Genomic DNA, 144179 nt, shown 5'->3' with positions numbered 1-144179 from the left:
GAAGGAAAATCTATCACCTAGTTGCCTGATGGCCAGATATGACCTTCCATTTTCAAGGACCCGTGACACCTTCTGAAGAAGATGGGGAATAACTAAAATACATATGAGAACTGGAGTGGATACTAGAAAGCTGATGTATTCACTAAGAGTACAAAATGTAACTCGCAGGCTGGAAGTACCGGAGGTGCCGAAAAAATGTATGCACATGACCTGTATTTATCTTTTGTGATTGGTATATATTGAGTATTACAATTTTAATACAGTTTTTTCCTTCCTTAAAATGTGTATACATTTTTTGGGCACCCTTCGTACTTGTGTGGTGTGATCAGAGATTCCCACATGGTGGGCAAGATGATGGGGAAATCACATCATAAGCAGAATAAATACTTTTTGATCCACTGAGATAATTCACCCTATGCAGGAACCAGAAGTTTTTATATGAGTAGCGAGTATCAAATTAATTAAACAAGGAGGCCATAGATTGAGGTGGCTTCAATGCCTTAGTGGCCTTCATACTAAGCAAAGCAAAACCTAAGCTTGTAAAGCCTCAAGGTTAGGAAATCAAGATCGAAGGAAGACCATCACAAACAGCTGACTCCTAGGCTTTCCCAAATAAGTCAACTGCTTAAGGTATAGCCAATCAAATAATTTCCTTGCTTTGCTTCAGTCTCTGTTCTAGAAAACCCTTTCCCCAACTTCTGTCTGTGGAGTGCTCCTAACTACTTCCAGTTTGGCACTGCACATTAGAATCAATTTTTGCTCAAATGAACTCTTAAAACTTTTAATATGCCGCAGTTTATCTTTTAACACAAGTCTCTCCCAATAAATGTAATTTGAGCGGAATTAGAAAGTTACTTGGTAAATGTAGCATATCAGAACGTGGAGCTAGAACAAACACTTAACTGAACACTTACTACGTGTCAGGCAATGTAGATCTAGTGTACACAGTGGCAAAAGATGGACAAGGTCAAGAACTTGCAATCTAGTGAGAAGACCAATTAGGGGAAAAAAAACAAAAACGAAAAACAGCATGTGGTATAGAAGCAGGAGAGAGAGAGTCAGTGTGCATGGTGTGTGTGTGTGTGTGTGTGTGTGTGTGTGTGTGTGTGTGGTGTCTGTTGCTTCTTTTCACTGTGTGATCAGGGAAGGCCTAATTAAGGTGACGTTTAAGATCTTGAAGAATGAAGATCCAGGGAAAGATCTGCGGGAAAGCAATCAAAGCACTGGGCAATGCTGAAGCAAAGGCAGACCTTTAGAGAAATGAGGTGACGGCCTGTGGGGTTGGAGGTGAGAATGAAGGGAAGAGAGGGACTAAAACACTTCATGGAGGGTAGTTCAGCATAATAGTAAATGCATAGGCTTTAGAGTTAGATCCCTTGAATTCAAATCCCCACTCAACCACACTAGCTGGGTTACCTTGGACACACTGCTTAACTTCTCTATGGCTCAATTTCTTTACCTGTAAAGACGGGGGGGAAAACATAGGCAACTATTTCATGGAGCTTCTATGAAGAGTGCATGACATATTCTAAGTAAAGCACAGTGCCTAGGCACAGGGTTAGTCCTCAGTAAATATTGGGCACTAGTATTAATGCGTCCATCTCCACATAGACTCCGGTCCAGTGGGTGAAAGTCCCTCTCCTAGGGACCGCATTGGAAGGACACGGCCAATTTGGGACTCCATGACTACTATTTCAGAGTTGAGTCATAATACATCAGAGGTCTGCAAACTATGGCTCTCAGGTCAAACCTCTCCTGATGCCTATTTTTTGTAAATCCTCAAGTTAAGAATAGTTTTACACTTTTAAATGTTTGGAAAAATAAAAATGGGAATATTTCACGACACATGAGAAATATATGAAATTCAAATTTTGCTGTCCATAAATAAAGTTTAAGTGGAACACAGCTGCAGTCTTCATCTATGTGTTGTTCAGGCCTTCTTTCTCATTCCAATAGCAGAGCTGAGCAATTTCGACAGAGACTATACAACCTACAAAATCTAGAATATTTACTATCTGACCCAGTACAGAGAAAGTCAGCCAATCCCTGTAATACATCATAATTGTTAGGAGTGTGGGTTTTGGAGACAGTGAGTTACCTGGAGTCTGAATTTTCTTCTAAGCAAATGGGCACGATGACAACTCTTTAACAAGTTGCTATGATAATTAAGAATATTTATCCTATAGTCTGAGCGCAACAAAAAGTCCCCTTTGTTTTGACAATGAAGAAGAGAAGGAGAAGGAGAAGAAGGGGGAGGGAAAAGAGGAGGTGGGGGGGGAGGGGAGGAGGAGGAGGGGGGAGGGGAGGAGGAGGAGGAGATATGTCTCTAGCTAATTGTTCACTCTGACACCTTTCCTTCATATATTATGTAGGTATTTTCCATAGAAACGTAATTTTTCCAGCTTGGAAGACAGTCTCTCTTTTTTCAGCTCATTTTGTATATCTACTCAAACTGATAGTCTACCTCTCTGAAGGCAATGTTTCTCCTTCATTTCTAAGTTCTTAGAGGGTTTCTTCCCTAAGCTTCCCAGCATTTAAAAGTACCTACAGCTAGAAGCTTTCTAACTCCCCTCTCCTGTCTATGCCCAGGTTGGCAAAAAGTTCACAATTCTGTTTGAATGATCAATAAACAGAACACCTTCACAGGCTTGGTTTATTCTTGGCTATGGAACAAGATATGGCTTTGATTGTTTTATGCTGTCTTGAGACAAGATACTGTGTTTCCCGGAAAATAAGACCTAACTGGAAAATAAGCCCTAGCATGATTTTTCAGGATGACATCCCCTGAACATAAGCCCTACTGCGTCTTTTGGAGCAAAACTTAATATAAGACCCGGTCTTATTTTCAGGGAAACACAGTAGTAATGTATATCATCAGAAATCAAATGTTTTCCCAAATTCATTGACTTTGTTGCCTTTAAATAGACTATTTTTTTAGAGCAGTTTTAGATTCACAGCAAAATTGAAGATAACGAACACAGTTTCCATATGCCCCCTGCCCACACACATGCACACACTCTCCCCTTATCAACACCCCACATCATAGGGGTACATTTGTTATAACTGATGAACCTACACTGACACATCATTATCACCCAAATTCTCTAGCTCACATTAGAGTTCACTCTTGGTGTGGTACATTCGAAAAAATATATAAGGACAAATGTCCACTATTACAGTATCGTACGGAATAGTTTCACTGCCCTTGAAGTCGTCTGAGTTCTGCCTATTTATCCCTCTCTCTACTCCTCGTAACCACTGATTTTTTTTTTCCTAACTGCCTTTTCCAGAATGTCATATAGTTGGAGTTATACAACTATATGGATTGCATCCTTTTCAAATTGGCTTCTTTCACTAAGCAATATGCATTTAAGGTTCATCCATATCTTTTCATGTCTTGATAGCTCATTTACTTTCCCCACCACCCCGCCCCTAGTAACCACTTTTCTACTCTCCATTTCTATGTGTTCGATTTTAAATAAATTTTGATAAGATTGCGTTGAATCTTTAGATCACTTCAGGTAATATTGACATTTAAAAAATTTTTTTCTTCAAATTAAAAGTTATTGGGGCAACAATTGTTAGTAAAGTTACATAGATTTCAGGTGTACAATTCTGTAATGCATTACTATATCTCACATGGCATGTTCACCACCCAGAGTCAGTTCTCTTTCCATCACCGACATTTAAAAATTATTAATTCTTGTGATCCACGAACAAAACATATCTTTCCACTTGTTTGTGTCTTTTTAAATTTCTTTCACTAACATCTTATAGTTTTCAATGTACAGATCTTTCACCTGCTTGGTTAAATTTATTCTTATTAAATTTATTTTATTGAGTGTAATGCTATTGTAAATGGGATTGTTTTCTTAATTTCTCTTTTTAGTAGTTTATTGTTGGTGTATAGAAACACAATAAATTTTATGTTTATTTTATATCCTGTAACTTTACTGAATTTGTTTAATAGTGCTAGCTCATTTCTTTTTAGTGTCAAATAATATTCCATCGACTGAATGTACCACAGATTATTTATCCTATTCACCTACTGGAGGACATTTTGGTTGCTTCCAAGTTTTGGCAATTATGAATAAAGCTGCTATAAACATCTGTGTGGACATGTTTTCAATTCATTGAAATAAATACCAAGGAGCACAACTGCTGCACCATATGGTAAGAGTATATTCAGTTTTATAAGAAACTGACAAACTGTCTTCCAAAGTGGCTGGGCCATTTTGCAATGAATGAAATTTCCTGTTGCTCCACATCCTCACCAGCATTTGGTGTTGTCAGTGTTCTGTATTTTGGCCATTCTAATCGGTGCGTAGTGGTGCTTTGTTGTTTTAAATTTATATTTCCCTATGACATATGAAGTAGAGCATCTTTTCATGCACTTATTTACCATCTGTATATCTTCTTTGGTGAGGTGTTGGTTCAGATCTTTTCCCTGTTTTTAAACTGAGTTCATTTTCTTTTTTTTTTTTTCAATAGAAGTTTATTGGGGTGACAATTGTTAGTAAAGTTACATAGGTTTCAGGTGTACAATTCTGTAATACATCATCTACATATCATATTGTGTGTTCACCTTTTACCCTCATCTACCATCCCTTCCCCCGCACCCTCTGGTAACCACTAAACTATTGTCTGTGTCTATGAGTTTTATTTCTTCATTTGTTTGTCTTGTTCCTTTGTTGTTTTCAGTTTTATATACCACATATCAGTGAAATCACATGGTTCTCGACTTTTTCTGTCTGACTTATTTCTCTTAGCATAATAATCTCAAGATCTTTCCATGTTGTGGCAAATGGTACTATTTCATCCTTTCTTATGGCAGAATACTATATATATTTGTGATATATATATATATATATATATATATATATATATATATATATATATATATATATATGCCACAACTTCTTTATCCATTCATTTATCAAAGGACACTTTGGTTGTTTCCATGTCTTGGCCACCATAAACAAACCTGCTATGAACATTGGAGCACATATATCTTTATGAATAAATGTTTTCAGATTTTTTGGAGTAAATACCCAGGAGTGGAATTTCTGGGTCATATGGTAATTCTAGTCTTAATTTTTTGAGGAACCTCCACACTGCCTTCCATAGTGGCTGCACCAATCTGCATTGCCACCAACCGTGTATGAAGGTTCCTTTTTCTCCACAGCCTTTCCAACAATTGTTATTATTTGTCTTGTTGATAATAGCCATTCTAACCAACGTGAGGTGATATCTCATTGTGGTTTTTATTTGCATTTCTCTGATGATTAGTGATGTTGAGCATTTTTTCACATGTCTAGTGGCCATTTGTATGTCTTCTTTGGAGAAATGTCTATTCACATCCTCTGCCCATTTGTTTTTTTAAATTTTTCTCTTAACACTGCTATACCTTTCTTTCTTTTTTTAAGATTTTATTGGGGAAGGGGAGCAGGACTTTATTGGGGAACAGTGTGTACTTCCAGGACTTTTTTCCAAGTCAAGTTGTTGTCCTTTCAGTCTTAGTTGTGGAGGGCGCAGCTCAGCTCCAGGTCCAGTTGCCATTGCTAGTTGCAGGGGGCACACAGCCCACCATCCCTTGCGGGACTTGAGGAATTGAATTGGCAACCTTGTGGTTGAGAGCCCACTGGCCCATGTGGGAATTGAACCGGCAGCTTTCAGAGTTAGGAGCATGGAGCTCTAACCGCCTGAGCCACCGGGCCGGCCCTGCCCATTTTTAAATTGGATTGTTTGCATTTTTGTTGTTGAGTTGTATGTGTTCCTTATATATTTTGGATATTAGCCTCTTATTGGAGGCGCTGTTTGCAAAAATCTTCTCCCATTTGGTTGGTTGTCTCTTTATTTTGTGGATGGTTTCTTTTGCTGTGCAGAAGCTTTTTATAATCCCATTCATTTATTTTAGCTTTTACTTCTTTTGCCTTGAAGTCAAATTCATAAAATGCTCTTTGAATCCAAGGTCCATAAGTTTAGTACCTATGTTTTCTTCTACACAGTTTATTGTTTCAGGTCTTATGTTTAGGTCTTTGATCCATTTTGCATTAATTTTGGTACATGGGGACAAACAGCAGTCTAGTTTCATTCTTTTGCACGTAGCTTTCCAATTCTCCCAGCACCATTTATTGAAGAGGCTGTCTTTGCTCCATTGTATGCTTTTGGCTTCTTTGTCAAATATTATCTGTCCATATTTATGTGGGTTTATTTCTGGGTTCTCAATTCAATTCCATTGGTCTATGTGTCTGTTTTTCTGCTAATACCATGCTGTTTTGATTATCGTTGCCCTGTCAAACAAGCTGAAGTCAGGGAATGTGATACCTCCAGCATTGTCGTTTTTTCTTAGGATTACTTTGGCTGTTCATTTTCTTATTGTTGTGTTTTAAAAGTTCTTTGTGTGTTTTGGATAAAAGTCCTTTATCAGATACATCTTTTGCAAAAGTTTTCTCCCATTCACTAACCTTTAAAACAAATTATTTGTGATTCTTTTGGTTAAAGAAGGAATGTGAGTTTTCCTGTATTTAAATATCAGATAAGAGAATGACTCCAAGATGATAAAAATAAAATCATTTTTCCATTATAGCATGCAAAAATTATCTGTTAGAATGACAATTTTCAGTTTGGGTAATAAAAATGTTGCCATCACTATATTTATCCATTCATCTCAAATATTTATTGAGAACTTACTATACTCCAGGGACTATTCTAATCTACTTTCAGGTAGGAGAGCAAGAGCAAACCAACCATAAATTTCTCTAGAGGAGTTTTGTGGCCCTGAAGAAGATGGAAAGATTACTTGCACTTACATAAACAAGCATTATCACAAATTTTGTTATCTCCTGTTTGTTCTTTTGGAAACACATTTGAATGAACAGTCTGATCAAATGACTGTTTACTCCCCAAGACTCTTTGAAATAGTCATCTCAAATTCTCTCCTTGCTGTGTCCACCAGTTCTAAAATATATCACAATCTTTACGCAACCCTAATCAAGCCCCTGCAATAAAGGACCTGCCTTCAGACAAATTCCCAGGCCACATAAATACCCCAACATCACTGTCCAAGCTCCAGGACTCTGACATAGTAATGCAAGCTCTTTTTCTCTTATTGTGGTAAGAATAAACGTAGCTTTGTCTTATTAATAGGTTGTTTCTCTGATATTTTCTGGAAGCCACTGTCTGACAGAAATAAATTAGTCATTTATCATAATCGTCAGGTAATCCTCATTAGAAACACGATATTTGAAAAAAAGGCTCAAAGAAAATAATTTTGCTCTAGGGATTTGTGGGGGGCGGGAGGTGGGTAGAGTGTGTTCTAGGCAGAGAGTGTGTTCTAGGCTTGAGTGGGTGTCAAGCCTGTCTTGATTACAGCAGAGTGAGCAAAGAAAGCATAGTGAGAAATAAGTTCAGAGACTATGTGTGAGCAAGAGGAGTAAGGGGTGTGTGTGTGTGTGTGTGTGTGTGTGTATCTATGGAGAGAGGCTAGTTATGTAGGGTCTTGGGGCCAAGTATATGTTTACTTGTGTTTTCCTAAAATTAGGCCTCAAAATAATTTCCTCTTTCCAGGAATAACTTAGATTCGGGCTCTTTTCAGTTGCATTTCTCCCAGTATTTTGTCCAATTTCTCCCGAGGCAGCAGCTGCCTCAGCATTTCCCCATCACCACTACTTTTCTTTGTACATTTAGTTCAGTCCTGTCTCCAAGGTCATAATAATTCTGTCACTTGAAAAACATTTAGTGAGTTTGGTTAAAAACTGGGTGGGAACGAAGTCTCAGAAACTGAGAAGTAATTTTAATATGAAGAAAATTATTTATAGTGAGGTCCACTATGTAAGGCAGTGTAAGGCCTGCCACATAGCTTCCTTGGTTATAGATGACAGGGACTAACAAGGTAAACTTCTTTTTCATCAAGAAAATTTCATTCACTTTAGAGAAATGAAGGCCAGTGTGGAGCAATGGATAGAAAGTAGGAAGCTAGGTTATATGGAATTAAATGTTTTAAAAAAATACAGAGAAAAATAACTGTGAAATGAAAGTAGGATAAGCAGAGGTTGGAAAGGACTGCAAGGTTAAAATTTTTTCTGTAGGTGATTTAACCATATTGAAAGGCAAAAGAAAAAAGGCTAATGATCAAAGTTTGAATAACTGGAATAAAAAGGATCCGGTTCTTGGATGATGATTAAAATCTCATTCTGACGGATGTATTCATTATTGGTTCAGTGAAATCCTAAAGGGTCACTCTCAGTTTTAAATATGCTGATCTGGAACTTCTCTGATCTGGGTAACACAAGACTCATCACAGAAGGTTCAATGGTGAGAAGGCTAAAAAAATTGTAGAAATTAACTGTTAACAAGTTCCACGAAAGCCTCTAGACAGAAAATCTAATTATATATATAAAAATGTAACACCATCAGGAAGAAAAAATATCCTTACTATCACATGTATTATATTCTATATTCTATATTTACAATATATATATCACATCATATATGTATCATCATATTTGGAAATATAGCTAAAGCCTTTGGCACATTAAAACCCAGCAGATTTCTCTTGTTTTAAAATAACAGTAAAAAGACAGATACGGCATACATACTATAAAACACAAGAACACTCTGAAGAATGGGATACTTCTTAGTGGCACCATATACAATGTGGTGTCCCTGTGACAACATCCCCTGCATGCCCTGACTAGACAAATGGTCTCTTCCGTGACCCTTTGTCTGGCTCTCTCACAGCATGCTCCTTATTATACTGACATGATCTATGCATGTGCTTTTTCCCTAACAAAGATGCAAAGTCAAGGTCAGCTGCTGTCTTATTCATATTAGCTTTGCCAGCACCTAGCACAGTGCCTGATACACAGTAGGCACCCATAACAGAGGCTGAACTGAAGTGAGCAATATTGGCAGAGGTCAGGTACAGAACATCTTCCACTTCTCTTGAATCTGTCTGTAACTGACACAATTATTACCCTACGCATTAGAAGCATTTATGTAAACACACACTTCTATCCATTATGTTTACATTTTTCTTTCAGCTCTCCTACAGGGTTAAGTAATTTTAATGTAGGAAACCTAAAAACTTGAGGCATTCTAATACCTATTAAATATAAAAATGCAGGCCAAAAGATTTACTATATTTCTTTTGTGTTCCGGTAGGGGTTTTTACATAATGAGCAGAATGGGCCACTGAACTTTGGACAGGAAAATAATTAACAGTCAGCTAGTCAGTCTATAAATATTTATTGAGGTCCTATGAATATTTATTGCTGTTCTAAGTTCCAGGGACACTGTGACAAGGTAAATCCACTTAATGAATTTACATTCCAGTAAACACACAAATGAGAATTTCAGATAATATAAGCTGTGAAGAGAAAAACAGGATAGAAAGTGACTTTGAATGAAGATGCTACTTTACTAGTGTCGGGGTAGTTTTCTTGAGAATGGACATTTAGCTGAGATCCAAGTAAAGAGGAGTCAGCCAGGTAAAGGTTGTGAAAAAAGCATTCCAAGAAGAAGGCACAACAATTCGAAAAACCCCTGGGGAGTCTACGGTATAGCAGGCGGCCAGTGTGGCTAAAGCATAGTAGGTGACCAGGAGAGTGGGTTTTCTACTTCCTCAATGATGGGGCAAAGAAGGCAGAGTCAAAACACAGACCAGGCTAAGGGTTTGGATATCACCCAACACATAACTGGAAACCACTGGAGGGATAGAGAGGCGATTAAGCAAGTGTTTATAAAACATCACGCAGATTGGCATCTGAGGAAGGGACTGTCAGGAGGGCAAGAATGGAAACAAGAAGAGAGGACATCAGGAGAGGGAATTCACTGAAGCCTAGAGAAGAGTTTCCAGAAAGAGGGAGTGTCCAGTCTTGCCAAATGTGGCTGAAAAGGCCCAGTAAGATAAGGACAGAGAATAGACAACTGGCTTTGGCAAGATCCAGGTCATTGGTGATCTCAATAAGAACTGTTTAGTAGAGGGGTGGGTATGGTACGGAAAGCCAATGTGAACAGATTGAGAGAAAATGGGAGTGGTGATGTAGACAAAGCAGCTCGTTGGAGTACCTAGACTAAAATTCAAGATTCGTAATGAACTTCTATCAAGCATTGACAGGAGTGGTACACACCGAACCAGATTTTAAAAGACAGCTATGTTACAAAGTCACGTGATTCTGAGATTGCCTATCACTTGATTCACAAGCATGACAGTCAGCACTTGGACGAGGAACTCGGGGCTGCTGAGAGAGTAGCCCCAGCCTCCTTCAAGGAAACATCAGGATCAGAAGGAAAAGACCAAGTTCTGAGAGTGGGCTTGGGGAAGATACACTAGGAGACTGTCCGGCCCTCAGTCCTCTCACCAGAGTTTCACGGCAGCCTTGGTCACAGAAATGGCTAGGCCCTGAAGCTAGTGGCGAGGCAGCAATCTTAATTATATGGGGTGAAACCTTTCTATGTAGAGAGAAAAGAAGGTAACACTATGTCTTTTTTTTACCAGAAATACCTGAGAGAACTAGAAAGGGACATTGAAAAATGAAAATATTTTTGTCAAGATTGTGGGCTTATGTGTACTTTGAAAAGTTTGAATTAACGATCAGTGTAATGGTTTAAGAAAAATCAGGATTTCAGACATAGACTGAAATTATAAGGCACATTTTTCTGGGAAAGCACTTTTAGTATAATATAGGCAGGGCCAGATTTGCGTATCTACAGTCTTTGCAGTTGCACAGGGCTACACACTTGTTTTAATGCGTTGCTGTTGCTATCTTAAAATTCCTAATTTTTTAACAAGGTGCTGTGCATTTTCCTTTTGCACTGAGCTCCACAAATTGTTGCCTAGAGCAGGGGTGTCCAAACTGCGGCCCGCAGGCCATTTTTTATTGGCCCGCAGCAAATTCCAAAAATACATTTAGTTTACTTAAATAAACCAGGTGAGGCAATACGTACTTCACCTCGAGTGAGTGGCCCGGCTGTTTATGTATTTTACTGCATATGGCCCTTGGTAAAAAACATTGAAAAAAGTTTGGACACCCCTGGCCTAGAGTATAGGTTAGCACTCTTCTCTAAGGCAGGCATTTTACTGCCAAGTATGGATCAATTTTGATACATTTTAGGGTCCTCGAGTGAATTAAAGAAGGCAATAACAATATATTGGGAGTTGTACTCAAGAATAAGGCTACCCAATGTGGATGGGTAGATAAGTTTAGTGTTTCTAGGGATCACTGTTCTCTTAGACCTTCTTAGAATAGATGTCCTTAATTTCATAATAAAAAAAAGCTAGTTTAAATGTATAGATATTTTTGAATATTATTGTCTTAAATAGAAAGGAAATTTTCACACATGCTGCAAAAATGGATGAACCCTGAGGATATCATGTATGTGAAGTGAAATAAGTCAGTCACAAAAAGACAAATGCTGTGTGATTCCACTTACATGAAATACTTAGAGTAGTCAAATTCACAGACAGAAAGTGAACTAGTGGTTGCCAGGAGCTGGGGGCATGGGGAAATGGGGAGTTGTTGTTTAATGAGTATAGGATTTCAGTTTTGTAAGATGAACAGAGTTCTGGAGATTGGTTACACAGCAAGGTAAATATACTTAACACTACTGAACTGTACACTTAGAAATGATTAAGATGGTAGATTTTATGTTTGTGCATTTTACCACAACTAAAAATATTTTTTTAATTAGAAAAATATATAGCTAGTCCTGAAAACACATACACAGAGGTGCTTAGGCGGAACATACCAGATGTTTTCCTCCATGGTGGGAGTGATAGGAAGTGTGAGATTTCTGGGAGGTTAACGGAGATTTAGCGTCACAAAAGACAGATTTCAAAGACTTGGCACACTATTTCATCTTTTTGCGTCCGAAGAACTATATGTCATGTGAACTACATTATGTTGTTCTGACTTTCCCTGATTTTATTATTATTATCATCATCATCATCATCATCATCTTGACAACATTTTATCTTATTCTCTAAACAAATAGTTTTCAAGAGCCTACAGTGTATGAGGCACTGTCCTAGGCAGTGGGTATATACAGTGGTGAATCTAACAGATGAACTTCATTCCTTGTCCTCACTGGCCATAAAGTTCCTGTGAGGGAGACAGCTCATCACATAACTAACTTGTGATAAATACCATGAAACAGAAATTCAAGCAAATGGAGAAACTGAAACAGGGTTTGAGGCTTAAATTGGAGGTCTGGGAAGGCTGCTCTAATTGTGGTAAAGATGGCTGCAAATCCTTCCCCCTTCCCCCCATGAAAAGGCGGGGTCTGTTTACCCTCCGTCTCAATCTAGTCTGGTCCTATGACTTGTTTTGACCAGTCATGTGCAGTGGAAGTGAGGCCAACTGCTGGGGCTGAGCCCTATGAGATCTGCAGTTCCTGCCTTTGTTGCTTGGAATGCATTCCCCTGGAAGCCAGCCATCACATAAGAAGTCTGACTACGCCAAGACAACCATGTTGTGAGGAAGCTCAAGCTCGCATGTGGACAGAGAGGCCATATAGAGGATCCCCCAAGCACCAGCCATGTGAGTAAAGCCTTCCTGGAGCCTTCAAGCCCAGCCCGGCCCAGCCACCAGATGAATGCAGCTGACTTAGTAACCCCAGCTCATCCCACTTGGAACAGAAGTACCCAGCTGAGCTGTGCCTGAATTCCTGTCTTATAGAATCATGAGCAAATAAAATCAGTGTTGGATTGAGCCACTATGTTTTGGATAGTTTATTATATAGCTATAGCTAAATAGCTAACCAAAACATTGAGCAATCGATCTTTGACTGAAATAGAAGTAATGTTTGAGCTTTAGCACATGAGCAATATTCCCAATGTGGCACCATTCCCAACATGGTTTTCAAGTGGTGCTTTATAAAACCATATTTGGACCCCTAAAGGAGGGTGAGGAAAGGGGGTGGAGCCTGACAATTTGCAGTAGGGCAGGGTTGAGAGGCAGGGTTGAAAGCAATGGAGACTTGCTTTCTCTGAGACTCATGAATGCAGTGGTGATGGGATGAATTTGCAACATCTGAACACAAAAAGATTTGAGAGTTGCTCATAAGGGAATAAATAGACCCCAATCCTTTCTCTGATTCTGTGTCACCAGCCTAGCTATAAACTTGTAAACTTCTCATCGCTTCCAGTACCTCTTCTAGTCTCTGGCTTTCATCTCTTCAACTCGAATTTCCTGGTGCTGCTATGTCCCTACATCTAAAAGCCCAGCTGCAAGGGGACACTTTGTTGTGTACAAATGGAAGAATTTCCTGGGAGACCTGAACCTCTGCTTCTACTGCATCACTAGATACAGTATCTGTGAGGCCCTGACCACTCCAGAAAGCAACACTTGCTAGCCAGGCCTCCTCTTTCCATCTTCCTCATGCAGGGAGCTGAAAAATGAGAGGAGAGGGCAGACAGTCTCTGTGCTAATACAACCACTTCCCCGTCTGGCACACTTACTGTGTGCCAGTATCCTATTTTCAATATCACAACCACCCCACGAAGAAATATTATCTGTGCGCCAAAGATGTGGAACCTCAGGCTCAAAATATATAAGCGTCTTGTTCACATTTCCACTGCTAGTAAGTAACAATGCTGGGAGGTGCCCTCTGAAGAAGGAAGGGACCTTCCCGCATGTGCTCCAAGCCATTCAGTTCTTTGGGCAGCCTCTCTGTGGTAGGCACACATATTCTTTCAGATAAGGTCTTTGTTTAAGGAGTGGAAGGAAGATATGTTAGTACTTGAAATTCTGTTGTTTTGACACAAATAGCCTTTTCTGAAATAAGTCTATTCATCGATGGAATTCATCCGTTTATAAATAGCACCTGTTCTGACATATGGCACTGAGCACAGAGGTCTTCATTATGAGTCATAAGGCGTAGCTCTACTTCCCATATGAGTTGGAACTCTATGATAAATTGCTTTAATTTTCATAATTTTCAGACCTCAGTTTGTGTCTCCTTCACTCGATTGAGAATACATTTGAGGGTAGGGAATGTTCTGGTTTGCCTCATATCTCTAGCATCTAGGTCAAGGGACCCAAAATGTTAAAGGGCAGAAAGAAATAGGAAGGACGAGAAGGAAGGGATTTATCACAGAACACTAGTCATGGGGTCAGCGATATGAATTCATGCAATTCGCAGGGTTTGCTGAAAGGCATGAGATCGATCTGGGTTTTGTGGAGGAAATGAGAGCTGTAGCAATGGCTTCTTCAGCATAAAGGGCACAGAAAATGGAACTGACAAGAGACATACAATCGAACTTCTTGGCAACCTTCCCTTTCCCTTGTTTCTCCCAAAGCAACTGATACTGCAAAATGATAAAGCAGCGGAATAAGAGGACCGCCTGTTAATGACAACTCTATCTGGCAGCTGCCTTTCCAGTTACCTTGGTGGATAGCAATAAGAATGGAGAGGTTAGAGACGCCCCCAGCTCACCTGGTACATGTCCTTTGGTGTCCTCCATGCCTTTGACCTTAGCAGAGTGCACTGCCATTTTAGGATTCTGCAAGGATTTAAACTGGGAGCATCAGCCGCAGAGGGCAAAGGAGTCAAGCTAATAAGCTCTCCAATTCTGCTTCTTGCAGATTGCTTCAGTTTTGAAGGAGAAGGTATTATTTTTAGAATTCCTTCTTGCTTTCATCCTGTACCCTGAATGATTAATTCCTAGTGTCTCCCTTCACATTAACCGGTATTTCCTCTCCAATTGCTCCTGGGGAAGCAAGTGTTTTCAACCCAGACAGGGATCAGATGTCTTAAAAAAAAATTTTTTTTCAGTCACCCTCCACCATCACCTCTCCATCTTCTGTCCCACCCCCCCCCCCCATCAAAGTCATCTTTATACGATCTCCAGGACAATGGCTTGTTTAGGAGGTGGTAATCTCATAACATAAAGCTTTAATAATGTTTAAAGTCCATTTTAACTCTTCTGGTCTCTAGAAAGGGCGGTTTCATTGGATTTTCAAATAGATGATAGCATTACTCAACTTATGTCATTAAAATACAGTGGCTGGGCCGGCCCGGTGGCTCAGGCGGTTAGAGCTCCGTGCTCCTAACTCCGAAGGTTGCCAGTTCGATTCCCACATGGGCCAGTGGGCTCTCAACCACAAGGTTGCCAGTTCAATTCCTCGAGTCCCGCAAGGGATGGTGGGCTCTGCCCCCTGCAACTAAGATTGAACATGGCACCTTGAGCTGAGCTGCCTCCCGGATGGCTCAGTTGTTGGTTGGAGCGCGGGCTCTCAACCACAAGGTTGCCAGTTCAATTCCTCGACTCCCCGCAAGGGATGGTGGGCAGCGCCCCCTGCAACTAAAATTGAACATGGCACCTTGAGCTGAGCTGCCGCTGAGCTCCCGGATGGCTCAGTTGGTTGGAGTATGTCCTCTCAACCACAAGGTTGCCGGTTCGACTCCCGCAAGGGATGGTGGGCTGTGCCCCCTGAAACTAGCAATGGCAACTGGACCTGGAGCTGAGCTGCGCCCTCCACAACTAAGACTGAAAAAAAAGAACAACAACTTGAAGCTGAACAGAACCCTCCACAACTAAGATTGAAAGGACAACTACTTGACTTGGAGAAAAAGTCCTGAAAGTGCACACTGTTCCCCAATAAAGTCCTGTTCCCTTTCCCCAATAAAATCTTTATAAAAAAAAAAAAAATACAGTGGCTGGAAAAAAAAACAAAACAACCACAGTGGCTGGGGGAAAGGGAAAAGGAAAACACACAGCTCAGGGATTTTATCTAAAGCTTCCACGGTCTTTCATAGAGGAGGCAGAGAAAGTCACTGTTCACTTATAAATCTACAAATACTTTTAAAATGAAGCTCATTCTGTGGTTTGTTTTTGCTAAATTATGCTTTACTAATCTTTAAAAAAAATCTCAGAGAGAAAATTTCAATTTTCTTCTACTGAGTTCAAAATCTTTAAGTGTCTTTCAAATAAATTTTCTTAAGAGAAAAATACACACAAATACTTACTTACATTTGGGGAATATATGTGCCTAAAACAAAAGATGTTCTATGTGAGTAGTAAATAGTTCCTAGTATTGACTTATCTGATTGAATGTATCATTTGTTTTTTTAAAGATGTGACTCTAGTGACCAGTGAAGGAGCCAAAAAAAAAAAAAAAAAAAAAAAAAAAAGTTTGAGATTAAATGCAAATTCTTAAGCGAATTTAAACTTACAATGAAAAATGGATGCATTTGGTAACTCTGCCAAACTTGGGCGATGTGTTGTTTTTCAAGTTGTACTAAGTCTGGTTATGGTGGCTCTTGAGATGTAATGATCAAAATTTTAAATAAACATAATTTGTCCTTTAATTGTCTACAACAGATTTTCAATAAAACCTGAATCTGACAGAAAATCTTACTATTCAAGTAGTCAAATCACAAAAGGAATTTGTCAGTTTCTTTGCTAGGCTCACCCAAAAGAAAATTGGCGTCTGAGAACTAAAGAACGTAGTGTTAGACTCTGAAATACAAATGACTTTAGGCAGAAGCACCGATGGCTGAGGGGAGGGGAGAGGAAGGAAGAGATTTCTCTCCCATGCACACATTGTCCAGAAAAAGTACCTTGAGTACACTTTTTAAGGGCACATATTGACACTATGGTTGTTAAGACCTTAATAAAAAAAAAGTTTGAGAAATCCAGTCTGAAATACAGCGTGAAACATCAGCAGTGAGATCTTAGAACATATAAAGAAAGTCATCGAAGTTTGGTCTCTCTTTTCTTTGCTCTCTCTCCCAAAAACAACGTCTCTGCTCTCAAGTTAAAGAAGAAGGAAATTTTATTTAAGAATACATTCATCCTAACATGCTAAATGAATGAAGTAAATGTTGCAATAGTGTATGACAGAATGCACTGGTTCTTTTGATCTTAAATGCCTTGTACTGGCCTTTACTAAGCGTAAAGCTTGTCTAAACAAGATACCTTCTCTCTCTCTCTCTCTCTCTTTCTCTCTCTCTCTCTCTCTCTCTCTCTCTCTCTCTCTCTCTCTCTCACACACACACACACACACGCACACACACACACACACACACACACATCAACATCCCCACTGTTCCAGTAAAACCCAGATAAATATAGTCTGCTTGAAATGATTCTTTCCGTTGTTTCCACTGCATTCAGTATTTATTCTGAACTGGCAAAGCAGACGTAGACCGGCATGAGCTGGCCTCTGGACCCTCTGCACCCATACGTCTCTCCCTTCCTTCCTCACTCTCTCCCTCCCTACCCCCCTACCTCCTGACACCTCCGCCATATTGATTTTGAGGTTCCTTAAACCTGCCATACTTCCTCTCTGCTCTTCCAAGCATTTGTTTTTCCTGCTCCCTTTACTTCCATGTCTGCTTAACCCTGCCCGTTGTCCTTCTTCATTTAGCTCAGATGTTACCTTCTCCTGAAAGCTTCCCGGACTACCTCTTTGCTCAAATCAGGATTGGTACCTCACCAGTGTGCTTCTAGCCCTGCCGTCCATGCCTCTATCATGGTGTTACACCAAATTACAGCCCTTTGTCTTTTTCTATTTACTGTTTGTTTTATTGTTGCACAAAACCTGTCCCATATCACGTATCCAAGGTACGTTTGATAATAAACTGTTTAATCAGAGTTTGTTTCTAATCTTGCTTTTAGCCCACATTAACTTACTCACTTGGGTGAGGACAAATAAATCTTAAACAGTTTGCTTGACTAAGAATATTTTCCTGATAGTGGTTTGGCAACTTGAAAATTAGTGGGGAAAGTCATGATAGTTACTGAACATACTGCCTTTGGTTTTCTTCTGTGAATCATTTATTTAACCTATGAATGCTTTATTTTTTCTGGGGATAACAATAAAAAAGGAACATAATGAAGACCATATTTATTATGGGTATATGCTAAACATGTATTTTTTCGTTCCAAGTGATATAATTGTAACTCCAGATTTTATATGCTTCCCTCACCCTGCCCACCCCAACTCTTTCTTTCTCTCTCGCTCCCCTAGAGCCACCTTACCAGAGTTCCTCTTTATTACAGTCCCTTAAGACAAATGTCACCACATTTCCAAAGTCATAATGGATCTTGTAAGGAAAGCTATACAGAATTATGATTAAATGACCCACTCAGTTGCTATATAAGGCTCCCCCTTGACTTCTGCAATCAAACCAAAAAACCAAGCGCAAAAATCATGTAAAGAGGGTAAAATTCAGAATATTCTCCCAACACCATTAAGGCCACAAATATCACCCCGTGATATTGGTCTGTGTCGAGTACAACTTCAGTTCTGCAAGTCAGCTGGTAGCGAGAAGAGTTATTTTAGAAAGATCATCTCAGGAAGTGTACTTACACTCGCTTTGAAGTAACGAGTACAGTGAACTCTTGAACTGGAGACTTAAAGTCCGTAATTTTTGCTGCCACTTGGAAAAGAATTACTCTTGATAATTTTCTATGTAATTTATTGGAGAGCAACAAAAGTCGCTGACAAAATTATTGACTGGACTTTTGGCCTGTTTTGGTAAGACCAGATGAAGCATTTTAAGGGTAGAGCTTGAAAGTCTAATTAGACAACATTAAAAATAAATGTCTTAATATCAAACATAGTTCATACTGTGTTTCCCTGAAAATAAAACCTAGCCGGACAATCATCTCTAATGCGTCTTTTGGAGCAAAAATTAATATAAGACCTGGTCTCGTTTTACTATAAGACCCGGTCTATAATAGTATAGTATAGTATAGTATAGTATAGTATAGTATAGTATAGTATAACATAATATTATACCGGGTCTTATATTAATTTTTGCTCCAAAAGACACATTAGAGCTGATTGTCCAGCTAGGTTTTATTTTTAGGGAAACACAGTACTCTAAATCGGACATGAAAGACTGTTAGAATATTTTACCCAGCAATATTATGTTTCAGAAAAATGAGGTTACAGATCTGGCATAGAATTGGCATAGAATCTTTTTCCACAAGGTGTCATGAGAAAGAACATTGAAGTCAAAGACACCGTTTTAGTTTGTTTTGCCTCTGTGACCCTGGCCAAACCACGTCCATATGAACTTAGTGTTCCACAGCTCCCAAATAAAGAAATTGGACTTGGAAGAGGAAGATGGTCCCCTTCCATCTCTGAAGATCTGGGTTGGATTATTCCATAGCCAGGTAAAGGAGGCCAAATGTTTTTGGTGACACCAATCACCACTTAAACAAAGAGCCCTGTCTCGCCTTAATGGGGAAGGAGGTTCACACATGCCCTGCTGCTTTCCACCCTGGGGAATACAGATGAGTTCCAGTCAGCAGCTACCAACCGACCCATGTGTCCACAGCCTGTTCCAGGCCCATAGGTGGAGAGGCTTTTGGAGGCAACTGGGTCAGGCCATCCTGACCCAAACTGGCAAAGTGGGAGAGCAGGCAGGTGTGCCAGCAGTTCCATAACCCATCCTCAGGCAGGAGTGGGGTGCATGAACAATGGTTCTAGGGAAAGCCTTTTAGGTTATTTGTTCTGTGTGTAGAGCCCAAGGCCCTTCAACTGACCTTGACCGACCTGCCCCTGCCTCTTCTGCTCTTCCCCATACCTTCTGAGGGTCTTTATTTCCCTTCTCTCTGCTGGCTCCTTGCCGGCTCACACAGAAGATAATGTATCTAAGTCATTCACCGCTACCCCAACCCTTCTTCCTGCGTCGTCCTTGTTGCGAGAAGTGTGATTTTGTTCACGGGTATCCCCGGCCCCATGTGGCTATGTGAAGGGCTCTCAAACCTCAGGTAAAACCTCACCCCTGACTGGGGTGGCCAGTCACTATTGTCCTCTATGGTGAATGGTTTAGGTATGGACAAGTTCTGCAGTTCTGGTTAATGGCAGGAAGTCAGTGGTGAGACTCCTGGGAAGACACATATTGTCATGTCTGCATGCCATGCCTTGAAAATAAGAATTACAAGCTGACAGGCTGAGTGAGCTGGGCTGGGTAGAGAGAAATGGAGAGAATCAGTTAGGTCCTTGGTGATACAGCTGAGTTGCTTAATAAACTCTGGAAATGAATTCTCTACCTGTTGAACTATTGTTATGTGAGATAATTTTTTCTTGCTGTTTGAGTCAGAAGCCAAAAGCATCTTAATATGGCTCATGCTGGCACATTGGAGAGTCAATGAGGAAACCCCTAGGCTTTAGAATGACATGGACTTGGTTTCAGATCTAAGATCCTCCACTTATAAGTTGTTGCTGAGGAACAAATTATTTAACTTAGTGACTTAAACAAAAAAAACCAAAACAAACAAACAAACAAAAAAGAAACACTGGCATGTACTATCTCTCCGTTTCTGTGGGCTGCAGATTTGGGATGGCTTGAATGGACAGTTCTGGCTTAGAGTCTCTCCTCTCATGAGACTGTAAACAGGCCTGGCCTGGGGCTGCAGTCATCTGAAGGCTCAACTGGGGCTGGTGGGTCTGCTTCTCAGGTGTCGCATTCACATGGCTGGTGGGAGGAGGCTGTACTTCCTCCCCACACGGGCTTCTCCACAGGGGCTGCTTCAGCGTCCTCTGTTTTAAATAAAGGTTTTCATTTTATTTAGGTATAACACGGCCAACAGATCAGGAGATGATTGCCAAAGAAAAGATTGTTATACTCACAATCTCAAGAGGAAAAGGCATGCCCCACTATGGGGGTCACACAGGGAAGCATGGGGGTGGTTAGGAGGCAGAGGGAGTGGGGGAGAAACATGAGTAAGAACCTGTATTGTTGTTTCCTCGGGAAGTAACAGGTGAGGCAGGGTAAGCAGGTTTAGGATTGGGACGTTTGAATGATTTCAGTGGGCTCTGGAGCACGGGGGCTATCCCTAGTTGTCTAGTTCCTGGCCATGGGGTGATGAGGGCAGGTGGATAGTGCGGTTCTATTATGGAGAAGAGAGGAAGAATGGGGTGTCTCAGTATTCACCTGCTCAACTCCCAAAGGGTCCCACACAGTGTATTCAGGCCACGTCCACGTATGGTGCTAAACCAACCACACAACAGGTGAAGGGCCAAAGAAAGGACATGGAGAGACTACCTACACTCACATTTCTTGTTGCCTGCTAATGGGTTTTCTATGAAAAGGGCAAACTCTGAGTTAGAGCTTGTTTATTTCTACAGGACTTCTGAGAAGTTTTATTATACTGAGGTATGTGATGACTTTCAAGACAGGGATAGAATGCTGCGTTGCCCAAGCTTTTTTGACTGCAGAATTCTGCTCTTTGTGATTCTTGCTGAAGCATCACCCTGAACAAAGTTCCATGGGCCTTTTGCTAGGAATCCTTGGTCTATCCAGTATCAACTATCAGTATATTTTCAGGGCCCCATACGTGGAAAAAGTAAGTATGCTCTTCTCGAATCAATGGGCCAGTCTTTTTTTTTAATGGGGAAAAAAATGCAAATAGAAGCAGCTGGTGAGTCAGGACATGGGTGTGATGCTGGCCTGCTATCGGGTAACTGTGTGAACTTGACGAGCCCCTTGCCCTCTGTGGAGTCTCCCATTCTTATTTGCAAAATGGTATCTGTAGGAGATCACCAGGATGCATTCCAACAAACTAAAACTCTGCAACTTCACAGCTCCTAGAAACAGCAAGAGGATACATCGTTGCTAATGGGAGACAAGGGAAATAAAAAAAAAAAGTTTCAGATTTTTAAAAAAAGGTAATTTAGTATTCAAGAATAGTTTTAAGGGAAAAACATCTTAATAAATCTGAAGGATGAAAAATGTGGAATTGTGTTAATTTCCTCTGGTTGCCTTAACAAATTTCCACAAACATGGTGGCTTTTTAAAAAGTATTATCGGGGCGGCCGGATGGCTCAGTTGGTTAGAGCACAAGCTCTGAACAACAGGGTTGCCGGTTCGATTCCCACATGGGCCAGCGAGCTGCGTCCTCCACAACTAGATTGAAGACAACAAGCTGCTGCTGGAAGCCGCTGAGCTCCCAGAGGGGCGGCCGACGGCTCAGTTGGTTAGAGTACAAGCTCTCAACAAGGTTGCTGGTTCAATTCCCACATGGGATGGTGGGCTGCGCCCCCTGCAACTAAAGACTGAAAACGGTAACTGGACTTCGAGCTGAGCTGCGCCCCCCACAACTAGATTGAAGGACGAGTTGGAGCTGATGGGCCCTGGAGAAACACACTGTTCCCCAATAAAAAATGTATATAAATACATAAACGAAGTATTATCTTACAGTTCTGGAGGTCAGAGGCCCAACATGGGTCTTACTGGGCTCAACCAAGTTGCTAGTAAGGATGAATTCATTCTGGAGGCCCTACGGGAAAATCCACTTCCTTGCTTTTTCTAGTTTCTAATGGCTAACCACATACTTTGGCTCATGGCTCCCTTCCTCCATGTTTAAAACCAGTAACATTGCATCTCACTGACCATTCTTCCCTGCCACATCTACCTCTAACCACAGCTGGAAAAGGTTCTCACTTTTTAAGGAACCATGTGATTAGGTTGGGCCCACCCAGATAATCCAGGTTTACGCCCCCTCTCAAATTCCTTGAATTAACCACCCCTGCTGGATCCCCTTTGCCAAGTAAAGTAGCATATTTACAAATTTAGTTGCGGGCATCGTTGGGAGTGGGGGCATTATTCTGTCTACCACATGATGAAATCTATTGTTTCAAGAAGTACAGGTGTTGAAAAGCTAAAGGATATCACAAAAAAAATGAAATTAGGCTTAATAATTTGTGAGGTACAAAGAAGTAGAGAAGGTTGCTATGAAAAAAAAAAATCCAAAACAGAAGATATGTTACCACATGAGCAAAAAAAGGGCAACAGTGATAGAAGCACATTAATCCTTCACAGAGCAGTGGATTAGTGTGGAATTGCTTTTTTCTGTTACATAGCAGATCTTCACAAAACAGAACTAAAATTTAAAACTTACACCATTTAAAAAGCAAGACTATACGTGTCATGCAGGGACTCATGTGGGGTTTCAGCTCCCACTCCCCACATAATGCAGGATATGGTGAGGCCAAAAAGGAACACCCACGGAGCCATAGGTAGGGGAGTCATACAGCTATATTCTCGCTGGCGACTGGGTTGGAGACACAGGAAGCAGGAGCCACACGATCCGCAACCCGCAACTCGCCGTCCACTTGTCTCTGCCAACCAACCTCACTTGCTAACTGCAACCCACCTCTCTGCAATCCGTAATCCACACTCCACTGTGCTAACTGCAATCCGCTCTTGCTAGCTCAGCTACCATCTTGCTAGCCCCCATTTTTCCTGCTAGCGTAGCCACGGCAGTTATATTAGTGGCCAATGGCTCACTAGTTACAGCTGACGGCCAACTAGCCACAGCTGATGGCCATTCAATCACAGTTGATGGCCATTTGCTACCTGAGCCAGCACCTTTCCACATGAGGCCGAGACCCTGGAAACTGCACTCCTGGCTCTGTCCCCACAATAAGCTTTGATAAGCTGGGCTTGCTCACTTGACTTTCAGGGGTGGAAGGTGGTGGTGGCAGCCCCCAAAATAGCCCAGAATCATCGCAGGGCCTCAGACAGTGTTTGAAAGAATTAACAGGGTCCTGGGGAGGTAAGGGCAGCCTGCCTTTGTGTAGTGGCTTCTGGATGTGGAATAAAAAGGAACATTGCATTTGCATCCAAGCTGAGAGTGGGCTTGGGGCCAAGAGTGGCTGAAGCATCAGTCCAAGGGTCAATGACACAGAAGAGCCTGATTCAAGGAAAGGGATCCAAGTGAAGAGCGTCCACTGAGGTTTCTCAGCCTCAGCTCTCTTGGCATTTGGGAGCAGATAATTCTTTGTTGCAAGGGCTGTCCTGTGTGCTGTAGGAAGGTTAGCAGAATCCTTGCTCTCTACCCACCTGGTGCCAATAGCACCTGTTCCCCATGTTGTGACAACCAAAAATGTCCTCAGGCATTGCCCAATGTCTGCTGAGGGGCGAAACCGCCCCAGTTGAGAAGCCACTGGTGTAGACTGAGAGAACAGGCAAAGGGAAACAGTGAACCAGCAGATGGAGCCCATGAGTTGGGACAGATTCTTAGGTTGCAAAGAGAAGAGGAGAAACTCTTACTGACTCTTTTGATGGAGCGGTGGGCCGGCAGGGAGCCACCAGGATCGGCAGGCCGGTTTGTATATTGGTTTCTAACGGGGCTGTGGCAACCTCCAGGTCAGGTGAGCTCTATTTAAATTTGTTCAGGGGTTGTACTCTGGCTATCGTCCACTTGTTATGCAAGGCTTTAAAAGGCCATTCACCTGGGCAGGTGATATGCTTGCCTGCAGTATGAACAGCTTGGGACTTATCTTGTTTCACTCCATCTAGGCTAACTGCCAGTCCTCCTGACCCCTGATTGGTAGAAGAGGGAGAAAAGGAGGATGGTGGGTTGGTGCCTCCACAAGCCTATACAGGTGATTGTATGCCAATTTTAAAACGTGCACCACTGGTGGGTGAATTAGAAAAGGGTGTCCCTCTAAGTGGGCCAGGAATAAGGACTAGGAGAGCAGATGGTACCTCATCTGCAACCCTGGCTCCATTCAGCGTGGCACCCTGTGCGGTGAGCAGCTGCTGAGCAGGCGGGTGGTCAAGCTCTGTCTCTCACACTGCAGCTTATGTATCACAGGAGGCAGAGGTTTACACATGCAAACCTTGGGAAGCAGACGCACCCCTGGGGAGTCCCTGGCTAGGACAGGCCCTAAACTTTCTTACCAGGAAAATTTGAATTTTAACCCAACACATGGTCAGAAACAAAGGCAATAGATTCTATAGGAATGAGTGAAGGGTGCTTTAGGAATATTCTCAGGGAGGACAAAGCAAAATAGGTAGCTAGGAGAGGATATACCCAGGTGCCTCTGTGTGTCTAGCCGGAGGAGACTACCGTGTTTCCCCGAAAATAAGACCTAGGCGCACAATCAGCTCTCATGCGTCTTTTGGAGCAAAAGTTAATATAAGACCCAGTATTATATTATTTATACTATATTGTATTATAGTATAGTATAGTATATTACATTACATTACATTACATTATATTATACCCGGGTCTTATAGTAAAATAAGACCAGGTCTTATATTAACTTTTGCTCCAAAAGACGCATTAGAGCTGATTGTCCGGCTAGGTCTTATTTTCGGGGAAACACAGTATATTCATTTATCAATTTAGGATCTAGATGATAAGGGGGATACAGAGACAAACAAGAGAGCTGCACTTTTGTGAGGGAGGGCAGATCTTTGAAAGCACTCCTGTTTCTAACATGGATGGCCACTGGCCTCTCGTTTAAGAGATACCATTCCCCAAAGCAAATCATAATTTGCTGCCTTCATTTCTGTGAACTTCCTTGGATGACCCCCCATCCCCACCCAACACACCAGTACTGTTGTTGACCCTCTTCCTAGATGGCCTAGGTGTCATCCTTCCAAGGGACAGAGAATGAGATTCTAAATCAAGAGAACTCTCATTAAATGCAGATGTTTCCTGATGTTATGGATGGAAACCCTGAGGTAGAGTCAGGCCAGCCCCCTAACATTTGCAGGGCCTTTGCACAACAATATGAATGGGGGCCCACACTTCTAACGCCTAATATTCAAATACAATTTGCTGCATCCTTGTACTTGGGTAAATTCGGGGGTGCCAAAAAATGTATGCAAGTGGACACTTTGGTCAACGTTGCTCAAGCAGTACTTTGCTGTAATCAGAAGTATCTGGATGCTGATGGTAACCACTTTGAGCACCTCTTGTAATTGCAGAAGTCAAAAGTGACTTGTATTCATCTTTTGTTATTGGTATATATTGAGTATTACAATTTCAATAATTTTTTTCCTTTCTTAAAATGTGTATACAGTTTTTTATGGCACCCTCTGTATAGCTTCAAAGTGACAAAACTGGAGAAAAAGAAATCTAAGGGTTTTATATGACTAAAAGTTGACATAAATTTTTAAAATAACTGGATTTCATTATTACTGCACACTTGTGGGTGTTCTGTTAATGGGCTGACATGTTTAAATGAGCAATAAAATAAAGACATACACAATTCATGTAGAATTATATAGTTACCCATAAAATTAATGTTCCCTGCTTTCATTTCAGCAGAATCACTAATTATGTTGTTGTAATTAATATTTTCACATAAATCATATTCTATTGATAGTAATGCCAAACTACATTACCTTTCTTAAGTCTTAGTTTTCAATTTGGAGAAATTTTGCTCTGTAGAGGCAGCAGCAACTGCAGTTGTCAATAAAATTCTTCAAGTAAAACTTCCATTTGGAAATGGATCATGAATTTTATATAGCAAATACTGTAAGTGGATTGCAGAAGGTATACAGCCATTAGCGCAGACACTGTTACGAATATTTTAATTTCATCCTATAAATCACTATCATTTATATCATGTTTGTCTAAATGTCTTAAAAGTACTTTTTAAAAAATCTAGATGCATTTAGTGTTGTAAAGCATTGATGTCATGTTTCATGCATATTATATGTGCACCTACATACACACATACTTAAAAGTAATATGAACTGTTGTGAACATTGCGCTACTTCATGCATAACTCCAGAACTGTACCTTGGAACATGAAAACCAGAATCCATTGCATTCAAGCTGGTGGAGAGGAGGCTGCGGAGGGCTAATTATCCTGCTCCCCTCCCAGGAGCTTCTGCTTCCCGTCTTCCTCTCTCCAGCAGTGTCCGCGTCTGCTGTCAGCACTAGCACACCTTACAAACTTTGCAGCTGTGGGTGTTGCTTACCTTTCATTTGGGGAGCACAGAGCAAAAGACGTAGAGATTTCCTGGGGGCCCAAGCAATGTTTGGTCACCAGCAGACATTCAGGGCTACAAGTTCTGTGAGTCAGTGCTGAATGCCAGGTGAGGGAGGGCCTTCTAAAGTGATGGGCCAAGGGATGGGAGGACGAAAAATAAACAAACTAACAAATAAATAAAAATAAATAAAAAAATAAAGTGATGGGCCCAGGAACCCCCTGCCCAGGCTACGGCCAGTACTGCTCTACTTGCTAAATAACTATGTACATAGTATCGTGGTGGGTGGGATAGTGGCACCCCAACAGATAGGCTCATATGCTAATCCCTGGAGCCTGTGAATATGACCTTATCTAGAACAAAAGGGTCTTTGTAAATGTGTTCAATTAGGGATCTTCAGACAAGATCATTCTGTGTTATCTGGACACAATAAGGACACAATGACAGGTGTCCTTATGAGAGACAAGTGGAGAACAGACAGAGGGATGGAGAGGCAGGCCCTGCGAACATGAAGGCAGAGACTGGATTTGTGCAGCCACAAGCAAAGGGATGCTGAGCCACCAGCAGAGGCAAGAAGAGACCCTCCGCTAGAGCCTTCTGGGGGCGCGTGGCCCTGCCAACACCTTGATTTCAGACTGCTGGCCCCTGGAACTGTGGGAGAATAAGTTACTGCTTTTTAAGCCACCAAATTTGTGGTAATTTGTTATGGCAGCCCTAGGAAAATTAGGGCTAATTACAACAATTACTAAGAATGTTGTAATTAGCATTTATTAAACTTGACTGTGTGCCAGGCACTCTGCTAAGCACTTTTTATAAGCATTATCTCATTTAAACCTCACAACAGCCTCATGAGATAGGCGCTATTCTTATCCCCGTTTTACAGAGGAGCAAAGTGTGGTTCAAGCAGACACAGTGGGCTTGCCCAAGGCCACGTGGCTGTAAGCCGGGATTTGAACCCAGGTCTGTCAGACTCCAAAGATCTCCTTTAAGCACACAGAGGCTTCCCGGCCTAGTCATACAACCAGTCATACAACAAACCCCGTGTCTGGTGGTTTCTAGCTGAATGCTACATGTTCTTTGTCTCCCTATTTAAAAAGGAGGCCTCATTCTTTCAGCAACCTCTCTCTCGGCCCTCTGCAATTCACTACCTCAGAAGTGAGATATCAATTTCAATCCACCATCCTTCTGACTCAGTAGATCATGGGAACACTGTCTCTGTCAGAAAGAATCACTTTAGGTACACACAGTCACACATAGTTCTTTGCATCTATTTAGCCTCTGGGTCGTTCGGGTTTATTTGCAGATGTTGCCAAGATGAGTCAGAAATCTGGGAAAAGTATATGTCCTTGTGGAAGGACGGCGGTCAGGATGAGATTTTTGGTAGTTTCTTTTTGCTGATTTTGAATTTGTGGGGAGACTAGCTCAATTGGTAGTTTCTTTTTGCTGATTTTGAATTTGTGGGGAGACTAGACCATTTCAAGGAGAAATAGAAAGAAAAGTTTTTCTTAAGACTTAAACTCTGAGCTCACCATGTTATCAGACATCAACGCTGGATACTGGCGATGGTATCATTTAGGAAGGAAGCATTTCTTTCCTTCTCTATGTTTGTCCTGTCTTTTGAGGACTAGAAGGGATTATTCGTATCTGCTGACAAGCCCCAAAACTGTGTGTGTGTGGTGGGGGGGTGGGAGATGTGGTGGTGGCCATGAGGTCTGGATGAGGTGGTTACTTTTATTTTGTAACCCTTTATTTACTTTGTTTCAAACAAAATCTACCCCCATTTTACAGGTGGAAACATTGAGTCTTTTCCATTTGGAAAGAATTTTCTCTGAGATAACTCAACCAGACAGACTTCATTACAAATGCTGTACTTGTGCTCTCAAGAAACCCTTCCACTGAGTGAAAACAAGAGCTGTTACACAATGAGTTTTGAGGCTCATTTTAAAGCAACTCATGTGTGCCTCCTGTTGCTTTGACCCAAATATGAGACAAGCATTCAAAGTTGAGCGCAAAGAAAACCAGAATCAATCAGGAGGCCCCTGCAGGAGCAATTTGGTTGATGACGGGAAGGCAGCACTGATTTTTCAGCCCCTGCAAGGCTTCCTCCTCACTTGGGACTCACTTGCTGTTCCACTTAGGGCATTGCCCGGGAGATCTGAGTCCAGGGGTAGGAAACTCGCACTGGGACTGACCTTGGGGCATTGTTCTCTCAGTACCCAGATTTCCAGAGCAGTAAAAAGATGCTAATCTAACCTCTCTCACAAAGACGGTTTTGTACTGTGTTGACCAACGACAGCTACTAAGCTTTGAAACCGGGACCCAAACCGTTCTCGTTCTCTTCAGGGGCTGATGGGGATGGTGAAGGTGAAGGACAGAGCAGGGGCTGCTGGCTGTCCTTAAGGCATCCCAGGGCTGAGAGGCGTTAGTGCAGATGGAAAACGCTGGCCTAATACAGTGGAAGTTTACTCCAGCTCACTTTTCTGAAACCAAGGCTCCAGTACAAGACTTAGACGAGACTTTTCTTCCCATCCTAGGCTCCAGCACACAACCACGTGGCCTAGGAAACTCCATCTCTCGTTTCTCTAAACCAAAACCTGCTCCCAGGAAGGAGTATGTGACCAATTCCTTTGCATCGAGGAGAAGGGACCTTCCTAGGGGTATTTGCATTTGGGTGACTTAAAGCAAAAGTAATGGGTCTCTGTGCAATTTCAAATGTCAGAGAAGTTAGGTAAGAGGGTGGAGCTGCTCTGGCGGGCAGGGAGTGCTGGAGGGTGGGCAAGACAGTTAGGGTGAAAGGAGAACAGGCAGTACAGAAAGGCAGTCGGAGACATGGAAAGGTCTAGAGGCAGATGAAGGAGAAAATGGGAGCTAAGAAGGCAATAAGCAGAAAACTTTGAACTAAAAACTCATATAGTTAAGTTGTCTGCTTTCCCTTCAAGTAAAAAGATTCAAGAGAAGTGTGTATGTATTAGGTTGGTGCAAAAGTAATAGTGGTTTAAAAGGTTAAAAATAATTGCAAAAACCACAATTACTTTTGCACCAATCTAATAAAACTCATTTATGCTTTTATTCATTCATCCATTCATTCTACTCTTCAAATGAAATTCCAGGTATTAGAGAGCTAGGAACGAGATATATAACATTTCTCTCTGCGTAGAAGCATAAAACTTTCTGACTAGTGGGTGAGGCTAACAATAAACATAATTTCATGTCGTTGTGTTTTGGAAAAATAAAACAGGGTGAGGAGATAAGAAAGTGATAAAACTGAACTGCAGTTGGGGTCGGGGAGAGCGACTAGATAAGGGTTAGGAAGGGCTTCCTATGTAGGGTTACCAGATTTAGTAACTAAAAATATGGGACCCCCGTTAAATTTGAGTTTCAGATAAATGATGAATACTTTTTCGGTGTATGTACGTCCCATGCAATATTTGGGACACATATGTACTAAAAAATTATTTGCCATTTATCTGAAATTCAAATTTCACTGGGTGTTCTGCATTTTGTAACTCCTATGAGGCCCCCATGAATGAGGTGTGAGAGTGTTGCAGTAGAGAAAACAGGAAGTGTAAAGCTTCCCAGGCAGAAATGAGCTTTGTTTGTTCGGGAAGAAACCCAGTGTGGCTGGCATAGCAGGAGCAGAGGGTGGTAGGAGATATGACCCCAGAGAGGTGGACACTGGCTACATCATGTGGGGCCCCAGGTCATGTGAAAAGTTTGCATTGTATTCTGATCTGTGAAATTATAAAACATGCCCTTCAGCTGCAGTTATTCATTTCCATGAATGTTTGAGTTTAGTATTGTTTTCCCACTAACATTGCTTTAAGACCAGACTTTAGGTTGGGAGAGGAGGTACCCCTGCCCTGGCGGAAAATGAGGTGTCTGCCCTAAATTCACCTGACCTCCCCGCCTCTTTCCAGCTCATTCACTGTTGTCTTCAGTTTTCCTATCACTGGACAGAGTCTGTCATCATACTGAAAGAAATGAGCTTAAAATGCTACTGGGAGAAGAGACCTTGGAACTCAAATTCTTACTAGTGTGTAAATGACTACTAGGAAGTGTTTCAAACGTGAAGAAGAGGCGAGCATGTAGGTCAAGGGAAGATGGGACGAGAACAAAAAAAAAGGGGAATTTGAGGGTGCTGATGTCAAGCGCTGGCAGCTTGACCAGTTTGCCTAAAGCTGAATGTTGGCTGAGTAGAACTGAAAACCAGTTCTCCTGGTCTCTGTGTTGAGATGGCCAAAAATCTCTCATGGAAGAGAGATTCAGAACCAGGCTGGCTGTGAACTGATACTGCCAGATGGCAGAGCAGTCAAAATATTTAGCTGTGAAGCCCACACTGTGTTTGGGAAAAGGCTGAACTTGCATTCCCACTGTAGACCTTGGTGGGTTTCTGTCTGATAATGTTTCCTGCCTCCTCTGCCATTTGCCTCAGTGAGTCATGGAATGACTCACAGCTCATCTCCACCAGTTTGCTCCTTGCAAGGATTTATCTATCGGAACCAGCCTCTTCTCTAGCTTTCTAGTAATAAATGCCCTATTTTGAAAGAGTAGTTTTGATTGTGTTTCTGAGAGAATGGCCCTAACTTTGTACTGTGGCGTTTTCTGGACCCAATATTAATATTGTGAGGTAAACAGAAAAGCAACTATGTTCTCTCTTTTACAGGGGAAGAGGGCTGTCTTGCTCCAAGTTTCAAGTGGCAGAGCATGAACTTGGACCTCCAACTTGGGCCTTTTTAGGAGTTGTCAATTCATTTCAAAATTATTTAATGACTTGTGCAAGATCACACAGCTACTTGCTACCTTCTAAAATAAAAATGTTCATTTTCTATAAAACTGTGGTTTAGAAACCAACATCAGTATGTACATTTTTTGCAAAGCATTCATGTTAAAGGTGGAATCACTGGGTGATGGACTGATTCTTTCAAAAAAATTGAATGACGCCCGTACTATACAAACAATAAATGTTTATTGCAGAGACTTTGGAAAAGTTAGAAAAACACAAAGGGGAAAATAAAAATCATCTGTAATTCTCCCACTCAGATAGAACTGCTGTTGACATTTTGATATGTGTCCCTCCTGTCTTTTTTCATACACATATGAGCACATTCCAACAAATTGAAAAAAAATGTGGTATAAACCGATTGATGGCTTGCTTTTTCATTTGACATTTCCATGACCACTTTCTCACATTATTAAAATTTTTTCACAGCATGTTTGATCCACATAGTATTTATCTGTTAACCTAAAAATAAAAGGCCAAAGTGAAGGGCAACAAGCATTTGAGATCAAAGAATAGCTATTCGGGAAGCACTGATTTGAGCAGAAGCCCAAATAATGTTCCGGTTAGGAGACAAAGGCCAGAGGTATTTATGAGAACGGGAAAGAGGAACAATTACATCAGTAGAAGGAAGACAGTTCTACTGGTGCAGATAAGTTAACATAAGTGATGCTAATTCTAAACAAAGTTTTTAATTTTCAGTCCCATAGTCATCAGTCCTGTAGTCATAATACCTTTCGTGTTATCCTTGCAAAAGGTTCTTTGGGATACAATGTTGCTCAGGCCCAATCCAAAGGTTATTTGGCCCAGTTTTAACATTATAAAGATTTGGAGGCTTAAAACATGCAAGGCAGTTCCTCTGGGATTGCAGCTCTGACTCCATTTTAAAGTGGTTCCTTTTTTTTTTTTTTTTTTTAATTTATTGGGGTGACAATTGTTAGTAAAATTACATAGATTTCAGGTGTACAATTCTGTATTACATCATATATAAATCCCATTGTGTGTTCACCACCCAGAGTCACCTTCCATCACCATATATTTGATCCGCCTTACCCTCATCTCCCACCCCCCACCCCCCTTACCCTCTGGTAACCTAAAGTGGTTCCTTTTATATTATTTTTTTTTATCCTATGAATAATGTCTCTAATTTACTTCACCCATTAGAACTTTTAGGTTGTTACCAATTTTTTTTTAATAAACACCGCCACAAGCATGCTTAGTCTCATAAACATTTAGTGATGTTTCTACCCAGTGAGTTGTCTGGGTCTTGGTTTGAGAAAAATTGAAAACGGGAGAAGAAACAGAGAAAGGTAATCGGCGTTAGTCTGATTTTTTAGTCTGTCTGTTGGAGAGAAGCGAGGCTGCTGATTTCAAGGGTCTCCTCTGTAAAGGTCACTTAATCCCCTGTGCTCCTGATTCTATTCCTCTAACTTGGCTTTCACGCTGTTTATCATATTCATCTCCTCCGCAGCTCCTTCCTCTGTTCTCCACCCTGCCACAGTTTCAGATGCAATTTTCCGCTTTCCTTGTCACCACCTGAGAACTCACCTCATTGATCCCAGCCCCCCTGGTCTCGCTGGCTGCTGCTGCTGAAGGCTTTCTGTGTGTGCACCCAGCGCCTGGAAAGTGATTTCTAAGAGAAGCAAAGGAAGAACTCTTATCACCATAGCTGAAGTCATGCCTACAAAGCTCTTTCCCAAATCATTTTGCCTGTGGGTACACACCACACCCAGCTGCAAATGCCCCGGGGAAGCAGTGAAAGCTCCAAGTCACTAATGAAGGTGTTACCTCTGAATTTCTTTAATTTCTTTCCCGGAACTAAGCTGCTGTCCCTCCATTCACTTCTCATCAAGCGCTATCAGTTTGTTAGTTCTAATAACTAGAAAAATCGGGACGCTCATGATTCCCAGGCTAGAGTTTATGAAACAGACAAGAGAGGTCATAAAAATCAAGTGAGGCTCAACTGAGTGCCTTAAAAAAAAAAAATCTCATTTGTTGCAGTACTCTAAAAATAGTTCCCAATGCTGTCCTTCACTTTCACAATTATTTTTGTCTTCACTTCTAAAGCTGAGTGGCACAGAGCAGCAGAATTTATGCATTGTTCATAAGAGAACAGACAGCTCATTAATTCGTAACATTGGTGGGATTTGACGATTCACTATCACATGCTCCATTCTCGGTCCACTTTTCTGACATGATTAAGATGTCTTATTGATAGGCTTAGAGCTGTTAAAAACATGGTGCCCTTCTTGTGTGCCACAAGGTTACAGCACCCCCGCCCCAAAGGAGGGTGTGGGTGACACCTACACTCATCATCTTATGTTCATTCATTCACAGATTCATTTATTCAAATATTTGAGGCTTTCCTATGTGCAGGCAAGAGAAAAAGCCCTTCCAGGAGGGAGACACATAAACAAATATTTAACATAATGAAAACCTTATGAAGAAAAATAAAGCCACGTAAGAGAAGGGAGTGTGTGTGTGGAGGGGTGATGTTTTTGATCTGGTAGTTAGGAAGGCCTCTTTGAGGAGGTGACATTCAAATGGGGGCACAAGTCAGGGAAATAAGTATCTGGAGAGGAGCAGCAAGGACAAAGGGCTCTCTAGACAGGAAGGACTCCACGAGAGAACCAGCAGCGGTGAGGGTGGCGGAATGCAGCGAGCCAGGGAGAGGGAGGGAGAGCTGAGGGGGCCAGAGGCCCGTCCGAGAGGCTATGAAAGGTTTAGGATTCTATTTGCTGTTAAACAATCGTCTCAAGGTGGCCCTGACAGAGGGAAGCTGTTGGCCCCAAGGGCGCCACTCTACTCTACCAGGCTCTTTCCTCAGTACCCATTCATTAGACTCAGTCCCTGAACCCAGCAGGGACCATGTTGGGTCCCAGTACGCTGGAAGCACTTAGGGGTGCTGGGGAGAGTCTCTAGATCCTGTAAAATGGTCACAATGGCTGCCAGGCCCACCCTCCTGGCGGTTTTGCTATTCAGATGCGCTACGCTTGCATTCTAGGTCTACTGGAAGTGGATGAGATTTTTAACAGAAGTAGACTTTATTCCTGCTATGCCACCACCTCACAGAACCGTCAACTGTTTTGTGGGGATCACAATTCCTTCTAAGTCTCCCCGTAGATGATGTGATCTCTATGTATTTTCTCCAATCCTAGAGAACCATGCTCAGTTTTGGGAGGCAAGGTTACTTGACAAGGTCATAATGTGTCTTAGTCCAGGAAGCTGTAACAAAATACCACAGACTAGGTGGCTTATAGACAGAAATGTATTTCTCACAGTCCTGGAGGCCCAAAGTCCACAATCAGGGTGCTACTAGGTAACCACTCTCTTCTGGGCGGCAGATGGCTGATTTGTCCTGGTTCCCTCACAGGGCAGAGAGCAGAGAAGAAGCAAGCTTTTGTGACTCTAAGGGCATTAATCCCTTTCACTGAGGTCTCCACCATCATGACTTCATCTAATCCTTATTAGCTACCACATCCCATGTCTTAAAACCATCGCATTAGGGGGTGGGGGGCGTGGGATAGAGTTTCAACATGAATTTGGGGGGGGCGGCACATTTAGTCCATGACACATGGTTACTGAGCGGTGGTAGGATTTAAAGTCACCTCTAACTGGTTGGAAAGCCTGTCTTCTTACTATGTGTAATACCACGTTGTATAATCCTTCCAAGTACTTCCACTGATTCATCAAAACGTTTACTGAGTATCTGCTGTGTGTGTGGTGCTGTACTGGGTACGCGCTAGGGATGTAGGCACAAATGAGACAGTTCCTGCCCTCAGGTGTCTTAGAATCCAGGGGACTGTCTAGAATCTCTACTAAGTCTCCCAGAATGGAGTGAGATTGTAACACACAGCCCCCAGCACACACACACACACACACACACACACACATTTTCGACTTTCTGAAATGGAGACTTGCCTTATTCTTCTCATTAAAGAACCTTGCCAGCTGCCAGGCAGGATGGGCCATTGTCACGCATGAAAAGCATCTGTTGACCCGTTTGTCCTCGGCTGATACTGTTACTACTATTTATTTGGATTCCGCTTAAATTTGGATCCTTAACTGTCACTTTAAGAACATCTTCAAAGAGACCACTCTATGATTCTATGATGCGGGGCGAAAATGACAAGTTATTACTGTAGAGGCCTGCCCGTCACACGTCCACAGTGCAAGCCAGGGCAGCAGGAATCACCCCGTCCCCGAGATGCTCTCACACTCCTGCAAGGTGGGGACTCTCATTCAGGTGGAAAACAGGCAGCTCCATCAAAAGCTTCCAGATGACTTGTAGAGACGGAGTGAAACTCCCAGGGATGTGTCACTCAGCTCAGGAAAATATAAACTACCAACTTACAGATTCCAATACCCTTCCTTACGCCGCAAAACGATCTCAATGATGAAAGTGCCTGAGCTTATCCACAATGGTGTTTCCTCCCAGAATTTGCAATTATCTTGTTTGTTTTTGTATTTCTTCCAGAATGAAGTTGTTTTTTCATTTCCCGAGCGACTGGCAAAATGCCTAGAGCAGAGTACACCCATGTCCTGTCACGGTACAGTCGTGAGCAAGGGTTGGGAGAAGCAGCACATTTCTGAGATGCTATATACCTACCCGTGGCCCAAACCATGTGGAACTTGCTTTCTTTAGTGTCTGCCAGAAACTTAGACTCAAGTTTTATTGTGATGCTGAAAAAAATAAGTGCGATGTAGTTGTTTAAATAAAAAAAATACAGTTGTCCCCATTCACCCATTTTTTAATTTTTTGGGAGAAATTTGAGTTCCCTTACCAAAAGCTAGTAGTAACTGAGTTCCAACAAAGGATAAACTTAGTGGAAATAATTTATGTTGAGCAATAGAACTTAAATCTGATGCAAAATTGATCAACATGCACCTTCTCCCTTGTTCACTCGCCTATTTGGTCTTTCTTCCTTGATAATAAATCAATGATTGTTCCTATAAAGCCCTGTGCTCAACACTTCATATTGCATTTCTGCATTTCACCTGAGCCGTCTGAACTAAGCATACATCATTTTCTTTACAGTTGAGGAAACTGAGTTTCAGAAAAGTGAGGTAACTCGGTTGTGGTCCCACAGCAAGTAGCAAGCTTTTATTCTAACAGGTATGCTATGCCGCCTCCCACCATACACAGACGCCTTCTAACACGGACAGTTACACTGTCTGTGCCCTAAGACACGTATCCTATGGCACCCCGTTCTAAACTAAGGGTGGAATTTAGGGTCTAGCTTGGGGCCACAACAATTTCCCTCTTCTGGTATCCTTTTTAGAAAGCTGCTGTGTTAAGATTTGGATTCCAACTGCTCCCTTGTAAGGGCATGGCGTGACTTTTGTCCTTGGTCTTCAACTACATTTCGCCCAGTCCTCCTGGAGCAGAGAGCCAGCGCTCAGCAGGGACAGCAGTGAGCAGGCAGGCGGGGCTTGGTCAGCCACTGTCACACGGCCTTCCAAAGGACTGACACCTGTAGCATTGCATGAAGGAGCACAGGAAGGCATGAGGTTGTTGGATCCTGGGGTTGATGGTTTTGCTGCAAACAGCCACCTGTTTCGTTGGCAACATTGTCAGGGTGAAGGCTGACAATTTGCTGACATTTGCTGACAAGTGCGAGCTTGGTTATAATGTTGTCAAATGCAATCCGGGGCAAGTCACCTCCATGTCCATTATTTGAACAAAGAAGGCCAGTAGTAGTAGTAATATGTGTTGACATAATCACCCAAGAACATTTTTGTTTACAAGCTAACATGGAATCTCATCCATGACACATTCCTTCAGGTGCCCCAAGGTTTCAGACTTCAAATGCCATGGCTGATTAGGAGGAATTTTCCAAAGGGCTGAGCCCCCCTTTGAATTTGTCCATCTGACAGACGATTGCATCCATTTATAATTAAGACGTGAGTCCCAAGTCTTATTCTAGTCACCTTCCTGCTCCTTTTAGCACTGCTGGCAAGGGAGAGCAGGAGGTGTCTGGGCAGGAGAGCGAAGGCTGAGTCTTCGGCGGTGTAATTGCAACTTTTCCTGGGAACTCGCAACATTCCACACCTTCCATCAATCACAACACCCAAATTCCACCTGCCCACTTTACCTCTTTTTTAAAAAACGGCACACATTCAATAGTTAAGTGATAGGTGTTGTGTCTCACTGTCTCAGTCGTCTACTCATTTACTCATGCTGTTTCCTGTACCTGAAATGCTGTCTCCCAGGCAACGTTGGGTCACCAACTATTGAAATCCAGATTGGCTTTGAAGGCTCAGACTAAGCCCACTCCTTTGCAGAGCTCTTCTTAATCACGTTGCCAGAAGAGTTCTCTCTGCCCGGACTCTTAGAGCTGGTTTATACCAATCGCATGGCACTTGCCACAAACCATCTCGTGCTGAAGTCCTGTACCGTGTTTCCCTGAAAATAAGACCTAGCCGGACCATCAGCTCTATCGCATCTTTTGGAGCAAAAGTTAATATGAGACCTGGTCTTATTTTATTATAATAATATTATAATATAAATAATATATAATATTGGGTCTTATATTAATTTTTGCTCCAAAAGATGCATCAGAGCTCATGGTCCGGCTAGGTCTTATTTTCAGGGAAACAGGGTAGCAAAGGCTCCTGCGGGGACTGAAGTCATTTCTCACAGATTCCCGTTTGCTCTATAAACCTGGCTCAGTGCTCCGTACCAAGCATTCTCCCAGGGAACCAGGCGACCTTTTACAAAGGTCTGGTCAACTGAAGAACATACATGGGCACCAGAGGGGACAATAAGCACCGTTCCGGAGAGTCTGGATGATCTGAGAAAGGGGACAACCACTGACAACCATATGATGGGCTGTCTGCCTCCACTACACCACCAGTTATTGGGTCCCCCTCTGCTTGCTCCTACAACTTCCGGTCTGGAGCCCAGGCCGTTTTCCATCACCTTAGACCACAAGCCAGGTACAGGCATCCTACATCAACTGGCAAAAACCGGCCCGGGGAATTTCTCCCTGTGGGTGAGTGCCATCAGTATATTGGAAAAGAGAGAAGAGGAAGCTCCTAAAAATGTCAAGAATGACAAAACTATGTCTGGAATGAGAACGAGTGGCCGGTGATGCAATGCTACGAGAACAGAGAACAAACAAACTAGTTCGCTCCTGTCTTCTCCAGCGGGGACAGTATTTTCCAAATTAAGAGTGGAGAAAAATCAGGTGAGTATTTGAAGTCTACGACTGATGAGGGGACAGTAGGAGACACCTGTTTTAAATGAGCTTGGAGGTAATATACCCAGGTACTGAAATAACCTATAGGTGTGACTGAGGGAGGCAGTGCTGTCAGAACTCTGCAGAAATAACCAACAGTAGAAAACCAGACACTGAAAACACTGCCGTTTTCCAAAGGGGAAACAGATTCTAGAAACTCCAGAACGATGAGTTTCATGTAAAATTCTGGCAAAATCTGGAATAATACAGATGGTGAACATTTTGATTCCTGATTGCTGGTTTCTTTCCCAGCCATCCAAGTCTTGATGCAACACAGAAAGTGTCAAACCAAACAAACTTCCTTCCCTTTCCTATAGGATTACTAGAGCAACCCACCAAGGAAATAACAGTAAAACAATAATAGCTGATACTTTAGCGACTACTGAGCGGGTGGAGCAGAACACCATCTTGAAGGTAACAGCTCACATTTTACTAGCTTCCTCTGTGCTAGACGTGGTTCCAAGGGCTTTTTATATATTTAATCTATTTAATCCTTGTAACAAGGGGCTACAACGTATGTGTCCTTGGCAGACGAGAACACTGAGGAGAAGTTCAAGTAATTTACCTACAGGACGTACAGGTAGGATTCTAACCAAGCCATGTAGCCCCAAATCCTGCTTTTCACATTAGGCTCTAGGGCCTTTCCCTGTGAACTGCAGGGATGATAAAAAGAGGGTAAATGGGAATCCTCCGTTTTCCATACAGGTGAGTGCACTTGCCCTCTCCCTTCCATACAGGAGAGGGAAAACTGTGGGAACACATCTGACCTTGCTCTGCCCTCTTACCCACTCACTTCTCTGAGGGAGGAGGGCCACATTCTGGTTGCTAGGACGGAGAATGCCACTGAGCATACCTTCTTGACATGGTAAGGTCACAGCAGAATTGGACACTGCAAGGGGAGCTTGGAGAGTAAGTGGGTAAATTCCAGGGCTGACAGGCAAAATATTTTAATAACTAGTTCATCTCCAGGCCAATAATCAGAACAGAGGCAGGCCATAAGCCACCGACAGGGCGAGTACCAGCCCTGGTACGTTTACATCAATAGGGGTATTACCCTGGCTATTCAGACAGCCCTACTGTCATCTGTTTCCCCAACCCAGTCTTCTCAGTAAGACATGAGCTATTTTGATTTCCATTAGTCTGACTTCTATGTCTTGCTTTTTCAATTTGTTCTGGACTTAAGAGGGCAAAGACAGGTTATGATTGATTAATCACCACCACCAAACCACCAGCAGTCCTTCACGCTTTTCAGGTAATATCCCAGATACTAAATGCAGTTTCAGATGACATTTTAAAGGTGACACGGATACACTGAAAGGCACTCGAAAGCCACGGGACTGTGTGGTACGAAGTAGACGGAAGGAGGAGGAGGCAGGGAGGGGCCGAGAGCTAGGACATGACGCTCTTTGGCAAAGAAAGTGATAGAGCTTTGGGACCAAGATGGAACCTCCTTACTCTGGGGGGGGGGGGGGAGGGGGTCAGGGGAGCAAGAAGGGGCAGCGAACGCTGGTACTATCTGGCTCTCCACATAAAAAATGTGCAAACCTCTAGTCTAGACCTAGGAAAGAGCCTGGGGTGTGGGGAGAGAGAGGAAGGGAGGGAGGGAGGAAAGGAAGAAAGGGAGGGACAGAGGAAAGAAGGAAGGAGGAGCATGCTCGGAGCTGGGACCTTCAGTGGGGGAACCAAGAAAAGGCAGAGAGGAAAGGGTCAGGGTGGAAACAGCACCACACCTTACCTGTGTGGGGCTCGCTCCTCACCAGAGCTAAGCAGCAACATAACCTTTCAAACTGAATTATTTTCAGCTACTTGGGTGAGTTCCTCGAAGGTGCAGAAAGTGGATTTTTCTCCAGTTTTTCATAATTGGCAGCACAAAAACAATGTAAAACGCAAGCATAGGTAATCAAAAACATTTTAATGATTAATAATGTTTGGACATTATTTAACAGTGTGGGTATATCCAGATGAGCTAAAGCACACTTTGCCAGCACACTACTGAATGTTACAGTTTCTGTATTGAAATACGTAAAGACTTTCGCAAACTAGTACCTAGACATACATTTACAAATATACACACTCTAGATTTGATAAGGTAAATGTAAACAGATGCTGTGACTCCTTCCAAACAGAAAACCCACAAGACTAGGAAGAGAACCAATTGGCTCCCTTTAATATGAATGTGCAAAATTAAAGCATGATAAACTGATATTTACATAAATATCAAACCAACAATTAGTTTATATATTGTCAATGACCTTCTAAGATGTGTCATGAGTGGTTCAATGAATATTTTTTCTCCCCCAACGGAGAATGTATTCAGAGACTAAATTTTGACACTTTAAAATGACACATACAATAGTCCTTATCTGTTTGACCACTGCCTCATGGGTGTGAGACATGATTTTATAATAAGTAGTCTACTATTTTTAAACAAGCGGTTCTAAACAAATCTTTAGATTCTACACAGAAAAAAATTACAGATGTTATTAGATTTACATCAAACAAATGATCCTATCCAATTTCCTAGTTCTCTTATGCTGTAGCTATCTGTTTAATTTTACCTTAAAAATTTGTAAGGAAGGTCCTTAATCCCCCCCTTTATTAATTTTGGTAAGCTAGGCACATTTTAAAAGGAAGTTTGTGTCAAAACAGATAGCAGTACAAAAATCAATCCACATTTGGACCCTGGCAACCAGTTCCCTAGTGCTCATCTACGGGACTCTGTCAAACGGTAAATAATCAATCATCTCTCTTGAAAAGTCTATCTCCTGTCTCTCATGACTGGAAAGCAAAATGGGCTTTGTTTCCTGTATAAAAACACTTAGCACTTCAGAAATTAAAAATGGCCTACTCATCCTACACACTTCCTAAAATCTTGAAGATAAAGAATATATATTTAAGTTTCATCAAGACTGCTTTAGAGCCCCCCCCCCTTTTTACATTATTAATAGTGGCACTCAAAATAAAAAAATAAGATCTGTTAAAAAGTTAAACTGACTGTTCCACTAGATTTGAGCCTGCCTGATTTAAAGCCAGTATTACAAAACCGAAGGTGCCGTTTCTGATTTCACATACACAAGTCACTTGAAATTATGTGTCACACACTAGTTTCATAAATCACGGTGTTGGATTTTTCTAAACAGAGCTATTAAAAATGAATAAAAACTTGAAACATACCGTAATTTAAACTAATAAGCTTTGGGCCCTGCTTTTTTAAATTTTAAGGCATGTGTGTTTCTCTACTGTAACAACATTGTACAAATTTACAATCACATGCATGACCTACAGTAAAAAAAAAAAAAAGTTTGGATTACAGTGTTTTTAAATTGTGAATCACAATTCAGCACCTATCATGTTATAACTAATAAGGCAACAGCAGTGTCATATACTACAATAACTCTCCCTCCGCAGTCTAGCGCAGGGGTCGGTGAGAGCCCAGAAATGTTAAAAATCTTATGCCTACTTGTCTAATCTGTATACATTTTCTAGGGGTTTTGAGCTGATGAAAGAGGTCCTACATGAGTCACACGAGTGTGGGCTGGGCTAGTTACAGCAGCTGTTAACGAGCATTGGGCACAACTCCTCCTGTGCTTACAGTCAGGTGGCGTGGTGTGGAGGTCCGCAACGCTCACACTTCAATCCTTCCGTTGCTTTCTCGGCTTCACATTGTTCTCCAGGGAGGAAAAGCGGGTGGTGTGTCCGTTCACAGCCACGGATCCGTTCTGGTGGTCTTTCAGGTGCTCTCGACTCCGGGAAGACCCCTTCTTGTAAGTCTGAAAGGCACAAGGGCAGAGGGGAGCATGTGACACGGGGGCTCGGACGGGGCTGCTCCCGAACACGAGGCCTAGTGGCCTTATAGAACCCAGCGCTATCAAGAGGAAAGTTCTGTAGTTGAGTGACCATGAACACGTTTTTTGCCACTGGTTTCGATCACTATTCTGTTTTTTGAGGCTTAGCCTGAGGTAAGTTCACTGAGTTATGGGTTGCAATATAAATACTGTTTTAAAAATTAAATGGAAAATTTAATTTGTACTTCATTGTTTTGCTCTTTCAGTATCTGGTGGCCCAGCCGGTGTCTCCCACTCTGCTGTACTTCTCCCGACACTCACACCCCTTGTCTTGAAGGCTTGCTCGTTACTTCAGCAGCTGTTTCAGCCCTTTTGCACAAAGTGCTGTGCTGCTTTAAGCAGTGAAAGGAAGCATTAGTTCAGCTTCGTGGGGTCGTCCTTTAATCTCCCTCGTCCATGGTGAATGTCCCCAAGTGCAGCACAAACAACGAGTCCAGCAGTCTGTGAACTCACCTATGCCACACCCAGGTGTGTGTGAAGAAAGGTACAGGTGGGCACAGGGGCGGGGAAACGTGGTTGAGACCCCAGCTGGTGGCTACACACGACCAGGCTTTACTGCCTCCACATGTGAGGCCTCTGCCCTTGCTCCCGACCTCCTGTGCCTGCCCGGGAACCAGGCACTGCCCACGGGAGCAGGCACACACGTCCCCTGGGGCTGATGGGAGACTCGGGAATCAGCAGTGGCTGCAAAGTGGTCTGGCTCCACCGGACATAATCTGCCCTAAAGGGACCCTTCCGTGAGCAAAAACCTGCATTACATCATACACTTGGAAATGACCTGAAGCCTTCAAACTCGAGAAGTAGATGTGTAAGAAAACTGGGACAAAAGGGCAGAGTTCTATCAATAGCTGATAGATTGTGATGGAAATTTCTTCGGACATTTAATTTAGCCGTGAAGTTCAGAGCAGCGGGGCTGCGAGACTTCTGATTGAGAATCCCCTCTACGTTGTGCACCGCAAGCCACAGGGAAGTAATCCAGCAGCACGCTGCACAGTCTTGCTTTTGCACACGGATCCCGAGCCTTCCCCGCCATAGATCCCGAACCCAGGAGGTCTGGGACAGACCTAGTACCTCCTACGCCAGCCATCCCGATGCAGGGGCTGCCTCCTCACTGTGACAAAATACAAGCCCAGTGCACCGCACACACCAGGGGCTCCAAAACCACCCCCTTAAACGAACAAATGAGGGTCTTTGCTGATAACATCCCAAATCCCAGCTGCCACAAAAGGGTGAGACTTACCTGAATGTAGAAATTTGTGAAGAGAACAATCAGAGAAATCATGTATCCAATCTGGAAATACAACCAACCAAGAGGGAATGCGCACCGCCAGATGACCCCGCAGCTGGTCTGGATGATTGTCAGCACAAACTGAAGCTGGTGGGAGAGAGGGGACACAGCTGAGCAGTGTGGCACCAGCCCACAGACGCGGTGCACGGCAGAGGGGCTCGTCCCCCAGTGTCCCTGGGATTTGTGAATTAACGCTTATTAACCTTTCTGTAGGCACCACAGTACAATGCATACACTAAATGTGTCCCAAACTATCTCTCAGTCTGGGTTTGTGCTATATATATTCTCCTCCTCCCCTCCAAGCTACTTAAACCACCTTCTCTGACATTCGGGGAATAGTGAAAAATATTGTCTCCTGTATTTGCAAGTTTCTAGGAGAGTACACCTTCAAGTTCTCCTCACAGAAAATATTGTAAGTATGTGGGGTGATGGATGTGTTAATTAAACTTCTGCTGTCATCATTTCACAATATATATGTATTATCAAATTGTTATGCTGTACACCTTAGACTCACACGATGTTATATGTTAATTATGTCTCAGTGAAGCTGGAGGCAAAAAACAACACACACGCACACTTCAGGAACACAGTACAGAGATGTGAGTGTGTGGGTGTATGTTTAGGGAGGAAGAAAGGGTGTGAAATGTATGTTTAAAAGGAACCAGGGATGTCACTGCAGAACGTACAATCCCACTGGACTCTTTTCCTATACCTTACCTGTGTACCCTTTTGGTTTGGTGAAGGCTTCTAAGTACATTTAAACTCTTATTAGGGTATAACACTAAGCTCGTAGAATAGTTCTGGTGAGTAAATCTTGCATATGGTAGTGCTTGGAGAAACAAGGAAAAGCTGTTAAAATAAGGTGTGGCTCATCTATGTAACTTTACTAACGATTGTCACCCCAATAAACTTTAATTCTAAACAAATTAAAAGAAAAAAAAAGGTGTGGCTCCGGAGAGTGCCTCTTCAAAAGAGGAATAACAGCAGAGGGCTGGGTTTTGCCCACTGGATTTCTGGCCCGCTACCAGTGCTTCTATATAAAGAACCGGGTTTTTCTTTTTCTTTTTCTCTTTTTTAAGCTCAGTACTCTAGGCTGATAAATAACTAGGAGCGGTGCTTAAAATAAATCTGGGCAAACTGGGTGCGATCTTCTGCCTCAAAAGGCAGAGCCTAATGGGAGACCAACTTCCCTTTCTGTTCTTTTAAATTTTGCTTCTGTAGAGCCACGGCTGTGTCTTGTAAATCAATCTCCTCATCACTTCTCCTCAAGTGTAACAAGAAGGTTAAAGAACAATTATCTTTGCTCATAGGTGGGTGAGTAAAAATTAAGGACTATATAGCAACTAGCAAAAAGGTGATAATGAAATGTCAAACACATCAGCAGCTCAGATCTTCTCAGGTTTCTTTTTCCAGACTGTTATTTTTAAATATTGAAAAAAAATCACAATTGACTTGGAGGGGTCTGAATCAGTTTGGTTTCTTTAGAAAAATATGTTAATAGGCAAGGCCAGGGCTAAAAGTTTAACGTCTAAGGCCCTCAGTCAGCTAGCTTTGGCCTATTGCCTCAGTGTCCTCATCTGCAAAATGGGGATAACAACATGAAATCAGGCTATTGCAACAATTCATGTAAAATTGCTTACTTTAGCATGAGTGCCCAACATGTAGTAAACGCAACAAATGTCAGCATTTAACATTAGTGGTAATAGCATTGATGATTCGTTCGTGGAGGAATTCATGAGGGGAGAGGAATAGGGATCTATAACATACTGACAACTGGGGAAAGCTTAAAAAAAGGATGGTGAGAAATAACCAAGTGCAAATCATCGCTGGATGGCCCTGGCGAACCTTGGGAAGGAGGCTGTCATTTGAAGCACAGCAGGTGTCATCCTCACCAATGGGTGCTCCATTATAAAAGGGCTGAGAGGTCGGCTGGCACCTGCCTTAGCAAATATCCTCACTGCCTAATGAGCTACAAGCACCCTGAACTCATGTCACTCCACAGCCCCTTTTGAACCTCCTGGGAACACAGATAAACAGTTTTCACTTTGGATTTTGGATTATAATTAGAAAACACAGACACACACATATATGCACACGTGCTTTGTGCACAAACTGAGAACAAAGGACTGAACTTGAAGTCAGAAAATTAGATTCTTATCTTCGTTCTACAACTCAACTCGCTGTAAGACCAGAGACGCAGTTTCTCCAACGATTAAAATTTTAAAATTCCCTGCTCTGCCCACTTCATGGAGTTTTAATTGGCTCCAATAAGAAAGGAGGGAAAGGCACATCTTAGATGCTCTTAAACCGCAACAGAACTGGGAAGGCAGCAAGAGCACGTTAGGAAGACCTCTGTGTACAACCAGCTGCAAGTGCAGTGGCAAGAGGCCGAGTTACTCACCAGCTGCCCCTGAGTGATGTACTTCTTCCACCAGAGGTACGGACGCATGGAAGGGACAGAAGACAGACCATAGTACGAGTACATGAGGACGTGGATGAAGCTGTTAAGTGTGGCACCAAAATAAGCTGCAGGAATAGGGGGGATTTGGACAGAAGGATGCATCAGTGTTTTATATATAACAGATATAAATACAATGAAATACAACAAAATAAAATCCAAGGTTCTTTTTTAATCTGAAAAGCACATGTTTCTGAACAGGGGCTGGGAAACAGAGCCGCAGCAAGCACCACATGGGTGTTCAATCAGAATTCAATCCCCGCCCCCCCCCCCCCCCCCCCCAGCAGGCAGTTACCAGGATGCTTTAAGCCCAGCGTCAGCTGTAGCAGCCCGGTGGGCCTCTAACACAGGAGCCATGAGACCCCCTGCCCTGCTCTGGCACCTACAGGCTTTGCTGCCAGCTCCCCATCCACAACCAGAGGCAGCCTCAGATCATTGTTGAAGGCTTGAGGAAGAACAGCCGAGGGGCCTTATGTTCAAAGCTGGCTATCTCTACACAATGGCTGAGGTTTGGAGAAGCCTTTGAAGTCACCTCCTAATTATTCCCCAGGCCTGCAGTACCGAGGCCATATATTTTTATTGATACTACAGATCAGAGTCCAGTTCCTTAGAGATAGAGATCTGTCTTTTATCACATGATTTTTAATTTCCAGTAAAACCACCCGTTGTTTTGACTCTCTGTTCTCCTTTCCCACAGTAGGCAACTACACAACGCTGTCTCGCTCTTCCACGTGCAGGTAAACAAGGCTGGGATCAGGGAATGAGTTTGTACTCCTGGCTACGACAGTAACTGGCTGTGTGACCTTGAACAAGTCACGTCTATTCTCTGGCTGTTTCCCATGGGCCAGCTGGAGCTGGTTAACATCTGTCATCCTGCAAGTTTTTTGAAAACGTTAAGCGCTCTTCAAATGTAAGGAGGTGCTCTTTCTATTAAAAGAACGTTAAGTCAGTTAATCCACAGCCTCGAGGTTCCTGACGGTGAGAAAAGATTCTATGCCTGTGTGACTCCTGGTGAGCCTTGTTACTCAAGGGTAGTGTTACCCCAGTGGGCAAAATATGCGAATTGACTCAAAGGTTCTCTGTCAAGCATGTCAGTGATGGATGACACAGTGATGGATGAAACTTCAGATGACACTCTTTTTGAAACTACCTATACATCTTTCTTAGAGAATTTACTTCAAATTTTGGTGCTTCCCATAGAAGGTATCCTGCTAAACACGTTGCACAGAACACGAGAGTCATTAGATGAGAACGTGTGCAGACTTCCTGACGCACTGCTTAGCTCGAGCTGTATTTCATCATTAGCCTTGTTCTCTGGCGTTCACTCAATGGTGTGATTTCATCTTCCTAGCCTGCGCCTGTCAGTCAAACATCTTCCAAATTGTAGAGAAAGAGAATGAGAAAAAACCTGGAACAGCTGCCCTCTAGGACAGAGAACATTGTCCCTATTTGTTAATATGCCCCAGGCTGGGAATCAGCCATTTCCCTCACTTTGCCAGGGCAGCACAAGACATTTACGAAACCAGAAAAGGGTTTTGCCAGCTTACTGAGTACACGGGCCACACAGAGTAGCATCCAAAGCATCCCAAACACAAAGGTGAAATGCTTGACCTAGAATTGTACAGAAACGGCACCTTTTCTGAAAGGCGGTTTCATGTCAGCCTGTTCCCGAGTCCCGTCCCCCCCCACCCTGTGCAGGAGACTTACAGTGGCCGCAGGGGACCCAATTCATCACAAACCACCAGATGTTCAGCATGGTGGCGTGGTGGTAGACGTGCAGCACTGTGATCTGGTGGTAGTTCTTCCGCAGGATGAAGAAGAAGGTGTCCATGAACTCGATGAGCTTGGAGAAGTAGTACCACCAGAGCACACGGATAATCTAAGAGCAAGGGGGGGTCAATGTCTCGCTGGAGAATCACCTCCGACTCGATTACGAATGTCCCAGAATCCCACGGGAACTCAGAGGCCCAAGTGCCCCACAGGCTGCTCGAGTCCTACAGCTGTCGGGAGCGCCAGTCACCCCGAGAGTGGCTTTAAGCACAGAACACAACCGGGGGGAGTGGAAGGGGGAGGTTTGAAATGACATCAGGGACAATTTCAAAAGGGCCAATGACACCTTTTTCAAGACGAACAAAAACAGGAGGCTCGGATGTTTCCTCGGAAGGAGCCTGCAGAGAGCCACCAGTACAGAAAAGCCAACCGAGAGGCGCTTCTGGTTTCAGGTGCTGCTGTGGGGCAGGTGACAGGACACGAGGCAAAGAAGAAAGGGAATCGGAACTTTCAGTGTCAGGTCTCTGCCCAGCTGAATATGTCAAACCGGTGCTCTAAGGAAATGACTGCCCACGTTACACTTACACCAGCAGCCTTGTATGTAAAAAACAAAAGACTCAAGAGTGGCGGTCAGAATCTAAACACCACCGCTCCGAGGGCAGCTCAGAGGAACCAGGGAAGCATTTAAGATCTTATTCTTATGATCTCGTGTATATTAATATAGCATAAATACTGATAAATGCATGCAATTTTCTTCCTGGAAACTTAATAGGACTTACTTGTACAGAGAAGGAGACTTTAGTTCTCATTCTATACCTTTCATGTTGTTCAAATTTTCATACTGTGTACGTAACTTTTTAAAATGTCAACAGGGATTACCCTAGACAGTGAGGTTCTAAACCATGTTGTCTTTTATACAACTTCTTTATTATATCATATTTCAAGTAAAAGAGAGACAGTACCTTCATATCGGCTTCTCCCGCACTGCGTGTGCCCTGACAGAAGAAGTTGTATTTGCCTTTCCATACTCCTGCCACTAACTATAAAAACAAAACAACGACAAAAAAAGGGAAAAAGTCAATCACCAATAATATCAGAACCATGTGAAGATCTATTCAATTAAACTTCATTAGTTTCAGAATCTATGAAAATTGACCTTGGGCTGGCTGAGGCCAGTTTGCTCTGAGCAAAAACAACCCACATGATAGGGGAGTATGAATAAAGTTTAAGTTTAAATGATGTGAGCCTCAGTTTCACAAGGGGTGGACCCAGCTATAGGTTAGGTGGCGGACCTGGGAGTTACTCCGGGCTGCAGCCTGCAGAGATGCTTCAGCTGACTTTCTCCAGAATCCTCAATTCCGGAAGCTATCACAAACGCCCTAAGCAATTCCAGAGCTCTGACCAACCCAATCACAGGCTCCCATTGCTGGCCCACGTAGCCTCATGGGAGATCACTACGTCACAGTCAGGCTTTCCCTCAACCACTGCTTCTCCAACTTGAGTATGCAGCAGCAGATCACCTCAGGGCATGATCAAACAGGGGGTGCGCGCCGCCTGGGGTGGGATCCCCCTGTGATACGGGAGCTGCTGGTCTAGAGACCATACTCCGAGAACCACTGCTGCCAGCCTAGGGATGACCTAGTCCGGCTTCATCATCTTCATTATTTCCTGTTGCTGTGCCTTCCCCTGGGCCCATGAGTTAGACACTGCACAGAGGAAACTGTGCCCATTCCTCAGAATTCAGCTGCAGCAGAGTAGGCACTGTGACGTCACACAGGACCCCAGAATTGGGGCGCGAGCTCTAGGTTACAGACCTGCAGCATCACCAGCTCAGCGTGGAGGCCTCAGTTTCCTCATCTGCACACAATGAGGACACCTGGCCTAGATGAGACCTAAGGATTCGCTCTAACAGTCCAGCGGGAAGGTCTGACTTCACCACCCTGTGCGTGTCCACCGTCTACTATGTTCTAGACAAACACCTACGAAATGATATTCTTTGCCCACGCAAACTGTAGCTCACTGCTTCCTCCCGAAGCCTAGAGTGACCTACAGTTTTCTGGACTTTCCCTTGGTGGCCAACTGGCACCGGATGGGGAGAAACCTGAGGTGGCCTGCTGTGTGCCCCATCTCATCCTGTGTCCAACACAAGGAACCGCCCTGGGTTTCAAAGTGTTGTTCTTAAAGTGAGTTCCCCAGTCCAGCCGCGTTAGCACCACCTGGGAACTCCTAAGACATGCAAATTCTTGGACCTGCCCCAGACCTTCAGAACCAAAACTCTGGGGGTGGACCGTCAAGGCCAGGCATCCAAGTCTTGGATCACAGAGAATCTAATACGGTGGTTTACGAAGTGTGATTGGGACATGGCAGTACCAGCATCACTCAGAAGTTGTTAGAAATATATGAAATTTTCTCTGGGTGGTGAACACACAATGGGATTTATAGATGATGTAATACAGAATTGTACACCTGAAATCTATGTAATTTTACTAACAATTGTCACCCCAATAAATTAAAAAAAAAAAAAAAAAGAAAAGAAATACGAAATTTCAAGCCCCACCTCACACCTACTGAATCGGAAATGTCTGGCTATGAAGCCCAGTGGGGTGGTAACAGGTTGTTTTCCGGGTGATTTTGATGCCGCTGCAGTTGGAGAACCGCTGGCTGAGAGCTGTGGTTCCCATTCGAGCTGCATCACAGGATTACCTGAGGGGCTTTTAGAACGTGCCAATGCCTGGTCTCCCCCTAGATCACGAAACCAGAATTTTGAGGGGTCTTTTAGCAAGCTCTCAAAGCAAATCCAATGTGCAACTACGAGTGGGAACCACCGGTTTCACACAACGTAACTTCAACTAAGAAATGGTTCGCCTACCAGTGCCTTGAGAAAGACTAAGAACCCAGGACCCCAGAGCCCCCCGCGACCCCAGCCAGAGTGTACAGCTGGGTGAGCAACACGGACTCCCTCAGGGAACAAAGGATTACAAGGGTCTGAAGACAAACTGGTAAACCTCCACCCGTCGGACCTCAGACACATATCAGGCAGTGGGTGTAGCCACTGCACTCACACCAAACACCCTGCTTAGAACCTGACTGTTCTATGAACTTCCTTTTTGTTGTTTTCCTTCTGCTTTGTCATCTTCTATATATAAAAAAGCACCTTGTGTTTTTTTAGCATAAGGATTTTGTGTACACATGTGGGGAGGCATCATTTTATGATGAAAAGCACCCGGGGTTAGGAAGCAGAAGGTGAATGCCGGGGCTAGTTCGGCAACCATATCCATCTTGGCCTAAGAGCTGAGGCAAGCCAGCTAATTGCCTTAGTCCTTGGTTGTTTTTACTGTAAAAAGATGACGAGGTTGGACTAAACAATCTCTAAAGGCTCTGTTCTAATTTTCTACAATGTTTATGTTCTGTCTTGAAAACAGACCACGCACAAACTATGCTGCCTGACCTTTGAAAGGCCAGCACCCGCAAGGTAATTTACTGGAAGGTCTAGTATCTTTTTAGTCTTAACCCACTCTGGAAAGCCATGGCCAGTTACGCATACCACATGCAGACCTATCAGAAGTTCCAAGAATCAAGTCAAAAAGCCTGGGTCCGAAGTGCAGTGAGGGGTGGGGCGCTGGCGTTGTGTCCTCAGCTCTGCGGTGGGAGAGAAGGAAGTGCCGTATGTGTCGGCACAGAGTTCGCGGCTCTTCCTTCCACCCCACGAGGGAACCAATGAATTATCTGCTGTGGCTGGAGGGTATAGGAAGGGACCTGACGCTTCTTGATGAAAATTTCACAGGACTATCGCAAGTGAGAATAAGGACAATAGAGCAAAGTGTTCATAAATCTTAGATTTGTGCAATTTAAAATACACCTTTATTTAACATAAGCCATATTTGGCAAAATGAAAAATTTACTAACATGATTGTTCTTATACATGTTTTTGCAATTTTATCATGAATCTAAAATTCGAGGACCCACCATCCCTGGTTTCCAGCTACCATTTTGGTTTATGGCGTCCTAAGACACCCTGGTCAGTTTCCTTTTGCCAATTTTGGAACAGGATGGCTGGTGTGTGTGTCTGCACGTGTGTGCGTGCACAGCTACAGCGGACTGAGCTCACGAATGTCTACCTTGGCAGGGGTGGGGAAAAGCAAGGAACTTCTCTGGGAATGAAAACAAGAAATTCTTGCCTATAAAACCCACAGATGCCCTAACCTCGGGGGGGGGGGGGCAGAGACGGAGGGGTCTGTTAACTCTAGCAGAAGGCACCTCTGACACATCTTCTCTCTTTTAAAATGTCTTTCAGAAGGAATCCAGGTAAGATTGCCACGACTCTTTAAGCTTAGTGAACCTGAAATGCCATTTGCCTTTCTCCCCATAAATAAAAACAAAAATGAAACAACCCCAAACCTGTTTAAAACACCTGTTCTTTGGAGGCTGAAGAGCTCAGAACTAGGTGTTGGGTGGTGAACCTCCCCAGGACGGATGCACAGAGCAGGTCCACACCCCGGACGCCGCTGGTCGGCGCCACCTGGCCCACCAGGCTCCTGCAGGAGTACAACCAGGCTTCCCGGCAACACCCCCTTGACTGACTGCCGCTGCCATGCAGCGCTTGTCCTGGGGCTCCTGGGCCCCTCCAACCACAGAATCCTGTGTGTAAAACCCTTCAGTGACTCATCACCGACTTCAGAACGAAACCGAATCCCACGCCCAGGTGTAAGTGTTCTTCCACTGCCTCTGGGCTGAGCTTTCACTCCTCCCTCACCAGCAGTCAGATGGCACCCACGTCTGTCCTCCAAGCCTGCGGTTGGTTACTTAACCACCACACGGTGACCAAGGGGAAGAGAGCAAGTTTGGGACTAGCCAGAACAAGGTTAGATCCTCGCTTCCCCACGTATAGCTAGGGGACCTTGGACAAGTATTTCAGTCTCTTTCGGCCTCAGTTTGCTCGCTCCTCAAATAGGATAAAAGTACTGCTCCCGCCTCTTAGGGCTGAGAAGTTAATGAGATGAAGTGTGCAGTGCTTATCTTCCCCGACCTGGTCTGCGGGATAAGCACCACACGTTAGCCGTGACCATTACGCTCTTCCTTGCAATTAGAATGCCCTCTGCCACCACGGACCCCATCTCCAGCTCTTCAAATCCTATCTGTCCTTCAAAGTTCAGTTAAAATTCTATTTTCTTCATGACTGCTCCCTTGAGGCCTGCAGCCTGAAGTGTATTCTCCTTCCTCCAAGCTCACCCTGCTGTAACTTGTACTTATTTGCTCATGTGCTCCCTTTAAAGCCCTTTGTTAATGGGTCTGTGTTAAGCTCCTCTGTAAGCTCCCACATCCACACAATCCAGCCCGGGCACTCGGGCACTCGCACACACGAGTGCTCAACAAAAATATTTGCGACACTAATGACAAAGAGCTCAAGATGCTGCTTTGTCCCCCAAATCTAGGCCTAATATTTTATTTGCAGCAAAAAAGGGGAGCGGGAGGCTTTACTTCTGGTTTGCAAATGGAGGGACGGAAATACAAGAAAGTATTTTAATGAGGCTTGAACATGACGATATTCATCTGAATTCTGTTCACAAGATGAAAACCAGTCTTCATCAAATGTCATCTTGGTGACATGGAAAGTTTAACTCTCAAGCATCCTTGGCTTCAGAAGGAACAGAATAATTTAACACACAAGGACCAAGCACCTGAGCTAAGGTTGATTCATCTAAAACTCTCAGCAATCCTCCACAAAATGGGCCTGTGTCAGTGTCCTGGCCCCTCCATCCCCGTCACAAGAAAACAGCGCGTCTGTGTGTAACAGATGCCAGAGGCTTTCGGAGCGAAGCCTGGCCTTCCCTCCAACGCTACAAGCAGCACATGAAAGGAGACAATGTTCTAGTCAAAGACGCCTCAGCCACTGTTTCCCTTCAGGGCTCAAGCTTGGATTCTTTCCAAAGAGCTGCTTTGGTCAGTCCCTGGAAATTCATCAGTGTGCTGCAGGCACGGCAGGGGGAGAGCGCTCAGGAGGCGGAACGAAGGAGAGGAACAGAAAGGAGGGCAGGTCTCTCTACCCGGGCTTCTGGGAATCAGCTCCAAAGGAGGCAGGACTGTATTCCAAGGAAAGAGCAGGCCACAACGAACAGCTCGCCACTACCTGGACAAGTCCTGACACTGCTGACTACGAGGGGGCATCGTTTACCCTACCTGGCTTTTTCCAAGTAATCGAGATACAAACAGCATCACTGCAAACTACAGAGGTGCCAAAAAAATATATACACATTTTAAGAAAGGAAAAAAAAACATTAATTGTAATACTCAATATATACTGATAACAAAAGATGAATACAAGTCATGTTTGACGTCTGCAATTACAAGAGGTGCTCTAAGTGGTTACCATCAGCGTCCAGACACTTCTGATTACAGTGAACTACTGCTTGAGCAACATTGACCAAAGTGTCCAGTTGTATACATTTTTTTGGTACCCCCGGTATATATGTGCTTCCTCCTTCCTTGGAGCAAAGCAAACTTTAATTAGTCCAGCCGCATGTGAACAGTTCTAATTAAAGCCAAGCGAGAAGCATTCTTCTCTCCTTAGGAGACAAATTCAGTAACCAAAGGTGGTTTTGTGCACCTTTTCATTTAAAGAAGAAAAGTGAGGCGAGTATCACAGCTGGTCTGGATGACACAGTACACGGAGTCATTTCTAATAGTGAGAGTTGACTTTTCTCATCCAACACCACACTGAACCACAAATGAGGTATATAACCTTTACCATGATAACAATTTCCATGGCACCCTCTGGAATGCTACCAAAGCAGCTCAAGAAAACAAGCTCATTTGAAACACTTGAAGAATAAGCAGGGAAAAAATGCCATTCTGGGTGGCCCTTATCATTCACCCCAACATCCCAAGATGTCAGAGCAACAAGATAACCCCTTTGCAGAAGGGGCTGGTGGCCTTTGGTGATAAGGGCTTATGAGCTGTGTGGTTATTACCCCCGAGGCAGAAATGGAATGACAGGTAATGAGAATAGAGACTGTCCATACAGGCATTCAAATGCATCGAGGGCCATTTCTAAACACCACCACCAGAAGTGTGTGTGGGGTTGACATTTTCAAAACAATGTTGAGTGTTTCTATGTGAACCCCTAAGTGTGTCCTTTTTAGACCTTGTAGAAGATGAGAAGTGATGGGTGGCCAAAGGCACACAGCTTCTTGGAGGCACTGCTGGGGCCAGCACCCAGGAATCGTGGCTGTCAGTCCAAATGCCACCACACACAGCAGCTCCTAACTCCTTTGACCTTCTTTGTCTGTTTCTGAATCCTTAGTAAGAACACATGGATACTCTATCCATGGAAGAATTCTGTGGAAAAGTAGACCTTCAGCTGCATCTTTATCTTTACCAGATGTTTGGTTTAAAATTAACCATCAGCTACTCCACAATTAAAGTACCTATTCCCTCTAGGGTTTAGCTGGCCAATCTTGGAAGTGCCATGATGGAAGAGGGTCACGTCAAAGCACGTGGTTTTGAGTTTCAGATCTCTCATGTTCAGAGCATAAGGACGCTCATTACGCTACTGTCACACCCATGACCTCCAAAAGTGTTTTTTTCCCCCTTATGACGAGAATACCCTTGGGTTACAGCTGAATGGAATACTCTTAAGTCATAAGGACAGGCTCTGTACACTGGAGAACTCTTCAGAACAAAGCACAAAGAAACAGCTTGTCCTCAGCCCAACCTGGAACAGGTATGTCTGGCATTTCTCCCTGAATCCCAGGCCCTGCCCTCTTACGCTGGCAGTCCTTTTTTCTCACTGTTCAGGCCTCCTGAGAGGTGCTTTCAGGTAGGTTGCTTCCATATATCCAGCAAGAAACGCTCATTTTATATTCCACGGGGGTGTTGGTGGCTGGGAAGAGAAAAACCTCAAGCTAAGACTTAGCATTCTGAGGCAGTACTGTCCAATGGTTTGGAGCGCAGACTCGGATCCCAGGTCCACCCTGGAGCTATCGCTCTGCGCAATGGGGGCAGTAACAGTGCAACGAACGTTAATGAGTTAGCCCAGTACCTGGCCTACGGTAGGCACTGTGTAAGTCTTTGCTCTGATTCTAGCCAAACATTTACCATTTCCGCTTCCAAGGCCTGAAGGCCCATGACTAGGTCTGAAGTGGTATTGCTCCTACTGTGTACAGGAGCTTCCTTCTGAGTACAGAAGCCCCAACCACAGCGTCCTTTGCATAATATAAAGAGAGAGCTCCAGCCTACCTGCTGACTCGGGCTTTGCAGACCCAGTCTGCTTTAGTTGCGGATCTGTAGAGTGGTGCGCTGCCTGTTACACCAGCTGCAATGCTGTGCTACCAAAGGTTTGCAGGGTCAGTTTAGAGGAGTCAGGCTGGGCTTTGGACCAACTCCCAAAATGCCTCTCTACTGGAAGGCATCCCTTCCTTTTCCCCTGGGTGTGAGGGGTGAGGGGAAGGCTGTGCTTCCTCCTTCCCTCCATTTGCCCCCCTGTATGGCATTCTCTCAAGACAGTGCCAGAGAAGCTGAGGGGCAAGGAACAGAGTGGAGTGTGTCCACTCCCCGAGAGGTTTCTTTCTGAGCAAGGAATTTCAGTTGTAAGGGAACTAAGAGTGAGAAATACTTTAGCCAATGCTCAGGCTTTTCTTATAAGTATTAATCTCACCAGATGTTTCAGCTTCTCTGTACTTCTGTGAAATGGGAAAAAAACAGAACAGTAAATATCTTTTTCAAAGTATTTTGGTAAACAAAATAATTCTTTTTATAAAATTCAATCATCTATTGTCAGATCTTTTATAAAGTGTTTTTCCAAATCCTATTTTCCCACAATAATGTATCTATTTTAGGAAAGCCTGAAGGGAAAGAAAAACAACAAGATAGTTTAGAATAGAATGTTTCCAAAGCAACTGCTCTGTGGTTCTACTGAGGACCTTCAAAGCCAGAGCCCGGGGAGGAATCAATCGCCTGTCAGGTACCTGGGGAGATGCTTCAGCAGCATCCACGCCACAATTATACAGCAGTTAGAAAGCAGAAAGCTTCAAAAGATTCAAAGAAACAGACACTGACGTCTGGTTCCGGCAATGCAGCAAGTTGAACAAAAGCTGAACAACTCCCCCACTATTGACACACACAGAAAGGCTGTATGAAACACACCAAAAGAATTCCAACATCACTGACGCCTAACTAACTACAAGGTGAGGTTCATCCCTACCACCCAAAAAAAAGAATTATTCAGAAAAGAGGAAGTTAGCTTACATTCAAGTCCTTTTAAAATCTTTTTTTGTATTTGGGGAAGACACACTGACCTGAGGTGATCTCAGTGATACTAGTTTGGATGCTTACACAGGACACCTGACAAACCGTTCTGTTTTTGTTTTTAAAAAGGTAAAGAAATTTAACACAGATTTAATATTTATTCCAAGAAGCATGACCTCACAGATGTAGCTGGAAGAAAACTTTTTAAAGACTATGTTGAAAAGCAATATAGTGATGATTAAGTCTGGACATCACTGTCATATATCTACATTATGGAGGGGTGAAAAAAGAAAGATGTTTCCATGTTATGGAATGAAAAAAAAAAAAAAAAGAATGAGCAGTGAACATTTGGAAATGAAAGACATAGTCATTGAAACTGAAACTGAATGAAATGGATGAAACAGATTAGACACAAGTGAAAGTATGAGTGAATTAGAAGAATTCACAGAAGAGAGATGTGAAGATCCAAAAATTGTGAAAGAGAGGATAGGTGGGATCTGAGAATGTCCAACACATGTCTAACAGAAGCTCTAGAAGGAGATAATGGAGACGGAGGAAGAGAGGCCACAATCAAGGAGATGATGCCTGGTACTTCCCCAAATTTGTGAACCATAAATTCTCAGACTGCAGGCACACGAGTCCTGAATGATAAAAATGGATGACATCTAGGCACACCATAGTTTTATTTTTAAACACTTTAAAAATACCTGGAAAGAAAAAGATTACCTACAAATGAATAAAAATGGACTGCATTTATCCCAGACTTCTCTGGGATAAATCTTTAGAGTGCTGAGGAAAAATAACTGTTAATCCAGAATTTTACGCCCTATGAAATACTCACATAAAGACAAAATGTCAAACAGATACTTAGAGTTTACCCTTCTCAGAAATGAACTACTTCAGAAAAAGAAAACTGAACCTCAAAGGAAAGAATGGATTTCACAGATCAACAGCGAGCAAAATAAAAATGAAACAAAAATCAGTGAGCATTGATTGTAATGATGATGATTGTTTAAGACCTTAGAAAAAGGTAGAATTAAACAATTGCCACCAAAAAACATGGAGGACGGGGGATCGGAGATGAAATCTTCTAAGGTCCTTGTATTGTTCAGGAGCACAGAAATAGTAATTTACTTTAGACTTTATTAAGTCAAGAATGCATGTTAAAAACTTTTGGGTAACTACTAAAACCACAGAATTAGAACGAGTAACTTTTAAATAAAAAAACCATAAAAATTCAACAGAAAGCAGGAAATTAAAAAAGGGCAAAGAAAACACATACATACGAGGTGTGATCAAAAGATATGGTGAATGTTTAAATAAAAAGAATGTATTACAATAAAAGACACATTGCCATTAATCCCTCTCAAAATGCTCCCCCTGGCTTCAAACACACTTATCCCATCATTCTTGCCACTTTCTGAAGCAGTTCTGGAAGTCCTCTTTCGTGTCTTTACTTTATCCTCTATCATGACAACGCTCCGTGTCACACATCACTTCTGGTACATGGCAATTTCTGTCAAATAAAAACATTACGGTGTGTCCTCATCCACCTTATTCACCGGATCTGGCACTGTGTGACTTGGCTCTTCCCCAAAGTCAAAATGACCATGAAAGGTAAACGTTTTGAATCGATTCAGGACACTGAGGCAGACACAATAGCACAATGAAGGACACTCAGGAAAGAGGACTTCCAGAACGGCTTCAGAAAGTGGCAAGAACAACGGGATAAGTGTGTTCAAAGCGAGGGGGGGTATTTTGAGGGGGATTAATGGCAATGTGTCTTTTACTGTAATAATTCTTTTTATTTAAACATTCACCATATAGTTTTTGATCACACCTCGTACACAAAACAGAAATTACTCTAAAATAATTATTATTATGCTAAATGAAAATGGATTACATTCTCCACTAAAGGCAAGAAACTGTCAGACTCAGTCATTAAACTCTTACATGTATATGTGTATATCCGGTAAAAAAAAAAAAAGAAAAAAGAGAAAAAAAGACAAAAACTCGATCACAGTTGCACAAGGAGATGTGTCCAAGAACACTCAACACAACTGTTAATTGGAAACCTACATGTTCACCCAAAGAAAAACGGATAAAATGGTGTAAGAAATTCTAACACTAAACTAACACAAAAAGGTGAAACTTAATCCTTAAGATTCAACGTGGTTTCATCTCAAAACATAGTGTTAACTGGAAAAAGCTATTTGAAAGAGAATGTAAACAGTATATCATTTAAGTAAATTAAGAAAATGGTCTCAAGAAAACACTATACATCGTCATGTATACATATATATATACTAAAAGCATAAAAACATCCAGAGAAGAAACATGTAAACTTTAGAAGTTACATCTGTGAAAAGGGTGTACTTTGTATGTATTTTGTAATGTTTTCTTTTTAAAGAAGAAATTAAAATGTCAATATTTGTTATGTGCACAGATATCATTTATGTGATTTTATTTTCAATATTTTGAAGCAGTTCTGAAATTACAATTTAAAATAAAAATCGCAAAGTGAAAGAAAGAGTAAGTTTGGGATCTATGAAAATCCAGATCTATCTAGCCCATTAGCTGCCAATCATTTTAAAAATTACATTTAAATGTTCTGAATGTTTGAGAGAGGGACTACTCTCACGCTAACCACACATCCAGTTCTAACTGCAAGGGAATAAACATACACAAATACTCAAAAAATAATCTTGTTTGCAATCTGTGATTTATCTCTTAAATAAAGTAAAATCGTGGTTCTGGCATTTGCTTGCTTTCTCTCCTAATGCTCAGGACACATTTGGCGGATCATACTAGCAATGGGGGGAAAAAGAGGTGGAAGAAACAGTGTCATGACAACCATCCCATAAGCCAGCGACCTGTGTCAGAAGATGCTAGAGGGTGTATCCACCAGAGCACTGTAACTGAAAGGAATGTAGCTCGGGCATTGGGAATGAAGAGATACACGAAGAAAAATCACTGCTCTGGAGCTAAGTCCTCTCAAGACTTCACAGAGGCACTGATCCTTGAGTAGAGTCCTCAAAAATGAGATACAGGTGGTCAAACGGAGGCAGGCTTAGGTGAGAAAGGAAGAGACCAAAGAATGAAAGAGCCTGGTTCCAGGGTGGGATGGGGCAGGGTGGGGTATCTGCGTAGAGCTGGTTGGGTATAACAGCCAGACAAGGAAGCTCAGAGTGTCCTGAGGAAAGAAGCGGGAAGTGCTCTCAGTTCGAAGCCACATGGACTGTGTCGTACTGAGCCATCTTCCCCGGCAGCTCCTGGTGAGTCCCAGGACCAGTGCACAGGAGCAGGCTGATCAACAGAGACGTTCCCTCTTGGGCTGTAACAAACCAAGCAATCAGATCCTCCCTGCTTAGAGTGGTAAGAGCCAGAGGCAAAGAGGAGAGAGCAGACACACCAAAATGCTTCCCTGTCGGGACAGAGCAGCTGCCTAAGTGGGAATTCCATGTTTGATAAGTTCTCACAAAGGAGTCAGAAGCGGCTGAGAGAGCTTGCTGGGTGGGCCAGGGGAAGCCGGAGTCCAGCCTGGGTATATAGTGCATTATGAAGAATTTCATGTCGGGTAGGTGGGGGTTCCCAGTCTGGGGCTTGGGAACCAGGGGGAAGGCATGCGGATACTTAGAAAAAACAGAGGGGCATCTATTCAGAGGAAATAGGCACTGACTCTCTGGGGACAGAAAGGAACACAAGACTTTTACGTGTGCGATGAGGGTGGTTTTACAAAGCCAAGTAATGCAAACTCAAGTTGTTTCCTTGTGTAACGTGATGTTTTATTTCTGAGCCTTCACCATTGACTGTGATCTTACATAACACCTAACGGAACACGGAGAAGCTAAAAGGTTTGCCATCAAGTCCTATAGTTTCAATCTAAAACATCCCACTGTTCAAATACACTTCTAATCAGGGATCTACGACGGTTTTCCTGGAAATAAACACTAGGTTCATGAGATAATGAGCAGTAATGCCACCTCTCTCCTTTTAGTTTTCTTCCTACCAAACGCATAACGTATGAACATGTCTAGGTTCTTTCGACATTTTAAACTCAGTTACACAATTTTTAAAATATCGTTTATTGACTTTCTTTCTTCTAACAATTTTAACGTTTCAGTGACTCTCCCACCCCACCCTTGCTTTCCTGTTTATCGCCCCTTTTTTAAGATTTCTCTTTGTGTCCTTGAGCGATAATTTTATTTGTCTTAACCTAGAACTTGCCAAGGCAGCTGTGAATTGATGCCACAGGATTAAATAAACAAAAATATCAGTGACTACATATTTGTTTTAAAGATTCTTTACAGACCCAAATAAGAGATAAGCAGGAAGGTAAATAAAGACTAACAATCACGACATGCCAATTGCGTGACCAAAGGCCTATGGCTCCAACTCTTGGGACATTTCACTGAAATGAGGGGCCCAGTGGGGCTCCACGATCACCTCAGTTTGTTGTTGTACAATTCCAGGACTGCCCTCCTGTGTTTCAGTATTCACTGGACTATAAATGCTAAGTTAAAAAAAAGAAAGAAAGAAAAAGAAAAACCTGTAGCCAAAATGAAATTTAAAATTTGACAAATGATACATTATAACGGTCTTACTGAAGAGTTTATGTAAGTACAGAAAAAAAAAAGTCAGAAATCAAACGTAACTATCTTTACGTTGGAGTACCAGGGCTTATTTTCAACTCAGGTATAGCTGATCTGGGTAGAGTTCATAACCTTGATTTAATTTAAGGAATTATTACCCCCGTATCTATTACTCCTCTATGTACTCTACATTGTGAGTTGAAAATGTTATTTTTCTCCTCCGTATTATTTCTCAAATCTCTATATTCAGTGCTTAGTCACTGCTCAACACCTTCTATTGTTCTCACCAAGCTACTTATTATAATATTTCAGCATCCCCCAAATTCACTCCTATATGCATAGCAGCAATTTATACAGTTTTCTTCCCTCTTTACCAAGAGATTATCTGTTTAAAGATAATTAAGGTTAAATTATGAAGTTATACCTAGCTCTATTTCTAGAGCTTGAGAAACATATAAGGCAGATGCTTATGTTCTATAAGCTTTACCAATCTTAACTATGTTTTCTCTAGAATATTGCTATGTGCAATAATAAACTCTATAAAAGCTTCTTAAGGAAATGGCTCTATCACCTATCAATTATGGGAAACTAAACAGTTCAGTCTGCACAACCTGACCGCTTGCTGCGGTTTGTCCCTTGAACACAGAGCTGTGCTGGGCCCAGGAGCCACTCCTGGGCACTGCCCCTGCCTCGTCGTGCAATATCCATCTTGGAGGCTAATTAAAACTGCGTTTGTTCTAGAATAGGACAGAAAAAAAGCAAATAAGGAGCTGTAAGCATTTCACAGAGTGTCAAGTATAAAAGCAATGGTAGTAGCATCTACCATTCTGTTACAAAGCTTTCACTGTGGTTTATGAAACACACGGGAGACCTCCCAGAGCTGCAATACCGCTGCCGATCAAATGCAATGTTTTCCAGGAGCTTGTACACCCATATCTGCTCTCGCACACAGACACATCATCACAGCCTGAGGCTGATGGAGAATTCATTCTTTCCTCTAAACACCAATCTTAAGGTTCGTACTGATCTCTCCCCTTCCCCTTCTCCCCTTCTTGACTACTCCTCGGAGAATTAAAACCACAATAAAAGGTTAAAAATCTACATAGGACTGCTTACAAGTGTTCCTTTTATGCATGGCTTGATTCTCTAATCTAGACACATAGCAGTAGTTTTGTGTTGTAAGTCTGAAAGGTGTGTAGTCCTTTCCCTAAAAGTGTACACAAATTGTGCTTACCACTGGAGAGCAGCTTCCCACCCCCTTAGCTTTAAAGGTTGTATTACTATACTGCGCAAAATAGGGAGGGTATAGTATTGATGCTGATTCGTCTTTCATTTTTATTTAAGCTACAACATTTGCCTTTGAGGTCATCAGATTTGGTTTCAACATTCCAGTTATACAGAAAAAATAATTGGGCCTGAACTCACACAAACCATTCAAACCTGAAACACAGATCTCACTATCCACTCTTCTTAGCTTCTGAAAAATAACTTGTCAAATCTCAAAGCTATTTACAGTTATTAGAGCAGGAGAGGCAGGCTGACTTACCACAAACATACCAAATACAAGTACCACCCACTTCCTTCCTCCACTACATTCAAACAATAATCATGTATTAAATGCTTAATAAAATGCTCACAAATCTGTTTTTCACCTTTTGTTCATTTTCCACTCTGCATTTTGCTTGCACAAGAGTATTTCTGAAATATTTATTTAATTCTGAGCATAACAGGAAACATAAATAAAAGAATCAATAGCAAAGGCTTCTATTTTAAATATTCTAGAAGGCATATTTGCACACACACCTCTAGCATTTTGAACAAGGAAACTAAAAACCTCCTCAAAGGGCATCAATGTCCTTGCTCTTCCGGTTGTCTCCCCACCCCATGCAGCTGCTTTTCTTTGTTTAGGAACGCAATTCAGGACAGTGATAGTACAGGGAAGTGAGGGGAAGCCCGCGTTAACCTCTGACTTACCTCACAGAACATATAGAGAGACAGTAACGTGAGTCCAAGGTTATAGACAACTAAAATTCCTCGGCAAGAGAACGGCTGCCTGTTCTTCATGTATTTTGGTCCCAGCCATACAACCAGTAAGTACACGATGGAACAGATAAAAGTAGGTATATAATTGTCCAGAAGAAACCATCCTTTCACTCTGGTATCTGGCAAATAATAAAAGAAAAATATTTAGTGATTTATAAGGCAGGTATAAAAATGACCATCACATTTTTCAAACATTAAAAAAAACAAAAAATTTCTCTAACCACAATTTTATAACAGTTACCTAATACTCAAGTTCCTAATACCAACAAAGCAACCAGAAGAGGAAGCATGAGTTTTCAACCTCTATCACATGAGGTGAAGCTCCTTGTTTCATGTTGTGAACAACAATTGTGTATATTACTCATGGCTTTTGCTAAGTAAAATAATTTTTAAGAATCCTTTCCAACAAATCTTAAAAAAAAAAAAAGAAAAAGAAAACAAGGAGAAAGCTAAATTTTCCATTAACTGGATTTATCAACCAGATTTATTCAATTCTGCCTGGGATAACAAAAGCCTAGAAGCGGCAGTCTTTGAACTCTGTAGTCCTCCCAGCGTGTGCAGACGCCCTCAGCCAGCTTAAGGAGAGTCACTGATCACACAGGCAAGCATCTGCTATGGGGGCAACGGTCTACAGCACAGGGGACCTCTTCTCATTTAAGGGAGGGTGAAGCAGCAATGATTAAGACTACTGAAGGTATTAAGGAACCAGGTGAGGAGCAGAAGCTTGAGAGAGAAGCTACATTGAGGTGAGGGAGCTACTGGTGTAAGAAAGATCTGCCCCGCTCCCTCCCATCCCTTTCCAAGGCAGGAATGAGGAGAAAAAGGAACAGCAGCTCCAAGTAGCTGCCAGCAGCAATCTGACAGCCTTCTCTTTGGACGGGAGTACAAACTCCTTGGCAGTCAGCTTCCCTAGGTGTTATCTGTCCCCTGCAAGATTCGACTTCCTCCTCTGGCCGACTCCCAGGAAGCCACCTCTGCATCCTCTTATGAATGCAGAAACCTGTGGCTCCTCAATCTTGTCTGCCCTCCAAGGCCTTCTACTCTGGAGCTCAGAGACTCATGCAGGTTGCATGTCTTGCATCTTCGGAGAAGCAGCAGCTAGTGGGGACAGGCTTTGCCCCCTCCTTTTTCCCTTGACCTTGTAGGACAAGCACAGGTTAAGTAAAGCATATTTCTACCTGGGGAAGGTACTGCCAGTCTCCTTTCTTGCAGACACCCTAAATCCTCCCCGGGTTCTTCTCGTGGCTTTCTTCCCTTGGCTTCAGGGGGAAATGACCCCCACCCTCTTGCACTAGTTGTGCTAGGCTGGCAGAGAGTGTTACTGTCAGTTCTGCTGGACTGGTGGTTGGTTCTTGGAAGTCCTTTAGAGAAGCAGCTGGCCCCGGTGACCCTGACAAGGGGTTTCTTAACACCTTTTGTCCTTAGCTCTGTGCCTTAGCTCTCAATTCTGAGAAAACAAGTTCCCACTTAGCAACTAACGTCAGATGTTAGTTTGTGTGTACATTATATATCACAAACACAATAAATGCACACCAAAAAAATCTCCCATTTCCTTTTATTTAAGGCTGTTTGCTTTTTACATTTTATAACCGATCTTCATCTTTCCATATCAGCAAATACCCAACCTCCTTCCACAATGCCAAGTACTTCCTGGGCAGATGGCCCCATCTCTGCCCCAGGAGGGGCAATTCTGAGGCATCTAGCCAATCATGGTCATCCTAACCCACTCTCTGGTGACTGGTTCAGACATGGGCATGTGAAGCAAGTGTGCCCACTGAGCTTTGAGGAGATGCCAACTAGTGAAGGTCTCTGGGGAATATCCTGGTTCTTTTTTTTTTTTTTTTTAATTGATTGGGGTGACAATTGTTAGTAAAATTACATAGATTTCAGGTGTACAATTCTGTATTACATCATCTATAAATCCCACTGTGTGTTCACCACCCAGAGTCAGTTCTCCTTCCATCACCATATATAATATCCTTGTTCTTAAACCCATGTAAATCAGCAGATTTCTTGCTCCTCCTCTTGACAGTTCTGCCTGGAGCTGCTGCAGCCATCCCACAACCATGAAAGAGCAGACCTATTCTGAGGACAGAGCTGCTGATATACTGAGGATGCAAAGTAGATAATGACAAGAACCAGGCTCCTTGGTTAACAACAGAGTCCCTGAAATAACTCAGGAGTTGCCTGATCTTGTAACGTAAGCTAACGGTTTTTACCATGTTTCCCCGAAAATAAGACCGGGTCTTATATAAAGATTTGCTCCAAAAGACGCATTAGGGCTTACGGTCAGGGGATGTCCTCCTGAAAAATCATGCTAGGGCTTATTTTCCGGTTACGTCTTATTTTCGGGGAAACGAAGTACTATTGTTTCAGCCATTTAAAATTGAATTTTTGGGTCCTGGAAAGCTGAAGTGGGGCATCGTCCCCACATACAGATGGAACTAACTTACTCTTTTCCATTGGCTGTACACGAAATTTATTCAACCTGTGTCCCCTATGGATGGGCATCCAGGTTATTTCCAGTTCTGACAAGCAAGGCTGTTAAGGAGCCTCCTTATACACATCTTTGCATAACTGATCAAGGTTAGCTGTAGATTAAATTCTTAGGATTCAATTAGCTGACTCAAAGGGCACGTGCATTTTAGTTTTGGTAGAAGACAAAATTACCCTCCAGAGCGGTTACACCATTTTAGACTCTTTCCCCACATTCTCAGTATTAACACAGATGGTATCACACATATGACTTCATCTTTGCCAGGTGAACAGATAAAGAGCCTTTTGTTGTGTTCTTTTGTATTTTAAAACTGTGAGTGAAACTGAGCATCTTTTAAAAGATCTGTTTAAAAGCCTCTTGTAATTTTTCTGTGAATCTTTCTGTGAACCTAAAAAGTTCCTTCTTTACAGATAAGACATGAAGAGACATCACAGATGACATTAAAAGAAGGCAGCATGAAGCTGATTTACTTCCTGAAAGATAATAAAAGATAAAGAGGCGTATAAAAAGTGAATTCAGCTGTACCTATTTACTTGTTGACGTGACACAACATGAAAGGACATTGAACAGCCCTAAAATGATAAAAAGGAAGGGAGTTTTAACCTCCTATTGCAGTAGTACATTTTGGGAGCCAGTTTCAGCTGGAGACTCACAAGAATTAAGGAAAACATACTGGTGATAATGGTGCGATCTGTGGCCTTCTCAGGCTACAAGCTTTGTAGCATAATTTGACCTCCAGCTCAAGTAAGCAGAGGATCACAGCTGTGTCTCTGTTGCAAAAGCCAGGGGACATGGCAACATTTCAAGAACCATCAAAGGACTTGTCCAAGCCCCTTGTTATCCAGGACAAAGCATTAGTTTTATCACAGAAAATGCTCATGTTTTCTAGAATCTCATCATGCAATATTTACAAGTGGTTACAGTGGCAGGGGGTGGCGGGGAGAGGGAAGGGAAGGAAGGAAGCAAAACCAAAAACCACCTTACCTCGGGGGCCTAGCAATGCCTTGAAATAGGTACTAAGTGATGCATCAAAATTTTCCATTTTAAAACCTATTAAGAAAAAAAAGACATTGATTAATCTCTATTCAAAATGCTCTTTACACAGTATTTTTCATAAAAGAACAAGAACCAATTCTTTTCAAAGAATATGCTATGGATAAGGTTGAATTCCTCATGTTAACACAAAAACGTTTTTTGAACTCACACAAGTTAACTTATGTGCCAGTTCTAATTTGAAAATCAAAAAGACACAATCCCGTGAATTCACTTTATAAATGAAGTGCCAGTCTGAACTTTTCTCAGTTCCATAAAGCTGAAATCTCAGTGGGGAGAAGAGTGGAACTGGATTGAAAGGTGGCAGACAAGAGGCGATCCCATCTGGGCAAGAACCAAAGCCTGAACTAAGGCAACAAAGAAAGGCAGGAAGAGCTGTATCAGAGGAAGGAATGCCACAGTGAAAAAACGGTTTCTTCTGCTTGTGACTTTTATTATTATTTTTAAATACTTCATGCCCACAGTAAAAAAAGCAAGTATTAAAAATGAAAAGAGGCGGTAAAAAAATCTCATCACTTCCTTCCAACCACAACCTCTAAAGCCCGCCCAGTCAGAAGGAAACTAATGGCAGCGTTTATTGGGTGTACTTTCCAGAGGTCATGCCAAATGGGTGTTATAACAATTGCTGACTGTAGATCATCCATTAGTAGATGATGATGTCAACTTGGCTTATTAAAAATAATAAACTAGATCATAATAATCAGAGTGAGAATAAATATTGTTTCATAAATCTTTAATGTTATTGTGTCACATTTGTAAGTATGATGTACTCAGCTGTGATGAAAAATATATTCTTATGGGGGGGAGTGGTCACAGTAAAAAAAAAAAAATCTTAGAAAAACACTGTTTTACTGAGAAGTGAGCCCTCCCTCAATGTTGTTGTCAATAGGTTCTTGGAACTACAGGAAACCGACTTATAAATGAAACCAAGTTTACCACGGGCTCATGATATAAACAAAAGTTCCTATGGCATCTTATCAACGTTGTAACAAAAAGACATTATTCGAGGACATGCTGTATATTACTTGTTTTCACGTAATGAGATATCTTGGGGACAGTATCACATCAATAGTTATAGATCTACTTCCATCTTCTAAGATTTTATAAATCCTTACGTTTCCCCCCTATTTAAGATTTATATTTACAAGGTAGCTAGGCATCTTTTCATATGTGTATTGACTAGATTTTCTACATTAACATTAGGAGGCATATTTTTTCAACTTTCCTGGTCAATACTCGTACAGAAATAATCACACATATTTCACCTTCCAAGAGCAAAGGTAAAAATCAGTTTTATTAACTAAGCTGTTAATCTTTTTTTTTTCCAAAAAATTTTTTTTACAAGTTTCAGGTGTACAAAACAACAGACTTTTTAGACAGATACTTACATCCCTCACAAAGTCATAACAAGCTGTTAATCATTTAATGCTACTTCTCTTCCTTGGCTCGCCACATGGGCACGTATGTCTTCTTTGGGTAATTTCACGGATAAACTACTTTATCTGTGAAATTACCTAATGGGTCGTAATAGTTAGAACTCAGTCAATGCAGCACAGCCAAGCTGTGAGACAGAGAGAGCTGGAGCCATCAATAACACTGGAAGCTGCAGCTACCAGGGTTCTGTCCAGCCCTGGAAGTGACTCGGGGAGGGGACTCACTCCCTCAACCCATGGCTGGAAAGCAAGAAGCCACCGGCTGCCACACATCCAAGTGCCACCAGTTAGGTATGTCACCTTTGTCCCTCAAGTTACACAACCATGCCACTAGGTCACTTCTGAAATTCAAAAATGAAACAGCTTTTTAACAGAGTTTTCCTAAGACCATTTTTGTCCTGAGCCATTTTCCTAACCTCAGACTGAAACCCTTCAGGAGACAGAAATACTAGAAAATCTTGAGGAGAGTTGGCTTAGCTTTCCATTTCCTCCACAGAATGCTTCTTCAAAAGGATTCCATCCTTAAATAAGAAATGTAGCTATTAAAGGCAATTAGAAGTCCTACAGTTAAAAAACAGTTTAACCGTATCCAGTTTTTCATCATCTATTGAAAATCGTCTAGAAAATGCAAGTAGTAGAAGACAACCATCGTGTTTTTATGAAATCCAAGTCACTCTAACACAACGGAACCTCCTCTGCGATGGGTGGTAGGCCATATATACAGAGGGCACGGGATCTCAAGCGGCCCGGTCAACAGCATATGAAGACACGGCTCAAGGAGAAACAAGGTCACAATGCCAAGACTACTTTCTAAGACATTTTAACTCTGGACCCTGCTACCGCTTGATGGGCATATAGCGTCCTAATGGGTCTAATAACCAAGCAGGAGGCACAAAGGAGCTGAGCGCAGGTGTGGAGGAGGCATAACAGGCTGGCAGGTGACTAAGTCGTTCAACGCTGGGCTCTTTATTAGAAAATCTGGGTTTGAAACCTATTTTTTCCACTTACTAGCAATGTGACTTTGGACAAGTTATTTAACCTCCTATCTGCAAAATGGGGGAAATGGTAATTGCCAATTGCCTCTAAGGTGAAGAAGGTCACATGACTCCATACACATTAAGGTCCTTAAGGCAGTGCCTGGCGTGAAATAAGCCCTCAGTAAATGTCTCCTAGGGTGTATTTGCCACAGGTTCAACCCCACAGTGAACACTACCAACCATGTGTGGCCACAGGGACACAGCTGGCATTCTGTCCCTGGACCCATCTACTAAATGCCATCAGTGAGCTCAGTCGTGGTGACAACCCACCATGTCCCCTTCAAGGCCTAAAGCCCCCAGGGGGATAGCAACAAAGGTGGGGGATAGCACTTCAGGGGAGAGGGGCTTGTCAGTATGAGGCATTATCCAAACATGAAAGACAAGGCTAAAAACGAAACACTCATTAAACACCCCAACAGCCAACAGCTACTGTGTACAAAAGATTGCTGAACTGGAATAAAAACAAAGGAGCAAACCTGGAGACCTAGAACAAACTAGACCTTCACAATGGGGAAAGAAGTCAGCTGCTGTACACCAAACACAAAATTCAGTTTGCAAACAAGTAGATGTCAGAATGATGCATGCTGAAACAAGCTGTATGTATACATGCTTAATACCAAGCTATAAAAATAATATTCAAATCACAGTATTCGGGGATCCAACGTCAGGAATAACCCTGACGAAAGCAGTACGGGAATCACTGTCATTTTTAAATAAGAGGCCTTTCAGAGAACTGTAACCAGTTTGGGTTTCCATGTAAGGCAGATATAGAAAAGCTGGGCACAAGAGGAAAGAAATGTTGGGGAATGATAGGGTGAAGGTGGGGGAGCGGTAAGAACATTGGTGGACTTAGGAAAAAAACCAGGCCGAGGCACTGGTACAAATGACCTATTATTACAAGGACAATCAATCCCTAGGACAAAGTTGAACTTGAGAATCTAGGCTAACATCTTGCAACAGAAAAGCAGCTTGATTAAACATCCGGTAAAAATTCAGTCCAAGTGTCCTGAACAGCAGACGACCAAAGGGTGTGGAATTCAGTGTTTGGAGATACTGAAGAATTCTGTTACAAGCCATCTGTCCTGAATCATCTGAGTCTAAACCCAGCTTGAGTAGAGGCCCGGGGAAGCTGGCAGGCACAGGGGCCCTCTTTCCTCTTTCTAACATAGAACATTTTCTCTAGAAAAGCACACGCACACGCAAGAGGTAATTTTGTCAGTAACGGCGCACCTGCTCTTAGACTGTATTTCTTCTCAGCTGGAGAATTCTTCTCAGGTTTGCAGAACTTTTCACGATCAAACTCAAGAACGTACGAAATAGGCAGCAAAACATTCTCGAAAAAGACATACGTAGAAAAGCACCACCATCGTTTTCAGAAACAGTTGCTCGTTATTCCTGAGGTGTCTGCACTGACAGGGAGGAAGGCTGGGCAGAGGCGGCCCGTGGGACACAGGCCCCTGCTCGGCAGTCCTCATCCGTGAACCCCAGTCCCGATGCTGCACTGGACGCGGCCGTGCTAAAGGTTCCCCCCAACTCTCGCCCTACACACTCACAACGTGGACTGGAACCTTCTGACCCAGGCTTGTTGTCTTTACACAGGTCACCAAGAGATATCTGCGCCGAAGGTTGACTTTCATCATTTACTCCCCACAATGACATCTTGCTGTCTCGTCGGCCACGTAGCTGGCGTCCCTGGCTACCATGCATTCACTGTTTCATTGCCACCACAGGCTTACCAAGTGCTGCTATGTGCCAGGCATGGCGGCACTATGGCCCTGAGGGAGCAGAAATTCCAGGCTGGGGTAGAAACACACACACAGAAAATGTGTTACAGAAAGTAATTGTTAGCAACAAAAAATAAAGCAGGGGAAACGGGGTGGGATCACAGAGCGAGCGGAATTCACTTTGGAGAATGTAGTCAGAGAAGGTCTCCCTGAGAAGGTGTCATCGGAGCAGAGACCTGAATGGACAGAGCAGGCCACCTGTCTATCACGAGAAAGGGCATTTCAGGTAGAGGGGCAGGTGGGTGCCACGGCCCTGAGGTCAGCACTACGTGGCACACTCAAGGACCACAGGCCAGGCCAGGGTAGGGCGAGGCAGCAACTCGGGAGGCCTGCCCCCCTCCACTCCCCGCCCAGTGCCCAGACCTCGCTCAGCGGTCGTCCACAGACGTCCCTCACAGGGCACAACCTGTAGAGAGCATGTGGCCAACAGGCGGGGGACAGAAGAAGGTGCCAATCCTTAACTGCTCTCACTGCCACCATCCCTCCATCCGCCTGGCTGCATCCCACCTGCCAGCACTGTGCCCTTTTCCTTCTCGTCCCCCTTGCTGAGCTTTGCTACTGTGCCACAGGAGCAGCACAAAAGGTCTCAGCAAATGAATTCTTCACTGCCAGGCTGGGCTGGCCCGCCCCACGGAGTGAACTGGGTACTTGCCGAGCAGCCTGTAGGCTGAGCTATATACGCTTTTGTACTTTTCTAAAGGAATGGGGGAGGCACAGAGCCCTGCAAACCCCTTGCTACTTTGCCTATTGATCTGGAATCATGGCAACAGTGTGACCCACTTTACACAAGATGCCCAACGGCACTGCCAGGGCTGCAGCCTGCCTGCCTGCCACCGTTGCCCACCTTCTACGCTGCACGTGGACCAGTGACATCACTGCTCCATAACCGGAGTCACTCTATGGGCAGCCTGGGCGAGCAGGGCCAAGTGGGAACACAGCTGCTCTGTACAATTGTACTAGCAGGGACCAAGCCCAGGCGCTGGGCCCGTGGAAAAGGAGCTTGGTCCTAATTGCAGCAAAAGAATAAGTCATTCTTTGATCTGGCTGGTTCCCCACAAGCAAACAGGAACAGGGAGTGGTCAGCACCTCCTGGGAACCAGATCACGCTGATACCAAGCCACTTGGGCTTCCCCATCCTCTTTAACCAGGAGTCTGTGACACCCACTCAACGTACGGGGCTTCCCAGCATGACAAGTCCTGACAGGGAGTACAAGGAGCCCTTAAAAAAAATAAATTCCAACTACAACAGTATCCAAAAGCTATTCACTCACTCATTCAAGGGCCACACTCAGGAAATGATGACTATGAAAATGGGATAAGGGTAGAAAACAGAAGCAGGCAAAAAATTAGAATCAATTTTAAAGAATTCCTCTTTTATGCCTATTTTCCAAAAGACTCTATCATAGTTGAAAGCCACTCCCCACTATCAAATTCAGCAGCGTTTCTGGTAACCGTGCAGACTGTTATTGTAATGGAGCCGCACTGTAAATATCTCACGGAGAAATTAGTTGGGGCTGGTCATTCTCTATCACTTAAACGAGGATGTGGGAGAGAGTTCAGCACACTGTCACCTAAAGTACGATTGTGCAAATGCCAGGAACTTGCCCCAAGATACAGAACTAAGTGTTTCAGGACTGAGGTGAGCCTCAGGCCTGCATTCAGGACAACATCGGAACGAACACAGCACAAGATAGAGAAGCCTGGAAATACTGACGCAAGCAAAACACAAAAGGGCAAACTCTGAATCCCCCAAAGAGAACCGTGCTCATGTGGAAAATCCATCTGTCTATTCGTTAGCTCTGCAGGAGCAGTGAGCCCAGGTGAATCATCTGCGCGAGGTTAAAGAAGCATTCGTGTTCACTTTGATCTAATATCAAACGGAGTTTGCTGGAGGCTTGTCTGAAAAAAGGTACAGTAAGCTTTTCAGCAAACCAGTCTCCCACCCCCTTCTATCCGGCTCCCAAACAGGGACAACAATGTGAGAGAATTGGGGAACGGGTGGGGGCTGACAATGCAAGAAGGTTGCTGGGGTTAATGAGGGCCGGCATGGTAAGTAAGCTGCTTGCCTAACAGTGCTCAAATGCAAGTTATCTGCCTCCGTAAAAATGCAAATGCTAATAATCATTTCGGCAATTTACACCTGGAGCCAAGAGCAAGCCGGACAGCCACTCTGCGATCTTAAGGCAAATCTGATTTAAAAGCTACCAAAATTAAAAATAAAAATAAAAAGTTATAATAAAGAAAGTTAATTTCCTAAGCCCACAACTAGGCTATCGGCTGAGTCCAAAGCTTAGCAGGAAAGATCATTAAGGTCAAACCTCGGTTCTTGCTGCTCAGGTGAGGGCAGCAGGAAGCAGTGCGCTTGCTTTGAAAGCCCCCTTTCCTGTGGAATCAGTCGCGTCCCACTCACTCTTGGTTTAAACACATGTTTATTGCAGACGTATACCTACCGCTCAGCAGAACTGCCTCATCACATCCTGTTTTATTTATTTTTTGAACTGTTATAGTTCATCTAAAAATAAGTCAACTGAGCCGGCCTTACAAGCAACAGGGGTCAGGATGCAATTTCCCTCCGTTTTCTTTGCTCTCTGACCCATTCATCCCTTTTCACAGTCAACTTGTGTTAAGCAGGCGTGGGAACATTCTTCAGATTGGCTGCCAATAACACGGAAAAATTAAATGCCACTTTGACTTGGCAGGCACCACACTGCTTCTTGAATTTAAAAAGGTTTTTCTAGTTGGAGAAAGTCAGCTCAGGAATGAGAGGAGGAAAATAACCAACCACACCTTGCTCAGAAACGTTAAAATACAAAACATTGTCATACAGACCATGAAGGGAAAGAACATTTAAGTACAAACATGCTTTCACAGATATGAAAGTACATTGATAACGGGATCCCTTTAGAATGCTGGCATTTAAATAAATAACTCCGGATTAAATCTTGGCTGGAGAGAAATTTCTGTGTCACATCAACACTGCTACCATTATTATGACAATCCAGGAATCTATCTATGCTTATTTTTTTCCTCCACAGAATCCCCATAGTTGCTAGCTTCCATTCTAAGGGCATAACAAATTCTTGTTAATACTCTGGTAAGAGTCACCTTATCATACATTGTATAAGTAGGAAAAAACCACAGCCCTATTTGGGGCCTTAGATAAGTAACTGCAAAAGTAGGGCACTGAAACGCACTCCCCAGCTCCTGCTCAGGGCTGCCTATGTTTAAAGGAGGCTGAATAACCTCATTCTGGTGCAATGGACATTGGCGGGGGGGGGAAATTTTAAATGTTACAATACAGGTTTCCCTGTACAAAAATCAGATTAGACAGGTTAAAAGAGAAGCTCCCACCTCCTGCTCCTTGGTTGCCATCAGTTAATTAAAAAGCATTATTTTAACCATTCCTAGAGAAGGACATTCTTCTAAAGCAGTGAAGCTTTGCTCGTCAAGGAATTCTCTCTTGTCCTTCGTCCCTTTCTCCCAGGCCCAGGTCAGATGTTAAAAAGGCTCCCCCGTGTCGCTTCACTGTCTGGACAACTCATTTAGCACACAGCGACTTCATCTTCTGCATGAGTTGGATACTGACGATTTCAAGGTCTTATGGGAACAGGCTCTGCACCTCCTGGGGTAAAGCCCAAACCGTTCAAGAGCAAGTACTCCCATTTGTTCTATGTGTACAATGATTATCTGTTGGTGATACTATAAATGGGGCGATACACCTGCGATTATAAAGTAAAAAGGGGGAAAACAGTGTCACGCACTGACACCCATGAGCCCACCACGGCAACGTCCTAAAACATGGACTAAAATCCTAGTTACAGAGGCATTTCCTCAGAGGACAGGTCCTCCATGCTGGTGATCTGGAACTCTTAACAACGGCGTGTTACTCCTGTCTATTATTACATGATCAGTAAAAGCATTTTACAAGAAACAAATACCAAAACAACAACAACAACAACACACACACACACACACACACACACACACACCCCTCTTAAACATTCAAACAAATGTCTTCCCCACTCAGAGAGAGAGGTGTTTTTTTCTAGTTTTGGAAGGCAATACGTAAATATACATGATCTAAGACTCTCAGGCACAGATCATTGTTTTCAGCAGCGGGAAGAGGGAGAGGAACATAATCTTAGCACTGTCTTCTAGAGGAATGCTTATTCACTGCTGAAAAACAGAACGTTCCATCAAAGTTCCATCAAATTCAAAGTTCTTCCCCACTTCTCAGCGGGGGGAGGCAAGGACCCCCACACACCAACTCACTTAACAAGCAAGCATTTGGAGAGGGGTTCACTGTAGAAAACTACTCTTGTCGAGTTGTATTACCTTAAACAGGACCACTTAATTTTCATTTGAAACCAGAACAACAAGAAGCAGTGATGATTTTGCTTGGGTTGAAGCACACTCTTACTTGGAAAAAAACAATGCCGATCCATCCACAGAATGCTCCTGCTGGTGGATGAAGGCCAGGCTGCTGCACACGGACTTAGAACTCTGCTCTCACAAACAGCTTGCTGACAGTAACTAATTAATCCCCACAAGGCTGCAGTGAGACAAGGTAAAAGATCCATCAAGTGCCGGGATCGGGTCACTCCCATGGCTTTATTTCTATCCTCCCCCATCATTCTCAGAATGACTGCCCTTCACTCTACCAGGCATTTGAAAGGCAGCTGACTCACTAAGTTAACAAATACTTAATGCGTGCCTACTATGTACCAAGCTGTATACTGCTCATTAGGAAAACAGCAGGGATAGAGATGACCTCTGCCCTCTAGAAACTTAAATCAGGAAGCAATATGCAAAGGTACCTGTGGGTCAATCACTTTTGGGTAGCAGTGGTTAGGAGCATGCGCTCTGGAGTCAGAGAGCCTGCGTTCATATCCCCTGTAACTTCTGGTAAGTTACTTCACCTTTTCATGCCTTACTTTCTTCATTTGTAAAATAGGTAATTATAGTTAGTACCTTCCTCTTGTGACTACATGAATTAATACATGCAGAACACTTAGAATAGTGCAAAGCACACAATAAATGCTGCAAACATATTTGTATTACCATCATTACAAAGACGTGGCATTGACCAACTTCAATGTCAATGTTTATGAGCGAATTCTGTAAAGGCGTAAATCAGAATTCACTGAAACTCCACGGGCAATGACATTTGCCCACATCCATACCTCACAGTTCTGTTATTCTCTCCTTGGGATGGAATCCCATCACGACAGTAGTGAATCCAAGGATTTTTAAGAGTCTCAGGATAAATTCCTCTAGAATGTTCAGGGGATGCTGGCCATTGACTTCTTTATGAGTAGAAAGAAGATCAGTGTTCATACCCTCTTAGGACGGAGTGGAAATCAGTCCATACCTCATATGCCTGTTTTGTACGCCCTGCAACTAGCATACAGTAGATGCCCAATGAATTTATCCATTTACTACAACTGGAGAGGTGGCTGAGTTGCCAACGGTCACAGTGCTTGGATGGAGACACAGTCTGAACCCAGGTTTCCTACCCTATGACCCACTGCTTTTAAAATACCCCATATGGCCTTTTTTTTTTAGTTTCAGGTGCACAAGACAAAGTAATACTTAGACGTTTATCATTTATATCCCTCACACTATGTGAGCCCCTCTCCCCCCATCCACTATCCCTCTGACATCACACACAGCCATTACATTCCCACTGTCTCTGTTCCTAATGCTGTACTCCGCTTCTTGCAAGTATATACATATACATACATATATATATATAAATATATATAAAATTATAGATGACATTCATTATTGTTCAGCTTCAGCTTCAAGTGTACAGTGCAGAGATCAGGCATCTACATCATCCCTGAGGTGGTCTCCCAAATGGGACACGTGTCCATCGGATACCCTACAAAATCCTTACAACATTATTGACTACATTCCCCAAATTAATTTTCAAAACCCCGTCCCATATGGCCTTTCAAGGGAGCATCTTCACATGGTCATTGTTAAGAAGACAGTGACAATATTAGTAGTAATTGAGTTCATACAGATTTAACCATAGGAATAAGAAACAGAAGTAACTTACTTTTAAATAACACTATCAAGGTAAACAAACAAACAAACAACAGAACAAAAGCCAGTTGTATTTACCTATGATGCTTGGTTACAGAGGCCTTAGAAATCTCTGCAATTCAGACCTATGGGAAGATGGTAGGAAAAGGGTGGCCGTTCTCCTCGGCCTCATTTTCATATGCTCATCATCACGTCCACTGTATCTCAGTCAGTGATAAAATTATAGGCTTATTTTTTGGCTTATTTTTTAAGTGTTATAATGACCGGTTACACTATAATTATCTGTTCATTTGTTCACGATCCCCATTAAGCTCTGAGCTCTTCTATGGCAAAATCTCTGATGGTCCCATTTGTATTTCCAGAGAGGCTGGATCCATGAATGACAGATCGCTAATTATTACATGGTTGAAACCATGAATAAATGAGTGAATGAATGAACGCCTTCATGCCTTTTAGAGTTTCCTATCAATGGGTTCTCAAAAGTGCCTACATCTCAAAATCACCGAGGAGCTTAAAAAAAAATGATTTCTGGGACCTACTCCTAGAAATTCTGATTCAACTGTCTAGAGCCTGAGAAATTGGTCTTTTTGAAAAGTTCCTTAGATAATTCTGATGAGCAGCTCTCTTGAGGAACCAATGCTGTGTACATAAATCGGGCTTTTGGACTCGAATAAAATCCCCCGCCGCTCTTGAAGTTTTGTTAGTATCCGTATGTTGACAGTACTGCACTTACAGAGTCTAGACTGGGCTGGTGGTGGAGGATAAATTTCATTCCTACAAATCCAGTTACAATTCCCTGTTCGCTCTAACTCCACCATCCTTTCCTTTCAAACCATCTCTCAAGCTGAAATAAAACCCCATTAAGTTAGAAATCAGCTCTCTCACCACGTATCAAACACCATGTTACATAGTACCCATCACATATAACCAGCCTGCAATAAGTAGTGTCGGCTCTTTCTCCGTTCCAGAATGCTGTCGTAAAGAATACCACTGTCAGTAGGAGAAACCCCTTAACCTGTCACTTCCTGAGCCGGGTGTCAGTGGTGGCCAAGTTTGTAAAGCTCAGTGAGGCCAGGGAACGTATCTATCTTGCTTCCTGTAACACCCAGCAGCACAAAGAAGGAAACTATGAACTACTTATTGAACCATATTGAACTGGGGTAGTGTGGGGTGTGGCCACTGCTTTCGCAGCCGTGGCACACACTTGGCCACAGCCAATCGTATATACTCCCTGGAAGGAGACAAGGTGAGCAATGGGAAGAATCTGTGCACTGGCTGAGAGGTGGGCTCTGGCTTGGGTCCCATTTTCATCAGTCCTAAACCGAGCCACTTCCTGCTGGCTTCACGACCTGGAGGAGACGATCAAGGTTTCCAGTCAATGTGGTATCTGTGGACGGCAGCCTCTAATAAGATGGTCCCCAAGGATCCTTTCCTGCCCCGAACCAGGGTTGTGTGTGCAACCAACAGAACACAGCGGAAGGGATGTTATTCACGCCTGGGATTAGGTTATAAGAGACGTTGTGACTTTCATCTCGGTCAGGCAGTGTGACTGTCTTTCTCAGATCACTAGCTCTGGAGGCGGCCAGCTACCATGTTTGTGAGCAGTCCAATGCGGAGGCCAACGTGGAAAGAAACGGAGGCCCATGACCACCTGAGTGGGCCTGGAAGAAGATCGTTTGGGCCCAGTCAGCTTCAGGTAACTGCAGCCACAACTGCGGCCTCAGGAAAGACCCTGAGCCAGAAAGAAGCACCCAGCTAAGCCTCTCCGAAGTCCCTGACGCTGCGACTCTGTGAGATAACGTTTGCTCTTTTCAAGAAGATTTAAAGCTGTTGTGTCCATTGGTTACTCAGCCATAGGCAAAAGGCTTAGAAACTAAGGAGATCGGTGGGGTTGGGGAAAGCGGTTCTTAAAAGTCAACTCTCAGGATGTGGAGTACAGCATCCGGAATAGTCAGTGCAACTGTAACAGCTATGCACGATGTCGGAGGGGTAGTAGATTGGGGGAGGGCGGTTATCACTTTGTGAGGGGTGTAAATGTCTATTACATTGTTTTGTACACCTGAAACTAATTTAAAAAAAATAAAAATAAGAGTTAGTATATATATTAAAAAAAACCAAAAACGAAAGTCAACTCTCTTCCTTGCTTTCCTTTTGGTTACTACACATAAGCCAGGCACCCATTAGAAGCATGGCCATAAAAAATAAATGGCCATCCTTGATTTCATTGGAACTGGGAAGGAAATGAAAAGGCTTGTTATCTCAAGTACAGAATTTGGTTATGAAAAAAAGACAACACTTTTATTACTAGCCTGAAGCTTAACAGACAAGAGAGGTAACATTTATCTATTGCATACCTAGCTTTTCAAAGGCTGAGTAAGAAATTATTCTCTTTTTAATAGATGAGGAAACTAAAATTCAGAGATTTTAAGTAATTTGGTCAGACAACAAACAAGTAGAGCCATTCAGTTAAGTATGTTTTTATGTCTTGAGGTGGTCAGCCGTCCTGCTTTATTGGAACTCAGGGATTTCCTGGGATGCAACAATCAAGAGGAAAAAATAAATCAGCAAAGTCCGGGGGACACTGGTTTACCCTATTATGTCCAAATATTGTGCATTTTAAAGCTATCATTTTGGCAGCTTATAATCTGCAACAAATTTTGAAATGTCACCTATGAAAATGAAAACCACCAGCCTTCCAAGTCTTCACCTTGCAGTGTACAAGAAAAACTTTAACAGTTGCTATTCTTATGATACAAACTAGTATGGAAATTTCTCAGTGTTCAGAGTTTCTACAAACTTCTGTTTCAAAACAGCTCTGGAGTCCACTGATAGTGACTCAAAGTGGGAGGGCGGCTCCTCACAGAACTGCACACCAAGTCAGGTGCTCTGACAGGAGGGGCGGGCAGGTTCCCAATTTCCTTTTCTTCTGCAGAAGCCCAGAGACAGCTACAGCTATCACCACTGGGACCTTCAACATGAGCAATGCACGAGTGGTTTTCATACCTGGTAGGTCAGAAGTACACTAACTACCAAGTTAGTGCAGCCCCAATAGCTCTGGCCCTTTCTCTTTTAAAAAGATCCACATAACACCCACCAGGAGGGCTATAATCGTTAAGGACAGACAATAATAAATGTTGGCAAGGATATGGAGAAATTGGAAGAGTCATACACTGCCGGGGGGATTGTCAAATGGTACATGTGCTGTGGAAAATAGTTTGGAGGGTCCTCAAAAGGTGAAACACACAGCTACCATATGACCTAGGAGCAATTCTACTCCTAGACACATACCCAAGAGAAATGAAAACTTATGTCTGCGTAAAAACCCGCCACAAATATTCACAGCAGCATTTATTTATAGCCAAAAAAGAGAAACAGCCCAAATGCCCACCAACTGATGAATGAATAAATAAAATGCAGCACACCCATAATATGGAATGTTATTCGGCCATAAAAAAACAACACAGTACCGATACATGCTACAACACAGATGGACCTTGAAAACACTATGCTAAGTAAAAGAAGCCAGTTACACAAAAACACATATTGTATGATTCCATTTATATGAAATGTCCGTAATAGGCAAATCCACAGCGACAGAAAGTACACTAGCGGTTGCCAGGGTCTGGAGGGAGGAGGGATGGGAAGTAACTGCTGACGTGTATGGAATTTTTGAGGTAATGAAAATGCTCTGGAATTAGATCCACTTAAAAAAATTAAAAATAAACTTTGAAAATGGAAAGGTACTTAAAAAAAAAAAAATCTTTGAAATTTTGCATACTCAAGCCCACTTCTAGAAATCCTTATACTAGGGGAAAAAAACACACAATAGACGTGTATTAAGATTTACCTATGAGATTGTCATCAGTAGTATAACAGAAAAATGGGAGGGGAGACATCTTTAAATATCCATCTAAAAGTAACCTGTTAAATAAATTGTGGTATAGGCATATAATTAAATATCGTGCCATCATTAAATTGAAGTTGTTGGGCATTTCTTGCAGAGAATTGGAAACATATTCACACAAAAACCTGCCCATGAGAGTCCACAGCAGCTTTATTTGTAGCAGCCCCCAAACTGGACACAACCAAGATGCTCACCCGCAGGTGAATGATTCAATTGTGGTACCTCCTTACCAAGGAACATTACTCAGTGATAAAAAGGAATACACTGGGGGGGGGGGGGGGATTAGCTCAGTTGGTTAGAGTGCGGTGCTCTTAACAAGGTTGACAGTTCAATCCCCACATGGGCCTCCACAACTAGATTGAAACAACTACTTGGCCTGGAGCTTGAAAAAGGATTGAGTTGTCCTCGAAAATCACACTTCAAATAAATAAAAGTTAAAAAAAAAAAAAAAGAAAAACAGGGAACACACTATTGATATACTTAACAACCTGGATGCGTCTTCAGAGAATTAATGCTGAGTGAAAAAAGCCAATCCATCTATGTAACAGCTTTTAAAAAATAAAATTATAGAGAAAGAGAAGAGGTTAGTGGTTGCCAAGGATTAGACATGGTGTGAAGGCAGGAGGAAAGTGGATGTGGCTACAAAAGGGCCACATGTGCTGACAGAAGGTTCTGTATCGTGGATCTTGACTGTAACGACCTCAGTGCCCTGCTTGTCATACTGAGCTCCGCTTCTGCAGGATGTTACCGTTGGGGAAACTGAGCAAAGGGTACTTAGCATCTCTGTATTATTTCTTACCACTGTGTATGCATCTAGCATTATCTCAAAATAAAGTTATGTTAAAAAAAACTACAAAAGTGAGGAAAACACATCAATGAATAAGACTAAGCATTTGATTTTTTAAAAAAAATTCAACTACCACCCTCACACCCCCAATCCACGGACACATGGTTGTGACTTTTGGGCATCTGTAAGTGCTTGTAAAGGAAGGTTGGTGCTGGAAAGGAATAGTCTGAACTATGACTCCATTCATGAATCATTAACCCTTCATCGAAATGCTGGTGTTTTCACTTTTTTAATTTTCAGAGCAGTCTAATTAGCTTCCCAGTAAACACTTATTTATCCAGATTACTCAGATGATTGGGAGTACTGTTTTGATCCACTTAATGTTCTTACTCATTTCAAGGGATCATACATCTCACACAGGTCAGCCTTCATAGAGTAAGAAAAATCATCAAATGTATCAAATAAAATCTTCGATGATTCAGAGGCATTTTGTGACCTGGAAGGGTTTCAGAGTCAGAATTATGAAAGTCAAATCCTGTTTTACAGAACTGTGGATGAGTAGGCATAGATAATTGGGATAAATCTGTAAATCTGTATGCCTCTATGATTTAAACCATAAGTTCCTGCAATCAGCTATTTCCTTGCTCCTTTCCATTCTCATAAACACAACACAGGAAACTTGAAATAGGATTGAGTTGTCATATTCTAGATCGTTTTTGATAATAACAATATGAACAAAAGTTTTCTGCGGGATGAAAAATAAAAATTGTGCTTTCTTCTACCTTTTGGATCATTTCTTGTCAATCCACTGGAAACACACACAGTGGTGAAGAAGCACTTTTATAACGTAGCGGAGCCCTATCATGTGACCCTCCAGTTTCCTGTGGTGAGAGTTCTGTCCGAGTCACACGTGTTCTCTGCAGTGGGCCTCTCACTGCCTGTCAAGAGGAAGGAGCCGTGTGACTCACAGAGCTCTCCAAGGCACAGTGGACACTTTCTTCCAGAAAAGGCTGAGATGACTTCTGTAACCCTCTCTGGAAATTCTCTAGCAAGATAAGCTCTCTTCCTAGCAGTGCTCTTCTTCTTTTCACCAAATGCTATTTCCAACAAATATGCCACTGTGTTTCAAAACCTCCTCGACGACTATTAAAGGTGAAGAAATACTGAGAATCAGGCCCTAAAGTCATTACCTTTTAGTGGAACTGCAAATATTTTAGAAAGTCATATTAATGTAACTGAATATTGTTACTGGCTAATAAGATTTTCCCTTCATTTCAATCCTCCCCAAGTACCAGTTCAACTCCAAGCTGTCATAAAAGCCACTGTGCTGTAACCAAATGAAGAAAGCAAAGCCGGTGATCAAATGTACATGAAGCCAATTAGGTACCTACCTAAAGCCAGAACACCAATGGAGACACAAGCAGATCCCAAAATCAAAATGCAGGACATAGGTAAGAAGAAAAAAAACTAGCTATTTGTGTGAAAATTCTTTCCTGGAGAAGTTAATCAGGTGAAAATGTAGGTTGTAAAATGGCATATATCATTGTTTAACGACATGCCTTTACTGAGCACCAAATGTGTTTAAGGCATCATGGCAGCTGGTACAGACAGAGGACGTGGTCCTTTCCCGTAAGCTCAGACAGCTAGCTGTCATCCAGTGGGAACCCATATTTTTAGCTCGTTTCAAAACACAGAAATTCAGCACAAATCAACAACAGGTCAACACACACACACACATACTCTGAAAGGCAAGAACATTTTATTAGGGGAGGGGGATGGATACAAAATGACACATACCATCCTACTTTGATTTGGAAAAGCTATCACACATTTTCCTATGCAGAACCAAATGACAACTGATACTTGAAAATTAATGTGATACAGAAGCAGTGATATGTTTACAATGTATTATGGTTTTCTCCAATGATTTTTTCATACACATGAACAATTTAATATACGCCACCAGGTGGAAGAGTCGGAAAAGGAGGGGAGAGTGTCTTAGTCAGCTCCGGCTGCTGTAACAAAACGCGCTGACTGGATGGCTTAAACAACAGGTATTTTTCACTGTTCTGGAGACTGGAAGTCCAAGATAAGGTGCCAGCAGATTCAGTGCCTGGTAAAAGCCCTCTTCCTGGTGTGCGGACAGTCACCATTTAGCTGTATCCTCAACCTCACACGGAGGGGACAGGGGGCTCTGGTCTCTTTCCTCCTTGTAAGGACAGTAACCCCATCAAGGGGGGGCCATTTTCATGGCCTCACCTAAACCTAATTACCTCCCAAAGGCCTCACCTCCAAATACCATCACACTGGGTGGAGGCTATGGTTTCAACGTAGAAATTTGGGGGGTACACAAACATTTGGTCCCTACTTCACCAACATCATTTTTCACTTTTCTCTCCCCTCCATCCCATTTAAGAGGCAGTTTCCCATTTAAGAGGTAAAGAGAATGAATCACTGTTTAGAGTCTAGAGAAAATTGCTCCTTTTTAAAAACCTAGTCTTTAAGGTGAGTCATTTTCATTCATTCAAGTTATGAAAACACATTATCTCTACTTTACAAAAGGGTTGCGTTCCAGATGTTAATTTGTAAACGAGTCATCTGGTCTTTGGAAAATTCTATTTTCAGATCCTATTTTCTATAGAAATTGTTATATCAGTAGTTCTTAACCTTTTGGGGATCCCATACTGACTGTAAAAATTTGATTAAAGTAAAGGAGACCTTTCTCTCTATCCCCAAATGATAAAGAGTTTGGATAAAACTGACATTTAGAATGCCCCAAATCCTAGGGACCCCCAGTCCCCAAATTAAGAACCCTAGCTATATGTGGTTGATAGATCTCCAGATGAGCCCTAAACTACTTAATTCATAATGAAGAGGTACCTATAGGAGCATAGATTCTCACTGTTATATGAGAAACTAGAATCTATAGGATGTATAATTTGAGTTGCAATCCTCTGGGCTTTGACACAACATAGTACTATGGTCTGTCGTATGCTTCCAAGCCTCTACAGAGCTCAGTTTCCTGACCTATAAACAAGACATAATGACGCCTACACATCACAGTGTTGTGACGATTAAATGAGAGTCTATTAAACTTGGCACAAAGCGTAAGCACCTCAATTCATGGCAGCTATTTTTAAAATCATCATCAGAAAATATCCATCAAACATTAAATAATCCACTGTGGTAGTTGCTAGAACACAGAAATCCACAAGACAAACCTGCCTCCAGAGATGTCTGAGTCTGGCAAAGGGAGAGAGAAGAGATAAGTAACAACAGAGTGAGGTGCCTTGACACAGTGTGTACAGGGCGATGTGGGGGGATTAAAAAAAAAAAAAACACAGTCGAGTTTACATAGGGACGTCTGGTGGGTCAGGTGCGGCTTCAGACAGTAACGCGTGAGTTAAGGCTTGCCAGTGGGGGAGAGAAAAGTAAAAAATGATGCTGGAGCAGGAGGTAAGGGCTCTAGTGTTTGATTTTAAACTGGGGTGTGGGGCTGGTGGGGGTGCGCAGGAGGTTGGCAAGAAGGGGAGATCCAGGTCAGTTAGAAGACGACTGCAATAGTCCACAAGAGGGACTGAGGACGTGCTGCCGCCACAGCAGGGGAGGGAGTGGGCGAGGCGAGGGAGAGGAGGAAGGCCAAGCTTCAGGCTTCTCAGCCACAGCCTAGATGGGGTGCTATTTGATGAGTCAGGGAGCCCGGGGCAAGAGGGTAGGCATAAGGGAACAGGGAAAGTTCGACCATCTAGAAATGTACTGCTCGCCTACTAATCTTACCAATCATAGATCAATTATACAGTTTCATAGGTGCCTGTTGAGTTCGGAGGCAGACTATGTATTTTGAATTATTGGATTGCAAATTAGTGGAAATTCAGTGCACTGACGAATGCTCGGAGAGGGTAATATTGGGAAGATGTTTGCATTGTGCAGTGAGTCGTAAGGTTAAGTCTAAGAAATTCAAGCTTAAGGTAGGACCTAAGCCACATATTTGTTTAGGGATTTATATACTCTTGTCCTGAGAATACAGTAAGCCAGCTATGCTCAAACATGAATTACACACTTCGAGAGAGGCTGAATTATTTAGCAAATTGCTACTTCCCTTCACTAAATGGTCTGCTAATTTCATAATCGGCCGCTACAAGGAAGATTTCCAAAGTCATTCTCCTATCACATTACTACTTCTCCAAGAGAATCGAATCAGCATTTAGGACATAATCAAGCCTACCATTTCAAATGATTTTTTATTTTCAAGTCCTTTCCTTTGAAGATAAGAATGATTACCACAGTAACAACTAACCTTCAGTCCACACTATGTGCCGGTAGTTTGTCTGCTATAAATTTACATGGAAAATCTCAGGTACTCCTCTGACCAGCCCTTCCATGTATCCCCCTTTCACAGATAAACACACTGAGGCAGAGAGCAATGAAGTCATTTCTCCAAGGTGACAGCAATGGCAAGCAGAGTGACTCCAGAGTCTGCTCTTTCAACCACTAAACCCACTGTAAAACTAAAAAAGGGATGTTTATTACAGAAAATCTAGAACGTGGTGAAAAGTTTTTTGTTTCATTTTAAAGTAAAAACAAAAGCAACCAACCAAGAGTGTGGCAGAATCCATGGTGCCCCTTCTACATTTACAAGCAGAGTGATCTTGCACAAGGTAAGCTCCGAAAGCCTCCGTCTGCTCCTCACCTGGAAAATTCCCTTGAAATGGGAATAACAACACTTACCTAATCAATGAGACGGACGGTTCATGGAGAGCGTTTACCACGAAACTATGGTAATATTATATAATAAACATATAGGTATGTATAGACTATAATCTTTTCCCGTTTTCTATGTTTTAAAAAAGCATATACTTGTAATCTAGCATTTCAACACTGTAGCAATCACTTTAGGAACCTAATTTGAGTTCTGGAACAATGTTTATAAAAATGCTTTAATTATTCCCCCATTATTAGTCATTTAATCTGTTTAAGTTTTCACTGTTCTTAAATAATACTGCAATGAACATCGTTGCACATAAGACGTTAGCTGTATTTTACATTATTACGTTGGGTGAGATTCCCAGAAACTGGACAATTAGGTCAAAGGTCTTTATATAGACGGCAAAATTTCTTTCCAAAATGGTTTTTTATCTGTTAACATTGCCCCCAGCAGGGCCTACATGAACAGCCTCTGTAACTGTACCCTGGCCAGCACTGGTAATCTCATGAAGGAAAGGAGAAGATGGTGTCACTAATTTAATACAAAATGCTCTATGCAGATATTAAAAAACAAATCATACAGAAATCCCAGTGGCTGAATAAACAAACACTGAACATATACATTAAAAATCTGTATAAATGAAGAACGATTTCTGGCTAACACTTGTAACAGAAAAATGAGTAATAAATTCTGTGCATCCTCCTCTTTCTAAAGGATTAACCTGTGAACATGAGCTGGTATTGATTAACTGGTCACTTACGTTAAGAGTTTTTCTCTCACTCAGGCTACTAGGACAGGTGTCCCCGGCTTTGCTTGTTTTCTTCTTTCTCGTTCCACCACTTCACTCTTACGACAGGCCTACATGGGTAAGCACCCATTTTCGCTAACCAAAAGCAATCTGAAGAGGATTTTGGCTTTTACAAAAAAAGGTGATGTGCAAATAGCGTTTAGGTTTGTTCTACAGTGAAAGGACCACACTCAGCACCTCAGTATCAACCCACCAGCGCTCTGAACTGTGTCTGTGAGCATCTGGGCTTTATCTCAATTTAATTTTGTGCATCTGTTAGCAAGATGTGTCCTGAGGTACCAGAAAAGACGAAGGGGAGCTTGGAAGGGTGTTATGCTTAGTGTAAAACTGGACGTAATTATACATTTTCATGGTGCTGAACCAAATAATGACATTGTGTGTGCACTGATTTTGGGGTCTGAGAACCAAATTTTTCCATATAAATTCAATTAATGGTAATTGCTTCTCCGCTTTGTACCATCTCGGCTGAAAAGGTTTCATAGGAAAGCTCTACTTTCGGATATTAGGGAAAACCTGTGCATGGAATTTTCTGCATTCCACAAAAATTCCCCCTTGTACCAAGGAACTAGGTCTAGTTACCAATTTTTAAAAACTGAGAGAAGCATTACATCTTGCATAAACAATGGTGATCCTTGAGAACAAGTATGAATTTTAATTAAAAAGCACCATTCAAGCATTTAAGTATCTATTTTGTCTAGTGACATGGACTATTTTTTAAAAACCTGAATCTACAAACCCAGCCACAAAGAAGCCTTGTAAAACAACAGTAAATTCGGTTCTATTAAGAGAAGATCATAAAACTAGCTTTAAAAAAAAACAAGTGTTTTCTGAATGTAAGAACTTCAAGACCCTTTCAGTTGTTTTTTTTAACTGTGTACATAACATTTTGCAGGAGATGGGCCATTTTTTGCTAATCAGTAGCTGAGTCAGACAAATTTGGTTTATGTCAAAATTACCGTCAATAAAGCATCATAAAACAGCTTGATTTTTCCAATCCCACGTAGAGGAACTGAGTGAGCAGTTAGGAAAATATTTTGACTTGCTCACAGAGAAATTTCATATGCATTTCACAGGACACAAGTGAGAAACTCCAGAGTCCCCTTGCCTGCACTTTTCAGCTCAGTCACCACACCCAGAATAAATAAGTGGCGTAGGGCCCAGCAGTTTCAATTCAGAATCAACCAACTCCTTCCTACTGGGGTCATACAAATCCTCATGATGACAAGTGAGTGGCCCACTATCTGAAAATTAAGTCACACCGAAAGGCAAACTTGATCAGCAAAATGTCAGACAGGCACTGGGATAAGCTTTCCAAGATCTAACAGGATAAAAACGGCATTAACTCTGGCCTATTTTGCTCCAGCAAACAAATCTCGCATCGTTATAGATTGAAACGCTTCACTAAGGAGTTAAGAGGATTTCATTATTAAACCATATTATTTTCCCCTTAGAGCGTCCCTGGCTTAAGGTGACTAAATCATTAAAATCAGAAAACGCAACAATAATAATCATGAGAGCGGCTAACACTGAACACTCAGTAGGTGTTCATACCATACACGTCACGCGCATTATTTCACCTTCTCAGTAACCCTGTAAAGGGTTATTTCCCCCCCACTTTACAGAGGAAGTGAAGGCTCAGATACTAGAAACTACTGCCTGCGATCAGTGAGCCTGTATTTGGTTTATGGGATTCAAACCCTGGTTGCCTGTCCTCACAACCTGAGCCTCTTGTAGTGAAATGACACTAAGTTGAACTTTGTCCACTAGGAAACTACAAAAGCGCATCAAACTAGCAACCGACAAATACCTACAGCCCATTACTGGGTCCCAAGCAATAATCTCAGGTTTTATGAGGAACGGTTTATGACCAAGGCCCTAACACCAAGAAAATGGCGTACAACACCCGCGGTTAGCGAGCCAATGGTTATGTGACACACACTTGATTTGGTTTTTCTGCCCCATTCAAAGGAATCATTAGATAGACTTTGGTGTCCTGCAGGCAGCACAACTGAGGTCATATAATTCTCAGGTAGCAGGCCTGCTTACTTGATTTCAGTCAGGCTGTGACCGAAAAAACTCTCCGTGGAAACTTCTGGTGAGAGTGTTCTGGAGGATAGCACGACATGGAAGGAGACATGTGTCCACCCCGTTCAGCACTGGTCAGTTTCCAGAGCCAAGAGAAGTAATGAGTTTTTCCCATACCCCTTTAAACTATGGATATGCAGCACAGAACAAAATCAGTTCCAGATCTCTCTCTCTATTTCTAGCTATTAAGTGTATACATTTATAAATGAAAAATACACATTTTTAAAAACATACAGCTTCTAGAATATAGACATAGAATATATTGAGTTACAAGATTTTTTTTTAAATGGGCCTCTGGCAATGAGTTGGGGTAACTATCTAGTCTTAGATCAAAACAAAAAGCTGAGGACAGAGCTATCATGAAAAATAAGAATTTCTCTATCTCCAAAGAGGATCACAAAAGAAGCGTTAGCTTGAGGTTTGCCTGAAGGAAGAACTTTCAGAAATATGCAAATACTAGAAAAGGCCTGTGGGGATATTGCATCAATAAGCCCCCCACCTCTCTTCAGTGACTGGAAGAACAGATTAACCTGAGGCCAAGGCCTTTTTTTGGACACTGATAACCCTATTCCACGTAGACTGAAAAAAGGTGGAAAAGCACTGTGTTAAAGGTCACCACCGCCCGTCTCCTGACTTTGCCCCGCCCTCCAGGCCTACTTTCTAATGTGAAAAGTCAGTTCACGACTTAGGCTCCCACATGCCACTGACTGCTGACCACCTTCTCATGTGTTTAGATGCCCTTCTCATGTGTTTAATGTATGGAAAGATACAGCAAAGCAGACTCATTTGGGGATTATCCTTTGAACGAAAACAAAATTCTGGGTTAAGATACCCATTCCTGTGTCATAAGCCAAAGTATGATACTTATATCCAAATGCTGTTTTTTTTAAGTGCCCGTATCTTATCTGTCATTTATGACAGATAATTGTGACAATCATGAGCCATCTGTAGATACTTATGTGTGCCAACTATTTACAAGCACGCTTCTGGATGGAGTGGACCTGAGAGTCTTGTAAGGTCCAATATAACGGGAACCACATACACTTAATGTGGATGAAAAAGGGGTTGCCCGGAAAGTAACCTCACAGGGTGCCCTAATCATAAATTCCTAACTGGGCAGGTCATGGAGGGTAGTCATGCCCCAGGCATACAACTTCTTTAGTAAAAGGTTTATCTTTGCCTAAACTAGCTCTGTCCATTGTTTCTCTGAATCTAGGTTAACACACCTTTGAAATAACCACTCTCAAGAGAGTGCATAATCTTGTTAACGATAATTCAATCTCCGCCTCGCTTTCTCCCACCTTCATGTAATCTTCCTTAAATTCCCTCAACTCCAAATACATAAAAGAAACTGCAAAGTAGCACTCTCTGGAGCATTTGAGAGCTTGCTTCCTGGCAATTGTTGCCAGTGTGGGCTCAAATAAAACTCTCATAAAAATTAATTACATGTTTGCATGTTTCTTACATCCACAATCGAAAGTTACAATAGCACCCGGTAAGAGAGAGTGAGAGCCAAAGAGGGGAGAGCTGCGGTGAGGGGGGAGAGATCTGGGGCTGTGACACACAGAAGCTTCCCCAGGGGGTGGGGCTTGACCTTACACTTGAGAGATTCGTAGATGAGGGTAGGCCAAAAAACGAAGGCAGGGTGTTCCAAATATCAAGGAGTGGAGGTGGGAGTGGACAGCCACGCTCTGTGAAGAGCTGACAGGGGACAGGCCTGAGGAATGCTTCAAATTTTCCTTCAACTTTATTAAGCAACCATGTAATTGATTGGCAAGTGATTAACGCTCCTCTTTCACTAGAAAACCAAGTCAGCAATGTTTTAAAGCACATTAAAACATATGAACGCTCTATAAATATTTGTTAAGGTTACTGATTCTGAGCAGTGGATCGGGGAAGACGACACACAAATGGCACATGGGCAGGTTATAAAGGATTTCAGAAGGCGGAAGGCGTAGGAGGCAGAATGCTGATGGGTATTTCAAGCTGAAGGCACAGGAAAGGGTACAGTAGGTTGAAGGGGCAGGGTGCCAGAGCAATCCCATCACCTCAGCCTGCTGGTGCTATCTCCCAAGCACCTTACACATACCCACTTCTTCCCACCACTATCCCAGGGCACCATTTTCTTTCGGGTGGACTCCAAGCTGACTTTCAAGCATCCACTCTTGTCCCGTGTTATTCATCTCTACACTGCACCAGAGTTCTTTTTAAACCACCAAAATTGTTAGGGCCATTCCCGCCTGAAGCCTTTCAACTATATCTCCTTGCTCTTTGGATACAACATATAATTCCTTACTTTGCTTAGAGCCCCCTTCATGCGCTGGCGCACACATGCTTCCAACCCATCTTCTGCCCTCTTCTCCTGCTCAACAGCCCCAACCACACGTGCTTCATTCCACCCTCTCCACTGCCCCCCTATACTGAGGCACATCCAAGCCCGGAAAGCTCCCTGACCCACCTGCCCCATTTCCCACTGACCTCATATCTATGCTGTAAACCTCTGCTGAGAGATCCTTTATTTCACAGAACTCTTCCCTGACTCCTCCCCCAAAGCCCCAGGCTAAGTGAGGTCCCTCTACTCACACCCCAAATAAACATTTGGTGAGTATCTAAGGCCTTGAGGATAAGGGCTGTGCCTGCCTGGTTCATCGCCCTCCACTCAGGGCTCGGACACAATGCGCATCCATTCCCTATGGAGGAATGAGAGGTGTGCCGGGTCAGGAGGCTGGAGAACAGACTGGGGACTCAATGGGGAGACCCTGGAAGCCAGTCAGGCCCTTTATTCTGAGGCAATCAGGAGAAGACGGCTGGGCCCGGCATTCGCCTTGCTGTCCACACTGCTGGCCTCTATCTCTGCTCCTGGCACCAACCACAACTGCTGGCTCAGCTTGACCAACCTTCCTCCAAGGAAGCAGAAAGAAACTCAGGGTCTGCTCGCCACCACCCTACTTCCAACCGAGCGAGAACCCAGCAAGGCGGTCTTCCCTTTCACTGGCCTGCTCGGAACCTTGGTCTGTCCATCTGCTCACTGCAGAGGGCGGTGATGGATGACTGGTCTACCAACAGAAGCGATGATCCCCACTCTGGGTGGGCTCCTGCTTCCACACGCATGCTCTAACCTGGGGCCTCAAATTTATCCCATTTTGAAATAGGACATTCCTCCCCCTCTTAAAGCAAGCTCCTACCCTCTTACTCCTCTCTAACCGCCCCCCCCCCAGCCCCCAATGGCAGTCAGTTTGCCCTTGGCAACTGCCAGCACCAGATGCAGACCTCTGCTGCCCCCCCTCCCAGCTCTGGCCCCAGGGGGCGTGTCTTCCTGCTCAGACTGGACCTCTCAGCCAGCCATTCCACAAACACTCCTGATGCCACATCCACCTCTGTGGAGTCTTAACACGTTGCGTACGAATCACAAGAATCTTCGTTTTTTCTGAGCCATGCATGCGTTAAGGACAGATAGCGAGAATTCTCGTTTTTACTGTTGACTCTTTTTACTTTGCACATTTTATTGAATTATTTGTTTCGTTAATAACAAAGGAAGCTGCTTTCTGCAGTATCACACCAGGAGGGATTACTAACATCATAGGTGAGTAAATCCTAAAAAATTCCATAGAAAAATAATAAATGACATAGAAGCATTTACGCTTTAAAGAGAAGAGTGCATTTTAAAGTAGTTTCTTTTAAAAACCTGCCGGAACAGAGGGGTATGAGGGATTTAAACCCCGCAGTACGCAACGTGTTAATCCAAGGTATATCCAGCTGGCTGAACTGTTTTGCTGAGATTCAGGCTGTCAAAATGAATTCCTTAAAACTCCCTCTGCTTACTTTTATACGCTATAATGCAGATGAACCTAGAAAATAGTATACTAAGTGAAAGAAGTCAGATACAAAGGTTACAGATTGTGTGATTGTGTAGAGGAAACACGCAGAATAGGCACATTCATAAAAATAGAGAAATTAGCAGTTGTCCGGATGCTCAGGGAGGGAGAGAACAGAGAGTAACTGCTGATGGACCCAGGCTCTCCTTTGAGGGTGATGAAAATGTTTTGGAATTTTATAGAAGTAATAAGAGCACAGCATTATGGATAACTAAATGCCACTGAATTGATAAATTTCTATACTATGAGAATTGCACTTCAAAAAAAATTCAAACACTTTTTGAAAAAGTCAATCTGTCCCTCCCCGTTCAAAAAGAGTGGCTTTCCATCCTCCTACATGCACCCTGGATCCTTTCCTGCCTCTTTCAAGAATTTGACTCCCATTACCCCTTTTATTTTCAATTTCCTCTCTCCATAGGAGGCCCCCCCTTTTTGTTCCCTGCTGACAAATCTGTTCAAATCTCCCCAACCTAAAAATCCTACCCTTAACTCTGTTTTCTCCTGAACTCTCATCTAGAACCACCTCAAGAGCTCATAAAAAGCAGCCAATATCAACGAGCCTCCATTTTCAAGTCCAATATTCCCTCCTAGTTCCATTTCTGGGGTAAAGCAGTCTAGAGATAGTGAAACCTACCTGCTACAGCATTTCCAAAACTGATAGACAAAAATATACAAAACTATTATAAAAATGTACCGATGAGCCTGCAAGAAACTCTGAGGTCAAGGAGGAGACAGGAATAAATCTTTGAGGAGCTGCCAGGTACCCTTCAGAGTTACACTGCCCAATAACAGGGACGTGAGCTACACATGGCTTTTTAATTGTATGTTAATTAAAATGAAAACTAAAAGCTCAGGGCCGCAGCTGCACTAGCCACATTGCAAGGGCTCAATTACTACCCCTGGCTAGTAACCAAGTGACTATTGTGTTGGACATTGCAACATATATCCCACTTAGAAATCTCGGTATCTAGAAATGGAACAGCTCAAGGTGTTCTGGTACCTGATTCAGATAACAGAACCGAAGATTATAACCATCTTGAAAGAATTCCCTAGAATAAAACAAAGGGGAGGCAGATGTAGTATTTACTAATCCCCCCAGTACAAAAAAAAGGCCAGAGGAAACTTTCTGCAACACATGAAATTATAAAGATTAAACAGAAGAAGGTGGAGATGTGGGACACAACGTAACAAATTTTTATTAAAGAAAAAGCAGTGTCCAAAAAACAAGTTTAAAAAAAAGTCAAGTAGGCATGAACAAAAAAGAAATTAGCTATTTTAAAAACTATTCCCAAAAAACAGCCAATCTGAAGGCCCAAACATTACAATGTATAGATAGCAAAGACAATGGGATAAATAGATAAAACGACCATCTCAAAAATTGTTTATGCTACACTGAGACCACCATCTCTTAATTTACTACTTTATGTTTTGGATTTTTTTTTTTTTTAAATTGACCATTATAGCCCTCCAAAAGGACATCCATAAAAGTAACCAATGTTGTTATAAGACATGAGTTTACTTTTAAAAATTATCCACTTAAGAAGGGCACCCTACTTAAATACATTTATTTGACATGACCCAAACCAGTCCACCTGGTGAAGTTCAAACACAAAGGTGGTATTCAGCGCTCTTGTGGCATACATTAAGAAACTTAGGCAGAAGGAACTAGGAGGCAACAGTTGCTGAAGTAAGGTTTTTATAGCTAAGAAGGGTGGTCCTTATTTAAAAATACACTAAATAGGATGTAGTTAGAATAGGGATTCTTGCAGCGCAGCCCACACACGGCTGAGGGTCCTTGAATCCTTTGGAGGGTTCCATAAGATCAACACTGTTCCTAATACGACTAGGAGGTTACTTTTTCAGTATCATCTCTCTTATCATTGTAGAGTGTCGCAGAGGCGACATGATGTGTGATATCCAAAGACTGAATGCACAAGCAGATAAAGAGAATTCAGTTGTCTTTCATAAAGCCAGATAGTTTGGCAGAAATGTCAAACAATGCCTGTTTTCACTATTTTTGTTTGTCTTGAACAATATATTTTCATGAAAATATAGGTTACTGATGTTATTTACCATGTAATGGGCTAATTATTGTTCTTAGATATATTACTAATTATTTTAAATTTTCATTTAAAAAGATGCAAAGTTAATTTCTAATAGAGTAAATACCAATTGATACAATCCACATGAACAAAAGTTCTGAGGTTCTCAATTTTTTTCAAGTGTAGGTCCTAAAATCAAAAAGTTTGAGAGCTGCTGTGTTAAAAACTGTGTACAGATTTTTCCCTCTATAAAGTTTATTTCTAAAAAGACATTGTAAATTTAGCTCAAAAAGAATATCTTTATACTTGACTTTAGGAGCTAAATTTAACTTGGAGTACACAGAGTTTAAAATCTGAACACTCAAATCCTTGAAATTTGTTAAAATATGGTCATTTTGAAAGCAAGCTAACAATAATGACCAAAAATTGTAATAAATATTTTTCTTTAAAATACTCTGTGAAATAAGTTTTTACTGGTTCCCTACTAACTCATCAAATTATATGTAGTATGGTATTACAAGAAACTCAACCCCGATGAAACAGGGTGAGCTGATTTTTCACATTACTATGTGGGCATAAAAACTCTGAAAGTTTCTTTATCCAAAGCATAATACTAACTTCCCTTCCAAATCAGGATACGCCTCGTGGAAACTCTTATTCACCAAAAACTAAAATTCTGAGTCATAAATGAGACGCAAGTTTCCATGTGGCTAAATTGCATTAGATAGAACTGCACATAGAATGTATTCACCCTCATCAAGCATTATACAGATGCTGGAGTGTTTGTATATTTATATACAGAGAAAGAGAGCGAACACTAGCTCAGAATCAAAGACAAAAATACATATTCTTGACTTCAACTTGCCACAACAAAACACCTCTTAAAAACCACACTTTCCATTTGCCTGCCTGTCGCCTCAGCTGTCCAATTTTCAGCAGGTTTCTTTGACTCACTTAGCTAAATAGTTCAAGTTTGCATCGTGCAGGTTTCTCAAAAATTCAACATGCAGCCTCCTCAGAAGAAAGCCACCTTCCCCTGCAGGCTGCGGCCCCAGCTGCTATCTACTCCCTGCATCAGTGGCTGGGTCTGTGGGTTCATCTCCTTTCTTCCTCTAAAAGGGGTGTCAGTTGCAGGTGTGGCCCTGATATTGCACAGGAATATAATTAGCAGAAGGAAAACAGTCCCAGCTGAAGGAAGAAAAACAGGCCAGCAGAGAAAGACAGCGACAAGAATGAATACAAACAAGAGGGAGGAAATTACACGACGCTCCCCTCTGTTCCAATATAAGAAGAATCTGAGGGACTTTTCAACCTCCCCAAGCATGACTTGCACCGTGTAGAAGCTTATTCCTTTGAAAGAGAACAGTGTCAATGAGAGAACAAAAAGTGAAGCTTAATACTTACTATAAAGGTACATATTACATGCACCCATGGGTTAGGAAGAAACTATGCTTTTTAAAATTAGAGCTCGGGGCAGTAACCTTTCCATGCTAGACACAGAGCAGATATTTGAAAGTTTCTCTCTACACAATGTTTTCTCTATTTGCTTTCTTGGTTTGGAGAACATTATAGAGAAATGCCTGTAAGCGAAGGAGACGGTCTCATTAGGGGAAACAATATGATTTCAAGAATGAAAAAGAAGTCACAACTGTGTGGACCGTAGTTGAAATGTAACAATGAATCGGAACTGAAGAGCAGGACAAACTTTCTGGATGTTTTGGGGGCTGTCTTATAAGGATACTGATTAATGTAAATGACAACCCACAAAGAAGCACATATAAGTCTTATTTTCACTACATCAAGGGGAAGGGAGAACAGAAAGTTTAGTTGGTCAGGTTAGAATGAAAGAGCCCTCTTGCTTCAATCTTATTTCTGTTTCTGAAGAACGAAATGTAAGTCACTCATCATTGAAACTGAAAGTGAACGTTATGTGTGGTTTATGGAAGTCATTACTTTATTAGTCATACTTCATCTCTTTATAGGCTTTACCATTTTTTAAATTATATTCAGTGCAGTTGTCATTGAAAATCGCTTCACTTGTAAGCTCAAATTACACGGTGCAAATGCCACCACGTAAGTAGGTAGAAGGGGGCGATGAGAGAGAGATAAAAGAGCATCACAGACAGGTAGGAGGCCAGTGTGGTGCCACAGGAAAACAAATCTCTGATGTCAGCACATTTTACACAGTTGCTCTGAAATGGTTTCTCTCCCATTTCTCAGGAAATAGGCTGTAATTTCAATCATTACAACCAAGTTTATTAGGAGGAACAAAGGAATTCAGAAACCAAGAACTTTCAGGGTGTAACCATGTCTAATATAAATATAAATATAAATATAAATATAAATATAAATATAAATATAAATATAAATATAAATATAAATATATATATATATATAGTTTGATGGCAAATTGGTATTTTTAAGAACAGATGTGGGAATGCTATAGCGGACAGCATCCATTTCCCTTTTTCCAGCACAAGCCAAGTTTTGTTCAGGGCTCCGTCCTCTCACGTGGGTGAGATCTGACAGCGTCAGGACCGGAGGGGCTGACACTGACCCTGAGTGACTGGCGGGGTGACAGAGACCAACCAGAGCCAGAGAGGCTTCTTGGAAGACCACCTTGCAGCATGGGGTGAAGCATGCAAGGGGGTGTTTTACAGGATTACTTTTATTTATTTATTATGTTACTTTTATTTACTTAAATGCGTTATTTATTTAGCATTCGCTTATCTTCATTAAAACTATTTTAAGGGTATGCAGAATTCCAATGGCAGCAAAAATAATTTAGGTGAGACACTGAGAAAAACTTAATTTTAAAGATTGTGACGTACTGGCTTCTTAAAAAGGGTTGCTGAGTCTCTTCACCAAAGGGAGAGATTTAAGGAAAGAGTATAGATCAATCAGGACCCATGACACCAATCCTGTGTCCTCAATTATGACCCCAAAGACCAATTTCCACCTGGATCCCTCTCCACCTACTACATACATGTGGTGTTCCTAACCCTCAAACTCAACAAGCCAAAAGCTGAATCTATCACACTTCCCCTCACAACCTTCTCTTCCTTCTGACACCCCGAATTCCGTGACTAGCCCCATAACCTTCCCAGGAAGCCAGCCCCCAAAGCGTGCTCGACCCCTCGTCCGGCACTGGACACCTGGCCACCCAGGCTTTGGGTGCTGTTGATGGTGCTGCAATTTCAGATGCCCCCATCTCTACCTCCACCCCACCCCCTCTCCAGTCTAATCCTCATCACTTCTTTTCCAGAACTGTCTCCTACGGATTCCTTGCCACCCAGAAACTCCTCCTATCCAATCCAACTAATAAATGAATTTGTCACATTGATCTATTACAGCACGGCTCTCATTCACTTGACAAACACATACTGACCCCTGTATTAGTTTTATGCGCTAACAAATTACCATAAACTTAGTGGCTTACCACAACACAATTTTATTTTACATTTCAGGAGATCAGAAGTCCCAAATGAGTCTCAGTGGACTAAAATCAAGGTGTCGGTAGGGCTTCGTTCCTTTCTGGAGAGGCTCTGTGGGCGGAATCCCTTCCCTTGACTTTTCTAGCTTCTTGAGGCTGCCTGCACTCCTTGGTTTAGGGTCCCCTTCATCCATCTTCAAAGCCAGCAACCTTGGGCGAAGTTTCTTCAAGCCGCCATCTTTCTAGTTCTCATCTGCCTCTCTCTTCCATGTTTAAGAAACCTTGTGATGACAACACTGGGCCCACCTAGATAAACTAAGCTACTCTTCCTAGTTAGTCAGCTGGTTAGGAACCTTAATTCCGTCTGCAACCTTAATCCCCTTTGTAGCCTAACATATTCACAGGTGCTGGGGATTAGGACACGACATCTTTGCGGGGGGAGGGGGCATTACTCTGAGGACCATGACCACCAGATACAAGACATCGAGACAGGCACAAGTTAAACAAAATAAAGACTCTCCTGTCAAGATCATGTTAGTCCTTTTGATACCAAATGTTGCTTAAAGAAGGCTAAACTACGTAGTCTTATATTAAAGCCTTCATTATTTCAAAATACTTCTGTAGCCTTATCAACTACACTACTTCCTAGTTGCACCCTAGTACTGTACTCAAAACGCAGAACTCAGGCACACCACACACACACACACACACACACACACACACCCATTCTCACGTAATCTGCTCTACCTAACAGGCCCTCTGGACTCTCCCGTCCAATTTATACTTATCTTTTAAGGCCCAGCTCCTGTGCCAGCCACCCTCTCTATTTCTCCATCTTCTCTGAATGCCCACAGTGCCATTTCCCCAAATTAGCACATTCAGCAGTGACATAAAGGAAAGAGTGAGGCAGAAAAACGGTTCCTGGTGCTGCTCTCCAGCTCGCTGTGTGGCCCTGGGCAAGCCATCTAACATCTCAACCTGGCTTTCATCATCTATCAAGTGAAAATGCAGGCCACTGTTTCTAAATTCTTTCCCAGTTCTTAAGCTCTATGAAATTGAGAGGATTCTTAGTCACTTATTTTGATCCCCAAAGCCACATCTAGTCAAGGCCACCATCCTGTCAACCTGATTAATGCACTCTTTTCCTAATGGATCCTCCCTGCCTCCAGTCTTGTGTTGCCCCCCGCCCCTCCCCACAAAAAGCATCTTACTAGGTCACTAACTTCCTCAAAACCAGTTAAAGGCTCTCAGGAAAATGTCCAAACTCCTCAATGTGGGCCCCAGGACCCACACGGTGGCCCCTGCTTCCTCCTCTGGTTTTCCTCACTGACTTTCTTTCAGTTCCTCACAGGCTCCTCCAACCCCCAGTGACCTGCCACCTTCCCTTCAGAGCCTTTGCTTGAATGCCTATTTCCTCTCTCCTCCAGAGAAATTCTTGCTCATTCTCCAGGCAACCTTGCCTGATCCTCCCAGCCTGAGTCAGGTGTGCCCGTCTGCCCCCACCGCACGGCCACAGCCTTTACCACTGTAGCACGTGACATCTGTTCATCTGTCAGTACCCTCCACCAACTCCAGCTTCCACGTGGACAGGACTGTCCGTCGCACCCACCATCTGTAGCACAGGCGGGTGGCTGGTGCCTCAATTCTGTAGAGACCAGCAGGACGTTTAGCTTCCCACAACCACTCTGGGCATCTGGGATCCCCGTCACTTAGAGCCAAACCTAACTGCACCATACATGGCCGTAGCCACAGCACCAGTAAGTATCTGCTGACTCAACTCCACACCTCGCCTCTTCTACTGGATTATAATCTCTTTGCCAGTCGGTGTACTGTCATGTGTCTCTGCGGGATCCATGCTCCTTAGCAGAGGGCAGCACACGTAAATGATCAATGAATTAATGACCACTTGACCCCTGAAGCAGATAGGCTCTGTCCAACCTATATGGTCTCCTTCCACCTGGGCTCCATGTTGCGGCTAACCAAAACGAGGTTAAAAAAGCGTGTCCGTTTCCACCATTATTTTACCATGGAAGAGCTGGGTGCCTAGTCACCAGAGTTCATGCTATTCCTCCTTGGGGACAATGCCCCCAGTGTGATCTGCAGTGGGCATACTGTACCTGAGCACTCTACAAGGGAATAAGCAAATAGGCAAGGCCCTTTAAAATAACAGCATGTGTCACCTCTGCTCCTGGGCAGGCAGGATCTCTAGCAATTTGTATGATCGTAAGGCTGTTGGTGCCCTACTCCTGGAGGGGGAGAATGGCAACACTGGAAGGGAAGGGAGCCCTCAAGAGTCCCCTGCCTGAGTGGACTCCCCATTCGTGAAATATTAAATCCTGTCGGTCCATCAAGGGACACTGCCCTTCACACAGACACGAGCACAGATTACTGATTATACCTGAAAGGTACATATTTACAGAAACATACATGCAAATAATTGCTAGACATCTACTACATCCCAGATGGTATGTAAGTACAGAGGAGATAGAGATAAATATGCCAGACACTGAGCAAAGGGTGAAGGAAAGTACTAGTCATTCTCACTTGAAGAATGAGGAAACTGAGGCAGACGAAGGTTAAGTATTAGAACCAAGGTTATACAAGTAGGAAGCGGTGAGAACATCTAACTCAGTGAAAAGGATCAAAGGTCCTAGGGCATGAGGGTTTGACCTATGAAGAACAGGTCTTTTTGTTTTTCAATTATTTTTTTCAGTTATAGTTGACATTCAATACTATTTCATATTAGCTTCAGTGTACAGCATAGTGGTTAAACATCTATACCATTTGAGAGCAGGCCGGCGACAGCTAAGGCAGATCAAGGACATCAGTGTCCCATGCGAGCCTCTACCGGGGCCCCTGAAGGCTGGGTTTAAAGAGGTTGAGCTCTACTTCCATCGTATTCCTACCATTAAATCAGATGGTAATTGCAAATAGCTGGGAGACAAGCTTTTTAGAGGCCTTTACGCAACATTTTCTGCTATGTGCAGCTACTTGTAATTCTTACCTGATTACAGTCTCTTAACTGATGTGATTACTTGAATATTTAAAATAAATTATCACGTTCTCCAAGCTCATTTTGTACAAAATATACAAAGACAGTGTTAGCGCCTCAGTTGAAATTGAAAGAGGGTGGAGAAACATAATTAACAAAGTTAAGTACCTCCCCCCTCCCCCCCAGGACAAAAAAGATTTAAATTCAAACCTGTGTAATGTAAATAAGGCATGTGACATGAAAACACATTATTTTTTAAAACCTGAATCTAAACATCCACATTTTATAAATGTTGTTTGGGTGTGGGGGTAAATGAGGAGAGGCAGTGTTAAAAAAAAAAAAAAATCTGCTACAATGTGGTATTTTTATTTATTTGTGTTTTTCCAGGACCCATCAGCTCCAAGTCAAGTAGTTGTTTTAATCTAGTTGTGGAGGGCGCTGCTCTCACTGGCCTATGCAGGATGGAACAGCAACCTTGTTAAGAGCACCCGCTCTAACCAACTGAGCTAACCAGCCGCCCCATACAATGTGGTTATTTTTAAAAGCAAACTATCTAGTAATCATTTATTCCTCTCTTGTGTAGTGTGTGTCTAAAGCAAATAGTTGTTTTATCACCTGGTCAAATTCCGTGTTAATATATACGCTGTCCTGTGCATTTGGTGATTTTCTGATTTTAGGAATTACGGTGCTCATAGCCCTTATGTTGTCAGACCCAGTGACCACACCCAGAAAGAAAACGGAGTTCTAAGAGTCTAATAACTCCAAGAGAACTGAAGCTGGTGGAAAGGGAGTATCTGCAGCCTGAACAAGCGGCCCTTAGCCGGGCCTGTGTCAGAATGACCTAGTAGATGTTTTCAAAATACACATGACTTCCACCTCCACACAAGGGAAATCAGACAGTCTGGAGACAGAGGCTCCCGAGAGGATCTGGGTGCTGTCCCAGCCCGCACCTCTCAGGTGTTCTATACCTTGTAAATAAAACCCAGGTGAAGCTGGGGCCAGGGAAGGAAACCGATGCTGGACGCCGCCCTTGGCCTGTCACACTAGTCCAGCCAACTGGCACCTGGGCACAGTTTGAACACTGATTTCTTATACCAGTAATTATAGAGCTCTCCTGTGTATGCACTTCTGGTTACACCAAAAAGAGGAGGCTTAAGTGCAGAATATCTAAAAAAGGAGTCAGACAAGAAACAAAAGGTCACCTTCTTTCAAGGACTCATCTTAAATGTTATTCCTCTATTAACTTGGTCTACATTCGTTACTGCAAAATTTCTACATTGGATACACTGTCAACCGCCCACAGTGTAACGATGAATAAGAAACTCAACTCTGTTTTTTCTAGTTCTGTATCAAGAACTGTAAATGCATAGATTTACGGCTAACAGGTGCACAGCAGACCAGGCAGCTCAGTGCAGACAGACTCTAGCCAGTCTGCCTGGGTTTGAAGACTGCATCTGCCACCTACTAACTGGAGAGCCTTGAACAAGTCACTGAACTTTCTGTGCCTTAGTTTCCTCATGTGCAAAATTGGGGTACCTATCTTGGGGTTTCTGTTGAGGCCAAAATGAATTAATATACACAGAGCACTTTGGAAAAGTGCCTGGGATATGCTGTTTGAGCAGCTATATTCAGTACCAGCTAATTCTTTTTATAAATTGCGAAGTATTCCATTGCCCAACTGCAACATAATTTCCTTTTCTGAAGAACATTTACTCTGTTGACTCTTTCGATCTTTTGCTATTATAAACAATGTTTCAGTGAATATCCTATGAAATAGAGGGATCTTTTACCATGATCATCAAATTAAGTTAATCCCCTATCTAACTTTCGTGTGTAATACTGATGATTTGAACACCTTCTAAGGTAGGCACACGTATTATCACCTCCAAGTTCTACAGAGAAGTCGCCACGAAGTGGAATGATGTACGGCCAGAGCCGACACAGCCGTAAGTGGCCGAGTTGGAACCCTATCCAGATGTGTGCTGCCAGCCTGAAATGTTGTCTTCTTCAATACACTTCCTACAGCGTCGCTTACTGAAAAAAAAAGCATAGTGGATGCTCTTATAAATGCACCTCAGAGCCACATTAGAGACAAATATTCAGAAGTTCTGTAAGAAGCAAACTCAAATTTTCACAGGTGCATATCAGCTCACAGATGGGGCAGATGGAGGTTATCAACAGCTTCTGTAAATATTCAAGCAATTTATTTCTTCTGCCAAAGGCTGAAGCAGAGGTACCCTGAACACTACCCCTAGGGACATATACCACACTGCCAAACTCCCAGGGAAGCAAATGAATACCGTTTCCCCGAAAATAAGACCTAGTCAGACAATCACCTCTAATGGGTCTTTTGGAGCAAAAATTAATATATAAGACTCAGTCTTATATTATACAAGACTCAGTAGTATAGTATAGTATAGTATAGTATAGTATAGTATAGTATAGTATAGTATAGTATAGTATACCAGGTATTAGATTATATTATACTATATTATATAAGACCCAATCTTATATTATAGCAAAATAAGACTGGGTCTTATATTAATTTTTGCTCCAAAAGATGCATTAGAACTGATGGTCTGGCTAGGTCTTATTTTCAGGGAAACATGGTAATTACTGAATTTGATATTATGAGAACTATCCTTTGGGGAAAGAGAAATTCGTGACAATTATTTTGTAGTAGCATTTGCTGTGCCAGGAAAAGGGGAACAGGTACTCTGGGGTTCAGAATAACTCAGATAAAATAAAGATCTAAGTGGCCAATTCTCTAGCATGGCGTTAATTAGATCTGCTCAGTATGGGCTTGGCTTATAAAAGATTCGTTCTAACAGGGTGAAATTGTTGACAATGGGAAAGAAAAGGGCAAAGTTAGAACTTAACAGAGATGGAACCTATAAACTAGCATGTGCTAACAGGAGGGTGGCTAATCTAGTATAAGGATTATAGTTAGAAATTGCAGGTATGTTTCAAGAAAATGGTTATTCTCTTAACTAGAGGAAGCACGACAGTACCAGCACTAAAAATCTTAAAACAAATTGGGATCCTAAATCCCAGTCAGCAAGAAGACAAAAGTCTAACTTAACATATAAGGGATACTAACACATTACACACAACTAACTGTACTTCACACAGAACTGGCAGGAGAGAAGGGTGGGAATTTCGTTTTTCTGAACACTCAGCAAGCATGAGTACTTCAAATCCAGGGAGGACACAATTCTAAAAGCAAATGCCTACAAGTGAAATAAAAACGCTCCCATGGAAGAAATACATCAGTGGGAGCCCAGTGGGAACCAAACAGTTTGGTAATGATAACATTTCTGGGTTGAAATCAGGGTTGGGGGTGTGGGTGGGTGGGTGGAGGTTTCTACTACAGAAATTAAAAATTAGGTCAGGTTACCTTCCTAAACAATTCACTGTGCTAGGTCAAAACACCTCCAGCAGTTATGTTTAACCTCGTAAAGAGAAAACTATAATTTCCATCACTGATTCTGACATCTACCTTTCTCAGACCTGTTGACAAAAAACATCCAGCCTAAGAGAAAGCTTATCAGAGTTTATTTGGGCCACCCTGACAACAGTTGCCGGGAAGCAACATCTCAACGGATTGAGAAAATGCTCTGCCAAATGGCAGTTTGCAGCCTATTTTATACATAGAATCAAGGAAGGAGGGTTACATGAAGTCCACTGGTGATAGATTAAGGGGGAGGGAGAAAGGAAAGTGGGGAAATCTCTGGGATTGGATAAAAGTTAACTGGAGAGACAGGTACTTCTTTCACATAGGTGGGTACAGGATAGTTAATAATTCACATAAAGATGTTAATCAAGAGACAAGAATAATGATGAGGAATTCTGTTCTTTCCTGCTCTGGTCCAGAAAAAGGGATTACTGACATTCCAAGGACGTCATCTTAGGTGCAAAAAGACAATAGACAGGCTCACTTAAAGGCACAGATTAACTTTATGAAGGAAGCTTTTGGCTAAAGATGTGACTTCCTGCCATGACCCACTTAGTTATGAATTTATTTTTTTTTATGCGCACGCCATCATATGTGGTTATTTTCAGTCCTGAGCTTGTCAGGTTTAATATGTGGCCCCTTTTCCTTCCAGTTTCCCCTTTTGGTCATAAATCAATCTGAAGGATGCACGGATGACCAACCTTTTGGTTGCATAGTGTGGTCCCACAGTGCTAGGAAGGCCCATCCCTAGGGAGTCTTAGTGTCAGCGTCTGTCTTGCCGAATGTCTGACCATGGGGGTGGGGCAAGACCGTCCGTCAGATGGCAGTCAAGGCCAAATTGTTTATTTATTTAAAAGACAAGGTGAGCAAATGGGAGGCAGTCAGATCCTGTATGTCTAAACTAAATATATTCTGGATCATTTCTAACCTTTGAGCTATCATGATCTGAGTTTTTTTTCTCTGCCTTATGTTGTTTTTTGCATCTAGTGTAACATGTACAAACTAGGACCAAGAGCAATAGTATTAAACCAGTAACACTGATTAGGAGCAGAAAAATGTCTAATATTAGACAAGTATGAGTCTGAGGGGAGCAAACATCCTAACCAACCAAAGAACCAGTTACATGCATTATCATAATTTTTTATTAAGCTAATATGTTTTCCTCCCTCGTTCACTGCTATTTGTACCTTATGATAAGTTTGGCGAGATGAGTGAAGACTCTTATATTTCAGGATCTAGAAGTTCTACTTTTTTTTGGCCAATTAGTTTCCATAGAAAGGACTTCATGGGGAGGATTAAGTTCAATATCCCAACACATTGGATTTCCAGTATCAATATTATCATGGGTTGTATTAACCTCAGGCAAAGTTAATTTGCCTATGATTTTAGTATTACACCATATTCTTATAGCATTTACGGGAAACTTGGTGTCATTATAATAGAAATCAGTTAGTATGACAGAAGAATTTTCTAATCCTTCCCAATTAAAAACGTCCCCATCCCATGTACCATATATTCTTGTTTGTTGGGGTGGATACGACAGGCCAGGATTGGGTGAATTCAGAATTCCATATAGATTGGGGACATAACCAGAATTCACCCTTTCACCTTTTTTATTTAATATGGCCTATCTAGTTTATATTGGAAGCACTCAAGTGTCATTTATTAACCTGATTTCTGCCATTGGTATAACTGGGAACTGTAACCTTAAGATTTAATAGGGGCCAAGGCTGTAAGAACACAATGGTATAAATTACAATTACTCCCTAAAAACTTCTAGAGGCCAGGAGGACAGTATGAGTTTCATAAATAAATTTTCTGTGCCTCCGCAGCCATGTGGAGGGCCATTTTATGAAATATACATCCACGTCAGCTTCTACCTGAATTAATATAGTAAGCAGTCTATGTTGAGTTGGGGGCAAGCATAACTGGGTTCTAACATTCCTTTCTCAGTATTTCTTTTCCACTAACCTTCCTACTTCTTCACTCGTCCTTCTCAGTTTGTCTCCTTTTCCTCATTCAGAAGTAATCAACTCACTAGGACAAACGACTTCCTCTTAACCTCTCAAAAATACACCCACATCCCTTTCATTCCTTCTGTAGTAATATTCCTTCTAAATTTCAAAACCATAAAATAATATTATTGATAATAAAGAGGTTATCTTGTACACCCTTAGCAATTATTAACAGTTGGGCTATGTAAGTACAGGGTTTGAGAAAAGCCTGAAGAACAATGATCATTATTACTAATATTATTATTAGCAGACAGGTAAAGACAATGAAACAAATGGTTATTTTAAGTTCAATATCAATTATGCAGATAGACAGGCCTTCTAGATGTCCTGGGACAGCTGTCTCACCCTGATGTCGGTGGCTTCTCAGCCCTGAGGCCTCTTTGGTACCCACTGACAGGCCCTTCCGACAAGGTTGGTTGGAGAGTCTTTAACTGATGTCTCATCCAGAGGAGAAAATCTCCTGCTTGTGAGTCGTGGTCTTTGAAGTCTTTGTCTCCCAGGAGCACACTGACGTGAATCAGCTAACTTATCAATTTCTTTAAGATAATTGACAAGTCCTTGATAATAATGTAGAATGTCTCCTTTTAGTAAGGTTATGTCCCTTCACATAGGGTGAACAATGACTAATGAGGAGAAAGCCGGGTTTACCAAAAGGAGTATGTCTCAGGCTGAGCTTTGACATAGGGAGAGCTTTGGGCCAAGGGAGATTAAAAGCTTCTGAAAATGTACCTCATTGAGTTTTAATTCACCATTTGTACACTCTACCAATCCAGAGGACTGGGGGGATAAGCACAATGAAAATGCTGTAAATAAGCCAAATATGACAAATAGACTTTATCATTGGCTCAGTGAAATAAGTCCCTCAGTTCCTATGTAACTCAATGGAGGTTCCCTAATTGAGGATTACTTATTCGTATTTTCAGTAACTTCCCTACCATTAAGGCTGTTGCTCTCTTGCAAGGGGATGTCTCAACCCAGTGAGGCAACACACAAATCTTGACTAACACATATTTGTATCCTTGAGATAGTGGCATTTGGATATAATCCAATTACCATACCTCAAATGGACCTAAAGGAAATGGGAAATGTCCTTGGAACCCATGGAGCGATTTTCCAAGGTTATATTTTGTACAGACAGAACATCTGCTATACACCTTATGAGCTACAGTAGGAGATTTCTAATAATACTCCATGAAACCATCTTTCTAAGACCCCAACGTGTTAGCTCATGTACATGCTAAGCTATATCTGTTTGGGTCAAAGTTCCTTCTTTTGTTGCCATATTTTCTTTTCTTTTGCAGCTGCCCATTGGAACTGTAACAGTCTTTTATTGATTTAACAGGGAGAAGAAACAATCTCAAGTCTGGATAACTTGGCTGTTTATTGCTGCCAGACTAGCTGCAGTACCAACTAAATTATTTTCTTTTCCTTCTATGAGGGCATCCGTAGAATGTCCTGGAATTTTGATAATTGCCAATTGTTTCAGTTGCTATATGACATCTAACTTAAATTCTGCAACCTGTTTTCCATCCTTACGGGTGGCCCTGAGGAAGTTAAGAAGCCTCACTGCTTCCCAACAAATTGTGAGCTACACCAAAGGTATAGCAACTATCAGTATAAATATTGGCTATTTGATCTTTGGCTCATTAACAAGCTCCTGTTAGATCAATTAATTCAGCTTGTTAGGCTGATCTTATCCAACTAAATAAAAAACTTTAATTTATGTTTACCATGAAAGTTATTGCATATAGCATAGAATAAATTATCCACATACTGGCTTAAAGTAGAATTTCTGGGAAATTCAACATTATTCAAATCAGTTTTTAATATCTGAGAGAAATAGGTGGGACTCTTTGTATACCCCTGGGGCATTACTGTCCAAGTAAACTCTGATCTTCCCACGTGGAAAAGCAAAGAGGTATTTGTCTTTTTTTTTTTTTTTTTTTTTTTTTACAGGAATGCTGAAAAAGTCACTACATAAATCTATCACTGAAAAATATTGGCAATACACACAGGAATCGCTGATAATAGGGTACGTGGAGTTGGAACCACAGGACATCTATAGCTCTGAGATCCTGTGCAAATCTCCATCCTTTCCCATTGGGTTTCTTTACTGAACGGATAGGAGAACTACAGGCGCTCATACATGGAATTATAAGCCACCCTTTTAAAAGTAAGCTTGTACCATGAGCTAATTCCAGCTGGTGTGTCAGGCCTCAAAGGATATTCCTATATATTATGTAGAGGCAAAGTATTATCAATAATTATTTTAATAGGAGTGACTGACTTAATATTGCCAATCATCTGTACTGGAAAAAGCCTAAAATTATATAGGAACATCCTGTAACAAACATCCCGTTAGTATCAAGACTAGTTTCCTCTCACACAGTAGTAGTTTCTTTTGAAATCACTATTTTCCTAATCTGATCCACTTAGTCCTAAATACATTTCATCCTTCTGGGAGGATATGTGGGCATCATTGGTAAGAAAGTCTCACTCTATCAGGTGAATTGGGGCAGATTTAAGTAGTAAAAATCTGTTGCCCCTTAACATTTCCTAGCAGGAGAGGAATAGGTTCTGATTTAAACAGAACCTATCAGATGTCCCTACCATTTGTACAGAAGCTTTACTCCAAGGGAGAGGGCAGCTTAGCCGGGTGGTGCTAACAGATCAAGTAGCCCCAGTGGCCGGAAGACGGGGAGATGCCCTCATAGTCCTTGGAGCAGCCCTATGCTTGCTTCTATTCCCTTCCTTTTTCTAAATCCTATTTTAGTTTTCTACAATCCTTAAGGTGACTTGTCTTTTTACAGTAAAAGCAGATTCCTCTGCAGGAGTTTCCCCAGCAAACCTTTAATAATTCTGTTGCTTTGCTCTCAGAAACCAATAGGTGCATTAATTGGATGGAATAAATCAGAAAAGCCATGATTATATGTTCTAACCATATAACCATTTGAACAGTTAATTCAAATTCCTTTGCGAACTCATCAGTGTCCTAGAGAGGGTTGGGGGAATCTTTAGATGTCTTAGTTCTGCCTGCATACAACCGTGGATTCCCCTCCGTCCAAGACCAGTTAGGTCCTCTCCAAAGAGAGCTGCAGCAGAGCTGCAGGAGACAGAGGAAAAGGAGAGCAAGTCCAGACAAGTAAAGCACACAGTGGGACAGCTGAAGGGGGCAAAGTGGGGTATTGGCATTGAGCAGCTTCAGAAACCTTTAGTTCACAGACAGTCTCTAAAATTTTATTACTAACTTCCTGGAGAGAAGAATGTCTCTCTACACCATTTCAGAGGCTGCTTTCTATTTGCCAATTGAGGTAAGCCTCCCATTCCATTTAGTTGGATTTTTAAGCCAGCTTTTTCTAATTGTGCACACAAAAAATTCAGATGTCAAAAGAACTCCATTTGGGCCATCTTAAGTTGATATCACTTCTAGATACATCTTTCCACATTTGTTAAGTACTTGCAAGTAAACACTCCCTAGGAGCTGTACATCAGCAGGAGAATGAATGAGGCTGGAGTCTGAGAGCTTGTCGGCCTTGGAGGCTCGATTGCCCATGTTAATTTTTAGTTTTCTGAGACCTGCAGAGTCTGAACAAATATCTAGTGATCTTGTGTAGTGGGTTGAAGTGTGCTGCTTATGGGTTGAGCTCTGAGGGGCTGTTACCTCCCAAGTCACTTTAATCCTCTTATGTGCCTTGGTTTCTCTCCCCGGCTGCGGCTGCCTAGTACAACCGTGAGGGCTTGGAGCACTAGGTAACCAGCCTTTATGTGTGTGTCCCCAGACAAGTCAAATATTTAATGACAGTTGTGTTGGAATTCCTGATGGGGCCACTGCACGTTTTGAGGAGTACCCTCAAACACCTCCACAAAGATTCTTAGTCACCTAAGAATACCCAAAAGAGAGTAAATGCCCCTTATTTTCAAAGTTTCTCATTTATCCAACAAAATTTTGTTTACTCACAGTAAGCAATTCCAATTGAAAAGCCAAAATTAAAACTAGCCACCCATTTTTTTCTCCTGTCCTTGAGTTATCTTAACTCTTGTCCTTAACCTGGGTTATCTCAACCCTTAACCTTTAATGCCACCTCGAGGATTTAAAAAACACACCAAAAAAACAGCTCAAATAAAAGTCAGGGCCTCCTACCTTAAAACAGGGAGGTCCAGAATTCCAGGAAAAACGCACCCAAGTTCACCCCAATGCAAAGCAGGGAGCCGGTGGGGCACAATGGGCCCCTGTTGGTACCTAGCACCAAATCCGGGTCCGCCGGGTGGTCCTGGGTGGGCTACTTTGGAATCCTGCCGACTATGCCAAGTAATGTCGACGAAAAACATCCAGCCTAAGAGATGGCTTATAAGAATTTATTTGAGCCAAACTGACAATTGCCAGGAAGCAAAATCGCAACAGATTGAGAAAATGCTCCACAAAATGGCAGCTTGCAGCCTATTTTATACATAGAATCAAGGGAGGAGGGTTACATGAAGTCCACTGGTGATAGATTAAGGGGGAGGGAGAAAGCAAAATGGGGAAATCTCTGGGATTGGATAAAAATAAACTGGAGAGACAGGTACTTCTTTCACATAGGTGGGTACAGGATAGTTAATAGTTCTCATAGAGGTGTTAATCAAGGGACAAGAATAATGATGAGGGATTCTGTTCTTTCCTGCTCTGGTCCAGAAAAAGGAATTACTGACATTCCAAGGATGTCATCTTAGGTGCAAAAAGACAACAGACAGCCCCCACCCCACCCCCGACCCGGATTTACTTTATGAAGGAAGCTTTTGGCTAAAGCTGTGAATTCCTGCCATGGCCCACTTAGTTATGAACTTTTTTTTATGTTCACGCCATCTTATGTGGTTATTTTCAGTCTCTTCAGCTTGTCAGGTTTAGCATGTGGCCCCTTTTCCGTCCACAGACCTAAATGACTTCAACTTTCATTCTCTACCCCTGGTCAGACTAAACCAAAGCATTTGCTCTTGGCAAAAGTGAAAATAAAAAATTCAGTTCGGACAGGGACCTGAAAATCACTTTAGTTCAGGCTTTAATTTTTAAAGAAAAAGAAAATCAAGCCCAGACTTGATTTTCTTATGGTTGATAGGAAGTTAGGACAAGAAACTGTGGCACCTAGGTTCTATGCATCTAGGTTCTATGCCTCGCCCTACCTAACTATGCCTTGCAATCTTCTCAAATTACTTCAGTTGTAATAAACAAAGAAACACGCACGTCCTTTACTATAATCCTCTATCATGAGTCAATCTTTATTTATTTTTCTTTTCCAAAACCTTAACTTACTCAGTCTATAAAGACCTGGTTGCCATGTGAGGTGACATAGTCACAGGTTCTGGGGATTTGTGTTGTGGCTGCTCGCTCGCAGGTTGTGAAAGAAATCATGAGGCAGGTAGAAATACAGAAGGAAGATTTATTAAAGTAAGAGGAGGGTCGGCTGGGCAGAGACTACAACCCCGAGTCTTTGTTTCATCTTAAGTTTTATATTTTCTAACCAGGATGTAAATTGCTTTGGCCTGTAATGGAATCTTCTATTAGGTTCGGCTTTGCCTGTTGGGGTGAGGGAAGGTGCAGTTAAACTGGTTACCACAACCTTTGCATATTATATAAATTTAAGTTGGAACCAGGAGTGGATCCCATACATATGCAAAAACCTCTCCAAGTCATGGCCAGGCATGGAAGGCTGAAGTAAACAGAACCACTGAAACTGGTACCGTGTTTCCCCGAAAATAAAACCTAGCTGGACCATCAGCTCTAATGCATCTTTTGGAGCAAAAATTAATATAAGACCCAGTCTTATATTATATAAAACTCAGTATTACAGTAAAATAAGACCTGGTATTATATTACATATATTTATATTATATAAGACCCGGTCTTACAGTAAAACAAGACTGGGTCTTATATGAATTTTTGCTCCAAAAGACGCATTAGAGCTGATGGTCCAGCTAGGTTTTATTATCGGGGAAACACGGTACTCATAGTAACTGTATGGTAAACAGTCATTAAGGTTTGGCAGGAAGGAGTAAAAGAAAGAAAAGAAAGATTTCAAAGTCCCAAGCTAAATTATACTCGCTAAAGCAAATCATTCTAGAGGTTAAAATCTCAAAATAGATTTAGTGCTACCATCAACCCGTCTTATCAATTAGGATGAGGACAGCTGGGGTGAGGGGCATTATTCAACCTACCACAGTCTGCCTCTGGTCCCCAGATTCACATTTGTCCCACATGTAAAACATTCACCCCATCCCAAGGTCCCCAAAAGTCTCAACTCATTACACCATCAACTCGAGTCCAAATCTCACCCAAGTCTCACCAGCCCAAAAGCCCCAAATCTCATCACGGAAATCATCAAAATTCGGTATGGTTGAGGTTCTAGCTAAGAGGCTGGGTAGGAAGAAAATAGCATTGGTCATTCCTGTCACTACGGGCAGGGGGCTAATTCACTGCCTTCCCCACACCTGTCAGAAACTTCCACATCAAAGGCGGTCCTGGACTTGGGGGGCAGAGAGCCTTATCTGCCCTCACACCCACCCTCGCCCAGGACTGTGAGGGTCCCCAACTCTTTCTGCACAGGGTTCCACTCATCACAAAACCCGAGATTCCACTCACCCCCGCACCTTGCTACAGAGGGACAAGTCGAGGCTCAGAGCCCCGGCCAAGGCCATCGACGGCCCCCCTTCTGTGGGCTGCCCTTCTGTCTCCCCTCCTGCATCGCCACCACCTTCTGCTGAGGCAATATTTATGTAATATCTTTGATGTGAGATGAGATAACCCAGCGGAAGGAAGGAACCCAGAAGCTTTGGTTCTATCTCCAGGCTCTACCAGCAACTGACTGCATGAGTTTGAGCAACACTGGGATCTTCCTTTTCTCACCAGTGACACTTTAGTAAAAGGTGGGAAGCATCCTGACTTCAGTACTATGACAATGGGAAAAAAGTGCTTGTCGCGATTTTAAGATGCCACTGATTTTAAGATGCATCTCTACCTAGATATGTCAAAATGTGAAAAACTGTCTGAAAATGGATGAAATGTGGTGGGAATGTACTTGCAGGAGGGCAACAGTAACAAGAAGTAGCTGAGAGAGACTGGCTGCAAAGAGAAGGAACTGCAACTCGAGGGGAAGAAACGGTTTGTGTGGATATGTATCTGGATTGTTAGGATATTTTCAGGTGATTACAAAGCATCCTTCTTCTGTCGTGATGATACCATGTTTCTTCTACCACCCGGTCTTAAGAGTGTCCTTCCTTTTGTTGGCCCTCAAATCCAACTGGTCTCCAAGTCACATTGATCTTATCCTCACAGCAAGCTGGCACAGTGAGGGCTCTCCAGTCTGTGCGCATGGCTGTGGCTCCAGGTGGAGTTTTATCACAGCCCCAGCCTCTTCCAACAGCCTCCCAGCTCATCGCCACCTGCCCAGCCTCTGTCCACGCCAATCCATCCTACACACTCTGACAAGACTCATGTTCCTGGAGCACAGCATTCATAATGCACTCCTGCTGCTTCAAAAGCTTCAGTGGTACCCTGTTACCAAACCCCTCAGGAGAGAGAGCAGACTAGGCGGCCCAATGACCTGGGCTGTTATGCTTTGTGACTGTGGGCAAGTGTCTCAACTTCTCTGAGCCTCCATTTCCTCCCCTGTAAAGTGGGAGTGCTCATAGTACCAATTAACAGTAACTGAGATAAATCCAGGTAAAGTGCTCATTGCAGGGTTTGACACCTAAGAACTCAATAAAAGTTGGCCATTATTAGTATCATCAAGTTGCCTTTCTAACCTTTTCTTCCACTTCTGCCCTCTCTATCAGCTTTCAGCCAACTGGGCTACTTGGTTTTTGCCCAATAATTCTACACTTGTTTGCTCTCCAAACTCCCTCTCTTATAGAATGCTCACCCTCTTATCTCTGCATGTGATTCCTCCATGGAATAGAAGCCTACATTCAAATGTCAGTTCGATTCTGTTTAGTTTAATCCAATCATCTCTTTAGTACTGAATCCCTGTAGGCCCACACTGTGCTCAGGGCCCCCATGTCCACACAGGCCCTCCCTGAAGATGTACAAGCAGTCAGGTACAGGTGAGGCGAAATTTAAGTCCACTTCCTCAGTTCTGGAATGGGCCACAGGTTATCAGATTGCCATTGTTCCAGTTACTACTTCAAGTAAACAAAGCCTAAATCAATCACCTCAAGGCCAAGGACCTTCTTTGCAGGTGGAAGGAAGAGAAGTTACCCTATGAGAATACGGTGAGAGGAGGGTCCAAATTGCTGCTGGCGGCCACCTTGCAAAATCAGCCTGTGGACATAACCAACATCTGACAGGCCTTCAGGGAAACAAGCAAAAGCTCTGCCATGAGGACTTTTCGGGTCAGGTGGTCATCTGAGTTGGGTTTTCTGTCTCTTGCACCAAAAGCATCCTAACCAATTCAACAGCACAAGGCACTGCTGTGTTTCACATGGACAGCTCTGCCATGGACCTTTCTAACACACAGCTAGACGAGACCACAAGAAATCTTCTTCTGACCCCCTTTTATAGCCCAAGGTGAAGGTTAAGTATGGGTGTAAAAGGATTAAGCTGTAAACTACTTCAGGAAGCCCTCTGGAGTTAGGACCTGTGTCATTCAACTTTCCGTAGAACCTCTCCCCCCATCTCAAACACACAAACACACACACCACACTCAATAACTGACAGGTCAATGAATTAACAACAAGAATGAATCAAATATGGGCTAAAAGGAAGGGAATATGTTTTAGGAAGGCTTGAAAGGTGACACATTGTTAATCTTGGATGGCTTCAAAGTGGACCTTTAAACATGAGGTGAGATTTTTAAGTTACAGAGTGACACAGTTACATAAATGGCACATAGTCCACTGACCAAATCCTACTAGGAATGCTAAGATAGACAGAGGAAAAGGTGTGATACAAGAGAATTTGGAAAAAAAAAATCACTTCTCAATTATAGGCTTAGTTATCATTCTCTAAAAAAGATGTAGTCGGGCTAACACTTCTCACAGGATGGCATGAGAATTATGTATGGAAAGCAACTATTTATAGGAAGGTACTCACATCAAGAATAACTGAAACTGCATGCAAAGGCTCAGTTATGGGTAACTAATGGAAAGATTACTCCATCAGGAACAGAAGCGTTGGGAGGCAACAAAGGAAGAATTCAAAATAATTACCGAATGTCACAGGAGAGCAGAAGGATGTGACCAAGTGAGACAGAAGTAAAATTATCACTCACACTGTCAACTATTTATTTAGGCATCCAAGTTACCCTTAAAGGAAGGTAACCACATTTACCTTGATTTGTATAATTCAAGTGGGAAATAGGACACCCAAGGATCGATATACTCACCTACAGCAATAGCAGGATGACCATTAATTATGCTGACAGCAGTCAAACTAGTGGAAAAAAAGATCCTTGAAACATCTTCGCAAATGTCAAATATCCAAAAATCAAAGTCTCTAACCAAAACACAAAAAACTCTGTTGATCCCAGAAAATGAGATAACTGAGCTCATTTTCAAAAATGAATTCATAGGGATACTGGAATTAGTGCTTGTGAAAACCTAGTTTTGAATATTTTCCCAGTTATTTGGGATTCTCACGTTTCATTCTCAGCCACATCCCCTAAACCTCACTTCCCCTTCCCCAACAAGAAAAACATAAGTTAAGAAGGAAACATTTGCAGACCCATGCTGTGCTCTTTCATTTGTATCATCTCTTGAAATCCATATAACAATTCTGCAACATGAAATCCCCACTTAGACAAACAAGGAAACTGAGTCAAGGGAACGAGGGCAATGTCTGAAGCATGATGAACTTTTCTTGAAAAATCTAACAAGTTTTAATATGCTTTCTACTTTCATTTTTCAGCCAAGTTCTATTCTATATTCTGTAAAATTAGCCATCTGTAACCATCAATAACATTTTCCCTTCTGTCTTCAGTTAGAAATGGAAGAGAAAGAAAAATGCAAAAGGAGAAACACTACAAAAAAGTTCCTGGCAATGAAAAGTTATAATCTGGGGTAGAAATCTAAAAGGGACATGAGTGACATTTCTCTTTAAAGTGCGGAGCTTTCCTGGCGAATCCCAGGCAGCGTCTAAGGGGGCTAAAAAAGTGATCCACTTTGTCCCTTAACTGCAGATGAAAAGTGAGAGTTCGTTCACAGCCATCGAATGCAAAACCGGTTGTGTCCGTATCTGTAGATTCTGCACCAAAAGCTGTTGGCTGAGATGTGCAAGCAAAACAACTGCAAACCAACAGGTTATCTACCAAGTGGTTAGGGGAACAATTTACAAAGCCTAACAAGCAACATTAGCTCTTCCGTACAACCCTATAAAGTACTTCCTGCCACGGGTCCCACTATTAAAGAATTAAGGCTGCCTGCTCCGCACAATTCCCCGGCCGGCACCCCTCGGTTTCTCAGCCCAGCTAATTAATATGTCATACACTGGATTCACCCATAGGGGTTGGCCGAAAGCATTCTTTAAATTTGCAATGAAGCTGGAGATAAGCTTAACCAGAATCGTCAGGAGGGGAAACCATCTCCCTTAAAGAGCTACACCAAGGAACGTTTGTTTGCAGGACAGTTTGGAAGAACAACTCTTGCTCCAGGCGTGATTCGAGGGTGGACTCGAGGAGTCGGGGCGCGGAGTGCGTCTTACAGGCGTGGAAACTGTAGAAGGGCACTTTTCCTTACGACTCGCAGCGCCCGCGACCCGAGGTCTTCCCCCGGCCCAGAGCCGACCCGGTGCATCGCCTCTCTCTCCCCGCCCGCCGCTCCCGCGCCCTGACCCCTGAAAGGACCTCGGGGTCGCTCTCGAGTCCCCGCCCCGTTGCTTTCGCACCGGCCTCATCCCTCCTGGAGTACCGCGGCGGGCTGTAGTTATCTGGTTTTAATAAAAACCGGAGCGGTCCGGGGCTAGCGGTCTTCCCTCCGGAGGGCAGAAACAAGGCCGGAGGGTCCCTGCACCGCCAGCTCAGCGCGGGACGAAGGGGGGCGCGCCCAGGCTCGGGGTGCCGACGCGACTCGCGACCCCCGAGGCTCTCCAAACTCACCCAGGTTTTGTTCTCCCCAAAGAAAGCTCTCTCCCCCCCCCTCCCCAGAGGGCGCCTCCCCGGACTTCCCCCAAGCAAGTTCATCCTGACCCAGTGGGCGGACCTGAGAGCACAAACCCATCCATCCCGCCTCTGGTGTGAGCACAGTGTGCGCTCCCGCGGCGCCTGTCAGCGTGCGAACCTGCCCGCCGGCGGCTTCCACACGCCGAACAGGTGAGCCAGCATCGCGGCTGGAAACTCCCGAGGCGCCCAGCCTCAGCCTCGGCGGCGGAGCGAGCCAACCTCGCGCCCGCGCAGCCGTCCCCGCGCCGGCCGGCCGGCCGTGCCTAGGACGCCGGGCTGGGGCCCCCGGGGCCGGCCGGGCTCCTCCGCCATGCGGGCGGAGCGCGCGGGCCGCGCGGGCAGCTCGTCCTCGGCCCCGGGTCCGGGACCTAACGGCAGCCCGCTCGTCCCGGCTGCGCGCTCACACGGGTGTCATGGCCGAGCGGCAGCCGCAGGCGAAGTTTCCAGGAGCGGACGGCTTACCTCTCCAGCCGCGGCACAGCAGCAGCGTCGAGGAGCGGCGAGGCGGGGACAGGAGCGCCTGTGGCCAGCGCAGCCGAGGAGGATGTGGGAGGGAGGCACCAGGACTCAGGAACCGCCGCGATGGGAAGAGGAAGGCGCCGGGTATCTACAATCAGAACGTGGGCTGACCGTGACGTCACAATGGCGCGGCCAGCCAATCGCGGCCCCGAGGCGGAATCAAGCGCTATGATGTCATGCGGCCCCGCAGCCAATCGCGAGACAATAGAACTTTCGTGATTGTAAATTCCAGAATCCGATGCCCTGGGGAGCCGAGACCTGGCTTGGACCCCTCGGGTTCGCGTGCCTCTGGACAATGTTATCCCCTTTCTTCCTAATAAGCCTGCGTAGAGCGCAGAGCCTGCGCAATAGCGGCAGTGAAGTTCCCGATGCCCTGAACTCTGGTTCTCCCGGGGTCAGGCGTGGCTCGGCCGTGTGGCCGCGTCTGCACCGCAGAAGCCCCTCTCGTAGCCGCCGCCTGTGTGGTGCTGGAAGGGATCTAGTTCTGGGTTTTAGCTGATAGGGTTAAATGCCTACGGAGACCCCCGGAACGAAAGTCTGCAGTGGAACAAAACTGATCTTACAGCTTAACTCCCCTGTGATCTACCGCGATTTTTCTTGGGGATTCTGATTTTCCCTAGAGGTCACTACCAACTCCATGTCTACTCTAGGAATGATTCCAAAGGCTTGTAAAAGGAGGAAAGGTGGTGGAGTGAGTGACGTCTTTTCAGCTAGACACATTTAAGCACTTAAGATGCTTTGCGCTCAAATGGGGCACAAAAAAGAAGATCCTTGCTGTTTTTCATTGATATTTGGATAATTTTAAGGCCTTCGTCATTCTAGTATCCTACGCTTTCCCCATATCAAGCCCCAGAAATTAAGCCTTTCTCCTTGTGCCCTCTTGCTCTATTTCCAGTACTCCGTATCCTTCCACCCAACATAGTCAACCATTTAATGCAGACAAATTTATTCTTTCAAATTTAAAATGTAATGTTTATCATGCGCCAGCTGTGTTCCAGGCACTGAGCCGTTGCAGTAGGAATGCAGATGTACAAACTATATACAAATTTGGTAATTTAAACACAGAAATAATTGAGATTTTTAGCAGCCAATTGCCATTCAACTTCACAAACACTGAAAGACTTCAGTTTGTCAGATACTATGCTAGATGTTAGGAATAAAAAAACTTCAAGGACCCCTTCTGCCTTTAAACTAGGAAACAACTAGTACTATGTACATAAATGTTAGAAGCCAAGATACCCATCAACTAAGAACTTTCTGTCAAGGGACCTGTGAAAAACATGCTAGAAGCATGGAGGAGTTTGGCAAAGGTATCTCTACTCTTCTGCCAGCAGCCCAAAGCCAGAGCTGGTTCAACTCTTTGTCATTCTGTCCAAGCCCTGCCTTTCCAGGTTTTAAAAGTTCAAATTTAACTTGATATTCCAAAAATTTCAAATTTTACATCACATTCAATTGTTTTTATTGTTCTCATCTATCAGAATATTTTAAGACCATCTTACCAAAATATCTATATTTCAAATTATGGACTTACATAACTGTCAATTCATACATTAAATTTTAAATATGTTTTTAAAGATACATATAAAGGTCTAATATTTTATTCCTATACCCCAAAGCATGCCTTTTCACATGCCCCTTGACAGGTAGCTCTTAATCAGTGTATCTAATTTTTATTAAATAGCATTTTGTACTCTGCACTGTAGTTGTCACCTGACTGTACCAGCTTGCTCAATCCATGGGGTGCTTGTACCCTCACTTTAAAGACCACTGCTTTAGATCGTAAACTCCATTGGAGGGGGAAACATTGGATTTTGTTCATTATTTACCCACAGATCTTAGTACAGTCCCTAGGATATAATGAGAGTTTAATAAATATGTTTTGAATGAGTGAACTCTTACTTCTCTCACCATCACTATCACCACCCTGGCTTCTATTTTTTGCTCCAGAACTCCAACCCTCTGTCAGATAATCATGTCCCAGGAATATTGACTCCTCCAAAATCTATGTTAGTAAGGTCATGTTCTCATTCTTCCCCCATGGAGAGACTTAGGGTTCCCAGTACATATATGATTTAGAGGGAATTCCCCCCCACACACACACACAATTCATCTTATACCCTAAGTGTAAACTAATTACCATGACCACTGGATGAATTACTCCATATTGTAGCACCACATTCATGGATAAAGCTGCAAGAAACGCAGAACTGAAATGACTCCGCAACTTAACTGTGGGTATTCAAAATAAAAGAATGCTTGGGATTCAATGCCAGAGTTCAAAGAAAGTGTTTTAGTTACGTCAGAATCAAGTTCTTGACCAATTAGGTTCTGGATACCGCTGGAGCCATCCCAATCCTTATAACCAACCTATCAAAAGTGAACCCAGGGCAGGTGCAGTAACAAAACTGTAACTTTCACCTGTTTTTTTTTTTTATAGCATCCATATGGTAGTTCCCCTAGAAGTGATTGCTGAATCATCTTCATTAAGTAAACTATTTTATTCCTACTTCTCTCCCTTCTCCTGCTGTCTTTATTTATTTTTAAATTCTAGTAGCATTTTTCCTTTTGCTGTTAATTTTCATCAGTGGTCTCAGACCTCCTCCAACCACACACTTCCAAGTATATTAGAAGGTTGCTTCAATGTTGCTCTTGAGAAAGAAAGTATTTAACTCTCTGGAAAATTTATTGTTATTGCATCTGTAGTTGGATTAAGAAATACAATGGAAAGTTTCCTTAGAATGCAATTCTCATTAGTGAGACTGTTGTTTCACTTAAGGATGAAATACTGTATGTGCTTAGGAGATATTCACATGACATGATGAAACCTGCCTTTTGAGATAAGGGATAAGCCTGTGTTTACCAGTAGACATTTCAAAGTTGACTAAAATATAGGCCAAGTACAAGCTAGTTTATTCTAAGGATGCCACTATGCAGTCTTCATTGGTTTCTGTCTTTTTTCTTTTTCTTCCCTATGATCTTGCTTTTTTCCCTCTTTTCTAGGTTGCATTTTCTGTTATCTTGTTGCCAGAGGTTTCCATTGGCCTGTTTTGTCTTTGCTGAGGCGGATAGAAAAGTAAAGGGAGTTTCCTTTCCTCCTTAGACCTTGGAGTCAGTTCCATACTCTCACGGTTGCTTTGCGGCTATTCCTCTTCATTGCTATTCAACAACGGGACTGAGGTTTATCTTGTTACTGTCCTTGAGTGTTCATCTTGGCGGATGTGAACCAGTTGCAGGCACAGCCCATGCCTGGTCTGCCATGTTGTTTTCCCCAATGGCCAGGAGAACCTGTGTCAAATAGCAGGTGCTCATAAATAGCTGCTGAAAGAATGAATAGTTTGAACGATTTCTGGATCTCTAGTTTTTTCTTCTCCACTTCCTTTAACTCTCTTTAGTACTCTACACTGGAGCGACTGGCCTATGAAAGGAATCTCTGTCCTCTCTATCTACATTTACTTCCTAGGTGATATTATCACCCCTTTTTATGGCTTTGGATTCCATCTATACTCTGCTGACTCCCAAATGCATTTCTCCAGCCCAATTCCAAACTTACATACTTAACTGCCTATTAATGGCTTCTCCTCTTGGATGTCCAAAAGTCATCTCAAAATGAGAATAATAAAAAATGAACTCTTGATTTTTCCTCAGACCTGCTCTTTTCATGATCTTTCCAGCTCTATAAATGACAACTCCATCCATTTTCTCAAGCCAAACTCCTTAGAGTTATGTTTAGCTCCTCTCTTTCTCTCACATCCTACATCCACGCATCAGCAAAATCCTGCCTGCTCAATCTTCAAAATATATCTAGAATCTGTTTACCTTTCACAATCTTTACTACAACCACCAGTTTAAGTCACTTGTCAGGTGTTACCAAGAATTTTTTAATAGTCTGCTAACTGGTCCTTTACTTCTGGTTTTGTCTCCTACAGTCTATTCCCAAACCAGCAGCCTAAGTGATCCTCTTAAAACCAAAGCCAGATCATATCCCATGTTTGCTTAATAACATCTCATCTCAGTAAGAATAAAAATCAAAACCCTTACAATAGTCTGTAAGGTCCTTCGTGACTTAGCACCTTACCATTTCTCTGACCTGCAAAAGCTACTGTCTTCCACCCACAGTGGCCTCCTTCTTATTCCTTGGATATACCATGCACTGGACTTGGACGTGCCTCAGGGCCTTTGCATTTACTCTTCCCCAATGTCCAGAATAATTTCATCCGAAAGCTTTATTTTACTCCTTAGAACTTATCACTTCTGACATACTCTAGGTTTATTTTTAATATTTGTTTATCCCTCTTCCCTCCATAAACACATTGAGGACACAGACTTTGTTCTGTTCTCTGCTGTATACCCAGCACTAGAACACTGCCTGGCACCTAGTTAAGAGCTCAAAAAATGTTTATTCAATCGCTAAATGAATGAAGACATGAATGGAAAATTGAAATGCCAATCAGTAAGATATGCTTTTACTAGGCACCACTTGGCCACAAATTAAGTCTAAGAGAAAGAAAATACCAACTACAATAATTTAAAAATGATTATTTATGGGTATTGTTTTTCTGTTTCCCATTAAAGTCAAGATAAGTTTTCCCTGCCACTTGCTAGGACAGAATTTCTTTCCTAATCTCCACATAACTAGAGCACTCTGTGTAGGCCTTTATCTCTTATACTATTAATATTGTAATTATTTGCTTATTCTTCTCTTCCCCAACTCAAGGCCAGAGAATTGTAATTCATTTTTGCTCCTCTAGCATCCTGTTCTGCCAGATATATAGTAGGCACTCAATAAACATTTATTGAACTAGACTTTCTTTTATTTTTTCCTTTATATTTTTGCTTTTCAAAAAAGTTTATTAAAATACAGCTAACATACAATATTATATTAGTTACAGGTGTACATCATAGTTATTCAACAGTACCCCCCTGGCACTATACAGAGTTTTTACCACATTATTGATTATATTCTCTATGCTAAAGAAGTGATCACCATGATAAGTACAGCAACTATCTGACACTGTACCACGCTATCACAATTATTATTGGCTGTATTTCTATGCTGTACATTACATCCCCAAGACTTACTTGTTTTGAACTAGGCTTTCAAAAGACTATTTACTTTCTCATGATAAAGACAGCAAATAAGACATAGTAGGTTGTTTCAGATAATGCAAGAAAGACTTTTGGAGGCCCGAATTCATTTCCACAGTTTCATATGGTTTGAGGATAGGGTAGGCAGCTTCTGAAAGTGCTCTCAATGATCTGTGGCACCTGATATTCATGCCCATGGGCTGGACCTAGAGACTTGCTCCTAAATGACAGAAAGAACATGGCAAAAGGGATGGAATGACACTTCTAAGATTAGGTTTAAAAAGAAGTGATTTCTATCTTACTGGCATTCTCTGGCTAGCTTCTTGGCTTGCATACTTGGATGAAACAAGGTGCCATGTTGGTGATACATAACAAACTAAGCGTGGCCTCTGGCCAGTAGACCCCTAGTAACTGAGGTCCTTGGTATGACAGCCCACGAGGACCTGAATCCTGCCAATGAGCGCATGATGAACTTGGAAGTGGATCCTTCCCCAGTAAAGCCTTGAGATGACTAAAGGCCTGGCTGATATCTTGATTGCAATCTGTGATAAACCCTGAAACAGAGAACCCAGCCAAGGAAGAAATGCCCCAATCACTCACGTACAGAAAGTTTGAGATAAAAAATATTGTTTCAAACCACTAACTTTTAGGATAATTTGTGTTTTGAAGCAATAGCTAACTAATACAGATGGCATCAATAGTTTTACTTTTTAAAATGGAATCAAGAGACAGAAGAATTGCAATAAAGTTTATTTACTTTGTCAGAACAATCAAGGTACACCTAGTATTTTGATAACTGTATCAATATTCCAGTCACAAGAATTTGTCTTTCCCAATGTTTTCTCATATTACAGAAAAACATTTACACATATAGGGGTAGGCTGCCAAATTTCAAAAGAAAGCAGTACAGATTAAGACAGGCCACTCTGTAAACACATTGAGCTGCTGCTTCATTGAAAAAGGGCTTACTGGGAAGGGACCCTCATTCCCAACCATCAGCAAACATTGTCTCAACTCAAGGTGCTAGTCAAGTGCCTCAAATTTTCATTTCATTTATTACTTTGAATTAAGGCATTGCAGGTTACTATTAATATTAAAACACAGACAAAAAACACAAATACAAATGTATGGGAAAAATAATGTGCTGTACTTTCATTCACTAGCAGGCAGACCCAATTAGTTCATTGGATAAACCAATTAAGAAGTAACTAAGCTCCGAAAGTGTGAAAACCTGGAAAATTGGCTTGTGGTTATATAATCAAGAAATATTTCCAAAGACTGGGGGTGAAAAATAACACAGTGGGTATTTAGGACAAGCATAAAAAGACAAAGTTAATACTCAGGAAACATTTAGGAATGCTCTACTCACTTTTTAAATTATCCTAGGTACCTAGCAGGGTACCTGGAAGTCAGTGGATGCTAAGTATATATTTTCTGACTATTCTTTGGGGACCTGGTATGTGCCAGGAGTTGAGACAGTAAGTCTACAGTACTTGGTACAAAGTGATGTACCTTAAGTGCAAAAAAAAAAAAAAAAAAAAAAGTGCTAAGGCAATTCAGACGTTGGGAGAGGATAAGAAAAGGGGATTGAAGCAGCAGGACCTTCTACTTAAAACTACTCACTTCCCCCTTTCTAGGTCTCAACTTAAAAGTCACCTTTTCAGATTGGTCTTTCCTATTACCCTAGCTAAAATCAAGTCTCTCCTCTTTATTTCCCCTTCGTAGGCCATTAGTTTACACTTAGTTCACAGCACTTCTCACAATCTGAAATTGTTTTATTTTTATCCCTACCTTCCTAATTATTGAAACTTCAGGATTGCGCAAACAAGTCTGCCTTGTTCACCAGGATGTGCCAGGCATAAAGTCTGCACGCAATAGATATTTGTTGAATGACGGAATGTAAAATGTGAAGTCAAAAAAGGGTACTGGTGTAGGGATGGAAAAAAAGCTGGGTGTCCAGACATGGATTCCAATCATAGCTCTTCCTCTGACGAGCCGGGCCTTCTTTGCACTTCGTGCTCCGAGCACCTAGGAGGGCTCCTCAGCGGCGGGCGCGGCTTTTTTAACCGACCCCCCCGCCCCCACCCGCTACCTCCACCCCGAGTCTCGACCGCAGCCCCTCCAGAGTCCCCACCACTTCCGGGACCCCACACCCGCGCCAGGCCGCGGGATCAGAGCCCGCCTACCGGGTCCCTTCCTCCACTCGCGGGGCGTGGGGACCGTTAACCGCTCGCGGCGCAGGGCGGTGCCCCCGCCCCCGCCCCCGCCCCCGCCCCCGCCCGCGCCGCCTCTCGGCCGCACTCCGGGATCCCGCGCCCTCGGCGTCTCCGCCCCGCTCCCCCGCCGCGGTCACCCCATTCATCCCGCGGCCGCACCCGCCAATCACCGCGCACACTCGGCGCCGCATCTGGCGATGGGGCGGGGTCTCGCCAGGCGCGTGCTCGCCGCTTCCCCGTCCCGAGCTCGCGCCCGCGCCGGGTTATTCCCGGCCAGTGACCCTACCTCGGCCTCGTCCTCGCGCTGACCCGGCCAGGGACTTAGTGTGGGGATGGGAGAGGCGCTCAGCTCGGGAGAGGAGCGTTGTGCGATCCTGGCTGCGGAATCCTGGGATCCGAGGGTGGCCAAGTCCCGGGGGGAAAGCGGCCTTGACTCCCGCTGGCCCCGCGCCCCTCGGATCCAGCGCTCAGAGCTTTCGGATCGGCGCGGAGGACGTTGCCAGTCCGGAGACACGCGACTGGCTAGAACTGCGTGGGGCGGGAGAAAAGGGGAAGATGAGGCAGGAAGAAGGTGTGCTTCTGTGTGCAGCGCAGCCCTAGGCTGGTACTAGGGAAGGAGGCCTCTGGAGAGGAACCTAAATCGTTACTCAGGTTTCACAGTCATCTTTTATAATCCGTGAATTAGCCCTGCGCTGTAGATTTTGTTAATGTTTGTCCAGGATGCCGATAGTGAGGGTAAAACAAAAGGCTGCTCCTGTCGATGTTAAAATTATATTTACTTTTTGTGTCATAAATTGTGATAATGAAAGTATCTTGGTATATTTCATAAACGGACTTTTTCTTTTTCTCTTCTGAGATATCTTTCATAATGTCTTATTCACCAGGAAGGATAAGAGAAAACCTAGTGGCTTTTCTATTGGCGGCAAAGGTTGACTCCCTACTTCCTCCCCCTGCACTCCTCCGCCCCACCAAAAAAGCCTTAAAGACACAGAAAGCAGTTTGACCACGAACCGCAGCTAGATATTTTCACTTCTCATTTAATCCTCCTAACCAATCTGTAGATACAGGCATTATCATTGGTTTTGGATGTCAAAATAGACGCAGAGATTAATCTGGCCAAGGTCACAGTCCGTAAGTGAAAGTTTGGGCCCTTTCCACCCTTCTTTCCTCCAGACCATGAAATTTAAATCCACAATAAATTGAAGGTGGAAAGGAATCTAATGCTCTTGAAGTCCTTAGCTAAGAGTGGTGCGTCTGGCCAAGTGCAAGCACCTCTTGGAGATGGGTTTGCATTTCTTGAGAACTCTTTTAAGTGCATAGTTTTCATGCCAGAACTTTGAAAGGAAGGGGGAGAGTTCCTTGAAGCTCTGAAATGCCAGGTCATTTATGGGCTGATGCTTTTCACAACCCAGGCTTGACCTGAAACAAAACCCCTTTTCGTAATTCAGTATTACCAGCCCAGATGCTGGAGGGCTGCCCAAGGCTTATTCAAGGACTTAAGTCTTTGTGGCAAACAGAACAGGAAAGCTGGATCAAAGACAGACTTAATTAGGTCACAGAATGTTTTGGGGCAGAGAAAGTAGCAAACAATAATCAGACTTAACCCAATCCGATTGAACAAATTGGCCAAGTATATCTGCTCCTTGCTCTTTGTGGTGGCCACGCAGGATGGGTAAGAAACTTTTCCTGCCCGCTGAAAAAGATTACAGTTGAGGCGCATTAGTGAGTCAAGCGTATGAATAACAGTAAAGGAAGGCAGCACATAAAGTGAGAATAGATAGATACAAGACAAGAATTATGGCAGATGTGTTGGGGTGTCCGGTTAGTTCAGTTTGTTAGAGCGCAATGCTCATAATGTTGCCGGTTCAATTCCCACATGGGCCAGTGAGCTGCGCCCTCCACAAGGACTTGATTTGGAGCTTATGGGTCCTGGAAAAACACACTGTTCTCCAATATTCCTAAATAAAAATTTAAAAAAGAATCAGAGGTGATTTAAGAATAATTATTTAAAAAAATTATAGCGGATGTGATGAACTTTGACCCAGCAGTATAGGTCAAAATGCAGAGGAAGGAAGGCCGGTCCTTTTAGATTCCAACCTGAGGAGTCAGGACTTGCCTTCACCAAGAAGCTAGAGTGGTCTTTAAAAAGAAATGCCCACCCAATACCTTAAACATCCTTTAATAGCTTTCCCATTGCACTTTGTACAAAATCCCAAATCCTTAGTATGATGTAAATACCTGTATATGAGCTGGTCCTGCTTACCTGCTTACATATTCGCAGGGTACCACTGTCTACACTTGTGCCATAGTACTCATCTCTTTGCTTTTCACAGATGAAACTTTTTCTCACCCCAGGCTTTTTACACATGCCGTCCCTTCTTTCTCCTGGTCATTCACTACCATGTCCGTACCTCTTCTCCCAGTTCATCTGTCCTTCCATCTCAACTTCAGGTTGCTTCCTCTGACAAGCTTCCCTTCTGAACAAAGCCCACCATTATAACTCTCTTAAGATCCTTTTCTTTCCCTCCGCCCACACTTATCATAATTTGTAAGATTTGTGATATTATTTGTGTGATTATCTTTTCAATATCTGGCATTGCACCCTTTTTTCCCCATAGGACTTATAACAATCTATAATACATATTTATTTGTGCAATTATTTATTTTTATGTCTGGGGCCCCCTTGTGTTGGGGCTCCATACAGACATGGTTTTGTTTCTCATATCCAGTGGTTAGCACAATGCTTGGCACGTTGTTAATGCTCAATAAATATTTGTTGAATTAATGTTCAGGATTAGTTGATCTGGAATACGTGTTGGGGAATAGTGGGAGACAGTAAGGTACCACGGAGCCAGATTGGGGGAGGGGGTGCAGAGAGAGGCCTTTCTACCCAATCAGTTATTTCTGTACTGTTCAATATGGAAGCCACTAACCACATGTGGGTACTGAATACTTGAAATGTGACTGAAGAACTAGATTTTACATTCTATTTAATTTTAATGAATTTTACATGTTCTAAACTATATTTTAAACAATGTGGGTATGTGAATCTACTTTATCAACTGTACATTTTATGAACTCTAAATACATATCAAGAATTTTGGTGAAAATTTATCCTTGGAATTGAGAAGTATTATTTAAAGACCTCATACAAAAAATGGATTTTAAAGACCTCATACACTGGATTTTAAAGACCTCATACAAAAAAATGTAAAAAAATCTCTCTGTTTTCTATTGATTACATGTTGAAATGGTAATATTTTGGATATATTGGGCTAAGTAAAATATATTTTTAAAATTAGTTTCACACACACACACAAAAAAAATTAGTTTCACTAATTCTAGGTATATACCCAAAGAATTGAAAGCAGGGACTAAACATACGCTTGTACACCAATGTTCATAGCGTCATTATTCACGATAGCCAAAAGTGGTAACACCCAAACATCCATCTACAGATGAATCAATAAACAAAATGTCGTATGTGTATATAAAATGGAATATTATTTAGCCTTAAAAAGGAATGAAACTCTGACACATGCCGCAACATAGGTAAACCTTGAAACATTATACTACGGTGTTTCCCCGAAAAATAAGACCTAACCAGACAATCAGCTCTAATGCGTCTTTTGGAGCAAAAATTAATATAAGACCCAGTCTTATTTTACTATAATATAGGACCGAGTCTTATATAGCATAATATAATATAAGACCGGGTCTTATATTAATTTTTGCTCCAAAAGACACATTAGAGCTAATTGTCGGGCTAGGTCTTATTTTTGGGGAAACAGTGTAAGTGAAATAAGTCAGTCACAAAAGGACAAATATTGAATAATTCCACTTATATGAAGTACCTAGTATAGGTAAATTCATAGAGGCAGAAAATAAAATAGAGGTTACCAAGGGCTAGGAAGAAGGGGAATGGGAAGTTATTGTTTAATGGGTACAGAGTTTCTGTTTGGACTGATTAAAAAGTTCTGGAAATGGATAGTGGTGCTGTTTACACAGCATCGTGAATGTACTTAATGCCACTGAATTGTACACTTAAAAATGGTTAAAATGTGAATTTTATGTACCTGTTACCCCAATACATTTTTAAGGAATTCATTTCATTTCCTACTTTTTAGTTTTAAAAAATGTGGCTACTAGAAAATTTAAAATCGCATATGTGGCTTTTCTCATTTTATTTCTATTGGACAGCACTGGGTTAGACAATTGGGAACCCTGGGAGAGGGTGAGAAATTTTCTGTAATGAAGCTTTCACTAATGTCTGTGACACCAGAAAGTCTGCTTGTAAGGAGTACAAAAGGGTAGCAGATGATGAACCCAAGAATTTAGGAAGTGGTGGAATATGTTATGTAGAGAAAGACACTGTCGTGCAGGGTGTCATGCGGGGTCTCTGGTCCCACTCCCCACATAAGAACGCAGGATATGGTGAGGCCAAAACAGAACACCCACGGAGCCATAGATGGAGGAATCATACCACTATACTCTCGCTGGGTTGGAGAAACAGGAAGCAGGAGCCACACTGTTCGCAACCCTCACTGCACCGCTTGCTAGCTCAGCCACCATCTTCTTGCTAGCCCCCATTTTTCTGCTAGCGTAGCCACAGCAGTTATATTAGAGGCCAATAGCTCACTGGTTACAGCTGACGGCCAACTAGCCACAGCTGATGGCCATCCAATCACAGTTGATGGCCATTTACTACCTGAGCCAGCACCTTTCCACGTGAGGCCGCACTCCTGGCTCTGTCCCCACAGGCACATGAGGAAAAGCCCAAGTGGAAGGGGCTAATGCATAGTCAAGTTCAACCTGGGAAGGGCTTTATTTGTGGCTGATGCGAGAATGTTCTAGAGATAGTTTTCTCTACTGTAATGGGATAACTTGGCAGTAAGCCCAGCATGGTGTTCCTTAATTGTTGTGGGATCAAATGAGTACCACGTGTGAAAGAGCTTCCCAATCTGAGGTGAGAGTCACAGGTAAGATTAATCACAGGTACGGGATTTCTTCAATGTGTTGGTGGTGAGGCTTTCCATCTGGCGTCTGCAGAAAAGCTGTAGCTTTAGGGAGTTTTCTACCCATGTCACATATTTTATCTTTCATATAAAACTGTGACAGGCACATCCATTATGACCTCCTGCTACAATTAGAGCACTTCTCCAAAATTGCCCCGTTACCACTTTAAGAATGTTGCTCTTAGGGAACGGTTGTCCACGTGTTCAAAATCGTTCTGCTGTTTATGAGGTTTTCCACCACCAAGAAGCCAAGCAAGTACTGACCCAAACTCAAGAATGTGCTCTGTGCCCAAGGACCAAAGGTATGTGAGAAGGTGGCGGGACAACACTCAGAGTCAAATCCAATTGTTCAACTTTGTCTGATGCTCAGGGAAGCCAGTGTGAGATATATGACCCAGAACTGCTGCAGGGTGGATCTTGTGGGTTCACAGGGATATGAACCACGCTGGGCCTCTGGCCCTGGTCCCAGCACAGCCTTACAGCCCTCCACACAGTTTAGGAAACAGTGCAGCTCCTTGGGCTTGTCTCAGATTAAGAACGGTCAAGGTTGGAAGTAGAAAACCAGGTCCATCCTGGTCAGAATGATGTATGCTTCACCAGAATGAAAATTTCATCTGGCTTGGGCTGGAACTGGCTCTGACCTTGGGAATAAAGGAAGGAAAGCCGAAGTTTACCAGAGAAAAGTCTGTATACCCAGAATATGAACTTAATATTCTACAAAACAATGCTGGGGTCTTCTCTGCCCAAATGAAATCAGAAGCAAGTAAGACTGCTAAAAAGTTGGAATCAAATACGTTTTTAATCTATTTATTGCTGTTGTTGATTGGTTTAGTTAGCTTAGTTTTTTTTTAAAGATCCCTGAAAGGCCTGAGATTATATCCTGGTCTGACCATTTGTGGGGGCAGAGCCCCAGAAAGTAGTTTACAGGCTCTCGGCCTCACGTGGAGGGGTGCTGGCTCGGGTAGTAGATGGCCATCAGCTGTGGCTAGCTGGCCGTCAGCTGTGGCCATTGAGCCGTTGGCCACTAATATAACTGCTGCGGCTACGGAGGAGAGTGGAAGAGAGTGGAGGAGAGTCGTCAGTCGGTTGGCAGAGAAAACGGACAGCAGGTCACACGTCCAGTGAACCCAGCCTCCAGTGAGACCGTAGTGGTATGACTCCCCTACCTATGGCTCCGTGGGTGTTCCTTTTTGGCCTCACCATATCCTGCGTTCTTGTATGGGGAGTGGGAGCAGAGACCCCGCAGGCTTCCCCGCACGACACCATTCCAATAGCTATCAAAAGTCAGTTCCTGGACCAACTGTCTACAGTATAGGTGCTGGTATGGGATGAAGGAGTATGGGAACTTTAATGTCATCTAAATTCCCGCACCTTAGACTTGGTATAAATAGTATCTTAGGTGGGACTTTCCCCTTCACTCCTACTCTGATGGCCAGATCATAGCTAGGACTTTGCATTATGTTTCTAGATACCACAAGTAATTGAGTTGCTAGAGCAAATTGTTCCCTTTTGTAAATTCCAAGAAAGCTGTTTCCATGCTCCACTTTATCGAAGGCTTCTATGGTTATGTTTGCTGTTGACAAAGTAGGAATTAGAGGTAGTTATCTGAAAACAGAGAAGAAGATCCACTTTGGCCTGAATCTCTTAAGTAACTGGTTAAGTAATTGGTTAACTTAACCTGGTAATGATTCCAGGATCCACAATTTACCATTTCAATGGGAAATGTGAGCATTACACAGATTTCCAGGAAAGGAAAAGGCACAGGGAAGAAGAATTCATCTATTGAATGCTTTTCATTGCCGGGTATTAACTACTAAGACTTGGCTCCATACAGGAGACTATTAAAAATCACTATTTAATAATTTAGCAAGCTTCTTGATTCATTTTGTCTTATCTGTAATGCCAGCGAATGCATTTCAGCTATAGGTGCTAAGGGATTAAGAGATACCTAAACCTTTTAATCTAGCAACACCTGTGTCAGATAAGTGTCAAAATTCTTTAATCTTTTAGATGATTCTTGGAGAACCAAAGTGGTATTATAGGTATTGTGATCATAATGTCTGCCCACTAAATTGTCACGGTGTGAACATTTCTGGGGTTCTAAATCTGTGGTAGTAGTTACTGCAGTTGTTTTGTTTTTTATGAGAGAGGTTAATGGTTATGGTTCTGTTTTGAGACTTGTACCGTTGTCCACTAAAACCAAGTAGGTGTTTACTCACTAACATTAATTAGAAGCCTTTATGGGGCAGGCCGAAGCCACTGCTTTCTGTTGTTTCTATTTTCTGAAGTGTTCACAGAATCCCAAATCCGCATATTGCTTGGTCTGAATGAGTACAGATTTTAAAATCATCTAAGCAACATTATAATCCTCTGAAAAGGAAGACAACAATTCACTGAGCCTATTGTAAATCAAATTGTTCTTTAAAATCTATCTTGTAGCTTTCTTGTCCACTTAAATATACATTTTTTTAACAGAGTTGTGCAATTTTGGTTCTGCTGTTTTTAACTTAATAATTCATTATGTTTTACCATGTTGCTACATTAGCTTTTTAAAAATGTCCATTCAATGATTGCACCACAGCCATTGCCTAAGCCCTTGGTGCTCAATACAGATTTCTAGATCTTGAACCAAACCTCCTGAATCTAAAATACTGGGGGTAAGCTCAAGAATGTCCATTAAATAAGTTCTGCTTTACCAAAAGCATTCACCCTGAGGTTCTAGGACACTAGGTAACGGAGCTCCTCTAGTGCTGAGTAGGAAAGTCATGATTTTCTACTGTTGTAAATTATGTTGCAATGAATCTTTGTGAACACACTTTTTTCCCCCTTCTTTGCATAATTTCCTTTTTAAAATTTTTTTGGTATGTCATAATCCTTTTTAAATGAGATGAACCAAATGCATGCCTAATTTTTATCTACTTTCTTATACTCTTTTCCCATATTAATTAATCAACAAATATTTCCAACAACAGTAAACTGGATTCTAGCTATATGTTAAATTCTAGATGTTAATTAAGACAGGCAATAGTTTAAATCCAGGGAAGTTAACAGATAAAATAGGAAATTCTTCCAGACTCCACCTGGTTGACTGACTAGGTGAGGGAAGAAGGCTGTGGAGATGCGAGGTGGTTCTGCAGCCACACATGGGGAACTGGCCAGTTGTAACAGTACTGACTAATGTTAGTGAACGTTCTTTACGCTTAGACAGCAATTTCACGTTCATTATCAGGTTCTCTCAGCCCCGTGAGGCAGGCGTGATATACGTATATACCTACACATATGTATACGTTAAGGAAAAGGATGCATGTATGTTTGTACAAGGGTTTTTTTGCATCATTGATTCTTTCATTGCTTAAACAATGACGAGCAGCATTTACTACATTTTAATGAAAAAGTATTAAAGTTTATCTCACATTCTGTGTCTCTCTCTCTCTCTCTCTCTCTCTCACACACACACACACACACACACACACACACACACGACCTTATCTATTTCTGAGAAGTCTTCCTAAAAACCACCTTACAGGGTAGTTGTCTTATTTTTTAAAAAGGAGGTCTTTTTTTTTTCTTCTTTCTTTGTAAGTTATATCATAGCCCCAGGTCCTCTAGGAAGTGGAGCCTAAGGCAGAGGTCAGGTGTAGATGCTTGACTTGGAATGTGTAACTCCAAGGACCTGAGAGTGAGTAATAAAGGGAAACGAGGCCAGGAAGTTGTAAAGAAATGTAACCTTTCCTTACTGGCTACTGTTTCACAACAAACTGCACAGAGACTCAACAGGTGGCTGGGAGGGCACTTTCAGGCAGCAGGCAGGATTTCTCTGGGTTGTTGCAAGGAAGAGCGGGGCCTCTTTGAGTAGTCCACAGAAGAGGCAATGTAGGGGGAATTTTCTTGTTGGTGCTACTTGTCTCTCATTTCTTGTTGATTAAGGTTTACTCTGTCACAATTCCCCTACACTGCTGGGCTGGGTCATATGGCGTCTCCATGGCTACCCAAAAAGCCAGATCCCATACCCTAAAGCCTGGTACTTCAAGTCTGCAAGTGGAGGCCAACCTGGTGGGTGGATTCAGCCTTGAAAAAGAAAAAGGGAGCCAGTCAAGAGACTCAGAAGTCATACAGAGTCAGTACCCAGTGCAACCAGAAGAGGACACGCCCCAGCCATGTTATGTATTGCTTCTGACAATAGCAAGCACTCTGGCCAACCTCAGAAATGACGACAGCTGAAGGGCTCCGAGAAATAACCTTTTAACCTAGAAGTCAGTGGGGAAACCAGATCTATGAAGACGCTTTTATCCTAGGAGTAGTTAGCCTCTGTGAAGACAGGTCAGCATGCAGCTACTGAGCTGCTCTCCTCTCAGATGCTCTGAACATCAGATAAACTCTTGCTGCCCGGAGACACCCTTGAACTGCAGGCAGTTGCTGTTTGAAGTTCTGTTTGCACTAGCAAAAAGCTGGACACCGTCTGTTTAGATAAATTATAGAACACCAAACAAGGGAATTCTACTCAGAAAAAAGAACGAGGCATCTTTTTATGTTCTGACCCAGGAATGTATTTTTTTAACTACATTAAAAAAGAATAGATTATATAATGATATATATGTTATGATTCCATTAGTGGGCCAGGGAAGGTAATGCTATATATGCTTGTACCTGTGTTAAAAATTTCTCTAAGGGTACAGGAAAAACCTGTTGAAAGACCCTGCTGGTGTGAAAGCTCTGAGGAGAGAAACCAGGAGGTACAGGAAGGGCAGATCTTTACTTTTTACCTTATGCACGTCTATACTGTTTGAATTATTTTTAATGCACACATTATTTTTTAAATGAAAATCAAAACTGAAATGAAACATAGCTATAGTTAACAATACTGTATCGTACACTTAATTTGTTTAGAGGGTTGATCTCATGTGTTCTTACCACAATAAAATAAAAGTTTTTTAAAAAGTAAAATGAAAAAGTGTAAGTGAGATATGCTTGAAGTAGAAACTGTTAAAATATAAAAAAGGGTAAGGAGGAAAATAAAATTCACCTGCAATTCTACCAACTAGAAACAACCACAATTATACTTTCTGTGCACGTACATAATTATTTTAATTTGGATGAGATCATACATATGTATAGTTTGTCACTCTATTTTGAGTCAGCATTTTTCCAGGTTAGAAGAAACTATAAAACACCATTTATGGTGACTGCATAATATTCTATTTTGTGGCTATGCCATAATTGGTGTACACACTCATTCGCTTCTTCACTGACCTTAAGCTTCTTTCCTTTGTTAAACAATCATGTAGACCAGTTCTTGTCACAACTCTGAGCTCTAATCACACTGCAGTCTTCCCCCTAAGATGGGGGGCAGGGACGGCCTTGGGGGCCACGAGGCTGTGTTTCCTATACGGGTTAGCCTTCCCTTAGAGAGGCCACCCTGATCGTCATTTTTAAATATTGTTGCCTTTCATCACTTTCTAGCTCTTTACCCAGCTTTCTATCACTGTTGTTATTGTTCTTATTAGTGATAGTGTAGTGTTTTTGGTGACTGGCATTGTTGTCACCTCACCATGCCATATACGTCTTTATTGTCTGTCTCCCAACCTGGATGGCAAGATCCACGGATGGCGCGGCCTTTGTGTGGTGTTGTTCTCCGCTGTATCTACTGTGCCTACATTCGTGTCAGGCAATGGCAGGTGGTCAATAAACAGGAACATACAGGAGGGGAAACTTCATTGCTTCTATCCCTCTTTCCTACCTAAAAAAAAAAATACTGTTCAGTTCCTAAGTATAAATACTACCTAAGCAGGATGATGTATTGCTTGGGTTCCTACTGTTTGCTCTTAGAATGATCAAATGTTAGACCTTGATAGGAACACCTTAGGTGATCTCTTCTATCCTATTCACATAAAAGGATAATGTAGTGAGCGGTGGAGAATATGAAGGCGGGGAGGAGCAACAGGATTTAACTCAAGAAGTTTACACTCTAGATGAAAAGAGAAGATTAAGACCGGAAAAAATGTTGCACAGTTTGAGGCAATGTATCATTATTTATCAAATTGTGTGGGTGTAACTCCATGTCTGCCTGGGAGGGTTTTATAATCTTGTAAAAGATGAAACAAATAATTTATGTACACTTTAAATAAAGACCAAAACAATGAGAATGGCCTTTGGGAGATAAACTTTGGGAGCAGACTGGAGGGAAGGACTTGTTTTGTTTGGAAAGGTTGAGACAGTTTCCTGGAGGAAGGGAAAATTTGTCAGTGTTGAAGATGTAAAGAGTGCTGGTCAGAGGTGAGGGTGTGGGGATGAAGGTGTTAGAGGCAGAGGGAAGTATGCAAGTAAAGGCATGGAGAAATGAACCTGCTTGGCAGGATTGAAAAATGGCAACTTTCTGGCACCTAGAAGGCAGAAGGAGAGAGATACAGGTGATGAGGGCTGGCCAGAGAGGGAAGGAATGATGGATGGTGAGGCAGAAGGGGTACTTGGGCCGACTATGCCTCTGTGCTGAGGGTTTGGACTTTATTAGTTAAGTAATGGTGAGACACTGAGGGTTTTTCAGTAGGGTTGTGACAAGATAGGATCTGTGTCTTAGATGATTCTGATAGAAGGGTCAATGATATATTGGGATTGAGGAGGGGGAGAGGAGAACTAGAAACAATGAAAGCATTTAAGAAACTCTTGCAATTGATGGTTACAGTGTGAGTTAATGGAGATCTGAATTAGGGAATTCTTGAAAATGAAGCAGAGATGGTTTTAAAGGTACTTCATAAGTAAATCTACTATAAGGACTTGGGGACTTAACAAAAGTCCTAGGAGTGTTTATAGGTGAGACAAATACGAACCATGCTATCAGGTTGGGACAATCTCTAGGTGTTCACATTGTGGCTTTAGCCAAGCTAACCAGGTGAGGAACAAACAAACAACAGTAACAAAAACTCCTGAAAAGTAAAAGTAAAGTGAATCCCTACCTCTGCCCGAGCCCCAACTAACTCAGGTGCTTTCTGTTCTAAGAGTCCCAACATAAAAGAAGCACACTGAAATGCCGAGGTGGGCCAATTCAACTTTTCTAACCTCCTCCCTTCCCCTCATCCCTGACTTCCTTCTCGAAGGTGCTCTGAAGAGTCTCTGCCTAAGGCAGGAAAGCCTTTCCTGGTTTGCACACAACTGCCCTGCTGCACTGAACAAAGCCTTTCCTTGGCCGTGCTGGCAAAGAGGCCATTGCAGCTCAGGGTGGTGACTATTATGGGATACTCTGACTCTCACCCTACTCTCACCAAGCTTGTCTGTCACTCCAACAGTATCCATGCACCCCATTGTTTTTCTCTCCTGACAAGATTGCCTCAGGATGGATGTGACCTTCTCCTATTTTCTAGACTATGGGGGCTGGGGGGTGACCAAAAAAATGTGTACCCATGACTTGTATTCATCTTTCATTACTGGTAGATATTGAGTATTACAATTTTAATACAGTTTTTTTCCTGCCTTAAAATATGTATACTTTTTTTTTTTTTGGCACCATCTATATATATCCTCTCATTGCTTTCTCAAAATGTCTCCTTCCCGGAAAACTTTCTTGATCAAATTACTGTATCATCTACAATGAAATCTCTGACCTGCTTTTGTGTCAGTATACTGTAGCAGCTGTGTTTATATGTGTTGTATGGGTGCCTTGTCTCTGTTATTTGATTGGAAGCCCCTTGTAGGCTCCTCTCTGCTCAACCCCTTTTTGATGTCAAAGACAGACAAAGCTGGACACTAACGTGGAAAGGGCGGATTTTAATCAGTACCATACTACTGCAATAGGGAAAGGAGTCCAGAGTGAACTGAACTCAACTTTGATTTGTCCAGAGGTGATTAGGTGTTTTAAAGAGAGAATGAGGAACATAGAGGAGGGGGGATGCCCCATCGAATTAAGGAAGTGAAAACTTATAAAAAGGGGGTGGTGTGGAGGTGAGGGGTAGGGGCATGGTCCGTGCAAAACAAATCTGGTGTTGCTAACTTGGCATTTACTGGTCTGGCTCCTATCCTGCCATGGAGACTGGGCCTGCCCTATCTTCTGGTGTTGGCTGGAATGAACAGTAAAGTCCTTTGGCAGCCTTGCGTTTTCTCAGGCAGACATTTTTAAGAGAGGCGGGGTCATCCTAGGGATTTGGCCTTGAGCCGTTAGAAACGATGTTCACGTTTGTTCAAGTCTTTACAGGCCAAGATTGGGGCCTAATGGAGAAGGGGGCTCAGAGAAGCCTGGCTAGAGTTTGCTCTAGGAGAGAATCCTTTTCAATAGGTCAAGAAAATCAAGAACATGTGGAAAATGTGCACTCTGACCTCAGCAGAAGATCTAGAGAAAAGGAGATGAACATTATAGGGGAACAAAATAAAGGATCATTTTAATTACATTGAAAAGACTGCTAAATTCCAACCACCAAAAACTAAGTATATTGTCCCTACTATGTGCTGTCAAAATCTAAACAAATAAGCAAAAAAACTATTTGCTTCGTTTTTATCTGGTCTCTTAGGATAAGCAAAAATTAATGTTGTGAGTTGTATTTTAGCTTAAATACCTCACACATTATTAACTAATTCCTACTGAAGGACAGGAATAGCGATGCAGATTGACTTGTTCAAGACTTCGTTCCCTTAGAACTAAAGGAAAGTGACCTTTTCTTTCAAATATCTGGTTTTATCATTTAAAAATAATGAAATATGAGTTCATTTTGTAAATGTACAATGTTCCCTTCTTATTTTATGCCTCTTTCTATTTGGACTTGGCAATTCAACTTTGCTTGATATTCTGCCCCTATGGTTTATGACTCGTGACATAAACCTTTATTTTCCCACATGATGTTCATGATAACTCATGATAACATCATGGTCCAAAAGGCAAAAAGATGAGTTGGACGTGCAAGGGAATAAACTTCAAATCTTAATGCACTCTTTATTGAAAGTGTAAGGATTAAAGAGCTAGAGAATGCACCACGCATTTGTTTGCAGGAAATGAGTTGTTTTCAATTTAGATATAAATTACAGGCAGTGAAATGCACAGGTCTTAAGTATACAGTTGAACCAGTTTTAACAAATGCATACACTCATACAACTCACACCTCTATCAAGGTATCAAGATATAGATGTATTTCCATCAATCAGAAAGTTCCTTCACGTCCTTTCCCACCACTTGTAGAAAAAAACTACCATTCTGATTTCATCACATTTTTTTTCTGCTACAGAACTTCATACACCTGGAACTATACAATATGTACTCTTTGTGTCTGACTTCTTTCACTCAGGATAAGGTTTTTGAGATTTATTCACGTTATTGCATGTATCAGTAGTTTGTCCATTTGTGTTTCTAAATAGTATCCCATCGGATGAATATACCAGTTTGTTTATTCTACCGATGGACACTTGGGTTGTTTCCCGTTTTCGGCTATGATAAAGTTGCTGTGAATATTCTTGTACAAGGCTTTTTGTGGACATATGTTTTTGTTTTCTTTGGGTAAACATTAGGATTAGCATTTCTAGACGATAGGAGTAGATGTGTGTTTAACTCTTTTTAAGAAACTTTCAAGCAGTTTTTCCAAGTGGTTATACCATTTTACATTCCCACCAGCAATGACAAAAGTTCTGTTTGCTCCATATTGTCTAAGCTCCTTGAAGGGTCAGAAGAAATTTTAAAGGGCAGTTGAGACTCTGTTTGAACTTCTAACTGGCAATAATCCTGAGCATGAGTAATGCAGTTATGATACGCAGTATGGATCTTTTCCATGTACTCATATGTAGCTTATGTAAAATGTAGGCGTCTGTGCTCTGAGCAAACATAGATATTAAAAACAATTTTAAAATACGAACTTTAGAACAAGAATATATTTGAAGCATAGATTAAGGAAGAAGAGCAAAGGGAGAAAAGGAAATAAAAAGAAAAGAGAAAGAAAGACTTTTAGGTAGTATATGCATAATACAGTACCAAATTCAACAACACAGGTATTCTATGGGATCAACTAAGGCCTACCCAAGTGCACCATAGTGAACCTATTGGAGTCTGGAGATCACTTACTGTTTGAAACTTTATATTGTTATATATGACCATGTCTTTCTTGTTTCCATTTATATCTGGTGTATTTCCTCACTCAGACTCTTCATCCTCCTCCCTAATTTCTACTGTCATTGATACTGTTCTTTCCACTACCTCCTTTTTTCTCTTAGTACTCCATTTTTACGCACTAATTTTCACCCTTCATACACTATTGCTTTCTCCCCCACTAGACTGCAAGTTCTGTGAGGGAAATAACCATGTGTGTTTTATTCAGGACCATGTTCCCAGGCTCTAGTAAGTGTCTGACAAGTGATAGATTCTTAATAAATCCTTGCTGAATGAATACATGAGAGAAAAAAACAAAATGTAAAATATGCCGTTTCCTCCCTACCTTATTTCTTAAAAGTTGAAATCACAGCTCCTCATTTTTCATTTTATCTGGCTTAGGTTGGGGCTAGAAATTATTTTATTTGAACCTAAGCATACTTTACTGTATAGTACACCCCTACATAAAAGTGGATATATATGTTTTTCTTGTAATACTGATTTAGGAATGATAAATAATTCAAGTTTATGTATATAAACAGTTTAAGGACAAACTTTTGAAAGCAGAAAGATGTATAATCATTTCTTAAGTCCAAGATTCTTTAATAATAGCCATCCAAGATAGTATCTGTGAAAGACCAGTTTCCTCTGCAAACACGGGTTTCTGCCACCTGACCTCATTCCTGAAACATTTCGTTTCAGGAGCTGTCCCATTGTCAAACTATCCCTGGGGAATCTGGACAGGCAAATCACGCTGTGGACACTTCTTCTCTCCAGGATACATCAATCTTGGGTACACAGAGATCAGGTTGAAACAAGTGTCAAGGAGAGCGTTAAAGGGAGAAGAGAAGCTTGAAAATTAAGATCAGAGACAACTGTTGGTTTTCTAGCCTCAGTCTCTATACTTTTTCTGGGTGAATTAACTCATGCCATGGTTTCAGTACCACTCGATGTTGATAACTCCCAGCTCTCAGACAAGTTCTCTCTCTCTGATATCTCAGATTCAGTGTGCCTAAAATAGCTCACTATTTTGCCCCTCCACCTGCAAAGTATACCCCTTCCCTTCCTGTGTTTCCATCTCCCTAGTCACCAAAGGAAGATGCCATTGAGTCACACTGATCTTTTCCCTGGCTCTGTTACTAAAGCTCTATTGAGTTGATCTTTAAAATCTCTGTCTTTTCTCCTTTGTCCCCTTTCCCGTTTCTCTTGCCTTCATTCAGGATTTTATTATCTGGTTGCGATACTTTCCTTATTGGTATGCCTGCTTTTCCCTTATCCATCCCACCTTTAGTCCCTCATTTAAAACAAAAATATTGGTCCTACTGGGTGCCAAGGAGTGGGCCAGGCACTAGTGATATCAAGAGCATTGTCACGGCCCTTGGCCTCTAAGGGTTCAGTCTATTGCACAGTTTAGATATACAGACAAATGACTAGAAAATCATTTGCTAATTGTAGTGATAGAAATATGCCCAGGGTATTATGGCAACATTGAGAAGGGCACAGAAACTAGCTTGAGGGTATGTGCAGGGTGTGTGTGTGTGTGTGTGTGTGTGTGTGTGTGTGTGTGTGTGTTTAGTGAAGACTTCTTATAAGGTGATGACGTGGCTGGGACTCACAGGAGGAAGGTGTGGGTGGGGTTGTGAAGACTGATAAGAGGATAGGAGATTAGAGAGAAGGGACATTCCAGGTTGAGGAATCTTCCCACCAAAAGCACAGAAGCAAGGAACAACATGGTGTGTGTGTGTGGACCAACAAATACTTTTATATTGCTTATGCATAAAATGTTCATTGAGGGTAGTGAGAGACGAGACTGTGTAAGTAGGCAAAGGCCAGATCATAGAGGGTCTTGTATACTTAGTTAAGGAGTTTGGACTTAATCCAGAAAATGAAGGCGATCCATTGGTGATTTCATGCCAGGGAGTAACATGGACATATTATCATTTTAGGTAGATTATTCTGGTAAAAATGTGACCAGACATTTGCTGTAGTAGAAAAACTGAACTAGGACAGAGGTAAGCATGGAGTTGGTAAACACATAAGCAATAAAATCAGTAGGACTTGGCAATTATCTAGATGTTCAGTATGTGGAAGAGGGAGAGCAAGAATAACATGTTTCTAGATTGTGTGTGTGGAGGTATCATCATTAGAATGAGAGAACTTAAGAGAAATGGCAGATTTGGTGAAAAAAATAATGAAGTCACTTTTGGATGAGTCTGAGGTGCTTGTGGAGTGTCCAACAGGCAGCAGGATATAAATAT

The 144179-nt window shown here is 42.4% G+C and overlaps 1 protein-coding gene across 5 annotated transcripts; it reads right to left on the bottom strand.

Moving 5' to 3' along the window:
- Window positions 1–40608: 40608 nt before the first annotated feature.
- Window positions 40609–127185, bottom strand: ELOVL5 (ELOVL fatty acid elongase 5). 5 transcript variants are annotated; one of them, XM_074333089.2, is made up of 8 exons: window positions 127139–127185; window positions 67436–67501; window positions 63886–64073; window positions 49039–49116; window positions 48014–48185; window positions 46250–46374; window positions 43801–43935; window positions 40609–42485 (listed from the first exon to the last, which is right to left on the bottom strand). In XM_074333089.2, exons 2-8 carry the CDS (start codon window positions 67491–67493, stop codon window positions 42348–42350), a joined length of 894 nt encoding a protein of 297 aa, XP_074189190.1. In that variant the 5' UTR covers window positions 67494–67501; window positions 127139–127185; the 3' UTR covers window positions 40609–42347. The 5 variants fall into 5 exon arrangements, with proteins under 5 accessions (XP_074189190.1, XP_019590241.1, XP_019590239.2 ...); XM_019734682.3 differs by lacking the exon at window positions 127139–127185 and adding an exon at window positions 119495–119769; XM_019734680.3 differs by lacking the exon at window positions 127139–127185 and adding an exon at window positions 76179–76295.
- Window positions 127186–144179: the final 16994 nt, after the last annotated feature.

Source organism: Rhinolophus sinicus, chromosome 2, assembly GCF_057876585.1.
Source record: "Rhinolophus sinicus isolate RSI-liver-muscle chromosome 2, RSI-T2T, whole genome shotgun sequence".
Lineage (NCBI taxonomy): Eukaryota > Metazoa > Chordata > Mammalia > Chiroptera > Rhinolophidae > Rhinolophus > Rhinolophus sinicus.
This window is presented reverse-complemented; position numbering and strand designations above follow the sequence as displayed.

Excerpts from the sequence above, each read along its gene's own strand:
- ELOVL5 (XM_019734680.3), bottom strand. The coding sequence starts at position 76,203 with ATGGATCGGCATTGTTTTTTTCCAA. Across the intron at positions 64,074-67,435 it reads GGCATTGCTAGGCCCCCGAG|ATACCAGAGTGAAAGGATGG; the intron begins GTAAGGTGGTTT and ends ATTATTTGCCAG. Across the intron at positions 49,117-63,885 it reads CTCTCTATATGTTCTGTGAG|TTAGTGGCAGGAGTATGGAA; the intron begins GTAAGTCAGAGG and ends TTGTTTTTATAG.